At 42.4% G+C, this 144,179-nt stretch overlaps 3 protein-coding genes across 3 annotated transcripts; 1 reads left to right on the top strand and 2 right to left on the bottom strand.

Moving 5' to 3' along the window:
- Positions 1-18,345: 18,345 nt before the first annotated feature.
- LOC309552874 (extracellular calcium-sensing receptor-like) lies at positions 18,346-43,786 on the bottom strand (the record flags this gene model as incomplete). The annotated part of the gene is made up of 6 exons (XM_082253785.1): positions 18,346-19,259; positions 22,540-22,663; positions 31,179-31,406; positions 37,691-38,503; positions 42,356-42,647; positions 43,659-43,786. The coding sequence occupies 6 exons, from the start codon at positions 43,784-43,786 to the stop codon at positions 18,346-18,348; spliced, it is 2,499 nt and encodes an 832-aa protein (XP_082109911.1).
- Positions 43,787-56,974: 13,188 nt separating this feature from the next.
- On the bottom strand, positions 56,975-88,077 carry LOC309552873 (vomeronasal type-2 receptor 26-like; the record flags this gene model as incomplete). Its single annotated transcript, XM_082253784.1, has 7 exons — positions 56,975-57,888; positions 59,747-59,870; positions 61,527-61,754; positions 75,160-75,451; positions 77,996-78,237; positions 87,475-87,572; positions 87,948-88,077. 7 exons carry the CDS (start codon positions 88,075-88,077, stop codon positions 56,975-56,977), a joined length of 2,028 nt encoding a protein of 675 aa, XP_082109910.1.
- Positions 88,078-107,814: 19,737 nt separating this feature from the next.
- Positions 107,815-127,696, top strand: LOC309552872 (extracellular calcium-sensing receptor-like; the record flags this gene model as incomplete). The annotated part of the gene is made up of 6 exons (XM_082253783.1): positions 107,815-108,035; positions 110,559-110,850; positions 114,778-115,608; positions 117,208-117,453; positions 123,288-123,411; positions 126,783-127,696. 6 exons carry the CDS (start codon positions 107,815-107,817, stop codon positions 127,694-127,696), a joined length of 2,628 nt encoding a protein of 875 aa, XP_082109909.1.
- Between the last annotated feature and the right edge of the window lie 16,483 nt (positions 127,697-144,179).

Raw genomic sequence — 144,179 nt, 5'->3', positions numbered from 1 at the left:
TGCAATATGGCTACCTGGAGGTGTTCTGTACACAGAATGTGTACAGAACGCCCCTCAGAAACAAAATTTCTTGTTTTTGTGATTAGCACCTAGATTTTCCCAGAAGTCTACACTAAGGTACAAGTCAGATTCCCAGGATCCCCTGCAACAAAAAAATTTTGGTGAGATACTCCAAATAGGAAATCATGTCCCACTCTCAATAGGAAATTGGGATGCAGATCCGGCATTTTTTCCCAAGTGCAAGTGCAGCAACTGTTTGATAATTATGAAACCTCTCCCATTAGATACACTTTACACATGGACACAGACAAACATACAGGGATTTCTTCAGAATAACAAAAGGTAGGAATCTGCAACAGGGTTTGTTAAAATTCTTGCAATGTACATACTGAAGATCACCCAGAGAGGAATGCGGAGTGGAGTTTTTTAAGCTAAACAAATCCCAATTATTACAATATACATATCACATGTAGTTCTCACTACCAACACTTTAAGCACCTGTAGCTATTGCTCTATCATATTCTTAAAGGACTAGTTTTCAGGTTAAGAAACTGGTGGTAATTAAATAAGACCAACCTGAGCTGGCGCACAGGCATGTGAGGCATCTCTGTGCTGGCAAACTATTGTAACTGTGGCAGTTTCCGCTTCAGGCCCTGCTCCATACAGCAATTGGCTAAACGCAATTAAATGGGCCAGGGATACTGGAGATGCCGTTACCCAAATATGGCAATGCCCGTATTTGGGAATTATTGAGCCACAGGGGAGGCATGCCTAATAGGAAACTAGCCTCCACAGCGCAGTGCCTGTTGAATAGGTGGAGCCTGATAGGGAACTGACATACTAGTTCCCCATCGGGTCCACTTTGCGGCTATGGAATCTCCCCATTGCTGTGCAATGTTCCTCAAAAGCATAGTGGACCTGAAGGGGGGCTAGTTTATCAGTTCCCCATTAGGCTTCCCTCACCCCATCACACCTAATACCTGGGGAGGAAGCGCACTGAATGTCCAGTAGTAATGTCCAGGTTCCCCGTCTGTCAGGGACAGTATTTAGCTACAGGAAGAGGTTCCAGAGGAGTGGGTAAAGTGCAGGGACTATGCTATGTTCTCTCAGGAAGCCCCCCATTTGGTTGAGGACTGTCAAGGCTGCATTCCTACTCTCGCTGCAGAAGATGTTGGTATCATTTCAAGAACCAATCCTCTGCTACTGTTTGTAAGTGGATCCGGACCGCTGTGCCTACCCTCCAAGCTCATTTACCTCGGCCTTGGTGTGTGTGTTCTCTGCCGACAGAGCACCACGCTGCACCCTGCTCACACTAGGTGGTAGTCGGCAGGATATGCCCCTTTTCAGGGCTGGTGAGGAAGGAGGAGCAAGGACAACTATGGCACCACTAGGAGCAGCCTTGACCTTAGCGCCCAAGATTATTGGGTCTAAAATTCCACTGTCAGAGTGGGAGGAGAGACAGGAGAGTGCCGCCAATCTATATCAGGTCCCTACCTAGCTGATTGCAGAGCTGGCCATTAGCCATTAGCGTCCTAGAAGATGAAATCCATCAAGCAGTAATGGTACTACCGGAGAATTCACGGGCTAGCCTACAAGAAATTACGGTGTGGATGGAAGGCCTGTTTGGGGAAAATGTCACCATGCAGGAGACAGATTTTTCATCCGCAGACAGCAGGAGGACAAAAACCTCACTGATTTTGTGGTAGCCCTCCAAAATCTTTGGAATTGAATGGTGGTGCCAACATAGGCTTGCCACAAGAGTTGTTGCGGAACCAGCTTGTGGCTGGAATGAAGGCCGGCCTTGTCAGGAGAGCTCTGCAGGAAAGAGTAAGAGCTCCCTCACTTTCAATGGCACGGTGGTGGAGGCTGGAGCAGGAAGATGCAGATTCTACCTTTGCTGTGATAAAGAAACACAAACCGTTTTACTTTAGCGAGGAGGCCCTTGCACCGTCTCCCCTGTTGGCTCTGCAGACTATCTTCAGGAAAATGACCCAGAACATGGCATCCATGAAGCATCCGTTGTGGTGGGACCTGGATATAAACTGTAAGTGTTAGCAGTGCAGCCGCTATAGTCATCTGGCCAGGAGATGTGGACAGTCCAGGAACAAGAGCACCCAGAGGCCACTGTTTAACTAGAGGTTCCTGGGGCCAAGTGATGACCCCTGGGAACAGCATCACAAGGTCCCAAAAGGCCAGAGACTATGGTTGCAAGAGACTAGTTGTCAAATCCCTTGTTAAGGACCAGATGGTCCCTTGGCTGATTGACACTGGGTCCGAAGTCACAGTCATGAAGTATGAATTCTACGCCCAGCAGTTCAGGATCCGGGATCAGTGTGACCCATCCTGGTCATCACTGAAACTAACCAACAATCTGTCCATCATGGTGGAAGGAGTTACCTGGGTAAAGATACAAACATACAACCAGGTAGTGGAGTAAGGGTCATGTTGACCCATAATCCATTCAATTTGGCACTACCCATTGTCCTGGGCATGAAGGACTTGGATCTACCCCCCTTGCTGGCCAAGACCAAACAGTCAGGTAGGCATGCATGGAGCTGTGGTTTGCGAGCTGTGTGGCTCAATGTGATTTGGGCTTTCAAGGCCTACCAGCGAGCAGCCCGGGTGAGGACTTAAATGTAGATCAGGAAGACATGGAGGTGGCACCAGTTTTGCCTTCGGCTGCTTCTTTGTGTTTCCTCCAGGGGCAACAACCAAACTCCCAGTTGGGGGCCACCGAGATCCACACCCTGAATGAGTGGGCCCTGATCCAAGAGAAAGACCCTGATCTTATTCAAGTACAACACCTCCTCTCACGGTGGCATAAACCACCCTCTTGAGACCGTTAAAAATTGTCAGATATGGTGAGGGTGCTGGGAATGACTCAAGACTTGAGTCAACGTACTATATTAGCAGGCATCCTCCTCACCACACAACCTGAAATTCTACAAATTGTGGTCCCCTTGTTGCACAATTTTCAGGTCTGTCAAGCGATGCATGCCTCTGGAGGAGGTTTCTGGGTGGATCGCACTGAACCCTGGTTTGGAAGTATTTCTGTTTTCCACTACTGGTGGAATGGATGCAATGAGCATGCCAAGAGTGTACCAAAAAGCTACCCAAGAAAGACTACTACAATGACCATCACCACCTCTTAACCCTTTGAGCTGGTGACAATAGACTTCCTCACAGTCTCCAGCTCCCTCTCTGGATTTTGCTATGCACTCATTTTTCTGGATGCCTTTTCAATGTTCGCTGTGGTAGTACCCACCAGGGACTAAATAGTAGTGACCACAACTGAACTATTTTGGGAACACATTGTTAAGCCTTATGGATGCCTCAAATGCAGCCTATTAGACCAAGGTCCCAACTATGAATCCCAGATACTGTCTGAACTTTGCCGAGCAGTATCCAGGATTCACACACTACACATAATTACCCTTAAGGTAACAAAGTCTGTCAGGGCTTCAACCAAACCCTGCTGGGAATTCTACAGACTTTAGAGCAAGGCCACTGGGACCATTGGAACTAGCACAAGGGGGCAGTGTTATGGGCTTTCAACAACACCATGCCCTGGGTTACTGGAAAAACCACATTCTATCTAATGTTTATTCTTTGGTTAACTTGACAAGAACAAAATGGAGCGTATTTAACTAACAGTGAATGTAACATTCACCAATCGTTGACTACAGGTGTATCTTTCTGTTGAATGTGCTTTAAGAGCCCATTCACACTAGCGCAACTTGTGAGGCGACTTGTGTGCCCTCAAGTCGCCCCAGGTCGCTTGACATAACAAAAGCAATGTTAATCAATCAGTGCCGTCTTAATTGGCGCTCCGACTTCAGAAAAGGGTCCTGTACTACATGGAGGCGACTTGTGATCCGACTTGTCCCATATACTTCAATGGGAGTCGCCTCCTTATCTTAATTGAAGCGACTTGTTATCAGACTTTCCAGGAAGAAGAAAGAGATTAGCCAGGCATTCCCCACATTGCAGCCATGCCTATATGGTATATGGTATATGGTATATGGTATATGGTATATGGTATATGGTATATATATATATATATATATATATATATATATATATATATATATATATATATATATATATATATATGTAATGATATATATATTCCATTATCTCTGCTTGGTCTGTGTGAGTGGCACTGGTGGACACAGATAAGTGGCACTGGTGGACACTGATTTGTCGCACTGATACGTGGCACTGATACGTGGCACTGGTGGACACTGATTCGTGGCACTGATACGTGGCACTGGTGGACACTGATTCGTGGCACTGATACGTGGCACTGATACGTGGCACTGGTGGACACTGATTCGTGGCACTGATACGTGGCACTGATACGTGGCACTGGTGGACACAGATACGTGGCACTGATATGTGGCACTGATACGTGGCACTGGTGGGCACTGATTCGTGGCACTGATACGTGGCACTGATACGTGGCACTGGTGGACACTGATCCGTGGTGTCAGAAGTTGGGATGTGACTTCGCCATCAGAGGTAAGTGAGACTCTTCTGTCTTATGACACCCTGATTGCAGGCACATTTCTAAGAACCCTAGTGCTGTGGTACCACAGGAGAATAGGTCTGTTTGAGCTGAGGTAGCTCACATATAGATTATTAGCTGTTTGAGCTGAGGTAGCTCACAGATAGATTATTAGCTGTTTGAGCTGAGGTAGCTCACAGACAGATTATTAGCCTAGGCAAATTTAAATAGTGGTAGGAATGCTCCCTTCAACCTGCTAAGAGTGCTATGCATGTTTTTTGCTTATTGTGCTTTTTATTATATTGCTTATTGTACTGTTGTAAGAATGAAATGTCAGTTGGTAAGTTAAATGAACTGTTTTGTCACTTTTGTGTAGAGATTTAAGTTCATTTACTTTTATGTCTAATAAGAGGAATTATTTGTCACGATTACTGGTTTGACATATATGGAAACTGTGTATATATAACTATATATGACTTGTAAAAATTGCGCCTGCGGACTGATAACATAACACACCGTTCCTGATAGCGACTGTCACATTATTACTGTAAAAACTGACTGACCGATCGTAGGTTATCAGACAAATGAAGATAAATGTTTATTATGTGTATTGTTTGTTTGTCTATAATGGTAGGAAAACCTTCTTGATAGCCGAAATACCTGGGAGTATCAGTCAAGACTCTGAAAGGGTTTTTTTTATTTATTTATTTTTTTTGGGTTGTTCCAAGAAGGGAAATTCAGAGTCAAGAGTTTAGGGTTTAATATACATACACCAAGTGGCTTTTCAGGAGGGTTTTTTAACCATAAAGAGGGTCTAAGGACCCAGATACATTTAAGTGAATGTGTAAATCTTAGAGACATGTTTTGTTTATGGTTTTGTGAATTTATACTAAAGGTTTATTTCTGATGCTGGCCATACACGATACAATTTTCTTACAATTTTCTTGAAATTTACCTTCAGCTATGTAGTACAAACACCTACCTAATTGGATACAAATGAATATGTTTAATTTTGACCTCTTATTATGTGGTTTGTGGTGGATCTAACAGAAGATTGTACGATAAAGAGTTGTCCGGACATGTGTGGCCAGCCTTAGAGATATTAGGATACAAGTAAATTTTTAGTAAATGTTTAGTTGTAATATAAAGTACATGGAAATGCGGGGAGAATTTGTTTATTTATGCCCCGTATTAGTACAATAGAATAGGAAAAAGCGATGTAGAGCTATTAGAAGTGAAAGTCTTTAAACACATAGATATAGTCCACACCGATTGCCTATAGACAGAAGACAGGTGAGACTGTTAGGGAGTTTTGGGCAGTTAAGTGTCATTGCTGAGTAGCACAGTCTTATAATTCAAACATTTGTCGTTAATTTAAAGTCACAGTACATGTTAATTGTAAAAGTTTCTGATTGGGCTACAAAAACTTTGGAAGGTTTTCAAAAAGCCATAACAGAAAACGATATGGCTGGCTCTTTTGATCTGTCTAAAGAAAAACAGCCTGTCAGCACGCATTTCCAAAGGCCTTATCAGAAGAGGCAAATCAAAGAGTAGGACATTTTCAACATAGGCCCCCCCTACAATAATAATATTACCTTACAAACACCCAATACCCCTGACCACACCTGTACCCCACAGTTTAATTCTCCAAGGCAGGTGTAGTTTTCTTCGTAATGTCAGACAAGCACAAATTTTTGCTTCTCTAAAGACCTTATCATATACGCTTTAAGCTACTACATTTCCTTACGCGAGGGGAAAAGAGGGGGGTCACTTCTGGAAATGCAGCTAGCATTTCCTAATTCAGAACAGTTGTAGGACTAACAGTGCCAGCATTCCCACACATATGCAATTATTTTTTTTTAAGTTTTTTGGAGTTTTCCATTTATACATTGTTTATAAAGCATAGAAACCTCTGGAAAGAGTAATAATAGTGAAAAAAAACACAATTTTATTAGGCAAAACATTAATTGCCGTTGTCGGCTGGATATTTTGAGATAATTTATTATGGAATTTATTTTTGGACAGAAAGAGTTACCGCAATTAGTGCGACCATTGGACCCTGTTGGCACAGAGCCAAAAGTTTCAAATCAGATTGACTTTTATCTGATTATAGTTCTTGAATGATATTTTAGGGGTATCCTCTATTGAAAGAGGGGAACCTCTGGCCAGATTTTTGTTAGAGTAGCACGAAGCCAAAACATTTTTTTTTTTTTTTTTTTGAAAATTGGCACTAAGCCAAAAAGTTTTTAGTTCTTTATCTGATCATAGCATGCAAGTAGTATCTGATGTGCCATCTCTACTGACAGCCATACCATCCGATGCTACCCACTTTACAGTGATTGGTTTAAGTAATGTGTTTTTTTTAAGCGTCCTATTGGACGAGGAGACACAGCCATCTTTGTTTCTTGTTTTTCAGTCCAGGTAACTGACCTGGTGTAGAAATGCCTTAGGGGCTAAATAGACAATTCGGTTGTCTGTTCTATAGTTCTCCAGATCACGCAAGAGGGGATGGACACCTGCTCATGGGTCAGTCCCGCTACAATATGTATATGACATATGTAGTCACTCTGTGGAGGCCAGTCAGAGCGAGTGAGTTTATTGAAGAATTGTACATGTATGTGGAAACAAAGTGTCACAGGAATAATGACAATGGTGTCAGGAAAGTGTTTTTTACCTTGGTTTTGTTCTCACAGAGGGTGATAGTAGAGTCAGTCATATAAGAAGTGGGTCTTGCCAGCCCACAGTGGGTCTTGCTCGCCCACAGGATCATTGATTGTTATGGATCCGGACTGCTCCTATCTATAATAACATTTTGAGACAAACCACAGGTCCAGAAATGTCACAAGAAATGTTAAATACGTTTATGTATCTGAAAAATGCTATGGTTGTAGCGCCTGCACTGGGCCTCCCAAATCATGGAAAAATGATTTGTGTTTATGCAAGGGATAATTGTAAGACCGTGATAGGTGTACTTGCCCAGGAGTATGGTGGTAGACTTTGCCCTATAGTTTTTGTCCAAAGATGGTCGCAATCCAGGCCTAAAGGCATGCCTGAAGTGACTCCGAACATAGTACATAGCATCTTGTGAGATGGTAATAGGAATGGCTACATCATTTGCCCTAGATAGGCCCCAGTTTTAAATGGGCTACTGGTATTAAAGGGTGTGTTACACTCAAACCTGATATATAGGCAGCCATAGAAGGAGCAGAAGATGTTTTTGAAGATAATTTCCTGCTCCAGGCCAAAAGATCACACATTATCAAAGTTGCAAACGCATGCTACAGAACAGGTTTTAAGGACTAGGGTGATGTTTTAGAAAAAGTTGTGAATGGCCTTTTTCTAAAAGAGGGGAGCTCTTGTGTGTATCCCCGCAGCTAGCGCCCCACTGTTTATTGCCTAGTATTATGGAATAGGACACAGGGGGTGGGAAAGAACATATGAAGTATTACTGACAGTTTAGTGCAAGCATATGTTGCTAGATGCATCACCTGTATTAGGAACAAACAATCCAAACAAACAGACCAAACATGAGCATCTCCAATACCCATCAAACCCATTCACACATCTAGATTTCACATATAGGCCCAAAGCAGGGAAGAAATAAGAGTTCTTTTTAGTCAATAGTGGACGTGTTCAGCAGATGAGTGGAAGCATTTAGGACCACAAAATGGGAGATGCCCACACGGTCGCGTGCATTCTCAATCGGGAGTTTATTCGTGGATGGGGGTGCCTGCTTTGAATTAGTTCTAAAAATGCTCCAGCTTTCATATCAAAAATATGCCAGGAACTAGTTAAAATCTTGAAGATAGATTATTATCCGCAGAGTTCAGGTATAATGGAAAGAATGAATAGCACAAATAAAGAGTAATTGAAACTTCGAATCAAGTGGTACGGAACAAAAAGTTGCTCGCACCTCTCTTTTCTCTTTACAGGAAAATACCCATCCCTTCAGAGGAGGAGACGTAGTGGTGATGAAGCTGCTGCCCAAAAGAAAGAAACAAAAGGATTTCGCCTACGGCCCAGAGACCACCGTGGTAGCAGTTACCAGGACCGCTGTTTTGACCGAACACAGCCCTACTTGGATCCATGCCGCTAGAGTGAAGTTGGTGCGGAGAGGACCTGAGCCGGAGGATCCAAAAGCAAGAAAGGAGGTACTAACGGGGGCAGACCGCCCTGACCTTGAACAGGAGAGTCAAGAAAAGGGGGTACTAACGGGGGCAGACTGCCCTGACCCTGTAGAAAATGACTTTTCCAGTTTCACCGGACTCAGACAAACTGTGGTTGCTGATACCTGACTTCATTTTCAGTGTTTTCCCTTGTATGGACTGTTACTAACTGTATCTACCACCTTAAAGGCCGAGGTATCATGAGAAGTTTTGGAGATTTTTTTAGATCTGTATTATCATGGATCAGACAAGCTGGAATGTTAATTTTAATGTGTTTATTGCTTCTTCTTCTTTTTATATATTTGCTTGTAAAAATGGGCCAAGTATTTATAAGAAGGCAACACAAGATGATGCATTTTGGAAACAAGACTTATAATTGTCATTTTTATGACAAATGAGAGGATTGATATAAGTGATATTAATTTAGCCATGCTTAAATTCATTTATCCAGAGGCCCCCTTTATGAACTGTAACTATTTTAAAGAGTTTAGGTTTTCTATAGGATGCTGATTCTCAAAGCTATGGGCTTCCTTCAATTCTTTTCCATTGTAAGTTTCCTTCGATTGTGTTTTACTGAGAGAAGCCTGTCCTGATTTCTAATTGTATTATTTCAGATTCGGTCTTTCCTGGGCTGCTTCCTGAATGTAAACATTCTTTGTATGTGAACACCTTTCCTGCTTTCTATGCATGATGAAGTAATTGTATAACGTATTTTTAGTGGTCTGGGAAGACTAATTGTTACATCCCTTCTGTACTGTATATAAGCTATTATCAGGATAAATATATTTGAATACACCATTGAAACACTAACCTGTCTAGATGTTGTATTTCCGAGCGCTCGTATATTCTTTGCAGATTGAAGGGAGACTGGCCAGCGGAATTATACCTACCAAGGGGTATTACCTTTCAGCACTGGTGGGCACTGATATGTGGCACTGGTGGACACTGATTCGTGGAACTGATATGTGGCACTGATACGTGGCACTGGTGGACACAGATACGTGGCACTGATACGTGGCACTGATACGTGGCACTGGTGGACACTGATTCGTGGCACTGATACGTGGCACTGATACGTGGCACTGGTGGACACTGATTTGTGGCACTGATACGTGGCACTGATACGTGGCACTGGTGGACACTGATTCGTGGCACTGATATGTGGCACTGATACGTGGCACTGGTGGACACTGATTAGTGGCACTGATACGTGGCACTGATACGTGGCACTGGTGGACACTGATTTGTGGCACTGATACGTGGCACTGATACGTGGCACTGGTGGACACTGATTAGTGGCACTGATACGTGGCACTGGTGGGCACTGATTTGTGGCACTGATACGTGGCACTGATACGTGGCACTGGTGGACACTGATTCGTGGCACTGATATGTGGCACTGGTGGACACTGATTCATGGCACTGATTCGTGGCACTGATACGTGGCACTGGTGGACACTGACATGTGGCACTGATACGTGGCACTGGTGGGCACTGATTCGTGGCACTGATATGTGGCACTGGTGGACACTGATTTGTGGAACTGATATGTGGCACTGATACGTGGCACTGGTGGACACTGATTCGTGGCACTGATACGTGGCACTGATACGTGGCACTGGTGGACACTGATTTGTGGCACTGATACGTGGCACTGATACGTGGCACTGGTGGACACTGATTTGTGGCACTGATACGTGGCACTGATACGTGGCACTGGTGGACACTGATACGTGGCACTGATATGTGGTACTGATACGTGGCACTGGTGGACACTGATTCGTGGCACTGATATGTGGCACTGGTGGACACTGATTCGTGGCACTGATATGTGGCACTGGTGGACACTGATACGTGGCACTGATACGTGGCACTGGTGGACACTGATTCTTGGCACTGATACGTGGCACTGGTGGACACTGATTTGTGGCACTGATATGTGGCACTGGTAGCCACTGATTCGTGGCACTGATACATGGCACTGATACGTGGCACTGGTGGACACTGATACGTGGCACTTATATGTGTCACTGGTGGACACTGATTTGTGGCACTGATACGTGGCACTGGTGGACACTGATTCGTGGCACTGATATGTGGCACTGGTGGACACTGATTCGTGGCACTGGTGGGCAGTAGCACTGGTGGACACATACGTGGCACTGGTGGGCAGTGGCACTGGTGGACACTGATACATGGCACTGGTGGGCAGTGGCACTGGTGGACACTGATACATGGCACTGGTGGGCAATGAGGAAATGAGTAAAAAAAAAAACAGAAAAGGGGAATTAGGTCACAACACATCATATTCTGATTGGCCAAATACAAAGTCGTCTGTCATATAAGTCGCGCAAAATAATTCACAAGCCGCGCTGAAGTCACGGTAAAGTCACGGTAAAAAGTCGCTCAGACATGGGGCGACTTATGGTCGCGGCAGTGTGAACCGGCTCTAAATTTCAGTGATGGATTCAACTGCAGTAAATGTTTGATGAACGTCACATTCACTATATATAACCAGCCCCATTTGACTAATTTCGCCAGGTTAATGATTTTACTTTTTTTTTTTTTTAAAGGACATTAAAGCTTTTAATTAGTAAAATGTTTTAATAAATCCCCTTTTTAGATTTTTTTTTTATCATTAGAATGTTTATTGAAGCATATAAATGTTCACAGAAGGAAGAAAGCACTTAAAAACTAAGTGAATTATACAGTTTAAACTGACCAGAGTAGAAGTAAAAGGTATGGACCAACAGTGCCCAAAATGTAAAACATTCATAACTTTTGGTCACAATGTCATTATCATAAAACCAGTAATAAACTTTTATAGTATGTTTGCAAACTAAGAACCAGTAGGTAACTTATTGAGTAATGTGTAGTATGTGTCACAAAATAAATCACTATTACAGTTATATTTACTATATGTTGGGAGGGAAGATAAGTGGAAGCAGAAGAATGAAAAGAACTAGGGCAAGCAGAGGCGTAGCGTGGGTTGTCAGCACCCGGGGCAAGGCAAGTAATTTGCGTCCCCTAACCCGCGGGATTTTAGCACTCGAGTCTCTTCCACTAGCTTAGTTAAAGAAACCCCTACCCCCTAAACACATGTATTGTTTGTTATGAAAATACTGATGTAATTAAAGTAAAATTCATCTAAATGCAAGTTTATTTTCAAACACTTTATTGAGTGCGAACGTTCCCCCTTTCAATGCAGAGTGACCAGCGTGCCCCCTTTCAATGCAGAGGGACCAGCATGCCCTCTTTCAATGCAGAGTGACCAGCATGCCCCCTTTCAATGCAGAGTGACCAGCGTGCCCCCTTTCAATGCAGAGTGACCAGCGTGCCCCCTTTCAATGCAGAATGACCAGCATGCCCCCTTTCAATGCAGAATTACCAGCGTGCCCCCTTTCAATGCAGCGAGACCAGCGTGCCCCCCCTTCAATGCAGAGAGATCATTGTGCCCCCTTTCAATGCAGAGTGACCAGCGTGTCCCCTTCAATGCAGAGAGACCAGCATGCCCCCTTTAATGCAGAATGACCAGCGTGCCCCCTTTCAATGCAGAATGACCAGCGTGCCCCCTTCAATGCAGAGAGACCAGCGTGCCCCCTTTCAATGCAAAGAGACCAGTGTGCCCCCTTCAATGCAGAGAGACCAGCGTGCCCCCTTTCAATGCAGAGAGACCAGCATGCCACCTTCAATGCAGAGAGACCAGCGTGCCCCCTTTCAATGCAGAATGACCAGCGTGCCCCCTTTCAATGCAGAATGAACAGTGTGCCCCCTTTTAATGCAGAATGACCAGCGTGCCCCTTTCAATGCAGAATGACCAGTGTGCCCCCTTCAATGCAGAATAACCAGCATGCCCCCTTTCAATGCAGAGTGACCAGCGTGCCCCCTTTCAATGCAGAGTGACCAGCGTGCCCCCTTTCAATGCAGAATGACCAGCGTGCCCCCTTTCAATGCAGAATTACCAGCATGCCCCCTTTCAATGCAGAATTACCAGCGTGCCCCCTTTCAATGCAGCAAGACCAGCGTGCCCCCCCTTCAATGCAGAGAGATCATTGTGCCCCCTTTCAATGCAGAGTGACCAGCGTGTCCCCTTCAATGCAGAGAGACCAGCATGCCCCCTTTAATGCAGAATGACCAGCGTGCCCCCTTTCAATGCAGAATGACCAGCGTGCCCCCTTCAATGCAGAGAGACCAGCGTGCCCCCTTTCAATGCAAAGAGACCAGTGTGCCCCCTTCAATGCAGAGAGACCAGCGTGCCCCCTTTCAATGCAGAGAGACCAGCATGCCACCTTCAATGCAGAGAGACCAGCGTGCCCCCTTTCAATGCAGAATGACCAGCATGCCCCCTTTCAATGCAGAATGACCAGTGTGCCCCCTTTTAATGCAGAATGACCAGCGTGCCCTTTTCAATGCAGAATGACCAGTGTGCCCCCTTCAATGCAGAATAACCAGCATGCCCCCTTTCAATGCAGAATGACCAGAGTGCCCTAGGGGGCCGAGGGCATGGATGGGAGGCAGTGCACCTGTGCCCCCAAGGCACCAGCTGCCACTGACCAATGGGCAGATGAGACACAGTCTAGTCCCGCCCCGACCCACCATTTTCAGCCATAGGGCAGCCACGCTGGACATATATCAGGCTATAGATGGAGGCAGCCGCAGACAGTGTGTGAACTGTGTATGTCTGAGTCAGACAGAGTGACACTGCGGATGCGCCCCCCCAGATGTTGCGCCCGGTGCGGCCGCCCCCCCCCCTGCACCCCCCACGCTACGCCACTGAGGGCAAGTAAGATGGAGAAAAGGGGGGGATAGAGAAGCATGTATATATCATGCCAAAGAAAAATAAGGGTAGTTACACATTTATGGTAAAAAGTGCCGCTAAATTATTACTTTTTATTTTTTAGTTAGCAGTCACACAAGGACTTCTCAGAAGGGGTTCAGCATTCTGCAGTAGTCAGTAAGAATCAATCAGTCGGATCTCAATTTGCAGGGTTAGGGGATGTTCATATTAGAGAATTCCTGTGAATTTTGCAGTATTAAGATCCAGTCTAGTATCGGTAATAAACAAAATCAACTATTTAACTTTGTTCCAAAAGGGTATGACCAAGGGGCACTGCTACCAGATGTGTAGCAATTATCATCAGTATGGCAATGCCAGCATCTGTCGGAGGCTTGCAGGTACCATTTGTGCAAATGCAAGGGAGTAATGTACCAGTGACTCAGCAGTTTGTATGCGGTTTCTTGCATTTTGGGACATTTATGGGACAGTATACAAGCTGTCTTCCATTGTTTCTCTGTCCACTTGCAGGGTGTCTGACCATCGCGTTCTTTACCTCTCCAGGTTTGGTGTGGTAGCATTTCAAATCCATGAATAAGATATGGATGTCACTCTATTCACCTGTTCAGCTTTCAAGCAAACTGACTCCAACTCAGTTAATGGTCTGGTAAAATTATTTTTACGTAGTATGTTAGTCACATAGCTATGAACCTGAAAATACGTCCAAGAACGTAGTCATACAAGACTAAAATCTTGTTTTATAGCAAGAAGATCTTTGACCTTGGCTTATTGGAAACAATTGCCTGCCAGTAGTGGGTTGTCCTCATTTGGAGTGTGGATAAAGCAGTTCTCTAAACCCAGAGGGATGTCCGGGTTGTTTTTAAGAGGAGTGATAGGGCTCCAGGAGGAGGATATTTTCGTCTTTTTTGCCAGGAGGTGAAAAATTGCTAGAGTGTTCCCTATCACGGGGGGTGTATTTTAGGAGAATTAGGATAGCGATCCCAATGGATTCAGGGTGAAAATTGTAGAGCTATCGAGCAGAGGTCAGATTCCAATGAAACCCAGTCGTTGGACTTACCATAGCAGTATCAATCCACTATTCTTGTAATGTGAGAGGCATAATAATAGGCCCTAATGTCTGGAAGGCCCATACCACCCGGTTCTTTAGATGTAGTTAGTAAATGGAATTTAATCCTAGGTGTTTTATATGTTCAGACAAATATAAGTTGGATGGAACGGAGGGATCTGAAGAAGCTCTGTGGTATTTTGATTGGCAGTGACGGTAGTACCGTCATTTTGATGATGGCAGTCGACTAAACCAGGAAAAGTGTTTGAGGTGCCAATTCTTCAGGTCTCTCTCAATGGTTTTGAGTAGTGGTGGGAAATTGTGTCCATAGATTGTTGACAGGTGTGGGGTCAGCCTTATCCGTAAAATACTTGAGTGCAGAAGGGTCCCATTTGAATGGGCAATTTGCTTGGATGTTGTTTAGGACCTTTATATGTGATGTTCATGACCTCCAACTTTGAGTAGTTTATTTTAAGATTTAAAATAGATTCATAATGGGTAAATGCGTGTAGTAGATTGGGTATTGAAGTGTGTGGATTTGTCAGGAAGAATAGTAAGTCGTCTGCATAAGCTGCAATTTTGAACTCCACGTCTGAAACTTTAAATCCGCCAGTGTCTGACATTGCATTTACTCTACTTATGAATGGTTCCAATGTCCAATGGGTCCCAGCAGCCATGTGCCCATCCTAAAGAGAGTCTCCACTGTTACTGACATCCTTAGTATGTAGGGGAGTCTGCTGATACATACTAAGGACATCAGTACCGGTGGAGACTCTCTGCTGGGACCCATTGGTCTTGATTTGAGAACAAGACCTTCGGATTTACATACATTTGGAGGTCTGAGATTCCTACCATCCAGCCCTACCCCCTCTTTTTCTATGATCATACTCCTTGTGGGTTATCTCAGATTTCATAACCCTTTGATCTCATCGGTATTTATCACCTGTGCATATTAACACAGATTTACCCACTTTAGTCCCCCATGTCTGCCGGGGAGAGTCTGTTTGTTGGCTGAACTGCTACGGGACCTGGTGACCAGTGCTGTTTCTAGAGAGTGCGTATATATTTATCCTCCTGAAGAAGCGGACCACCACCGCCAAACAGCTCGAGGATTCTACGCCCAACAATGAATCTCTTTGCACTCTGTTCTGATTAGTTATAAGTATTTACCAGCTTTCTGATGTCAAACAAATTTTTGTCAGACGATTGGTCCATATACTTTTTAAACTAATATGTTGTATTGAATAAAATTTTGTATGTTTTTATAAAAAAAACGTTGTTATCATATTTCTGAACTAAGGTACCGCAAATCCCAACCAACTCTCCCCTCGAGACTGTATGTTGGGGACTTTATTTTGTCCTTTATTTGTTCCATTAAGTGATCTGTCATGTCAAAAAGAGCTTCTTTGCACACTAAAATCTTCACACCTTTGGACTTAGAGGTTTCGTTAGTGGCATGATAAGCCTAGTGAAGAAGGAGACATTTAGCTTGGAAGTCTGACAGGTTTTGAAATGCTTCTCATGTAAAAAGACAAAATGCGGCCTGCCTTTTTTAAGTTCCCTCAGGAGGGTGGAGCACTTTTCTGGATGGTTCAGTCCCTTTACATTGTGTGAGATTACCGTGGGGGTGATGCCCCAATGAGGAGTAAGCCATTGGAGAGGTACAGTCCGCTTGCTGGGGATATCAACCCTGAAAATAAAACTGCAACAATCTGTTATCTCTTGTGTACACTACTAGAGGTTTTATTGTAGGAGAAGGAGAATAAGAAGAGGCAAGAAAAAGATGTGGAAGGTAAATGAAAGAGTAGAACGAGAAGAAATAGAAGTAGGAGGGGCAAGTATAACAACTCAGATAGGAATTAAACTATCGCAGGGCCTTCAATTAGTGAACCTAGGTGAGTATCAAACACTCTCCCGGGTCAATCAGGGTGGGGAGAGGGAGGTGTCAGCTGGAATGATCTCTGCAAAAACCTCCGTAATGATGGATGGAAGGGCAGACTGAAACTTTAGAGAGATGCTGAGGTGGATCTCAAAATGGAGAAAAAAAATATGGCTAGTTAAGCAGGAAACCTCTTGGATAACATGTAAAGAATGTCCAGGTCCGTATCAAAAGTAGTCAGTCCTGAGATGGTATAAACGTTGTAAAATAGTAGGAAAGGCATCGCTGAGAGATTAAGATGTATAACTTGGTGAACCATCTTCAAGGTTCCTAGAGGAATGGTGCCTAGGCCTAGGCATTTCCGCAATTGAACAGTAGCTTTGGAATGTTTCATTTTCTTTGGTTGTTGCTTCTCTGGGGAGGTAAAAGGGGAATGTGGGGGCTTCTCTTCAGGGGTGAAAGGAGGAATTCTTGGTACCAGTCTGGAAGGTCGATTGGAGCCAATTGTAGGGCCTCGCAGAAATAGGGGAGATCAGCTGGAGTGAGTAGGACATGCTGTTTTCCATTGTGGTTGACTGTTAAGGCAAACGGAAAGCGACACCTGTATTTTAAGTCCTTTTCTCGTAGCTTTGGCTTTTCAATGTAATCTGTGATAGATCATGGAAGAACATGATGTTTTCATCATTGAAAATAATTTGATTATTGCGCCTGGCTTTCTGCTTTATTTCCTCTTTTTAGGGAAAGTTCAGCAAGCAGCAAATAATGTCCCGGGGTGGCGCTGTGCAAGGGCCTCTAGCTCTCAGGATTCTGTGGGCATGGACAAAATCTATCTTCATATCCTCAGGCCTTTCCAGAAGGCTGTTGAAGGCAGGAATGATTTGGTCTTTCTCCATAGACTCAGGGAAACCCCTAACTCTAATGTTATTTCTCCTTCATATGTTGTTCAAGTCCTCCAGATGCCTATTCATTTCTATGAAATGAAGGGAGTGTGTGACAGTCACTTTCTCTAATCTGGTTATTGTTTTGTGTCTGTGTTTCCCAGCTGCTTTAGCTGAAGCAAGCTTCTCTGTGAGAACCAATAGATTTGTTTTTAGGTCGGTTATGGCCGCAGAAAATGTTGACTTGATGTCTGCTGCAAACCCTGACATGTCTGCATTGGTGAGGGGGAGGTCGGAGAGCCAAATCTCCGTACCTGTGTCTTTAGAAGCTGATTGGGATTCCTCACTGAAGACCTACTTGTGTCGGGATGGTGCTATTTTGCCTCCTGCCATGTTGCCATGGGTTGAAGACTGTGTTTTGAAAAGGTCTGATATGTTTCTTGCTGTAGAAATGGCCGAATTGCGGCAGGATCTAGCGTGGTGCGCGATGTGAGTCTGTCTGCCCATTGCAGGGATGAAGGTCGCAGGGTATCGGGTTGAGAGCTGTGAGACCACCTTCTCTAATGTGCCATCATTCCAGCCGCGTGCCAGGCTACACCCCCCCCTTTTTAATTTTTTATTATAGGGCGACAAATAGAAAAATGTTTGAAAAATTTGAATTTTGTTTTGAAAACTCCTCCCCCCTCCCCCAGACAGTAAGGCTTTGTTTAGACTTACGGTTAGGGGGTGGCCGGTGCTCCACATTTTTTTGCCATCCTCCAACACCCGCTAAAGTGTTTGTAAAGGCACAAAGTTTTTTACCTTCATGGATACAAGCAAAATCATGCCTAAGAGGATGCAGACATTGCCACTTTCCTTGTTAGAACCCTGAAAGTGTAGCAGCTGACTAACAATTATAAAGTCACTCCCATTCACATTCATTTTCACATGGACAAGGCAAACAAACAGCTATTTCTTCAAAATAACAAAAGGTAGGAATCTGCAGCAAAGTTTATTAAAATCCTTACAATATACACAGATCACCCAGAGGGGAATAGTTTTTTTTCTCAACAAAAGTGGAGTTACTCTTTAACTTTTATTGATAAGTTGGATAGGGTTTCCTCATTAGATATTCCCTGGAGTTCATGTCTGGTCTGAACAAAATAATGAAACATTTGGGGAAAAACATACAAATCAGCAATGCCCAACTAGATGACAGTATGGCAAAAATTTCCATTGCCACCGTGTACTTCCCCTGAGCACTAAGATAAGCTGGAATAAAAGCAATCCAAACACAGAGGAAGGCCAACATGCTGAAAGTAATATACTGGGCCTCATTGAAGCTATCAGGAAGCCTTCTAGCCAAAAAAGCCACAATGAAACTAATGAGGGCTAAGAGACTAAGATACCCTAACATGGCCCAGAAAGCAACGGCTGAGCCTTCATTGCACTCAAAGCTTATGAACCTCAACTGGGATCTAGTGCTAAGTTCTGGAAAAGGAGGGGCAAGTGACTGCCAAGAGATACACAAAATTAGTTGTAAAAAGGAACAGAAGGATATTATCAGGAATGAAACCCAAGGACTTGTCCATCTCCTCAATTTGCTACCAGGTTTGGTGGCCATGAAGGCAAAGACTACCATGATGGTTTTGGCCAAGATGCAAGAAATACAAAGAGTGAAAATCGTGCCAAATGCTGACTGTCGTAGGAGACAAGTCTCTTTTTGAGGAGGTCCAATGAAAGCCAAAGAACAAAAGAAACAAAGAGACAAGGAGAGAAGGAGAAGACGGCTCAGATTGAAATTGTTGGCTTTCACTATGGGGCTGGTTTTTTGTTTCACAAAAAGTCTTAGCATGGCATTAGGAACCAGGGAGGAGATGATGGTGGTCACGGCTAACGTTGCACCTAGTGGATCTTCATAAGATAGGTACTCAATGGTTTTAGGAAGACACGAGGATTTCTGGTTATTTGGCCAATGATCCCATGGGCACTTGAAGCAATCAACAGAATCTGAAAAATAATGATAGGAAATCAATTACTTGCAGCACACAATACTAGAGGGTATACCTGTAATATGAATATAATCTGCAGTCATGAAAATATAGCAAAGCAAAAAAACTCAAAGAATCATGTCAAAATCTATTGTTTACATTTTTTTTTTAAAATAGTTCAAAAATATGTTTTTTTTAATCATACGTTAAAAACAAAACTATATTAGGAGAGCAAAAAAGATAATATCTCTGCATCCTTCTTGGATTTTTAACAAAAGTAGTAATCTCTCAGATTTCATGCTAAATACATCTGTTTAAAGCAGAGTTCCGCGCACAGAAGTCATTTTTCAATGAACATATCCCCGGGACAGTCAGGGCTAGTACATTCCACAATGGTTAGCCTCTGATCTGTCCCGGTTCGCACTTACCTTTTAGAAGAAATACTTACTTATAAAATTTCTTCCACAGCGTTTCCATCTCTCTTGTGGGCAGCTGAAGCCGGCGCGGTCCTCTTCTGTGTCTTCTTCCGCGTCTTCTCGTCACTTCCGGCGCGGCGCCGCATTCCTCCACAGCTTCTGGGCATGCCCAGAAGCTGTTTAGCAGGGGAATGCGGCGTCGCCCGGAAGTGACGAGCGGGGCCAGTGCCGTCGCATTGATTCCTGGGAGCGAAGACGTTCAGCTCCCAGGAATCATTGCGAGACAGGAAGTGACGGGTGAGCCGCGGCGCTGAGGGAGGAAGTACTCTGAGGTGAGTATTTACGATCTTCAATTACAAGGTGAGTAAACAAAAAAAAAACCTAACTATCCAATTCCTTTTCAGGTGATGTCTACCTAGCGGAGGGGCACAAAAAAAAAAATATCGATTTTGTGCCCGGAACTCCGCTTTAAGTACTTTTTTGGTAAACTTTAATAAAAGTAATAACCGTAGACCATAATTTACTATTCTGACAATTGAAAGAGTGTTTATGGTCAAAACCTAATGTCATCTATATATTTCCACATTGTATTTCAATTATTTCTAGCCTACTCCCATTACTCTAAGTGATCTTGCAGCTTGTAAACATACCTTGTAAATTTTCCCACACATTTACTGCCTTGAATTCTGTGACATTTAATCACTATGGGTAGGCACTGCTGTGTCACACATTTCACAGAGTCTGCCTCCTGAAATACAGAGGTGCTGAGAGGAGGCATTTTAGAAGGGGGATCAGTACAGGAATCACTGCTTACAGGCAGAAAGGTACCATGGGATATGTAGTCCTTGGAAATTTAAACTAAACAGCAGCGCAGAAGCTGCAAAGCATGCAGAGAGTCGAGGAAGTTGTTGAAAGAGATAGCCAGTAGACAGGCAGCACTCACAACGTTAAGATTTTTCAAGAAAATTTATATTGGATTGACAAAAATAACTACAGTGTTACAGTGCTGATGTTTCAAAATGAAAATGTATGCTGTGGCTATATAATCCCTCTGACAGTTAAAGTGTTACTAAAACCCAGGATCCTACATTCACTATATCTGGTCTCCCACAGTACACAGAACATGGACATGGAATTATTTTAGTAAATATGAACTGCTAAATACCTTTTCTCATCAGCAGTATACAGTATAGCAGTCTTGTGACTTCTATCAGCCTCTGGTTAAAGCTTGTAGGAGGAGTTTTAATTTTCCTTTGACTATCCTATGAGGCTGTAGGATCCCTGACCCTCTGTATGGATAGTGCTGATTGGCCCTGTGCTGACCACCAAAAAAACTCTCTAGCAATACACACCAAACTGAGCATGTGCAGAGTGCCCCTACGGCTCTGCTCTATGAGATGTATTGAGGGATAGTGGAAGAAGGGGAGGATCAGAGAAGACAGAATCAAATAGCCTTTTTACACAGTGCAGAGGATTAACCCCTTAGGTTCTACTGTGAGTATAACAAGCATGCTTTTCTGCATATAAAGACTGATTTTACTGTTGTGGGTATAGTAACACTTTAAGTAGTGATCTGTGATTACTTAAACTATATCTAAAGCCATTTTTTTGTTTCATTTTAGATAGGAATGGTTAAAGTAGAACTCTAGGAAATTCCCTTTTAAATTTCAAATCCCCCTTTCTCCTATAAAAAAAAAAAGGTACTTACTTGTATTTACCTCCTCCCTGCGTTAGCACTGTCCCTAACTTCTCCCTTAGTACAGTGACTGTAGTCCTCTTCTTCATTTCTTGTGAGCCCAGCCTTCCATTTAGATTCATACCCTCACTTGACTGGGCTCACAGTGCTCCAAGGACTGATCAGAGCTTTCACGAATTTATGTGAGCCCCACCTAATCCTAAAAAATGCCCCCTTCTCCACAGCTGGAGAAAGAAGAGAAAGGTGTGATAAGTCACTGGGGCAGATGGCAGACTGCAGGAAAACACCTGCAAGGAGCTTTTGGGATGCAGGTTTTGGAAATGTTGGAGTTCCATTTTAAAACCACTGTCAGATTTTTAAAAAATCTATTTTGCAACCAGTGTCCCTGTGGGTGGTTTTCCTTTCACTTCCTTTAGACACAAAGGGAAGTGGAGTATATCTCTCCAAAAAAGGATAATGAGGAGAAAAAGGGTTTGAGTAAGCATTACTGAATGTCAAAATGTTTATTATAGCAATAAAATTAAAAAAATTAGAGCTGGCGCATGGGTAGTGTCTTGGTACTGCAGGGAGGGGGGGGGGTCACTGCCACTACCAGGCATTCCAAGGCTGCCAACCATGAACACCATTGTGTCATTTCATGCTAACTTGCAACATTATCCCTGCAGCTGTGTACATGGCTCCAGTTAGAAAATATGTGAATGGGTCGGGGGTGTCGGAGAGCAGCTAATGTGCTCTCTACAGCCAGCTGCATGGACACCAAATTTGTAACCGTGAATAGAAACTGAGAAAGAGGTGAGCAGTGGAAGAGGGATGCAATGGTTCAGGGGTGAGCTGTGGAAGAGAGGTGTAGGGAGTGCAGAGGTGAGCTCTTGGTGAGGTCTTGAAGAGGTAAACTGTGACAAAGGGGTGCAGAGAGAGCCAGGGATAAGGGTTGCAAAGGTGAGCTCTGGCCAAAGGGCTTCAGGAGTAATCCTCTAACATGGTGCTGGATAGAAATGCCTTTATATGAGGGCATTATACAGGTGCACATATGCTTTGGGCATCATTCATTTTAAATATGTTCATGTGCTGGAGTAGGAAACGCTTTAGCGATTTTTGATCGTTGCTCTTATTATTGCTTATACAGTATGTTGGTATATTAATGTTCTTCCAATCTTAAACTAATTTCAGCTCTTAGAATTATTTACCTGATTGGTTGGAGATCTCTCCTTGAGGACAGGATACACAATGATAGCAGCAGACAGGTTGTCCCCTTCTAGGAGCCTTACGAAATCCTGGTGGACAGCTATTACTGCAGACCGACCGGGGAACCTAATGGTATACCAACCACAAAAAGTATAATATTTTAACTACCAATATTATAGCAGAATTTTACTTAAAAAAAATCCCATTAAGTTTATATGAACTTGTTTTTTGGGAAAGTTATAGCGTCTACAAACTATGGTATATATACTGGAATTTATGCAGCTATGATGCTTGTAAACGAGTTGAAAGTAAGCCAGTTGGACACTGCCCCAGACAGAAGGGTAAGGGTTAATGTATTTCCCATTTCTTTGGTTTTGGCGGGTTTTCTTTGAGTCTGACCCACTGATCCAGTGTTATTAAAGAAGGACAGTGGTCTGGAGCCGAGAGAGAGGAAGAGGGGGGCAGAAGGGAGCAGCAGAGCTCAGAGCCTAAGCCCATAGGGAGTCACACCCATGCAAGAATGTCACTTGCTGCTGTCATGTAAAAGGTCATCAGGACCTGGGGTTTGACCTCAAAGACTCCAGCACTGGGAAATGCCACATATGGATCCCCTGATTGAACATGGACTCTTGCTTTGCAGGTATTCCGGGGTAGCACATATCTTCAGTTAGGATTAGGGATGTAGGAAGAAATACTGTTCTTGTATGAGGACTTTGTAATTTTTGCCCTTTTCCAAGTAGAGCTTTTGAAATCCTGTTTCCACCTGATCTGAAGTTACTGAAAGGTGTAATGCAAGTAACCGCCACTGTTCAAGTCACTTATGCACTTTGGGGTGTGAAAAAACACAGTGTGAAGATGCAAGTCATTACCTAGGGTAATGGAAGATCACCAAGCAGCCTGTTATTAAGCGTATGCCTGAGACAAGTGGGATAGTCTCTTGCAGGAGGGAGTTGTTGTCGGCAATCTCTCAGTGAGCTGTCTGTCTCCCATAGCAACAGGAGCAGATTTACGCCAAAGAGGTTCCCAGCCTGTACCCAGGTACAGAAGAGTTAAGTGAAGTGAAGTTCAAGCATGGAGTAAGCTTGGTGCACGGCGGGGCTCCATACCATTACTGGGAGTGAGGAAGTGAGGTGATACACTGGGCGGGTGGATGTGGACAAGGCTCAGCATGTCCCTCCTAAATGTAAGTTACAGAGAAGGTGTACATTGAGAGTAAACCTGGTGAACAGTTATAGTGCAAGTGTACACGGTATATGGTAATCTCTAAAAGCAGAGGCCCCTCTTAAGGTTGAGTGTTCCCCCATGGAGGCATCAGGCTTGTCCTGGGGCATTGATCTGAATGGCATAGAAGTAAAAGTACCCCATGTGTAGTAAAGTGGTCCTGACACTGGTTCATTGTGTAGCCCAGAAGAACCCACCCGGGGTAGTCCTCTCATGTAACCCATACTTGGCACCCAACAAGTTAATGGGGATCATGGAAGAAGGTCCACTATCACCCTAAGCCCTTTCTACATGCTATACTGGTAATGGTGGTGATCAGAGACTTATAGTGCCACTGTGATAGTGTGGCAGGCAATCTGGTGATAAGAGACCCTTGCTGGGAGGTACATTAACTGGCTAACTGACACTGATATCAATAGTGACACTAATACAGTGATGAGTGATAATACTGTACACATCTCAGTGTACTAATGACACTGGCTGGGAAGGGGTTAACATCTGGGGGCAATCAAAGGGTTAACAACAATGTGTAATGTGTGCTGCATTTACTAACAGATCTTAGTATTTTTTCTCCCTGCTTTGCATTTAAATGAAACAGCTAGATCATTGCTCCGTGTTCAGAGTCTTGTGTGTTTGTAAGGCTGTAATTTTCGGTGGAATGCTTGAATAAAAGAAGGCTTTAATGAGCAGATACACGATATACATGAGTTCCCAATCCTGTTTTTTGGACTGTGTTGTAACAGTGCTGTGGCTGCACATCGGGCACCCAATTGCCCTTAAGCTTGGTTCCCACTTGTGCAGGTGATTCCCACTGCAGGTCGGCACCTGCATCCACATAGACAAAAGCATCCACCCCCATAGAAAAAATGCAGAAGTTGTGCGCAGGTGCCATTGGGCACTGAGAACTCACGATTTCCATGCGGGCTGTGATTTAAAATATAAAGCAGGAACCTTTTCCCAGCATTTTGCATTTTCAGGAGACACAGCAGCCCATTCAAAGGAATGGACTGCCGTGCCCGTGCAAAACATGGTTCGCAAGGCCGCACAAGTTTAAACCAGGGTGTGACGGAACTGTCCAGCACCCAGCTTGAGTGCTTTTGTCAAGATATATCGCTTCCTCCAGTCTAGATCTAGGAACCAGGTATTATAGGTGAGCACCCTAGACTAGATGACAATAGCTTAGGTGCACTGGAAAAAGGAACTAACTTTATTTGAAAATCATACAGATTATATAGCACATTATATAGATCAGGTTTGCTTCATCTCCTGGACTCCTGCTGTGGAGCGAGGATGCATTCCTGAGTCCCTACACTGCCATTGGGAGGGAGGACGACCACCTTCTCTACTGAACTGTGAATCTGCTGCTGGGGATGGAGGATAATCACCTTCTCTCTCTGGTCCTTGGCCTGCCGCTGGGGAGGGGGAATGACTTCCTCCCCTCCCTTCATCTCAGACTGCCGCTGGGGAGTTAGGACAGCTTCCTCCCCTCCCTGGTCCTATGTGATAGAACCGTCCAGCACCCAGCTCGGGTGCTTCTGCCAAGGCGTATAGCTTCCTCCGGACTGGACCTTGGAACCAAGTATTATAGCTGAACACCCAAGACTAGACGACAATAGCTTGGGTGCACTGGAACTGAAACTAACTTTATTTGAAAATCGCACAGAATAAACTGTAAAGCACACCAAGTCAGGTGAGCCTAATCACATTATTGTATGCAAAGGAAACTGTATACAGGACTATAATTACCATAGCTAAGTAACAGCCAAAATAAACATTATGCTAATCCACCTCTAGCAACTAAAAGCTGACAATGATCTAATTAACATAAACTTATTACCAACTAGCCACCTAAACAAACCTAGGTGCCCAGACCGTTCGGCACCTAGCCCACAACTCTGGATATACACAAAGTACATTACACATTATTATAAGCATAAGCTTAAACATCCCACGATGGTTCCATAACAAGGTAAAGTAATCACAATATAATTCACATCTCCAAGAGATGATCAGACATACAGAAACAATGGGTGATTTAATAAGGAATGGGAATGCACATCTAGGAGGCACATAATAGGAGAGACACAAACTTGTGTAATCTGTCCACTAGACAAGTCGTCAGAAGACAATGTTCCAGCTGTCTGATGCAGTGGAATTATGTAATTTATCTTTATAGATTTCTTGAGGGATATTGTTGATAAATATTAATGTCCCAAGTAGGGGCTTCTCCAACTCAGTCTGCAGGAGGGCCACCATATTTCCTCTAACCATTAACCTGTACAAGATTAATATTACACCTTTCCATCCACTCCTGAAGGGAAGCTTTATTGTCCCTATTCAGAGAATTAATCCAAGCCTCGCTTTCAGCGTCCATCACGAGGCTGTCCATCATTAGAGAATGATCCTCTCTCTCCATGGGCCATAATCAGTGGGTAGGAGGCTGGCCCCTAGTCTCCTCCAAAAACCTCTGTCCCAGTTTGGTCTATCACACAGGGGTTATTGTTGGAGTAATTTATGTGTGGCCCAAGGCAATTCCTTTTCTTCCAACAGGAAGGTCAAAAGCCTGGACATCCCTGCTTTACAGAAAAACTGAAACTTAGAAAGAGAAAAACAAAATACTATTTGCTGCTAAATTAACTTTTTAGGGGAATCCCCAAATCACACAAATCAACTGGGAGCTGGGCGCTGGGAGCTGGGAACAGTCCCATGTGACATGTATTAATGCAGAAAAATGTTTAATTCCTTTCAGCGGGAGAAGCAATTTTAATAATTTTTAAAGGGCAACTTTAATTATTAATAAGCCCCCCCCATAAAAAAAAATCTGGTTCTCCCTGAAAATACATACATACATGTCTAGTATAAATTTTAAAACCCTACAACCTCCTCACTCAACATTCACACTAGATCTGAGGGGAGGAAGGAAAAATGTGGCAATGAGCATGTGCCCCCTTTCTCTTCAGCCATACCTTGGGTACTTTGCCGTGGGACCCTCCTGGCAAAGCACCCTGTCTCCATGTTGATGAGGAAAAGGGCTTCTTCCCCACCACTTTGGCCCATTGGTTGATAGACACTTATCAGAATCTGTAAACTTCCATAAGAATAATGGTTTTCCCAAAGTAAACGTCTCCTATGTAAATGATAAAGAGGTACATAGTACCCCTAGTTACTTTTTCACAAAAATAAGTAAATTTGTCCCCATGGTGATACAGACCAGTGGTTCTCAACTCCGGTCCTCGGGACCCACTAACAGGCCAGATTTTAAGTATTACCTTGGGGGACGCAGACTAGAATACTGCAATCACTGAGAAGCAAATGAGATCACCTGTGATGTAATTTAGTTATCTTGCAAACCTGGCCTGTTGGTGGGTCCCGAGGACCGGATTTGAGAACCACTGATACAGACAAGGGCCACTTCCCCCCAACCTTGGTCCAGTGGTTGTGGGGTTCTGAAGGAGTCTTATCAGAATCTGAAATGTCATGTAAATATGTAAGGGGTAAATAGTACTCCTGGTTACTCATTCACAAAAGAAAAGTAGATAAACACACTGACACATTTGACAAATCCTTTATTTAGAAAAAATAAATAAAAAAACCTATGATGTAAATCTACTGACAATCGGGATGAAAAACTCCCCAACACCCCCCGCCAACGCGATCTTTTTCCAACAGAGACTCGTCGTAACAAACAGCTCCCCAGCTGGCAGCTTGATTAAAAACAAAGGGACAGGGATGTTGGCGGATGTCATTGACCACATATGGGCATGTTCATAAGGGTTCTGAAGGGAGATATCTGCTTATTTAAAGGTAGGGTCTAGGCAGGAAAGCCTGTAAAGTGAGAATGATTTGAATGAAAGTGGGTGGATGAAATGCAGAACGTAGGTGGGGTAAAGGATTTCCTGTATCGGGGACCATTATATTGGTGAGTATACATCTGCTTCCCATGCCTGCAAAAGGTAATTTACTTCCCAGACACACAGTCTGCAAGTGGTTCAAGTCCTCTAGGCCCCAAGCTCAAGCCCAGGGTCCTCCAACCAGGCACACAACCCACTAAAAGACAAAAGGACCCCAGCTAGGAGATTTCTAAAACAGTGCTCAGCCTTGTTGTTTATTTTGTTGCTTGGTCTAACCCCTCATAACAAGCTTACCAGTAATTTACTAGCTAACAAATATGTAGATCCCCCATGCTACATTTCTGTCACAGCACTTTGGAGTCCTCCTGCCGAATTTTCCAATGACGAAACAGGTTGGATGGAGATGTGATGCCATCATGAACAAATAAGCTAAATAAAGAGTCTGCTAATCAATCCGAAGTGCTGGGATGGGCCCTTGCAAATTGTGAGTTGTACTGGGTTTTACCTTTTAGTTATTTCAATAAATAAAGTAATACTATTGGGACTTCTCTTTTTTGTCCTTATTTGTATGATGGGGAGTATCTGGTTGACGTAAGAAGGTAAAAGCAAACCATACGTTCCATGTTTTGGAAAGCGCTGTTTTCTTTAATTGCTAGTTGAAATGTGGTGTTCACTCTATTTCAATATGAGGGTGCTTTGGGAGTGATGGACAGTTAACCACTTTCCGACCACCCGCCGCCTTTTTACTGCGGCAGGGTGGCTCTCCTGCGCAAACCGATGTAGGTCTACATCGGTTGCGCGCGGAAGCTAGGGGACGATCGCGAGCCGCCGGCAGCGTGCTCCTACCCCCACTCGGCAGCAGGGAAGCCGATGCACGGGTCAGGTGGCTTTGATTGCTGCCTGACACCAGCGATCGCTCCCTGCTTAGAGATTAGGACGGTCGGCTGTTGTAAACACAGCCAACCATCCTTCTCTCTGCAATGACCATAGAGCCCCTGTGATCCTTCTATATAGGATCACATGTCTCTATGGTCATTTCAGAAGCCTCGCCCCCCCCCCCCCCCCACAGTTAGAATCACTCCCCTATTGTCATATTTAACCCTTTGATCACCTATACTGTTAACCCCTTCCCTGACAGTGTCATTATTATAGTAACAGGGCATATTTTTAGCACTGATTACTGTAGTAATGTCACTGGTCCCCCCAAAAGTGTCAAAAATGTAAATTAGGGGTCCGATCTGCCCTCCACAATGTTGCAGTCCCACAAAAAATTGCAGATCGCCGCCATTACTAGTAGACAAAAAAAAAAAACAATAAAAATGACATAAATCTTTCCCGTAGTTAGTAGATGCGATAACTTGTGCGCAAACCAATCAAAATACACTTGTTGCAATTTTTTTTTTACCAAAAACATGTAGCAGAAAACAAATTGGCCTAAAATGTTAAAAAATTTTGATCTTTACATTTTTTTTTTTTGGAGAATGTCATATAGCAGAATGTGAAAAATATTGTTTTTTTTTTTTTTTTTTCAAAATTGTCGCTCTTTTTTTGTTTATAGCGCAAAAAATAAAAATGGCACAGGTGATCAAATACCACCAAAAGAAAGCTCTATTTGTGGGAAAAAAGGACATCAATTTTTTTTAGGTACAGCATTGCATGACCGCGCAATTGTCCGTTAAAGTAACACAGTGCCGAATCGCAAAATTGGGCCTGCTCATTAAGGGGGCAAATCCTTCCGGTCTTAAAGTGGTTAATTAGGGCCTTGTGTGGATATGTTGCATTGGCGTGTGAAGGTGAGTTTGATATCATTTTTGGACTTTTTTTGTTATAATTGTTACTTTACATATTGTTTTAAACTCTTAAATGATATTTATAGCTATTTTGCACATCAGGGTTTTATAATTAATTTATATAGTTTGAGCTGTTTGCATAGAGCTGTACTGAACTGTTCAATTTTGTCTATATGTAGATATGATAATATGTTATATTATTATGTTTTTGTATTTCACAACACATTTGTATTCTTTTTTTTTTTTTTGTCTACAAAAAAACCCAACACCTCCCACCCCAAAATATGACTGTTCCATACGGTAGCAGTAGAAACCCTTGGTCCACAGCAAAATCTCTGCAAATCCCTGCATCACAGTCCCACCAGAACGGATCTGATGGAACCTAATTTTAGATATTTTTAAGCAGGTGTAAATGCTGGTGAGATCACTAATAACAGCTTGTGATCCTGGCAAAACACTGAACTTGTGAACAGTAGAAAGTTTAGAAAACCCCCAAATGATTACATTTATGTACAGTAATCAAACAATTTGCTATGGGTTTCAGCAAATTTAATAAAATTTATAATTGGAAAATGCATAACTGGTAATGTGAAATATGCAATTACATCTTCTTCTATGGTCTTTTGGCCTTCGATAGTGCCCAGTTCATCACCCCCACATGTGTGGCACCGAGCACTGCTCCTTCCATTAACAGCTTCAAGGTGCATATCCCATTGGGAATCTCTACAAAAACTATTCCACAAATGGTACTTTACCCCCTCTAGACTGGCAACTATGTATCCCACCTTGTCTCCGTTATGCTGGAGAGGCTGTCAAGGAATAGGATCACTTCAACATATCTGGTGGGACTGCACGCATATCAAACCTTTCTGGAATTCAATCTCAGCATTTCTCTCCCCCCTGTGCAACATTTCTTCCCCACTTTCCCCTCTGGATCTCCTCTTGGATCTCTCAATTTCAACATGGCCCTCTCACATCAAAGTCCTGGCTACCCATGTCCTCATAGCAGCTCTTCTAGCACTGGCGAATGCCTGGAAATCACCAAAACCCCCCACATTAGCGGACACCATTCTCTTGCTAAACAATCACCTCCGAATGGAATTTGCCTTCGCCAAAGCCAACATGACCACCACCTTCTTCTACAAGCATTGGGCACCCTGGCTCTCTGATACTAGGAGTGCTAACCTATGAATCTCCAAAGGTCTCGATCTAACTGTTTCCTGAACTCCGCCCCCCAGATAACCTACATCATCCCAACTTTGTTCTGTTTGGGAAATACAATGCATCCTCACGGACTGGGGACACTCCCACGCTTTCTGCATCAGGTGTCCACCCCTACTTGGTACAACATCTTCCTCTTAGGATTTTTCCTTTTTGTGAAAACTTGCCGGTACATGATCCCTCCTCCTCGTAGCACCCCCACCGATTGGCCTACCACTAGTTAATCATGGCTGACCCCAACCCATAATACTCCCCCTGTTGTACCCGGTCCTGACTACAGTTGGTTCCCATGTGGGGTAGTCGGAGCCCGGTGTACCTTAATGTTTGGTCCTCATAGGGCGGAAGCTCAACACACTCATATGTCACCGGCAAGGTTCACCTGTAGTGCCTTGACTCGACCTGTTATTATGTTCATGTTTCTTGTTTCAAATCTGTGACCATTGTGATCATTTTTCTCTGCCTTGTTATGCTAATACAATGTTTGTATCGAACCTTCTTGCAAAAAATTCAATAAAAATGTGGTCATAAAAAAGAAATATGCAATTCCTATGGACACACCTTTTGGTTTCCGTTGGGCCACCACATGATGCTGGTGTTGACACTGAAGACTTGACCAGGCGGTGCTGCTGTGTCATAACTGCCAACCTTGACATGATGTATGACACCATCCGGGCTCAGCTGCCAGTTCACAATGTCGTAGACGGCTGGTGGATCTCCATTCTCATCAAAGAAGAGTTCTCTGCCACTGCTTAGTTTCATCCTGACCTTCTTCACGTAGTTCAGAAGCTGAGAGTTTAACGGTGGAAACAATTATTTTAGCGATGAACTTCATGAACTGCTTTAAATGGATTGTATTAAAACACTTTACAGTTAAGAACGAATGTCCATGATCACACTGATTGGGAGTTAATCCAAAATATTGTACTTTTTATCAAGTTTTATTATAAGTGAAAATATAAAAACTAAACAACCTGTGATAAAACTGAGGTTAAAGTACTGAGACCAAAGAGTTTCATTGTTGAAATACATGTGTAAATGTGAACTTTTATTTCTTTGGTTTAATTAGTGATTCAGCCTGTCTGTGTACACTATTTAACCAAAAGGTGAATTTTAATTATCATGCTCCCCCTCTCCTGGTTTTGAAAAAATAATGTGCCAAGTTCTACTTACTACTTATGTTCTATGCTGTCCTCTTCTTTTTGCATCCAGTAGTGCCAGTCCTCTTCTGGGCTAAACAACAGTCTTTCTCATTCAATTTCCTGTGACACTAGTTAGTCATTAGATAAACCCATCCTTGCTTACTTCAACCCAAAGCCATGCCTCTAGCATGTTTCACCCATGGGGATGATCCCCATGATTAAGCCCAGCTGTAAGTGAAATATGTTAGGGGCATGACTTTGAATGGAAGATAGCGGTATGCTTTCATTGCAATAAACCTTGGCTGGAGTTGAACGTCCCCAGTGTGTGATCTGTTATTTGGAAGGTGGAATAGCTAGTCATTGACGCACTTCTGGGGGACTTTATCATGCAAGCGGAGCTCATAGTGTTCTTGGACTAAGTAGTGCCCTTATGTCAATAAATAAGCCCACTCCCGCTGCCACTGAGAAGGAAAAGGAAAAGGAAGGACCTGTGATGTCATCAGACAAGCTAGAAGGCTGCAGGAAAAAAAAACACAGTAGAGCAGTACGGGGGGGGGGGGGGTTGTTATAAAAAAAAATCAGCTTTAGGGGGTGGGTCGTTAAGGGAAGGGGGGGGGGAATGTGCAGACATTTTTATCTGCATTTCCACTTTTACATCTCCTCTCTTGTGATACGTAAACAGAGCTGTCAGGACTTGTTGATGTCTTCTAGGAAACCAGGTTGCTCAGTAGAAGAACCCAAGTTACTAATCCTTTATACTGTGGCTTCATTACAGACTCTGAATACTTAAAACAGTTCTACAGATGTATAGAAGTAAAGGCTTTTCTTTAGAGAAACTCTAAAGAATGAATTATAAGCCCCGTGCCTATCCACCAGCCTCTCTGTAATAAGTGCGCAGGGCATAGAAAGGTAGCAGTCACCTAGCATGCCCTGTCCCATCTCCTTTCTAGGTGGTCAGCAAAAAACTCCCTCCGCTCCTGATATAGCTATTGTGCAGCAGAGGATGTGCACAGTCACATGTGCAAAAGCTTTAAAGAATGGAACATGTTTGTTCTAATGCACAATCCAACGGAGACACAACAACGCCTAGAGTCACTTTATCCTAAAAATCTGATGGAAAAATTACTGAACCACCTATGCTTGGATGACTGACTAGGATGAATTTCTCAAATTCTACAACTATGGCTAAACATAAGATTTATCTACTATATCTTCCCCAGGATTTTCCTATCTGCTCCTTTTATTTTTACTTCCACTCTCCTTGCTTCAATTAGAACCCATGATTTTTTATGGGAATTCAAAAGATCATTGCAGTACCCCATCCCTAATTACATATAAACAACCAAAGAAATACAGTTGGACTAGTACAGTTGAGACCACACAAATGTTAAAATCTTAACAACATTTTATTGTTTGCACATACGTATTACAAACTCTAATGGATCATACATGATCCTAAAACCATCCTCATGTGAGGTAAACTTAAATTAACAAGATTTCCCATTCTGAAAATATAAATGATTTAATAACTATGGCTATATCCTCGGTCGGTTCTCACGTTTGTCGAGAAGAAGATGTTTGTGAAATGCGTTGACATAAGAGGACTCTTCACCACAGGGTCTTTCATTATTTTTGTATACCATACCAGATCATTTGTAGACCAATTTTAGGTGATTGGCTAATAGCCATTTTTTTTTAGAATGAGGAGTCTTTTTATTTGAGATAGGATTTTCCTCACATGGGGATGATTTTAGTATCCTGTATGTAATCCTCTCAAATAACAAGACTCCTCATTCTAAATAAATGTCTATTAGCTAATTACCAAAAATTGGTCAACAAATGATCTGCTATAGTATTCAAAAAGAGCAAAAGGCCTTAAGGTGAAGAGTCCTCCTATGTCAACGTGTTTCACAAACAGCTTCATCAGGACAAACGTGATAGCCGACCGAGGATATAGCAATAGTTATTAAATCATTTGTTTTTTTTTAAAACAAAGAGTCTTGTTAATTGAGATAGGATTTACCTCACATGGGGATGGTTTTAGGATTTTGTATGATCCATTAAAGTTTTAATACATATGTGCAGACAATAAAGATTTGTTAAGATTTTCAAAGTTGCATGTTCCCAATTGTACCGGTAAATCCGACTGTATTGTTTTAGCTGCTCTGATTTTATGTAATATGTATTAACCTATAAAATACTTGCAAATTGACTGTTGCTAAGGATGAGAGGACCTCATGGTGACTTGGAATGTATTCCAGGGAGGTGAACATCTCACTCACCATTGAAATTATGAAGTGTAAATGTAAAATGGTGGAAATAATTTTGGTATTAGGAAATTGCTTGGATCTCCCTGTGAAAACCTGTTCATCAGTGGATAATCTAATAATAGATTTCACAAAATTAGGATAACAATATTTGAAAACATGTTTGAATATATAGTTGAGAATTTTATAATTTGCCTTATAAAGTAGCATACAAGAGTGAAATAAAAAAAATAAATAAACAAGTGGTCCTTTGAGTCTGCCTCTTTTTTGCTTTTTTGGATTTTTTAAAAACCATTGTGTTTAAGTGTAGATTTATGCCATACATGCTTTGTCCAAACCATGTTTAAAAGATAAGTTCATATTCTCCAAAAAGTTACCTAAGCAGTCAAAGGGCCCAAAAAAGTATTAAAAATGTGTGCCACTTTGTAAAATGATTATTGATTTTATATTTTTACCTGGAGGCCATTTGGGTGCCCTCAGACATCTGGCTAATAGACTCTTAGTTAGCAACCCCATGTCCTGCCTCATTGCTAGGACAAAGAAACTATTGTTTTTCAGTTCTGCAACGCTGGAAGTGAGCATCCAATGATTTTCATGTCCCAGCAACAAATCAGGTCGTGGGGGTTTGCCTAAAAGAAGTTTATTTGCCAGGCATCTGTGGGGACGCATATGGCCTTCAGGTAAAACTATAAAATGATTGATCATTTTACAAAGTTGCACAAATTGTTAATATCTATTGGGGCATCTTGACTGCATAGGCTGTTTTTTAGAAAAGCTGAACTTAGCCTTTAAATACACTTACGGTTGACTGACTCACTACCTCTACTGGAAGTCTGTTCCAAGCATTAGTACTCCTTTCGTAAAAGAATACTTTCTAAAGCTAGTTTCAAACTTTTCTCCTGGTCATGTTCCTGTATCCTTCATACTGAAAAAAAAAAACTAGCTTAAAAGTAACCCCAGCTTGTTTTGAAAGCTTACATTTCAACTACATTTTGTTTTATTAATAAAAGACAAGCTCAAAAAGAGAGTATGCAAATGGGATATTAGGAATAATGGTATCCACGTCCCAAATAATATGATAATAAAGAAGGAGGAGGGGGGGCAAGGGGACTTTTAAAGGGGTACCGTCATAAGACTAATAAATCTGAGTAGACATACATAAGAATAGTTTTATTGAAATAAACAACATATGGTAAAAATTACTGTATTCCTAAGAACACAGGCAACAGTAATACAAATATCACATAAAAAAAGAGAGAACAGGGAGTAGCAAAATACATATGAGGCAAAATCGTTTCCTACATAGAGGGGTGATTGCTTAGACCACTACAAGACCTATGCTGACCAGAAGGCGATGCAACTGGTAGGTTTACATGTAGTGAATGTAGATGCCCATGAACTTGCCCAACATGTTTCGTGGACCACCGCTTCTTCAGGGGCAGTTGGAAAGGTATATGAACATCACAAATGCTACTAAGGAATAAAGAAAAAAGGAAAATAAATATATCAAAATACCATAAGATAAATAATATAATTTACATAATAGGTCATTCAAATGTGGAGGTCACGAGAGAGAGCATAGGTCAAAAACCAGAAAACCCAACTGCAAGATAACCACTCCCAGATCAGTAGGATGGACCAGGGATCATAAGGTGAGGATATTCCCCCGGGGCGAGCACGGGAGCACCCCAAAACAAACAGGCCAGGTGAATAATAAGGAGGTTCGGGAAAAATGGTCCTGTGGTATTAGGTCTACATAGATAAAAAATGTGATGAAAAATTTAATTAACAGATGTATGGGATAGGTAAAAAATGTATAGAAAAATTCAATTTTCTATGTATGTAGATAGCACATTGATTTAGATATCAATGTATATGTTAGTATAGAAAAAGTACAATGGTTACATGTCTTACCCACAAAATAATCCAGTCTGTTAAAAAGTCAGGGCAGACGGGTGGCTGGTGGTATATCCTTTGCTGGTGGATAATCAAAGAAGAAAATCCAAGTGTAATCAGTTGATCCTAAAATAAGTATGTGGGTGTGAGGAAATTGTAATTGGATAATTGAATGGGTATGTGAGGGAAAAGAATGCGGGAGGAAGGTGCATGAAAGAGGTATATAGGATGTATATATATATATGTGTATGTGTAGTATCAAACACCGTACCTACCGGTGCACATATATGAAAAAGTGTGAAACATATAATCAAAGGGAATGACAAAAGGTGTATGTGAAAAACAATATATATATAAAAAAAATGTGAAAACAAAAATAAAAAAATAAAATATAAAAGCATGTATAAGATAGATACATATACATGCAAACGTAAAATATTGTGTCTGCAGAGTACAACCTTGCACATATATATAATCACAATGATAGGTGAAAACATAAAATCTAGATGGAAGTGAATGTATGAATGACTAGCAAGTGAAAAAATACACTCATGTAAAAAGTGAGAAAAATGTGAAAAAACGAGAAGGATGAGGGTCATGTGAGGTAAAGAAGTGTAAATGAGGGGCAAATAGTGAACAGCCTAGGACTGCTAATATATATATAAATGATGAAGAACGAGTATAGGTTGTCAGCAAAGTATAGGGAAAATACTTGGAGATCCATACAGCAGCGTGTCCCGCTGCCAAGTGGAATTGGAGAGGAAATTCAGAGCCTGATATTGAGAGAAGTTGTCTTTTGGACGGACTGGATTATTTTGTGGGTAAGACATGTAACCATTGTACTTTTTCTATACTAACATATACATTGATATCTAAATCAATGTGCTATCTACATACATAGAAAATAGATTTTTTTCTATACATTTTTTACCTATCCCATACATCTGTTAATTAAATTTTTCATCACATTTTTTATCTATGTAGACCTAATACCACAGGACCATTTTTCCCAAACATCATTATTATCCACCTGGCCTGTTTGTTTTGGGGTGCTCCCATGCTCGCCCCGGGGGAATATCCTCACCCTATGATCCCTGGTCCATCCTACTGATCTGGGAGTGGTTATCTTGCAGTTGGGTTTCCTGGTTTTTGACCTATGCTCTCTCTCGTGACCTCCACATTTGAATGACCTATTATGTAAATTATATTATTTATCTTATGGTATTTTGATATATTTATTTTCCTTTTTTCTTTATTCCTTAGTAGCATTTGTGATGTTCATATACCTTTCCAACTGCCCCTGAAGAAGCGGTGGTCCGCGAAATATGTTGGGCAAGTTCATGGGCATCTACGTTCACTACATGTAAACCTAGCAGTTGCATCGCCTTCTGGTCAGCATAGGTCTTGTGGGGGTCTGAGCAATCACCCCTCTATGTAGTAAACGATTTGGCCTCATATGTATTTTGCTACTCCCTGTTCTCTCTTTTTTTTATGTGATATTTGTATTACTGCTGCCTGTGTTCTTAGGAATACAGTAATTTTTACCATATGTTGTTTATTTCAATAAAATTATTCTTATGTATGTCTACTCAGATTTATTAGTCTTATGACGGTACCCCTTTAAAAGTCCCCTTGCCCCCCCCCCCTCCTCATTCTTTATTACATTTTTTTTAGTTAATACAAGTTATATATTAGTATATTTAGTTATATATTATATATACATCTTGTCAACTTTAAAAATCACCTATGAATAAAACATGTTTATTACCTGCCATGGATAGAAATTTGAAACACTGGCACATGTGCAATCATTGGAGCAATTTCTCAGGTCTTTTAAAGCTTCAGCGACAATCTGCACAGCCATGTAAGCATTGTAAGTGACTCGCAAGTTGGACACATCAGTGAAACTGTTCTGAACTGTTTCGAGGCTCTCCTCTCCTGTACACAATTTATCTGTGGCGATTGGAACAATCGTAACATTACTTTGGTCTACTAATGCACAATTGAAAGTTTTCTCCCAGAGGATCTTCAACCACTTCCCTCCCCAGGGTGAAGAGGGATGGATTTTGTTAAGAAACTCCTTAAATCCCATGATTGCCCCACTGGGAAGAGCTAATCCAATTGTTCCAGAAAAAAACTGGGCAAGAGTTCCCATAGAGAAGAGGGCAGATGTTGACCAAGCTTCGCTGGCCACAAATACCCTTTGGGTAACATTCTGCCTTATCATCTCAAGCACTATCATAGCAAAATCAATGTCCTTGCAGAAGACAACTACCACCATTGCTGTTGACTCTTTAATGACATTGACAATGTGTGGGGCATTTCGGTCAGGTTGATTGGTGAGCATGTTTTCAGTAAAAGCCACACATGCCCCAGCCTTGGCAATTTCTTGTTTGACAAGCTGAATGCCTTGCTGTCCATAGTCATTGTCATTACCGAGCAGACCTACCCACATCCAACCAAAATGTAACAGTAGCTGCGCAATGCCCCTGGATTGAAACGCATCACTAGGAACATTTCTGAAGAAAGAGGAGAACTTTCTTCTATCACTGAGGAGAGCACTTGTGGAAAAATGGCTGATCTGTTGGAGAAAAAAACATTTATGAAAATTATCAGGACCCATTAAATTTTTCAGAAAATCTCACATTCTACGATAAGACAATGAAATAATAATCTTTACACATAGCATTTATTATCTGTTTATTATCTGTTTTGTTCCCTTACATTTGCATAAACTTCAATATCTTCAAAAACAAATTCTGGGCTGTGCATCCAAGTTCATGGAGCTGACCTTTCATAATCAGAGGTTTATTTTAAGGTAGGAAATGGAACAAGTGGCGCAAGCTGTTAGCACTACATAAAAACGATAGTCCATATAATAGCACATCAAGGCTATGATAAAGTCTTAAGGTGAGATGAGGAAATAGTCTGAATGCTCAGGGCCAGCCTGTTGGGGAGCAGAAACGATCTCCAAACATGCAACAAACAAAAGAGAAAACAGGCGCCTCTGAGTTAAGACTGCGATTTAATATGGCAAACAAGTAATAAAAACTTACATCAAAGTAAGTATAAGCAGACAAGATGGGTCCTTCCGGTGTCCATGTGGAGGCTGGGGCTTGGAGTCATTTTTGATTTTTATTTCTATTTTAATTTCATTTTTATATTTTATTTTTATTTTCATTAATATTTAATTTTATTTCCACATTTATCATTTCTTTCTCATTTCATCCCATGGTTTTTTTTTTTTTTTTCCCCTCTAATTTTCCTCTCATTGTCTATGGCATTATTCTCTTTATGCATCGTATCACATGTATATTATTGTTTATTTTTATTTCTTACTGGTTTGACCTCTAGAGGGACCCTTGTTCCTTATACAGCCATAACGTAGAGTCATGTTTACTTTGATAGTAATTTAATAACTTCACCACCAGAGGGCATTGTTCCTCATACAGCTATAATGTAGAGTCATGTTTACTTTGATAGTAATTTTATAACTTCACCACCAGAGGGCATTGTCCCGGAACACATAAATTGGTCCTTCTCTTTCCCTTTTACATTTGACTTTGAAAAAAGAGCGCGCGCTGGTTTCCCACCACAGTGCGCATGCTCGGAAACGCGTCAGTCATTACGCCGGAAGATCCTGTGGACAAGCATCACAGCCACTGTGCGGCCCAAGCCTCCATCTCACTGCGGTTTCACCCTGCTGTCCAAGCCTCCATCTCACTGCTGTGACACCCTCCACTTCCTGCTGGACAGGAAGAGGAAGAGAGGAGATGATTACAGACCCACAGTGATGACTCCAAGCCCCAGCCTCCACATGGACACCGGAAGGACCCATCTTGTCTGCTTATACTTACTTTGATGTAAGTTTTTATTACTTGTTTGCCATATTAAATCGCAGTCTTAACTCAGAGGCGCCTGTTTTCTCTTTTGTTTGTTATTTTAAGGTAGAACTACTGTATATTTTTCCATTAAGAAAAAAAAAAAAGTATGTTCTGCAGCATTTAGGTTCCATTCTCACTTGAATGTCTTTGGTTAATTTTTGGCCATTTTTCTTTAGCATTTGTACAGGCATTTTTGCATGAATTTCTGGCCTGAACTTTTTGAATTTCATTTTTAGCCAATAGGAAGTTAGTTACTAGGTAAGAAAATGCCAGATTTGTGCATTTTTACAGTTTTTTTTTTCAAGTACTCCAGTTGAAGTCTGTTGGGGCAAAAAAGTGCAAATCTACCCCGATTTTTTTTCAAGTGATGAGCTGTAAGCGACACTATGCTCAAGTGTTAATAAGCACCGTTGAAGATGATGGAAATCCTTGTGTTGTGCATTGAACTGCTTCTGGTGAAGCTTCAAATCACGCTTCAGATCTCTCAGTTGTGAACACAACCTTAAATGTAAGTGCATCTGCACTTACTGTTTTCCATTAGTCCCCTGCAAAGTCTCACAAATCCTTCCACAGATCCTATCAGTGCAGTGCAGTCCACCTATTGCAGTTTCTTGTGATGAGGGAAACCGTGCTGCACTGCTACTGAATGCAAAGCAGCAATGTCCTTCATGTAAACTATGCTTGCACTTTAGTAGAATAAGGAAATGTTGCAGGGCTCATGGTTATCAGCATTGTCGTGGAGCTTGTCAGTCAGTCTAATCCTGTCCACTGCTCCACTAGATTGATAGAAATTACTGTGCTGCTGAAACTCTTCCACTGCGATCTGCAATATCTGACAGAAGGATAGTGTTGGACATAAATGTAGGAGGCCTAATACAGAGAACACACTTCCTAAACTGTGACACTGGAGATCAGCAGGCTCCGCCCCCTCCTTCCCATCACACTGAGTATGCGCTGCCTGTCACTGGGCTGTGAGGAGCAGACTGAGGCTTGAGGCTTCTGGACACAGACAAGCTATCTGGTTTGGAGCCTGCAACAAATAGAGGAGTTCTAGATACAAGTGCCTTCATCCTTGGAGCTTGAGTTACCTGCAAGTGTTTACTACTTATTTGTTTGGTAAGAGATTTCATCTGGTGGAGGATAGCACTGTTCCTTGGGTGTTTATGTGACTGCCAATACTGATCTTTGGTAAGGAGTACCTATAGGTGTCTTTCTATATGGGATCCTAATTTCCTCTGATGTGTTTTTTGTGCACACCCATTTTGTGTTCTGGTAAGCAGCGCAAAAATTGGTGGAGGTTTCACTCATTTCACCATTTGAGCACCATTTCCTTTTTTTCTATTCACTGGATAATCACATTGGTGTCATCAGTTTAAATGTACCAATTTTTGTTGGGTTTTATGCTATTGCGTTTTTCCTTTTTTACATTATTTATGACTCAACGATCACATCATTATCACGAGCCTTATTTGGTTTCTTTCTTCTATCAAATGGACAAGATTTTGGTCCAATAACTCGCTTTATTGTTCACCTTTTTGGTAAGCATATATCCATGAGGAGCCTGGTTTGAGAATCACGAATTGCATTATCTACAATTTATGGACTTTATATGGACTTTATTTGTTCCATTCTAATGTTTAATGTTAATTTGTATATTGTTTCACTGGGGTGTGGTCACACTTGAAGTTGCAGCTTTTCTTTATTTTCCATTAGCGCGGTTATTAATTTTATTTTTATAAATGTAGGAGGATTTGGTTAACTCAAGGGACTCAAGTTTTATTTTGTTAATTTGCAGTTGGATTTGAGACCTGTTTAGACTTCCACACAGAAGCTTTATCCAACATTATGGCAAAACATCTGTAGAAACCTGACCATCACATCTGAGCTTGTTTGGACATTGCATTTCAAAATCATGGAAATTATTATAAATTTGGCCTCCTCCTTTGGTCTTCCACTCTTCATGCAAGCGTTGCATGGCGTTGAAGTGTATCTGTGAATATTTATTCCTATTCATCTCAAAGAGCATTTGTGAGGTCAGAGACTGATGTTGGAAAGTAGACCTGGCCAATTCTTGCAGCCTTATTCTCCTTAAAGGTACATCCACAAACCAGAAGCCCAGACTTGCTCAAGAAAGCTAAAAACACTCTAAATGTGTCTGCACCAAATCCAACAAAGCAACAATGGCTCAGATTATTTAAAACTAGGAGAAGGGGAATGGTGCACATGGACAGGGCAATGTACAGAGCAATACAAAATGTATTATTCCAAAAAATATTAATTATAAAAAAAGCTTACAAAGTTGAAAAGGTTAGGTTGCAATCAACTGAAAATACAAGTATAGCCAAATGGCTGCTTAAAGACAACCTGTAAATTGTCTTCCCAAACTCAAACGTTATTCATGTGCACCTTTTCCCTTTATGATAGTTTTAAATTATTCTGAGTAGTTACCATTATTGCTTTTTTTTTTATTATTAGTCACTTATTATTAGTCACACTTGAACTTATTAACAAGTATTTATATTTTAGAATAAAGTCTTGGTGTAAGTTACCTGAGGATAGTGGAGGAGCCCGAGAATGTGCGCCAGGATTATAGAGTGTGTGGATGCAGAGTGACCAATGACGGCAGTTAGAGGGACATCTAGAAGACATCGATAGTTGGGCACTGCCATCCCATTTCCTGTCACTGCATGCAATACTGCTTCTAAACTTTGCTGTACCACCATACAAGAGTCATAGGCCTGGAAGCCCAGTGTGATGTTGGGAAGAAAAGCTGGGCTCTTTGCGATTTCATTTATTGCAAACACCATTGCTTGAAGCTGCTGGAAGTTCTCAAAGCTGAACCTTCAATGTAAGTAATATAACATATTACATTATAAAATAAAGGATCTGCATAAATTCAGCTTCTTCTTAGAGTCAATGAAAACATGTTTTTTTGCGGGGAGGGAGATTTTGTCCTACCCTGTTTATTATCCTAAATTATGGAGATATCAGATATGATATTTGTTTTTCACTGATGGTGATTTTGTTAAAATATTTGTATATTATATAGAATATGGTCCACCAACACACTGTCAACCAAGAATATTACCAAACCAAGATTTGTAGTTCTTTGCAGATCATATAGTAACCATAACGATGCTTAGGTGGCCAATTCATGAGGCATTTGAGCATTTTAAATAATAGAGATAAAAAAACTTCTGAACAATTGGATCAGTTTTGTTTCAGCTTATTTAAAAAAAAATGTGTTACCCTTCGAAATGTAACATTAACAAAACCCAAACTAGTCCTGCCTGATAAGATGATGGGGCCTAAAAATGGCCTGACCTGCTTGCTTTACAAATGATACAAGTAATTATATGATAGAAGAGTACAATCTGGATCAGTCAACCAAAGGGTGAAATAGCATAAAAGAAATGAGGCAGTAACAGCCTTCTGAACAGTTTTTTATCCCAAAAAGGGTTTGAAGCCTTTTGGAAATCCAAGCTACCAAAACTAAAATTACATTTCAGAATAAAGTCATTCAAATTAAGGATTAATTCTCTTAACCCTAACTTTTCCACTACAACTGCAACCAACCAATCGGTTTTCCTTCCTTGCTTCCTTTGCTCTCCTTCACCCCTTCTTTCATCCTTCCTCCCTTGCTTTATTTCCTCTTCTCCATCTCTTCCTTCTTCCTTCCTTTCTGCTTCTATGTCCCTTCTTTCATCCTCCCATTCCTTACTTACATCCACTGATCTTTTTTTTTTTTTTTTTTGGCATTACAGTGGAATGCCTGCACAAGAAAAAAATATTTTCAAATATCTGCCAAAATGCAGGAGTAACAAATGAAACCTCACCTCAGACGTCACTTACTTGGAGCAGGTAGTCCTAGGTGGTCTTTTGGTGAAGTTGTTATGCTGGAATACATTGTCCACGTGAAGAGGTAGCACAATGCCAATCATCACATCTCCAGGATGTATTATTCCCTCCAGCTCAGCCATATCCAGATGGCATAGGGAGTCTTTAGAATTGAGTACATTAATAAAATGGGACAGGGCCAAAGTCCAGAGACTTAAGTGTAGGCCAATCATGTTGGGTATTAGCCACAAAGGTTCCTGTAAAAGAGAGATTGACACTGGGCCTTGAAAATACGCTTGTCTGAAGAGCATTTCTGTCTTTACTAGCTACTTGTGTTGTAGGTGTGGGCTGTGTGGGTAAAACAAGCTTGCAATTCTGAAAAATTGCTTTTCAAAGCAGCATGTATTTGTAGATGCTCTCCTTAAGCAGCCAATAGAATTCTCAATTTTAGAAACTCACTTGATTCCCCCATCAACACTATCGGTATGGCTGGCTTAAGGCTCTATGCCTCTGCACTGCTTCAATCCTACAAGAGGGAGGCCACCAATAAAAGCTATCCCATTCTTAACTGAGGGGTTTCCTTGAAAACTTAAAATAAACAGTGGCGGCTGGTTTATAGGGGGGAGCAGGGCCGCCGCCCCCCCCCCAATCTGTGCAAGGGAAAAAAAATACCATTTGCAGCCCACTAGGGGCGCCGGTTCTACTGTTGGCTATGGGGGGGTTTGCACGCCACGTGCGCCACGCAGAGGCACCGATTGGCAGCCTTCTGGGTGTCATCGGGGCGCAGAGCAATGTGCCCCGACACTCCCCACTGTGGCGCTGTCCTGGCTGTGATTGGTCCAGACTGGGCCAATCATAGAGGACATCCCGGGCGACGTTGCGTGGGGGCAGAGAGGAGGGCAGCGGCACGCATGCAGGTCGAGGAGGAAGAAGACGTCCAGAGCAGAGTCCCAACTGAGTCTCCAGAGTCCCGGACCGTCAGCAGCAGAGAGCAGCCAGCAGCACGCCAGGCAGTGACAGAGTCGGTCCAGTCGTCGTGAGAGAGAGAGCCAGCCCAAGAGCAGGAGGTAAGTGATTCTGCAGCCGCTGCCTCAGACTCAGTGCCTCTCTCCTCCTGTGTGCGGGACTGCGGCCAGGCCAGCAGCCTGCTTAGCAGTGTACACAATATAAGACAGTGCAGGCCAGGCCAATTACATTGTACACAGGTAAAGTGCTATGCTAAGTTAGCATAGCACTTTACCTCAAAGGGGGGTGATCAATGTGCTGCCACTAAGGTATCAGATCAGGAGGAAAAACAGGGGAGGGAATATTACTAAAATATGTGAAGCACGCTGGTAAATATAATAGACACAAACTGAGGACCACGGTCCTAAACCCTCAGCAGCCAATTCTAGTATTATCACCAAATACTGACAAATAAACTGAGAGAAAAGAGTGAATCGGCGCTAGTGAGAAACAGCTTCTAAAGTGCTCACAGTGCTTTGCAACCTAAAATGCTGGATAAAAACGCATGAATAAATACATTACTGAAGGCCCCTTTCACACTTGTGTGAAGTCAATCAATTTTTTACCGCGTTTTTTGGCACGAATCAATACCTATTACATTTTTCTTTTTGCGCCCCCCCCCAAAAATTTTGAGCACCAGCCGCCACTGCAAATAAATATATCAAACCACATAATGAAAATCTAATTTTTAGCAGACTTCGTTAGGAGCAACAACAGTTTGCATCTGAAAAAGATCACCTGCTTCCTAAAATGTAAAAAGGCAGCACACTATAATATATACACATCTTTCTTTTTACAGGGTAGATAGAATAGATTCAGAAAGGGGATGGAAGTAGATTTAGGCTTAGTTAGGTTTTGACGTGCCTTCCACCTAAAATAATGCAGAAACTAAAGCAAATATTTAGCTTCAGCAAAATAAAAGGGAGAGGAAGAAACTGAGATTTGAGTTAAATGGAGTCTAAGCCATGCTTTCTCTAGTTATCAGATTATGAATATAGATCTTTGTATTTGGTAAAATTGTTACATGATTTCTAAGAAGCAATAGCTAGTAATAGCCGAGAAGAAGATCTTCACTATTATCTCTAAGAAAGAAAGAAAGTAGAAATATCCCCCAAAAGGAAACAGACAGCAATAAATAGCCAACATAGCATCTCACCTTTCCTAACTTAGAAAATGTATTGACTGTCATTTTCCTTGAATTTTTACCAATTTGAATTGTAAAATAAAATATTTTCAGGTAGAGATCGCTGCAGGATGCAGGTGTGTGTTGATTTGGTTCATTACCCTTTTACCTACAGTACCATGTTAGTAAGTTTCTGTTCTGTTATAAAGGCAAATAATGAAGCTCTCATTAACTATAGCAGAGTCTTATAAACCTTTTGAAGGAATGAATTGGATCATTATGATAATGTCTCTCTGCTTCACTAATGTGATAACAAGTGTGGAGGGACAGTTCTCCTCTGGGATGAACTATTACTACAATGATGGAAGTCCCAGTAGTAGACGGTAGAAGATGAACACATATGTAACACCTGTGTGTGTTTAACTAACAGTAGCACCATGCATTCTTGGTGACCAATGCTCTTTGGTCACTTAAATCCCAAAAGAGAGAGCTGAGTAAACGTTGTAGCAAATTCAGTACTCTAGTAGTACCTGTGTTCTGGTGGATGGAGCTTTTTTTTTTTTTTTTTTTTTTTTTTTTCTTTTTTTTTAAAGACACGTTTCCTAAGATTTTTTTCCTTGATCCAGCCAGGCATCAAGAAATGATAATTTGAAAGCTTGTCCTGGTTTTGTTTTTTTTTTTAGTTTAGGCATTAGTGGATTATCCTCCAGCCATAAATTAAAGCAGAACTTCAGTCAAACACTAAATTCAAAGTCCAAAACATATTTATATGCAAAATTTTAATCATGTAAAGTTCAGCTGTCCAGGACGGTGAACTTTTTTTTCTGAACTTTACTTAATACAGCTTGGTCACTTATTCAGTAGCTTCCTATTGATTGAATGTTGGATGAGAACCATTGCATATATTCAGTAATTGCTTTGTGCTCTGCTGTCTAATTTAAAGACTATGGGATCCAAAGCTATCTGCTTGTTCATAGCCCAGAGGGTGCTTCTGAAAGCTTGTATCTCACCAACTTAACCTCATGTCTCCACACAGAGGCGTAACTAGAACCTTCAGGGGCCCGGTGCAAGAAACCATGAAGGGCCGCCCCCCGGACCCCTGGCCAGGGCCCTTCCCTTCAAGCCTGGGGCTCTTCCCACTGCTCTTTGGACCCTTTACTCTCGTTGCGGGGCCCTTTATTAAGGTCCTGCAGTGGGACCCTTTTACGAGTCCTGCAAAGACAGCAGAACACAAGTGAACTGGATGGGTGGAGTGGTGGGGGCAGCATACAGAAGAACCAATCTCCTCTATTTTCCTCCTGCAGCTACAGGAGGAAAAAGGAGGACAGTTATTTCTCTACATGCTGCCCCCACCACTCCTCCTATCAAGATGTACAGGGGAGCCATGCAGGCCCCCTGGAGCATGGGGCCCGGTTGCAATTGCACCCCCTGCAACCCCTGTAGTTACGTCCCTGTCTCCACAGTCAAGAAAGAATTGAATCATTTTGGGCCCACCAGATGTTTCTTCTCTAGATGGAATCGATTTGTGGAGCACTCTTTCTGTACTGCTGAACTTTCTCTCATCATACAACCATTTAGATATACTGAATGGTACCTAAAAGCTGACATTGGTAATACAGTGGGCAGACCAAAGGTCACAGAGTCCATCCCATCCCCCATTCTCCCTTTCCCCTTGGATTCCACTGTGTAACAGTACCTAGTTGGCTATATCCCTTACTTAGGCACTTCTTTAGGGATGTTTTTTCACCCCATTTCTGCCATTAATGTTACTGTGTAACTGTATTGTGGTATTATATGTGAGATTTATTACTGACAGGTTTGGAACATCCACACTCCAGTCTTGTGATAGCATTTTGTCCAACGTTTTTGGATGGGCCAAATACTCCTTGAGCACTGTGACAGGAGTCACTTTGGGTGGGAGGGTCGTGGAACTCAGATTACTTTAGAGAGGTCAGGAAACTCCTTGTCCAGCTTCCCCGGCCCCTCTTATGTTTAAGTCACCCTGTGTCTGTTAGGGTTACAGGGTGACCAAGAACCCCAGTCAGGTCTGCACTAATCAGACTCACTGTAGAACCACAACGCATTTCGTGTTACCCCAGTTATCCTGGGTTCTATATGTGTGGTTTGTGTTGAAAGAGTGAGGGGCTCTTTCACTTGGGACAATAATATTTCTGGACAATGTCCTTCAAGAGATATATAGAGATAGACAATTTGACTTTTCAGATTGCTAGAATATTGCAGGAGTGTCTCATAGACCCTTGATAGATAGTGAGGTGGGGTGGGGTTTGTTATTGTTAAGTGCATGTATTCCATTGTTCTATTGTTTCTGTCTGCCTTAAGATCAACTTATTATGGGATGTACAGCATATGTGTATGTGGATTGGCTGCTAAGGGGGAGGGGGGATTGTCCCACAATGTATGTCTCTTTGTGCCTGTGTTTCAATAAACAGTTTATTTTCTGGTTGACTCCAAAACTTTTACTGTCGAGTTCATGGGGTAACTATAGGCAGATTCATGGATCTCGTGTTCCAGAGCTTAGGAAGCAGCTTCTTGGTGGAGATACCCAGTCGGGGTGTCCGGAGTCCGTCACAAGCACTTTACACGGTTCAATCGAATAAAAGAGGAGGGTCGGGACTTTAGATGAAAAACATGACCAGGATGTCAGGAACAGTAAAATACCTTTATTAATGTAACAAGTATTGAACATCATCATAAAATAGTTCACAATATAGTAAAGCGTAATTCCATTGGAGGGATATAATGACTGGTAAATCATCCTCAAATCCAGTGTTCATAAAAAAAAAAAAACAGGTGTTGAAACCACAGTAATGTAGTCGTTGGATAAAAATCACAACATTGTAGACTCAAAATTGCATTAATGGTAGAGTAGTAGTATGATCATAACATCAGAAGACTCGACGCGTATCGTGGACCAACAGTGCCACTTCATTAGACTACATCTAAAAAACGTATATATATAACTGTATGAGGATCAGCAACAATGTCTGTGAAGGTGCCTTCTGGTTTCTTCATGGGTGCCTTAGCAAAATGCTTAAAAATTGCATCAAATTGCCCAAAAATTGTCAACAAGCCAGCTGGTGGATCAAACCTGACTTTTTTTGTTACATACTGTAAAGCCACAGGTTTTAATTGTGGAGCATTGCAACCTTAGGCACCATATGTGGCATTCTAACAACCGATGATGTCCTAGGTTAATAAGGAGGACATCAGGTGCCTGGGAACGTTGTTTGCTCCTCTCCATCAGCACTGGGGTCTGAATGATGGATAGAAACTGAGGGAGAAATCTGGGCATACTAGTCAGTACTAGTGTGATGGGGGGAATTTGCTTTGTGAAAAATAAATCACCTTTAATATTGGGTGTCCCATGGGTGATGATGCCACCATCTCATGTCAAGCTATCAGATTAGGTTTTTACATTTTAGAATGGGGGGCCTCTAAATTGTGCATAGATTTAAAGGTTGAGAAACACTGATGTATTACAGAAAAAGTGACATACTGTATACAAAGTAAAACATGCTACTTAAATTGCTGGAAAATGGCAATTCCATGGCAGCTTGGTTTTCTTTGTGAATTGTCATGTTTTATGTAATACATCCGACAGCAAGAATGGAAAAAAAGGGGTCCTCCCAAATCCATAATATGAGAAATTAGAATGGCGTGTGTGTGTTATTAGATTAAGCATATTGTGTTTGTCTATTGTTGTGACTATATATATATATATATATATAATATATATATATATATATATATATATATATATATATATATACAGTATCTAACAAAAGTGAGTACACCCTTCACATTTTTGTAAATATTTTATTATATCTTTTCATGTGACAACACTGAAGAAATGACACTTTGCTACAAAGTAAAGTAGTGAGTGTACAGCTTGTATAACAGTGTAAATTTGCTGTCCCCTCAAAATAACTCAACACACAGCCATTAATGTCTAAACCGCTGGCAACAAAAGTGAGTACACCCCTAAGTTAAAATGTCCAAATTGGGCCCAATTAGCCATTTTACCTCCCCGGTGTCATGTGACTCGTTAGTGTTACAAGGTCTCAGGTGTGAATGGGGAGCAGGTGTGTTAAATTTGGTGTTATCGCTCTCATTCTCTCATACTAGCCACTGGAAGTTCAACATGGCACCTCATGACAAAGTATTTTCTGAGGGTCTAAAAAAAAAAATTTTTGCTCTTCATAAAGATGGCCAATGCTATAAGAAGATTGCCAAGACCCAGAAACTGAGCTGCAGCACAGTGGCCAAGACCATACAGAGGGTTAACAGGACAGGTTCCACTCAGAACAGGCCTCGCCATGGTCGACCAAAGAAGTTGAGTGCACATGTGCAGAGTCATGTCCAGAGTTTGTCTTTTGGAAATAGACTTATGAGTGCTGCCAGCATTGCTGCAGAGGTTGAAGAGGTGGGGGGTCAGCCTGTCAGTGCTCAGACCATACGCCGCACACTGCATCAAATTGGTCTGGATGGCTGTCATCCCAGAAGGAAGCCTCTTCTAAAGATGATGCACAAGAAAGTCCGCAAACAGTTTGCTGAAGACAAGCAGACTAAGGACATGGATTACTGGAACCATGTCCTGTGGTCTGATGAGAGCAAGATAAACTTATTTGGTTCATATGGTGTCAAGTGTGTGTGGCGGCAACCAGGGGAGGAGTACAAAGACAAATATATTGGCTAGATATACATTTTAATTCATTTATATGACTCTAATATATTCTTCAAAACTTTGTAGAGAATAACAACCATCAGTTCCTTCACCAGAGGAGCTTACAATTTAATGTCCCCACTAGCAACACACTATTTTTTATTATCAAATAAAGAGATAAAATGCAGTTGTTTAGGGTCCCCATTACTTCTGTGTGGTGCATTATTGCACATGTGTTAGCAATATTTATGGCATGCATTAACATGCATTGCATTAACCACTTGAGGACTGCCCCACGCAGATATACTGCGGTAGGACGGCCCTCCTGCGCGAACCGACATACCTGTACGTCGGCTCGCGTTCTAGGTCTTGGGCGCGCACGCTGCCGGCGACCCACTCCCACTGTGATTGGACACAGCGGGAGACAATCAGCCAATCATTTGGAGGAGATGCAGAACAGTGGTCTGACTATGTAAACAAGGCAGACCGCCGTTCTGACACAGAGGAAGATGGAGATCTTGTGTTTCTGCTAATCAGAAACACGGATCTCTGTCTCCCTCCAGTTAGATCACCCAACACACACTTAGTAATTACTCCCTAGGACAGTGATGGCAAACCTTGGCACCCCAGATGTTTTGGAACTACATTTTCCATAATGCTCATGCACTCTGTAGTGTAGATGAGCATAATGGGAAATGTAGTTCCAAAACATCTGGAGTGCCAAGGTTCGCCATCACTGCCTAGGAGCACACTTTACCCTTTGATTGCCTCTGATGTTAACCTCTTCCCAGCCAGTGTCATTTATACGGTGACAGTGCATTTTTTTTTTTTTTTAGCGCTGATCACTGTATTGGTTTTACTGGTCCCCAAAAAGTGTCACTTAGGGGGAGATTTACTAAAACTGGAGCATGCAAAACCTTGTGAAGCTCTACATAGTAACCAATCAGCTGCCAGGTTTTATTGTCAAAGCTTAATTGAACAGGTTGAGGTTAGAAGCTGATTGGCTGCCATGCGCAGCTGCACCAGATTTGGAGTGCTCCAGTTTTAGTAAATCTTCCCCTTAGTGTCAGATTTGTCCGCTGCAATGTCACAGTCCACTTAAAAATCGCTTATCGCCGTCAATACTAGTAAAAAAAATAAAATAAAGAAAAAGTCTGTAAATCAATTCCATAGTTAGAGCTATAACTTTTGCTCAAACCAATCAATATACACTTATTGAGATTTTTTCTTGGGCTGCATGAGTACTGCTGGCACTGGGGAGCTACAGTTCATTAAGGAAATCATGAATGCCAACATGTACTGTGACATACTGAAGCAGAGCATGATCCCCTCCCTTCAGAGACTGGGCCGCAGGGAAGTATTCCAACATGATAACGACCCCAAACACACCTCCAAGACAACCACTGCCTTGCTAAAGAAGCTGAGGGTAAAGGTGATGGACTGGCCAAGCATGTCTCCAGACCTAAACCTTATTGAGCATCTGTGGGGCAAACTCAAACGGAAGGTGGTCTCTAACATCCACCAGCTCCCTGATGTCAGCATGCAGGAGTGGAAGGAGTGGAGTAAGTAAACAATGCTTGTGTAGGTCAGAAGTCAGGTAATTAAGAGGCAGCTCAGAGGGTCTCACATCTCAACCTCACGGCGGGATCACTACTACACTAGAGTGCTGAGCTGAACTCTTCCAACCACACCAGACTCTCCTGCCCCTGGGCATTTCAACATTTTTTGTCAATTGTACTGCGAGCAGCTACATTTTTTTTTTTGTATTGATTTAGCGTGGTATTTTCTACTATAGAATTGTATTATTGTGACTTAGATGAGCATCAAATCACATTTTATGGTAAATTACTGCAGAAAAGTAGTTCATTCAAAAGGGTTCAAATACTTTTTCCTGTCACTGTAGGCACGTAGGATTTTTTGGGGCCCCAGTAAGTCTCTGTGCCTCCCTGTTGGGAAGATGGCTAGAGGAGGTCTACAGGATGGTATCATGAAAAAACTGCAGGTACACCTAACAGCTATTGCAATCCTCTCTGCCATTCACAATGCCCTTGTCAGGGTTCTAGTCGTACCCGCCAGACGGCTAGGCGTGGCCACCCCACTGGTGCCTTTCAGAGGTATTGAACCTGTGTCCTTCTGGCTTCCCAGTCTGCAAACTAGCCTCTGAGCCACTTCAGGACTTTGGAGAACTCCTGTTTATTCCTGTATTGCCTGCAGCACCAGGGGGCTGGATTTCACCAGAGGCTCAGACCTGTCAGTAACTCTCCAGCTGTATTTGATACCTAATTAACAAGGTATAAGACACTGCCCCTCCCTAAGGGCAGTGTCAGTTCATTGATTCTGGTTTTCTGGTTTGGTTCCTGTTGTTTGAGTTCCTGCATTCCTGTTTGTTTCCGGCATCTGACCCCTGGCTTCACCTGACGGTTCTCCTGCTCTAGTCCTTGCCTGTATTTGGACCTGGTTATCCTGAACAGCCCCCGTGCACAAACTCACAGGCCAGGTGGCTTCTTACCTGGTCACCCTGGTCTGTGTTTGTTTGCAAGGGTGAGCATAAATCTCTGCCTGAATGACTCCCAACAAAGGTAAGCCTTGACAGAATGAACTGACCATGAACTGACCAAACATGGAGTCAGCAGAGATGTGCAAGATGCTAACCCTGCAAGTGTCCAGCCTGGCCCAGACTGTTTCAGAGCTGCAGCGTGAAATTCTGTTACTTAAAGGCACAGTACGCCCAGTCTCGGAACCTGCATATTCAGAGCCGTTTGTTGTCATGCCTGAGAGATTCAATGGTAGTCGTGCTTCTTTCCAGTGCTTTAAGGTGGACTGCAAAATTTTATTTGCCTTAAAGCCTCGGACATATGCCAGTGACTTTATCAAGGTCCGTGCAGCTATTAATCTGCTGTCTGGATGGATCAAGACATGGGCACACCAGATGTTGCTTGCTCAGAATCCTGTCCTTGACAGCTGGGTGTCCTTCTTGACTGCATTGGACTCGCAGTGTAAGACCTCTAGAAAACCGTCTACTCCAAGGTCAGGTTTCAGAGAATCCAAGATACCCAGAGACAAGGAATACCAACACCACACGTCAATGTTGCCATCTTGTGAACCTGTTCATAGAGAAACTCCAGAGGTTTCCCGTGTTCCTGCCGACTCTGAAGAACCCATGGAGATAGGTCTCATAAAGATAAAGACCAAATTGACACCTGATGAAAGAGACCGGAGAAGAGGCCGTGGTCTCTGCTTTTACTGTGGAGAAAGAGGGCACTTTATCTCTCTGTGCCCTACGCGCCCTCCTAGACCTCGGGCTCTCCATTTGGGTGCTGTTCAATTATACCCAGTCAGCAATACACCTCTGTCTGTGAATTGCCAACATTGTTGTCACACAAGTTCATGTTCGTCTATGGCCAAAGGTACTCAGACCACTGTGATTGAAACCACCAATGTCCTTCAGGTACCTGATAACGTGACCTCTGTGACACTTCTGTCTAAAGCCCCAGAAGAGGCAACGTTGCCTCCTAAAGATGCAGTTCTTATTAGTACCAACACTACTTCAAGCCTGCTCGAAGAAGATCTACCACCAGACTGTACCTATGCTTCTGATGGTACTGTAGTCTGCAAAAAAGATTTGCGTTTATTTGAGGAGGCATTGCGTGCCAGATGCTCCACTCCTGCTGAGGAAAATGTTCACGCCCGGCGGGCGTCCCTAAAGGGGGGGGTACTGTCAGGGTTCTAGTCGTACCCGCCAGACGGCTAGGCGTGGCCACCCCACTGGTGCCTTTCAGAGGTATTGAACCTGTGTCCTTCTGGCTTCCCAGTCTGCAAACTAGCCTCTGAGCCACTTCAGGACTTTGGAGAACTCCTGTTTATTCCTGTATTGCCTGCAGCACTAGGGGGCTGGATTTCACCAGAGGCTCAGACCTGTCAGTAACTCTCCAGCTGTATTTGATACCTAATTAACAAGGTATAAGACACTGCCCCTCCCTAAGGGCAGTGTCAGTTCATTGATTCTGGTTTTCTGGTTTGGTTCCTGTTGTTTGAGTTCCTGCATTCCTGTTTGTTTCCGGCATCTGACCCCTGGCTTCACCTGACGGTTCTCCTGCTCTAGTCCTTGCCTGTATTTGGACCTGGTTATCCTGAACAGCCCCCGTGCACAAACTCATAGGCCAGGTGGCTTCTTACCTGGTCACCCTGGTCTGTGTTTGTTTGCAAGGGTGAGCATAAATCTCTGCCTGAATGACTCCCAACAAAGGTAAGCCTTGACAGCCCTATTGGTGATATTGCAATTGTGATGCTAATACCACGTTACTTTCATATTTACCTCCACAGCATGTATGTGTTCACTAAGGCTTTGGAGGAAATTGTGCTAGACATGATTTTGCATTACTTATGCTGGGTATACACATAGAGTTTTTTTTTTCTCTGTTCAACCTGCAGGGTAAATGAGAAAAACCTCACAGATCCCTGCATCCACTCAAGCAATGTCGATGCAGAGATCTCCCCTCTGCACTATTTTATTCTGACAATGGGGACCCCCCTCATTCAGAATACACATTGGCTACAGAGGCTGAATAATGGTTTTCCAGCAAGTCTGTTAGACAGAAGCCTGTCTATTGACTGCCTTCTGTTTAACAGACAAGGCTACACAAGGATCCAAATTGATGAACCAGCCGAATTTCGACACCTGTGTACCCAGCTCTACTCTTGACCTCAGCACTCTGTGCTTTACACAGTGCTGATCACCCACTTTCCGTGCATTATGTTGTCACCCCTGCACTCTGTGCATTTCTTAACTCATTACCAGTGCACTCTGTGTCTTACATACTTCTGACACCTGCACTCTGTGCATTACACAGGCCTGAGCCCTGTATTCACTGTATGTGTTAATTATTTCTGAACTCTGTGCTCTGTGTGTTATGTACTCCTGACCTTAAAACTTTATGTGTTATGTCCTCCTGACCCCTGTACTTTGTGCATTATGCACTCTTGACCCCTGCACTTACCTGCCTTCTTTGCATTACTTGCTCCTGATTCCTGAGCTCTTTGTGCTACATAGTCCTGAGCCTTTCACCGACCCTTTGACTCCTGCATCCTGTGCGATTGGTATTCTTCAGCCCCTCACTTGGTGTGTTACTTACTCCTGAACCCTACTCTCTGTGTGTTATGCCCACCAGACCCTGGTACTCATTAAGTTATTTACTTGTGTATTACTCACTCATCACCCCTATACTTTGTGCTTTATTTAATCCTGACCCCTGAAGTCTGTGCATAATCTAATCCTCACCCCTGAAGCCGCTTCACTGTTTGGCCACTGTTTGGCACAATTTGGCCACACCCACCAATGGCCAGTGCACACTGTTCTCTCCCCTGAGCACCCAAATCTGAGCATGATTTTGTGGGTGTGGTTAAAAATACGAGTAGACATTGTTTGGAAAAAAAAAAATGAGCTGACAATAGGGATTTAATTTTGAATATCTGGTAATTGTAGGATAGAGTAGGGAAAGGTTTATTTTTTTGCTGTCTATGTCCAGCTGGGGAGATTTTCTTTAACTTCCTATCCTGGACATGCAGCAGGAAGTCACAGGAAATCTCTACAAAGCATAGATTTTGTATGGGAATATTGGAAAATTTGCGCTCTCTGATTCTTCTGGTGACAGCTGTAACATTCCATCAATATCTGATAATAGTGATCACCAGGACATATAGAAATGGTGAATCTTTGCTGGGATGCAGACAACAATAAAAACTTGACAGAGGTTCTAATCCTTCCCCAGTCTATCCTAAACTTAAAAAGAAAATATGCTCAACCTAGACAAACCTCAAACTGAATTCATTATAGAAAACAACAAGAGAAGAACAAGCATATAGGAAATGGGCACCGCTCGCTTCCAGGACACTTCTCTACTGCTGGATAGCGTGATGGCGTCCTCAAAACCTGATGTGGCTTACGCGTTTCGAGGGAGGACCATCTTCGAGTGGCGATTTTGGCTCTGAGGAAGAGGGTCCTCCCTCGAAACGCGTAAGCCACATCGGGTTTTGAGGACGCCATCACGCTATCCAGCAGTAGAGAAGTGTCCTGGAAGCGAGCGGTGCCCATTTCCTATATGCTTGTTCATATGCTACGTTTGTGAGTATATTGTACGCTACCCTTCTTTGATTTTTATAAACTTTTAAGTGGTAATGCACAAGTTCGGTGCGCCATTCTCTTGTTATTTTCTTGTAGTGCCTTTTGGATACCCTTGGTCCTGAGGGGGGCAGCAAGATCACTTCATTTGTGTCATAAAACCGCCTAGAAGATTCACCTTCCCGCATACCACTCGAGCGCAGGAGAGATATTGTTGTTTTTTTAATTCATTATAGGCCTGGACTTAGTATAACCTACAGAGTGGAAAAGTTGTCCTTGAGGAGGGAGAAAAGGGATCTAGTTACACTTGTTGTCAGCTAGCTACATGTTGAAAAATGAAGAAATTAATGAAAAAATAAATGAATTATAAAGAACACAATAAGTTTCTAAACTTGTATTTATCACTTGGATTGTGTGTTGCTTTTCCTCATAAGATATTCTCTGGAGTTCATATCTGGCCTAAACAATATGATAAAACATTTAGGAAAAAACATACAAATCAGCAATGCCCAACTGGAAGACAGAATGGCAAAAATTTCCATAGCCACCATGTACTTCCCCTGAGCACTGAGATAAGCTGGGATGAAAGAGATCCAGACACTGAGGAAGGCCAACATGCTGAAGGTAATATACTGGGCCTCATTGAAGCTATCAGGAAGTCTCCTAGCCAGAAAGGCCACAATGAAACTAATGAATGCCAAGAAACTAAGATACCCCAACATGGCCCAGAAGGCAATGGTCGAGCCTACATTGCACTCAAAGGTTACGAATCTTGACTGTGATGTGGTTCTGAGTTCTGGAAACGGAGGTGCAAGTGCCAACCAAAAGATGCACAAAGTTAGTTGTAAAAGGGAACAGATGGAGATTATCGAGAATGAAACCCAGGGACTAGTCCATATCCTCAGTTTGCTGCCTGGTTTGGTGGCCATGAAGGCAAAGACTACCATGATTGTTTTTGCTAAGATGCTAGAAACACAAAGAGTAAAAATCATGCCAAATGCAGACTGCTGTAGGAAACATGTCTCTCTTTGGGGAGTTCCAATGAAAACCAAAGAAGAAAAAAAGCAAAGAGACAAGGAGAGGAGGAGAAGACAGCTCAGATTGTAATTGTTGGCTTTCACTATGGGGCTGTTTCTGCGTAGTACAAAAAGCCTCAGAATGGCATTGGGAAACAGAGAGGAGACAATGGTGGTCACTGCTAGCGTTACTCCAAGTGGATCTTCGTAAGATAGGTACTCAATATTTTTTTGAAGACACATGGATTTCTGAGGATTTGGCCAATGATCCCATGGACACTTGAGACAATCAACAGAATCTGAAAAAATAAAAATAGAACAAATTGCAAATGATAGATAGATACTACTTTAGTTGCAATCTAAATGGAATCTGTATAAAAATAGACAATAAGAGCTCAAAAATGACAAAAATGAACACAACATTTCCTAAATACTTATGTTAATGATTATGAGAAAAAAGGTGTGAGTTTTCAATTGGCTTTAACACTTTCATGACTAAAAGTCATTGATGCTTAGAGGCCCAAGTTAACCTATCGGCGTCTTCAGTTAGACTGACAATAACTCTGTGATTAATTTGATAATTTGATATTTTTTTTATTAACCACTTGCCGACCGCCGCACGACTATTTACTGCGGCAGTCAGCCCCGTACAGGCAAAGTGACGTAGTACTACGTCGCTCGCCTGAGAGCCTCTAGGGGGCAAGTGCATGCCGCCAGAGGCGCGCTCCCGCCCCCGCTTGTTCCCTGACATGTCCGCGCATGTGACCGGCGGACCCGATGTCCGCCGGTCTCTCGCAATCTCCCGGTGCAGAGGGAGAAAGGCAGGCGGCTGAAGTAAACAAGGCCGCCTGTCATTCTCCCTGATCTAACTGCAGAGATCATATGATCCTGCTATGTAGGATCGTATGTCTCTGTGGTTACATCACTAGCCACACCCCTTTACAGTTAGAAGCACGCCCCTAGGGACACACTTAACCCCTTAATCACTAATAAAGTTAACCCCTTCCCTGCCAGTGTCATTTTTACAGTAACAGTGCATATTTATAGCACTGATTACTGTAGTAATGTCACTGGTACCCCCAAAAGTGTCAAAAATGTCAGTCAAGGGTCTGATCTGTCAGCCGCAATGTCGCAGTCCCGCAAAAAAATTCGCAGATCGCCGCCATTACTAGTTAAAAAAAAAAAACAATAAAAATGACAAAAATCTTTCCCTTAGTTAGTAAATGCAATAACTTTTGCGCAAACCAATCAAAATACGCTTATTGCGATTTTTTTTTTACCAAACATATGTAGCAGAAAACAAATTGGCCTAAAATGTTAAAAAATTTAGATTTTTACATTTTTTTGGGGGGGGGAATTTCATATAAACAAATGTGAAAAATATTGTTATTTTTTCAAAATTGTTGCTCTTTTTTTGTTTATAGCGCAAAAAGTAAAAATCGCACAGGTGATCAAATACCAACAAAAGAAAGCTCTGTTTGTGGGAAAAAAAAGACGTCAATTTAATTTGGGTACAGCGTGGCACGACCGCGCAATTGTCCGTTAAAGTCACGCAGTGCCGAATCGCAAAATAGGACCTGGTCAGGAAGGGGGTAAATGCACAAATACTGTATGTTAAAAAACAGTTACATTTATTATATTTTAAAAAAACTACATTTTAATAAAATAAATTAAACATTCGCTACCTGTATTCTAAATTATAATTGTCAAAGGACATATTTCTAAATAAATTGACCCTAAAACATTTGCATTTGTTTGTCTCAAGGCATCGGTGAGCCAGTACCTAGGGCTGCAAGCTAGGAGCAGCCAACAGATTTACTATTTGTGTTTGTATTTTTACTTTTTTTTACCATGTTTGAATACTTGTGGGTAAATTGCCATTATAGCTAAAGAGGTACAAGGTGTGGAGTCCTTCTGATAGGAGTCAGGAAAATGTAAGCTGTTCTTTCTCTCTAGATTCTTGATTGTTACATGATTGACAGGTCTGCAACAAAACTAACACATTCATTTTCTCAGGTGTAATCCTATAACAAGGTGGTGGATGAAAAATGCCTTTACAAAGGAGCCTCATTGTGACGATACAATAACATTTTACCAATCTTGCTCTAATTCCTAGACATCTTGGATGCACAGTATTTGGATGTGGTCATCTTTTACCTGACTGGTTGGAGATCTCTCCTTGAGGACAAGATACACACTCAAAGCAGCAAGCAGGCTGTCCACTTCTAGGTGCCTTCCGAAATCCTGGTGTGCAGCTTTTACTGCAGACCGAATGGGGAACCTGATGGTATTCCAATCATAAAACATCCATTATTCAAAGATGCCATCACAAAAGGTCAATTAGTAGTTGTTTTGTAGATACACTATATTGTCAAAAGTATTGGGACGCCTGCCTTTACACACACATGAACTTTAATGGCATCCCAGTCCGTAGGGTTTAATATTGAGTTGGCCCACTCTTTGCAGGATTAGGAGTGTGTCTATGGGAATGTTTGTCCATTCTTCCAGAAGCACATTTGTGAGGTCAGGCATTGATGTTGGACAAGAAGGCCTGGCTTGCTGTCTGCGCTCGAATTCATCCCAAAGGTGTTCTATCGGGTTGAGGTGCTGGACAGTCAAGTTCCTCCACCTCAAACTCACTCATCCATGCCTTTATAAACCTTGCTTTGTGCACTGGTTCAAATCATTTGGTGGAGGGGGGATTATGGTGTGGGGTAGTTTTTCATGGATTTGGCTTGGCCCCTTAGTTCCAGTGAAGGGAACTCTTAAGGTATCAGCATACCAAGACATTTTGGACAATTCCATGCTCCCAACTTTGTAGGAACAGTTTGGGGATGGCCTCTTCCTGTTCCAACAGGACTGCGCACCAGTGCACAAATAAACTCCATAAAGACATGGATGAGTGAGTATGGGGTGGATGAACTTGACTGGCCTGCACAGAGTCCTGACTTCAGCCCTCAGCCCTCAACCTTTGGGATGAATTAGAACTGAGACTGTGAGCCAGGCCTTTTCGTCCACACCAATGCCTGACCTCACAATGCGCTTCTGGAAGAATGGTCAAACATTCCCATAGACACATTCCTGAACCTTGTGGACAGCCTTCCCAGAAGAGTCGAAGCTGTTATAGCTTCAAAGGGTGGGCCAACTCAATATTGAACCCTACGGACTAAAGCCCCGTACACATGCACAGATTGTTGGCCGTAAATTGTAGGCCAGCGTCCGATTGGCCGATTGTAGGCTTGTTAGTATGATGCTTCCGACAACCAACTGCGACTTTTCGGCCGAAAAAAATCTGGTGTGCATGCTATAAAATTTTTGTTGGCCAACAACAGAACGGCCAATTGTTCCTCAGTCAGTACAGATTTCGGCAGACAAAAATCAGATGAGCAAGACTGGGCATGCTCAGAGAAGAAAAAACACAGGGAAAGTCAACCATCACATGACATCACTTCTGAAGTTGGTTTTTGTTCGCCAACAAAAGTCCAGTGCAAGTCTAGAGCACATTTCAACCAACAAACAACACTGGACAAAAGACGGCCGATCGGTCGGCCAACAATCTGTGCGTGTGTACGAGGCTTAAGACTGGGATGCCATTAAAGTTCATGTGCGTGTAAAGGCAGGCGTCCCAATACTTTTGATAATATAGTGTACCTCAAGTTAGAGGAAAGCTCTTCACACTACTCTTACAAGCAAGCTAAAGCCTGTGATTACAAGGCCTTTATAATGTCCTGTCCAAACTGAACTAAACAGTAGGTGTAAATGCTGGTGAAATTTGTCATTACAGCTTGTGATTCTGGCAAAGGCCTTGAGCTTTAAGAAGTAGAATATCCATCTTTTTAAGTACATAGTTGTAGCCAAATAATATACTCTGGGGGTTGTTCATATTACTATTCATACATAATTTAAAATGTAAAATATGCAGTTTCAATGGACACACCTGTTGGTTTCCAGTGGGCCACGAGATGATGCTGGAGTTGATTCTAAATATCTGACCAGGAGCTGCTGCTGTGTCATAACTGCCAATCTTGATGTGATGTACGGCACCCTCTAAGCTCAGATGCCAGTTCACAATGTCGTAGACTGCTGGTGGATCTCCATTCTCATCAAAGTAAAGCTCCATCCCACTACTCAGTTTCAGCTTGACCTTCTTCACGTACGGCAGGAGCTACAAGGTCCGAAATGGGAAGAAATGTACAGTATTTACATTCAGTTTTATACACTGTTTTGCTCAGTATATGTTTAAAATTGTACCATCCTAATATCTATATTTTATTGTTATCCAGCATGATTCCCTGCCCTAGGAATGGGTTAATAAATGTCCTCCCTTTTAAGAGCCACCATCTGACAGTTTGTGTGGCTGGTGTCTCTAACTTCCTGCTGATACTGACCGCTCTGGTCCCCACTGAAAATCAGGATCCAATTAGAGGAATTCCTAAGCATGTGATCTTTAAAATAATCATTTGCAGGCTGGAGGCTTCTTTGATAATATAAGCCTTCAGCCTACAGATGCCACTGCAACACGAAGTTGGCGGTGTTTATCTGTTTAAAACTGCAATGTCAGGTACAACTACAGTATTAAAAAATAATAATAAAAAAAATAAAACTTGGTGAAACATTCTTTTTGAATTTTGAATCTCTGGTAACTGTAGGATAGAGTAGGGAAAGGTTTATTTTTTTCTGTTTATGTCCAGCAGGAGAGATTTTCTTTAACTTCCTATCCTGGAGATGCAGCAGGAAGTCACAAGAAATCTCTACAAAGCATTCATTTTGTATGGGAATATTGGAAAACGTGCCCTCTCTGATTGTTCTGGTGAGAGTTGTAACATTTCATCTATATCTGATAATAGTGATCACCAGGACATATAGAAATTGTGAGTCTTTGCAGAGACACAGACAGCAATAAAAACTTGACAGGGGTTCTAATCCTTCCCCAGTCTATCCTAAACTTAAAAAAAAAACCCTAGAAAAACCTCAAACTGAATTCATTACAGGCCTCGACTTAGTATAACCTACAGAGTGGAAAAGTTGTCATTGAGGATGGAGAAAAAGGATCTAGTCATCACTTGTTATCAGCTAGCTACACGTTGAAAAATGAAGAAATTAATGAAAAAAAGTGAATGAATGACAAAGAACACAATGAATTTCTAAACTTGTATTTATCACTTGGATTGTGTTTTGCTTTTTCTCATAAGATATTCCCTGGAGTTCATATGTGGTCTGAACAATATAATAAAATATTTAGGAAAAAAAACATATAAATCAGCAATGCCCAACTGGAAGACAGAATGGCAAAAATTTCCATAGCCACTATGTACTTCCCCTGAGCACTGAGATAAGCTGGGATGAAAGAGATCCAGACACTGAGAAAGGCCAACGCTAAAGGTAATATACTGGGCCTCATTGAAGCTATCAGGAAGTCTTCTAGCCAGAAAGGCCGCAATGAAACAAATGAATGCCAAGAGACTAAGATACTCTAACATGGCCCAGAAGGCAATGGCCGAGCCTACATTGCACTCAAAGGTTATGAGTCTTGACTGTGATGTGGTGCTGAGTTCTGGAAACTGAGGTGCTGAAGTTAGTAGTAAAAAGGAAAAAAAGGATATTATGAAGAACGAAATCCAGGGACTAGTCCATATCCTCAGTTTGCTGCCTGGTTTGGTGGCCATGAAGGCAAAGACTACAGTAGTAGGTAGAAGACAGTAGTAGGCCTGAACTGAAGACTGCGCCAAGGGAGATTGAATCTGGCCTGTGCAGTTCAACCCAAGAGGGAGCTTGTGGAGTGCAGACGTAGGCTCTGCTCTTTCCCTTCTCCTCTGGAACCTTTCCATATTGCAAGTGCTGTCCCTAACAGAGGGGTATACTCTCCCTACACTAGCCACTTTCCAATTGCGTGTCAAAACCTGGGGGCAGGGACTTAAAAAGACTCTGTGTGACCCAAGATAACCAAAAGGGTCACCTGGATACAACATAGTAAACAGAAACATTGCTCAAGGGAACCTAGGAAACCATAGAGAAACCACATTTCAGACGAGCGCCAACTACAGTAGAGAAAATAGACTACATCTGCCTACAATCCTAGTACAACTGAAAGCACTTGTAGTGACATTCAAGGTGCTCTGCTGCTGCTATGCTGGTAGCCCTCTATGACTAAACTTCGGTGGGCAGGGCAAAATGCATCAGGGCCGAGGTCTAGGAGGAGCTCAAATATAAATTATTTCTTTACTGACTACATCCCATATAACAGCCTCAACTCATCTATGAAGAATTTCCACATCATTTTAGAATGTGTCTGTAGATAATTTGGGACCATTCAAAATTTGTGAGGTTAGATACCGATATTGAACAAGAACAGCTGGCTCTTAAAGGTTAGGTTAACTTTCCTTAAATGTTACATGAGTATTTAGTATATAGCATGTAAGATGGTCCATGATTTCTAATTCATCCAAGAGGTGTTCAGTAGGGTTGAGGTCAGGGTTATTTGCAAGTAAACCATGTCTTTGGATTTGGCGTTGTACACAAGGGTAGAAGCACACAATTGTCAAATATGTCTTGGTATGCTGTAACATTAACAATTGTCTGAAGGGGAATTTGCATACTTTTGGCTGAAGGGGTAATTAAGTGGTAATTAAGTATGAGGCTTAAATGTATAATGTATTTGGAACTATATGCTACAAAATTTTTTGTGAGGACCTACATGCGCACAAAAAGCATTGAGCGGAGCGTTACGCGCTGACGCCACGCAGCCGTTTCTGGGTTCCGGATCTCTATATTAGGCTCCGTGTGGTCAGCATTTTCAGCATAGGACTCTGTTTTGGCAATCTGAAGTGGGAGTTTAAACGATAAGTTTAACTTTTGACAAAAAAAAAACGAGAAATGCACTTTTTTTGTAGGTAAAAAAAAAATGTGCATCTATTATTTTTTGCTTTGGGAGCCTGTAAAGCATTGCACCAGCGATCAGCACATCGCTGATGCCATGCAGGTCTCCTGCAGATCTGTCAGTGTATCTGCATGCTCATACGGGTACGAGCAAGCAGATACATTCTGACAGGAAGCATCAATTAACTACCTCAATGCTCACAGTGCCGTAGTAGTTCATTGAGAATTACAAGCCGACATCCACTAAGGCTGTCACATAGAACTCTGTGAATGAGTGACACAGGCAGAGCCCCGCACTGCCACAATTTTTTTTTTTAATTGTGACATCTAGCAGGGGGAGAAGATCCCCGCTAGCTGTCAAAGTGGGGGAGTGTGGGCCAGTGATTTCATAACATGCTACATCCTGAGTATGGGTATAACATGTGATGAAAGGTGAACCCTATCCTTTTATCAGTGGATTCCATGTGCTTGCAAGAACGGCTGTGATATACTGTACATGCTAATGTTTATTGGCTGTCAGGTGAGTGCATAAAGGTGGAGTATTACTGCACTTCTGGTGGCAGAGCAGAGGCATTTTTACACTGGGAATCACTACCATTGGGGATCTCAAGTGGAATCCCTTGTATAGATTTTGGGGACTTTATGAACTTTTGGTTAAGTGTAGACAGGGCTTTTTTTCTCAGAAAATAGGTGCAGAAACTCAACCACAACCCTCCTAAACTCCCCTCCCCGCCCCAAACACCCGTCAAACCACATTAAATTGTGTAGTCAAAGAGTTCTGAGTTGGGGGGGGATGTGTAGTGCAGAGTTCAGGGGTGCGCAATGTGCAGAGTTCAGGGGTGTTCTACGTACATTATGCAGGGTTCGGGGGTGCTCTGCATACAGAGTGCAGAGTTCAGGGGTGCACTTCGCCTTCTTCCACGGATGTTTACCTCTGTATCCCCTATCCACATGTCACTTTCATCCCTCTTCAACTTTGACCTCTAAATCCAACCCCTCTCCCACTGCCTCCATTTCCTCCCTCCCTCCTTAGAAGCTCCACCATCTTCCACATGTCTTACTTGTGTTGCTGTATTAAGCTGAAGCACCCAGCCGGTTCTATTACCTCCCTGCACACTGTAGGTGGCTCTGTCTCTCTCACTTGCAGGGATATCATCCATTTGGGGTTTTGGAATCTGCACTGCAACCCAGGCCCCTTCATATCCCTTTTCCCCATTCTGCACTCAGTAGGAACCGCTCAGGAGATCAGATCTGTGGGAGCCGTTGGGAGACAAGCTGTCACCGATAAACACAGAAGCCGGATGTCTTTGTTTACAAGTGATAGTGGTGAGCAGGGAGCAGAGGGCCTGAGCCAGAGATGGTGGAACTGAGTTCCACCAAGTTCCAGCTGAAAAAAAGCCCTGAGTGTAGAGCACCAGCACTTTAAAATTGCTTTGTTTGCACGTTAGATGGTATTTGCATATTGTGGTGCACCATATTGATTAATGCACTTTAATGTTTTGTTTTTTTATGTGTCTTATTTTATTCTTTTATTTTCATTTTATTTATATGCTATTCTGTTGAACTTTATATTAAAGTTCTGCACATTGTATTGATTGGTTTGGAAATATATGTCACAAAATCTTTTGTTTTTAATTCAAATGTTGGAAGCACTTTTAGATTAGCATAACTGAATGCTTATGGATTTTTGTAATGTCTTTTAAATCTCTTTGTAACAACTGTTGGGTATTGTTTAAAATTAAACATACTGTGATGCCATTACCTAAATAAAGAAAATTGCATAATTTTTGTGTAGGTATCACAAAAATTAGAACATATTTAAATCTGTTTTCAACAACTGTCTGTCAATGTGGTCTTATTTTCCATGTTCCTACACCAATATCTTTATAAAGGTGGATTTTGAATTTTGCAGGGACACCTGAAAAACTCAACTTCTAAACCACAAGCAGGTATATTGCCAAGGCCTATTGAGTAACATACAATGACTGGCACCATAACATTGGTTACTGTACAGAATGTAGCTTTAAAGCGGTTGTAAACCTGAAAAAAAAAAAAACCCCGCAAGACAAAGGCATAATGAGCTAGTATGCATCACATACTAGCTCATTATGTATTACTTACGTTAGAATGAAGCCCCGACATGGACCCCCCCGGACACCGCTGTGGGAGCTGACATGATCCCTCGGCGTCTCTTCCGGGTTCGGTGGCTCCGACGCTGTGATTGGCCAGAGCCGCGGTGACGTCACTCCCACGCATGCATGCGGGAGTCATTTTCCGGCATGGAAAGCTGAAGGTCCGCCGGACTTCAGAGTGCATGCGCCGCTCGCGTGAGTGGCTGCATGCAGTGCAAATATCTCCTAAACCGGCACGGATATTAATTGTACCTACAGGTAAGCCTTATTATAGGCTTACCTGTAGTTAAAAGTGTCAAAAAGCGGTATACTACCTCTTTAAGATTTGTACAGAGAACAAAGAAACTATTTAGTTCTACCATTTGCTTCTGTTTTTTTTATTCCCATTTTTTGCCTGTTCACAAACCAAAATTCTTAGTAAACCCACTATGTGTAAGCTTCTAAGGTGTCCACTATGCCTATCTCTGCACAGTTAAGGATTTTCTCTCCATTCTGCAGCTAGAGCTTGTAATTTTCTATGAGACGTGTCAAATCACTTATGCTGATTGGCTAGAGCTAAGCTGGGGTAACTTGCTGGAGAATTGGAGCACACCTGAAACCATGAAAAGGTCCCACTAGCCCAGGGATCTCCAAACTACGGCCCTCAAGCTGATGTGGAACTACACATCCCATGAGGCATTGCAAAACTCTGACATTCACAGATATGACTAGGCATGATGGGAATTGTAGTTCCTGAACAACTGGAGGGCCATAGTTTGGGGACCCCTGCACTAGCCTATGAAATGTGCATGTCTGGTGGCAGAATGAATTAAACAATTCTGATGTAAAAAATCTTTCAGCTCAAATCTTTTTTCTTTAATTAATGATGACAAATACAATACAAATCTATGTTACCAATGACTTTTAGTACCTGCCATGGGTAGAAATGGGAAGCATTGGCGCACTTGTGACTGTTGGAGCAGCTTCTCAGATCTTCCAAAGCTTTGGCGACAATCTGTATGGCCATGTAAGCATTGTAGGTAACTCGCAAGTTGGAGACATCAGTGAAGCTGTTCTGAACTCCTTCAAGACTTTCTTCTCCTGTACACAATTTAATTGAAGTGCTTGCAACACTTGTAACATTGTTTTGGTCCATTAATGCACAATTGAAGGTTTTTTCCCAGAGGATCTTTACCCACTTTCTTCCCCAGGGTGACAAAGGATTGATTTTATTTATGAACTCCTTAAATCCCATGATTGCTCCACTGTGAAGGGCTAATCCAATAGTGCCAGAAACAAATTGGGCAAGGGTTCCCATAGAGAAAAGAGTAGATGTTGACCAAGACTCGCTAGCCACAAATATTCTTTGGGTAACATTTTGTCTCATCATCTCAGCCAGTACCACAGCAAACTCAATGTCTTTGGAGAAGACAACCACCACCATTGCTGTTGACTCTTTAATGATGTTAACAATGTGTGGGGCATTTCGGTCAGGTTGATTGGAGAGCATGCTTTCAGTAAAAGCCACACATGCCCCAGCCTTGGTGATCTCCTGTTTGACAAGCTGAATGCCTTGCTGTCCATAATCATTGTCCATACCCAGCAAACCTACCCATGTCCAGCCAAAATGTAACAGTAGCTGGGCAATACCTCTGGATTGAAAAGCATCACTAGGAACGTTTCTAAAGAAAGAGGGGAACTTCCTTCGATCACTAAGCAGAGGGCTTGTAGAAAAATGGCTGATCTGTTGTAGGAAAAAAAAATGTTAGATTAATAAAAAAAAAACATTTAAATTTTTCAACAAAAGACCCGTTAACATTTTTTACTAAAATCTGATACTTTAAGACAACAGAGAGTAATTGTCATCTTTATAAACAGAATTTTTGGCCTTCTTTTGTTTTGATAAGCTTGAATAAAATTATATTAACGGTACGTTTTTTAGTTTTTTTTAAACAACAAACATGTTATACTTACCTGCTCTGTACAATGGTTTTGCACAGAGCAGCCCTGAACCTCCTGCTCTCGGGTCCCCCGCCAGTGCTCCTGGCTCCTCCCTTCTGTTGAGTGCCTCCATAGCAAGCTGCTTGCTGTGGGGGCATGTATGCGTGCTCACTTCCAGTTGTCAATATTGTGTGTGCATTGAGACACAGAGCAGGGATCAGCTCCAACCCCCCTCCCTTTGCAATTAATAACAGCGGGAGCCAGTGGCTCCTGATGCTGTCTCTGAGCCAATGAGGAGGAAGAGCCAGCAGAGTGACTGCTCTTGTGCAGATTGCTGGATCGAGACTGGGCTCAGGTAATTATAAGGGGATGTTGGAGGGGGAGATAGAATGCATGAAGGTAAAAAGCCTTCAGCCTTCACAACTGATTTAATTCTAAATGGCCTCTATTTTGGCGCAAGTCAACAAGCCAGCATCTAAAGTTGGCCGACCATCATCCTCTTCTCCACCACAGATGTCTTCTCATTAGAAACAATACACTCCAAGACCCTCCCGACCACAACCAGATGTGCGGTACGATAATAGCGGACATTTGCCACTTCACTATGACAAGCCAGGGTTGTGTAACCTCTGTCCAAAGGGTGTTTCGAGGTGGAAGTGTCAAAAGTGCCAGGTTTTCCTATGTTTGAATGCCGACAAGCAATGCTTCATTGCATACCATCAGCGATAAAGTGGATTCAATGCCCCAAAAATATTTGTGCTGTTGCACCACAACACAAAAGAGCTAATTGTATTCAATGCTTTAAAATGTTAACTTATTAGTTCATTTGTTTGATGTATCTATACAGATTTTTGGTATTTAAATATTTTTTCTACTTTTACCACAAAGTGCTCTCTCAACCGTTTGGTAGAGCTCTTTTTTGTTAAAAAATATTTGTCCTGTTAAAAAAAAAATGATTGTTTGTTAAGTATGCCCAAAGGGAATAAAAAAATGCAAAGAAATTATTTTTCCATAGCTTTTTTCTAAGTGAGGACTTTAAAGGGCTAGAGACAGAGAACAGTCTGTGACTTTGCTTTTGTTATTTATTGAGGGGTAATAACATCGATGGAGATAGAATGCATGAAGGTAAAAAGCCTTCAGCCTTCACAACTGATTTAATTCTAAATGGCCTCTATTTATAGCAAAGAACAAATATTGCTATCCACTCTACACTGGACACTACCGTGTTAAGTCGACACCGCTCCTGCATTTTACCGGTCATTTATAACATTTAGGTTGCATCACATATATACTAAAAGACATGTTCATCATCTTCTTGGTCCTTTGCATTGAACTCTGGTTACAGTTGTTTCAAAACTGTTGGATTATCATGACAACAATATGGGTTGTAGCCCAAAATCCAAAGATATGAGGGGCCTAGTTATTTTGTATGGAAAAGTTCAAATTGTAACTAAACATTTACATTTTTTTAAATTCATTTTTTGCTTTCGTACATTATCCCCAGGACATAACCATTATCTTTCAGCCTAGAAAATGTTAAATAATGTAATTAATGTTATTTTAACCTTCAGCTCACATTGACTTTGGTGGGATCCAGAACCAAGCTTTAGTAGTGTTTGTGGAACCTGCCTCGAAACAAACCCATTTAGCTCAGCTCATCCCTGCTTGTAAACCTTCCCTACTCTATTACTCTATTCAATTGATCTTAAATAAAACAAATTGACTTTAGATTTACTTTAAGCAGCTCATCTTCCTCGTTCAGTAGTTCAGCTTTCAGTGTTACCTCTCCAGCCTACTCATTGGGAAAAGAATGATAATCATCCTGATCTTTGTTCAGTAAGCAGGAAACTGACTTACAAAGAGGAAATTCAAATCAGAAAGTGGCAGATTGATCTCCTTACTGACTAGCAGACAAGTAAAAACAATTAAAAAATTATTTGACAGGTAAAATGGTATACATATACAATATATAGTCAAAGGTGTGTGGACACCCCTCTCAAAGATTGAGTTCTGGTGTTTTCAATGAAGGATTCAATTAATACTACAGCAACCCAAGACATTTTACACAAATGTGCCCCTTGTAGAAACAGTTTAGTGAGGACCCTTCTTTGATTCAACATGACTGTGCCCCTGTATAGAAAACTAGCTCCATAAAGACATAGTTTGATGAGTATGGTGTGGAGGAACTGGAGTAGGCCTGACCTCAGCTCTTTTAAACACATTGGATGAATTGGAAATCTGATTGCACACCAGGTCTTCTCTGCCAATATTAGTACCTGACCTCGCAAATTATTATTTTTTGGCTTAATGAGTAAAACAATCCACATGCATAAGATACAGCAATACTATTGTAGCGCACCCCCTTAGGAGCCACAGATGAACTGGGATCCCCCACCCTGCACAGCTAGGCACACTGAATTTTCGCAAGCACTCTGGAAACAGAGAATAGTCTGTGACTTTGTTTTTGTTTATTATCGAGGGGTAATAACTTGAGGGTGGGAGGTTATGGGATGCCGAAAAGACAAGAGAAGGGTGCACCGAACTAGTGCCATGCCATAAGAAGTTTATCAAAAAATAGTTAAAACAACATATATTCTACTCACAAGAGTACGCTATAAGCAAGCGAAAAAGAGAGAGTCCCTTCAGCTGTCCAGAGACCACAGGACCGTAATGCTTAGTTGTGACAGGCAAGCTTGAAGCTATATAGTGGCTCTGAGGAAGAGGGTTCTCCCTCAAAACGCGTTAGCTATATGGACACCTTCAAGCTTGTCTGTCACAACTAAGCATTACGGTCCTGTGGTCTCTGGACAGCTGAAGGGACTCTCTCTTTTTTCGCTTGCTTATAGAGTATTCTTGTGAGTAGAATATTTGTTGTTTTAACCATTTTTTAATAAACTTCTTATGGTATTGCACTAGGTCGGTGCACCCTTCTCTTGTCTTTTTGCTTTCAGTTTGTGTGGATACCCATCATCCCAAGAGGGCAGCAAGACCTTTGATGCTTATGATACAGCCAATGCCTCTGTGACCTACATGCACCTTTTGATCGCAGGGGATATTTACTTGTCTTTTCAAGTTATGGGATGCCCTTTTGACTTTAGCAAGAAAACTTTGGCAACAACTTCAGGGACATCTTCCTATACACAGTCTATATACAGTCTATATACACTCCTCCAGCACTTTACTTGCTTGCAGTCTCCAGCTGGATCACTGTTAGTGGTTTCGACAGATACAGTCATATTTTAGCATAGGCCCTTTGCAGGCAGGAACTCGAAGACCCCTTGTTGTGTAGCAGAATACAGTAATCAGCTTCTACTTCTCCTCCTGTGGCTTCTGGTCCCAGCACCACCTCTTCAGGCACTACTAACCCCCCTGGCTGCAGCTGCCCCTTTCACTAACCCTCCAGGCTAAATTTTTTCTACAGTCCTCCAGACTGACTCTCACCAGCCCACCCAGCTGATCCTGCAGAAGATCTCCCAGGGAAGGATTGAAGATCTAAGCACACCGCTGTCTTCAGGGAGTACTGGCTACATGTGGCAGTCTCCCCCCTTGTAAGTCCCCAGTAGTGCTGCTCTACTCACACTATCCTCTCTCTTGCTCCCAAGCCTCCAGGAAGGGCTTTCTCCGTGTGTTATGACAGGATCCTTCCAGCAACCGAGCACCAGCCCAAGGTCACCTCCCCCAGACTAGGGGGCACCCTCGAGGGCCACTGACAGCCTCCTCACCATCCCATCTCCATCTTCCACTGACTGCCCTGCTGGCATGGCTCATGCCTATTTATGAGGGGTTTTTTTTTAGCTGACCTGTAAGTAACCAGGCCACATGCCTAATTTAATTACTCTTGTTCTATCATTCTTTACATGACATTAGTATTATGGCATTTTATACACTTTTTCAGATATTCTCTTGCATCTACTGGATGAGTGGACCAGTTCCACGAAAAACGTAGAGTTTTAAGATGACAAGAATCTATTTGGTTACTTACTACATGCCATCTTGCACCTTGTTCCATCTGTTACATTATGGATGTCAAGATTGTAATGATTATGAAATTACAGTTTTATAGTTATTTATTGACTTTGTATCAGCTCATTATTTATGAATGATGTATTTATTCTTTATATGTTTGTCCTTTGACTGTATTCTCAAACTTGTCTTTGCTATTAATTAATAAAAGTATGATTATGTTTACCTTGTGATTTGTCTCATGACCATTGTATCCTTCTTTGTATTATGTTTAGGGATGGAGGCATCTTGCTTTTGATGCATTGGATCATTTTATTATTTTTTTTTTTTTATTTATGACGTAAGCCTTGCCCCCTGCCAGCCCTTTACTGGGATTGGCCAAGGCCCTCGTAAATATATTAGGCAGCTCCTACTTAAACCTCAACCCATTAGCTCTAGAAGTTTCTAAGATGATCTAGACCAGGGGGAGGAATCAGAGGAGCTGTCAGAATTAGTGTTGAGCGAACACGGACTGTATTATTTGTGTTCGTACCGAATAATTGGATTTTTGTTACCTGAACACGGACCCAAAAACTTTACTGTATGTTCGGGTTTAAAATCCGCATTCGGTCATTTTATTTCCTGTTTTGTATGTAATGGCGCGCTTTTAATGGCGGGCTTTCAACAGCCAATCAACAAGCGTTTAACTGGTGTGCCTTAAGCCATCCCAGCCATGCCTACTAATGTATTAGTAGCTGTGATTGGCCATCTGAAGCATGTGACCATGTTTTTATAAGTTCGAGAGCCCCAGTGCGCTGTGTCATTCTGCTGTAGTTCAGGGACAGAGCACACATCATACGTGCTGGCTGCTGATTAGGGACAGACAGTGATTCTGTGAAAAATTGTGTCCGAAAAGAATGCAGGGTCAGGTCGGAGTGCAGGCGGGGAGAGTTATTAGAGCATTTTAGGGTGAGGCTGGAGATTAGGCAGGGTCAGTGTTCTACATCGATTTTGCTGTGTGGGGGGTTGTGCAGTGAACGATCTTATTGAGCATATTAGGGCGAGGCTGGAGATTAGGCAGGGTCAGTGTTCTACATCGATTTTGCTGTGTGGGGAGTTGTGCAGTGAACGATCTTATCGAGCATATTAGGGCGAGGCTGGAGATTAGGCAGGGTCAGGGTTCTACATCGATTTTGCTGTGTGGGGGGTAGTGCAGTGAACGATATTATCGAGGATATTAGGGCCAGGCTGCAGAGATTAGGCAGGGACAGTATACATCGATTTTGCTGTGTGGGGGGGTGGTGCAGTGAACACAATCTTTTTGCCCTCACTTGAGCCCACTGAGGAGGAGGGAGAAAAAAATCTATTTTTATCAGTCTGTTGTGTGCAGCATTCAGCTATATTTCACTACAGAGTGCTGTTCTAATCTGCTATTAAAAAAATAATTTAAAGGGGAATTTTTTTAAAAGCACTTGCCATGCTCTTAACTACATTTTGCTGCCATTTTCAGCACTCTAGCCCTTTCCATTGGTGTTTTAGAGCCATTTTAGTGCCTGAAAGTTCGGGTCCCCATTGACTTCAATGGGGTTCGGTGTCCGGGTAAAGTTCGGAAAAAGTCCGGGACACGGACCCGGACTTTTTTTTCAAGTTCGGCCGAACCCGCCGAACACGGACATCCAACTCTAGTCAGAATGAGTCATTGAGCCCTGACTCACTGAACCCTGACCCAGATTCACAGCTCAGGCTTAGCCCCTAGCTAACTAATTTTACCTATACTAAAAAACCTACACAAAAAAAACTATCCTACATCTAGCCCACACTAGAGAGTGCTACACTATACTTTTTCAGAAAATCTCCACCTTTCTTTTAAAAATTTCCCTTGAGCAGTAGTCAGTGATTTTGCCTAGACTGAGACAGTGCCATCAGTCTTCTACAAGGAGGTGAAAGCATTTACTCTATCTCCACTTACACCCCCCCCCCCATGATCAGACTTCAACATTGTAACTTTGTAACAAGTCACAAAAAGCCAAGAAATGCACAGGTACCAGGATCTCATGATTGTGTTATCTCAATCCAGAAAGTAGATATTGATTATGGATTTTGCCTAAACAAAAATGGCGCCATCTATCAGGAAAGAAAAGCAGATGAATGCATTGTCATGGGAAGTGCTATGATACTGTAAAAGGGAATAAATATCTGGAAGTGGTACACTTACAATTACTTGGCATGCATGCCCTTATTTTACAAAATATAGCTGATGATAGGTCAACTTTAAGGTTACTCGGTATCTAACTCCAACACAAGACTTTTGGTTGGCACAGTGTCATACAGCACTGTGGTCTTTGGATTGATCCCAAAAAGGGACAACATTTGCATAGGCTTTCTATGTTTTTGTGCATGTTGGTTGGATAATTTCCAAATTGGTCATTTGTATGTGTATTGTAGGAATGTTAGAGTGTAAGCTCCTTCAAAGGCTGGGACTGGTGTTAATGATTCAGTGTTTTCTGTAAAGTGCAGCAGAAGAATGTTTGGAGTAACATTGATATATTTACAGAACCCATACAGGAAGTAATACCCTAATTTCTTAAGTTAAACTGCATGATTCAGTCTTTGCTTCCATACTACACAAAAATAAGAATATGTCTCAAATGTCACAATACTGTATAGCATATATGAATTTATTAAGTCAGTGTAAGTTACCTGAGGATAGCGGAGGAGCCCAAGAACCTGAGCCAGAAGAATGGAGTATGTAGATGATGGGTGACTAATGACAGCACTTAGGGGGACATCTAGAAGACATCGGTAGTTGGGAACGACCATCCCATTTCCTGTCACTTCATGCAATACTGCTTCTAAACTTTGCTGTATCACCATACAGGAATCATAGACCTGGAAACCCAGTGTGATGTTGGGTAGGATAGCGGGACTCTTTGTGACCTCATCTATTGCAAACATCATTGCTTGGAGCTGCTGAAAGTACTCAAAACTGAACCTTAATTGGAAGTAAATTAGACATACATAATAAAATAGTGATTACAATGAAATTAGCTTTTTCTTAGACCTTTATTTAGCAATAAAGGAATTACACTTTTTTCATGACCAAGTTTTTTTTACAATTTTTACAAAAAATGTGGTCCACCAACACATTGTCAAATACTGTAAGAGTAATAATAAATAAACTAAAAAGATCAGTTTTGAACCTACGCCATCTTGTTTGTTAACACCCAGCGCCACAGTTCAGGTCTCTGCTCTGCACACCTGACTTCATTAGTGGACTTTAAGGCAAAGCCAGAATTTCAAGCCCATGCCTAATGAACAGTTTTGTATGTTTACTTGTGCCCTGGCTTATTCCTGAGTATTGTTGGTACTATATTAATGCCTCGTACACACGCAAAGATTATCGGCCGTGAATTTTCGGCCAACGTCCGATCGGCCGTTTTTCGGCTTGTTAGTATGATGCTGCCGACAACCGACTCCGACTTTTCGGGCGAAAAAAAATCTGGTGTGCAGGCTATAAATTTTTTGTTGGCCGTCACCACAACGGCCGATTTTCCGTCTGTCAGTACAGATTTCGGCAGACAAAAATTTGATGAGCAAGACTGGGCATGCTAAGAGAAGAAAAAACACACGGAAAGTAAACCATCACATGACATCACTTCTGAATTAGATTTTTGTTGGCCGAGAAAATTCGTGTGCAGTCTAGAGCACATTTCAACCAACACAACAACACTGGACAAAAGTCAGCCGATGGGTCGGCCGATAATCGTTGCGTGTGTACGAGGCATAAGCTTGCCATAGAAGGTTTGAATTGTATTATCTATGACCTGCCTTAAGTGGGGTATACACTAGTAGAAAATCTGCCGAAAATTCCCATCCGAGGTAAAATCGTACGATTTTCGGCTAGTGTGTACACAACTTTCAGCAGCCGATGCTGACATTTTCAATGAAAAAAAAACAGAGGGACAAACACCAAAATTTTTATCGTCCGTCCCCAACACAACCAATTTTCGTTTAATGTGTATGCAGTACGCCCGCGAAAAATCAGATACGAAAGACCGCGCATGATCTGAAGTTGCTCACGACCCGGAAGTCTAGGTACAAACGTCCCAAAAAAAAAAAAATCGGACGAGAAATTTCATGAACATTTTGCACTGTCGACAAAAAACGGTTATGACCGCTGAGCATGAGAGAGAAAAATCGGAGGATATTTCGTCCGATTTTCGTCAAGTATGTACGAGCCTTTAGTCTGCTTCTCTGGGCTTATTTGAGTTATCAGTCTGTTGCCTTAATTATTGTCTATCAATGCTCCGTTTGCCTGTCTGAAACCTGCACTCTGTACATCTTTGCCTGATCTGACCCCTGGTCCACTACCATCTGCTGTTTGTGCTGACCATCCTGTTTAGGAGCTTATAAAGCACTAACATTTGTCTTACATGTGATTGATTATTATCCTTGGCAACTCAGAGTTCTGCAGAACTCAATTGCACTAAATAGGTTGGTTTTTGCAGATTTTATAGTCACAGTAATAATAATCTTTGAACATCTACGGCTAAGTATTTAAGCACTCACCCTGTCCTTTTTCTTTCAGAATCATAGAACTACTTCATTATTTTCCACTTTAGTGCGTATTTATAAGACCTTATGAATAAGCGCTATAAGGTAAAATACATGAAGGTTTTCTGTAGAGCTGCTTTTTTGCTATTTTTTAAATACAAAATTGCTAGATTTTGAAGCGGTTTGTAGCAGATTGTTTCTCTACACAGTTAAATAGTTCTATGATTTGGCAAAAGCTGAGGTTGTACGGCAGGCATGTCCAACCTGCGGCCCGGGGGCCACATGCGGCCCAGAACCGCAGGCAATGAGGCCCACTGCCCCCTGACAATTTTTTTTTTTTTTTGCTGGGGAGGAAAGAAGTCGGGTCGGGGCACGGCCACAGCGGCTTCCAACTAACGGTAGGCAGAGGCTGCCTCGGAGGGGGGGGGGGGGGGTGGACGAGCATGTGCAGTGTTTGACTCCTACCACCATGACCACTTCAAATCACTGAAGTGGTCATGGTGGTTAGAGTGTTCCTTTAATATGTTTTGGAAGTAAACCTCTGTATACTGATTCCATTTCATTTGATCATCCTCTAGTTGTGTTAAATTAGAGTGGGGGGCGCAGCGGCACGTGAAGGGAGCGGCAGCATTTTATTACTTATATACCTTAACTATAGAATATATTTTATATGTGGCCCGGGAAAATTTCTCTACACTCAATGTGGCCCAGAGAAGCCAAAAGGTTGGACACCCATCCTGACACTCAGGAAGGTGTCAAGTAGGATTTCTCCATGCAGTGCCATTTTTTTATTTATTACATTACATAACTTACACAAGATCATTTCTCTTGCATGGAAATTGTTTTGGGCATTGTCATAGACTATTCTATAGCTACAAATCTAATCCATCGTTCACTGGTTTATAACCTACCTACTACCAATTTCGACATGATCATAGAATTCAGGCATAATAGATGAGAACCTGTCACAGGTATTGCTTACTTGGAGCAGGTGGACCTGGGTGGTTTCTTGGTGAAGGTGTTGAGTTGGTATTCATTGCCCAGATGTAGAGGCAGCACAATTCCAATCATCACATCCCCAGGCTGAATTATACCCTCTAGCTCGCCCACATCCAGATGGCACTGGGCATCTTCAGAGCTGAAGACACTAATACAATGGGGCAGGACCAGGACCCAGAGCAATACATACAGGCTGATCATATTGAGTGAAAGCCAGAAAGGTACCTGCAAAAGAGAAATGGGCATAGGGGCATGATGTCTGACTGATGAACTTACCCTTAATGGTCACAGAGGCTTAATGAACGAGAGACATCAGTTGAAAGGACTTAACCCTGAAGTCAGGGTGGGTAGGTTCTAGTATCAAAGTAAAACTATTTTTAGAGAGTTATACACATAGAAAGGTGTTCTGACCAACAAACAAACTTCCATTTCACTGGTGTTATCTTTTAATTAACATTGTAGATGATCAAAACAGCAAATAGTAAGGACCAACTATATTATTTTAGCGATTTAATGTGTATCCATAGCAAAATGTTTAGAGACATAACTAAAAGTGCGATGTCATAGTAAAGGGAAAGCCCCTCTTAGGCAGTTGTCATCTAAAACAGGTGTCCTACTATCATCTGGAAGATTTTTAATTGGAGAAACACCAAGGTGATACCACACAGTATATCGGATAATATTTCAATTGGCACACAAAAATGGTGGTTGGATGAGGTATTTTACCATCACCAACACCTAATTGCCAATATAAACTTAAAAAAAAAAAAAAAAAAACAAACGTGGTGTAAAAAATCAACACCAGTATACAGTTATTTTATTTTTTTTTATTAAATGTTTAAAATTATATAAATGCTGTAGGATAAGCCCCAGAGCACACAGCAACAAATGGTTACAGTAGTTTACAAAATGACTATACTGCAATGACTTCGCAGCACGGGTGCTCAATGCCTGGTGTATTATAATCAGGGCGTTTTTTCAGCGGGAACGCAAGGAAACGCGGGGGAACGCAGTTCCGGCACCTCCAGTTAGAATGCATGCAATGGCAAAGGGGTGCTGGGGTCAGTGGGGTGAGCGGAATGGCCTATTGATGCTGGCTGTCGGGGAACCTATTGGTGCTGGGGTGAATCTATTGTTGCCGGAGGGCATTTTGTTGTGGGGGGCTACTGTTGCAGTAGAGGATTTATTGTTGCTTGGGGGAACTATTGTTGCTAGGGGGGCTATTATTGTTGGGGGGGGTCTATTGTTGCAGGGGAGGATTTATGGGGGGGGGGGCAATTGTTGCAGGAGAGGATTTATTGTTGCTGTGGGGATCTATTGTTGGGGGGAGGGGGTCTATTGCTGCTGATTCCAGGGGATCTATTTTACTGCTTTTCTAGTTATCATTAACAAATTCTATACAAATTACCTAGAACAGCTATGTCCAAACTATGGCCCTCCAGCTGTTCAGGAACTACAATTCCCATCATGCCTAGTTGTGTCTGTGAATGTCAGAGATTTACAATGCTTCATGGGAATTGTAGTTCCTGAACAGATGGGGGGCCGTAGTTTCGACACCCCTGACCTAGAACCACTACATGATACTTGGTTCTGTATTCTCAAAAAGGGGGGGGGGGTACTGAGAGGTGGGTAGTGGGTGGAACCAAAGGACAGAGCTCGGAGGTGGGTAGGGGGTGGAGACAAGGGGTCACTCAGAAGAGGGGAGTACCTGCACCTATTTGCAGAGCAAAAAAAGCCCTGATTATAATATGTTGTAAATGTAGTATAGTGTTCACCATAGCACAGACCAATGATGAACAGTTTATATACATGGCTATACTGTGCTTATCAGCAGCAGTGCTGCTCAATGCCTGATCTAATATGCAACAATTGCAAATGTAGTAGAGAAAAACCCTACAACACAAAGCAATGATGATGATGATAAATATAGTTTACAGGCAAGCAGCATGTCTAATACACTGCACTTGCAAATGTAGTAAAATAAGCCCGAAGCACAGAGCAATGAGCAGTAAAAGTAGTTTAATAAAGAAGTTATAAAATATTAGTCCCTGCCTGCAATTGTGGATGGGTAGGAAACCTCTTGCACTCCTTTTGGGAATATCCCAGTCTCATTAGCTTTTGGAATCGAACATTCCATCTAATCTCCGCATGTACGGCAATCTTGACCAAACCTAGCCCTGCCCTTGTCCTCCTAAACACAGGAATAGATCTATTCCCTCCTTGGCAGATAACAGTCATATCCCACATTCTACTTGCAGCTCTCTGGTACTCCGAAATCCCCCCTTAGCTCAAAACCTTTCAGATGTGGAAAAAATGGTTGATCATAACTATGCCTTTGAACGCATGTTGGCGATGAATGCTATGAAGTATGAGGCATTTTGTAAGCCATGGAGTATTTGGATGAGCAGGAGAATCCCCCTTTAAGGCAAGTCCAGCCATTACCTCCTCTGACTTTATCACTGGTATCGTTTACTTTCCTATCTATTTAATTTGTACTGCTTTGTACTGTATTTGTTGTCCATTGTTTCACACTTTGTATGTGTATATTTGCCTTCATATTCTAATACAAATGTATTGACTCAAAAAATATTAGTCCCTCCCTGTCAGGCTCTGCTTCTTCAAAGTGCTACTATCCTGTAAATGTTGTAGAATATGTCCCATGCAGCAGTAAAAATCAGTTATTCACCCCCAAAAATGTCCTATCTAACTATCTTCTCAGTACAGTGTTACTCTAACTAGCTAGACCACCATACTGCAAATGCCTGGTGAATGTAAAATGGTTGACATTTAAAGGCCCTGGTTGGGGGCATAACATAGGCAGTAGTACATCTGTCACCATAAACGTGGTGTCTGGAGTCCACGTGGGGAGACATGTTTCTCTCCACATAGAATTCCATATCTCTGTTCATCCCTGGCCATGGATTGACTGCTGCTCATCCCATAATATTTTATAAATCATATTTGTCAGTTTCTAGGGGTCCCCAATCAGACCAGACCACCTGTAGCCAAGAGGAAGTTTCTACAAGTGGTTCTCAACAAAGGAAATTAAGGGAGAAATTAAAATAGCAATTAAAAAAAAAAATAACAAAGAATCTGACCCTTCCCTACTTAAAGATGACCTTTTAGTAGCTTTACCAATCAGCATGAGTACATTGCTGACATGACACAATATACAGAAATAGTATCATTTTTTTTAGAAAAGTTCTATTTTTTATCATGAAAAAGCCATCCTTTAGCCCCAGTCCAGTGACTTTTCAGAGGCTGAAATTATGTCATCAATCTGCTGCAGATAGCTGGAAGCAACTCCTTAGTCTCCTCTCCCCAGACACAAGGTGAGTCAAGAATTGCACAGGCACCAAGATTGAGCTGGCATCTCAGTCCCAGAAGTAGATGATGGCCTTACAGGATGACTGAACAAAGATGGCACTGGCATTGTGTGTAGAAAGGCATAGGAAGGCATTGTCAGGGGGAGTACTGGTATCTCTCAAAGAGGCAGGGCTTTTTTTCTCAGAGAGTAGGTGCAGGAACTCCCCCTTTGTCTCCGCCCCCTACCCACCCCCAAGCACATACCTTGGTCCCACTTCCTACCCACCTCCCAGTACCGCCCCTTTTAGAGCACAGAGAACCAAGAATCATCCTGTGGTGCTAAGAAATTTGTATGGAACGTGTTAAATAAAACAAGAAAAGAAGCAAAATAGATCCCCTGCAGCCAGCAACAATAGAACCTCCCCCCCCCCAGAAACAAGAGATCACCCACACAATAATGCCCCCCCCCTCCGCAGCAAAATACCACCCCAGCAACAATAGACCTCCAGCAGTAACATTAAATTCACCAGCAGCCAGCAATAATAGACCTCTCTCTCAAAAGTAGATCCCTCCTAGCAACAACTGACTCCCCAGAAAAATAAGATCCCTCCCAGCAGTAATAGATCCTCCTCCAGAAACAATAGACCTCTATGCAAAAATAGATCCTCACTAGCGACAATAGATACCCCAGCGGCCATCATCAATAGACAGTTAAGCACACCCCAGCACCCCTTACACATAAATATATTCGGTGTTGGAGGTAACGGGACTGCGTTCCCCCGCGATCCCCCTGAAAAAAAGCCGTGCAAAGAGGTAATGAAAACCTGTAAGTGAGACACCTATGCTATCACTTATCAGGAAAAAAACATGTCTGATGTTAGGTCTACTTTACGAATAAAGTATAATGCTGGAGTAATCATATAATTTGGAATTTTCCCTACACAAATATTTTCAAATAGAGATTTAAAAAAATGTCAAATCAGAGCATGCCTGTTGATTCGGGACTCCAATAGAAGCAGTGTTAGCCTTTTACTTACAGTACCATGTTATTGAGTTCCTCGCTCTTTACAAAGAGAATCACTGAAATTCCCATTAGCTATAGCAGTCTTATAAACCCTCTGCATCCTGCAGGATTGCACAGTGGACCAATAATAATAATGTCCCTCTGCTCCACTAATGTTATAATAGGTGTCCTGGATGAAGCAGACCTAGAGGCAAATGTCCTGCGGGATGATCTATTACCAGAATGATGGAAGTCCCAGTAATAGATAAACACACACGTAACACCTGCGTACATTTCACTAACAGTAACTCCATGTATCTCTTCTTAATGACCAATACATCCCCCTGTTTTCAGTGCCCACGGCTCTTCAAGCCACACCATTCTCTCTTACACACCTTGAGCTGAAGGGGGAATATTCATTGCAAATATTTACAGTACCCCAAAAGCTTAAAGAATTTGAAACAGCAGTAAAAATAAAACACATATGTAAAACATGGCAAATAAAATAAATGATTGGTAACATACAAGTGTAACAGAAAGTAACCCCTAAACCCTATACTAGCGGTAATCTTGCCTAAAGAGGAGTAATGTCACAATATTAGTCCAGCAGCTTATACCCCTTTCTTTGCTGGTCAGCATGTTGGGGACAAAATCTGACACTGGAGTGCTCTGGATAAAAATTCCTCTGAACCCGTGTGAAGGCATCTGCACTATGACCCACACGGGGAACACTATTCCTCTTTAACAGGGTGTAATATGGTTGGCCAGTGTCCTCTCACAAACTCCTGGGGTGATCTCTCTCTCTGTTCCTCATCAACAGTTTAAAAAAGTCTGCAACCACAGCATTTTCTTCAACAATAGGGCTCAGTCAGTGACAGTAATGATCACAGGTACTAGGGTATGTCCCATGCTGTGCTTCCCCCCATTCCAGATTTGGTGCTGAGCATTTTGCCAGCCACCAGATGTCTCTTTCAATGTCCTCCTCACATCTCTTTGTGCCAGGGAACAAGCCTTTCCCTTTTCCTCCCTGTAGAGCTCCAATGAGCGGGCTGAACTGTGCTGTGCAGAGGAGTGATGCACACCCCTAAAGAGCCACAAATATACTGGATTCCCCACTCCTACACAGCCAGGCAAACCAAATTTTCACAGGAACTCCAGAGTCAGAGAACAGTCTGTGACTTTGTTTTTGTTATTTATTGAAGGTTAATAACTTGGATAGGGATGGGAGATTATGGGATGCCCACTTAACTTCAGCAATAAAACATCAGGGACATTCATCCTATATACAGTATATATATTATTCCAACTTCTTCCTCCAGCACTCACTTTCTTGTTCCAGCTATGTCACTCTGTGATGATCTGATAGGCTCCAGTCAGATGTAGCAGTGCCAGATTACAGGCAAAAGTTTGCAGCCCCTATAAGTGTAGAATGGTATCGTAACAGAACTTGTACTTTCACATCACTTTCTTCCTGTGGTCACTGGTCCCAGCACCACCTCTTCAGGTACTCCCAGCCCTCCTGGCTGCAGCAGCCCCTTTCACTAGCCCTCCAGGCTAACTTCTCCACACCAGTCCTCCAGACTGACTCTTCACTAGCCCACCCGGCTTGACTCTCACCAGCCAATCCGGCTGACTCACAGGAGATCTCCAAGGGAAGGTAGAAGACTTAAGCACACCGCTGTCTTAAGGAAGATTGGCTACATGTGGCAGTCTCTCTCCTTGTTAGTCCACAGCAGTGCTGATCTACTCACGCTGTCCTCTCTCTTGCTCCTGTTCCTCCAGGAAGGACTTCTTTCCATGTGTTGTGGCATAATCCTTCCAGCACCCGATCCCAGCCCAAGGTCACCCCACCCCCCCACCCCCGACAAGGAGGCACCCCTGAGGGCCAACGACAGCCTTCTCAGCACTTTATCTCCATCTTCCACCCAAATGCCCCTGCTGAGCCATGTATATTTACGAGGTAAACTCTATCCCCTGCCAGTCCACTACTGGAAATTGGCCGAGGCCTCATAAATATTCCAGGCAGCTCTTTCTAACCTCCTGTCCACAAGCTCTAGAACATTCTCCAATGTTCCAGAAACAGGTGGATGCATCAGGGGTGCTGTCAGGATGAGTCATCCAGCCCTGACTCGCTGAACCCTGACCCAGATTCAGAGCTCAGACATAGCCCTGAGTTAACTAAATTTAACTATTCTAACAACACCTACACTAACAAACCTAAACTACTTCTAGAACACACTAGAGAGTGCTACAGAAGAATGCTGTGGTGAGCTGCAGATAGAGGGAGCTGCTTTACTCCTGTGTTGTGCTGTGGAGAGATAGAGGGCTGACCCGCCTACAAAAGGGTGACTGAGTTGCATTGCAGTGCCATGCCACTGAAGGTTAGAGACCAGAGAGAGACCTTTATTCTCAGTGATGGGGAGAGGGCCAAAAACTCCAGAGAGGGAGAAAGCCCCACACAGATCTAGTTACCGCCATCTTGAAGAGAGAGCTCATATGTGTGTGTATGTGTGTGTGTGTGGCAACCAGACCCACCAGGACAGACCAGAACCTGCATTTGTTGTGAGAGGCCTATTGGCAAAAAAAAGTTTAGAATAATTTTCTGTTGGTTGCTCAGGGACTTAGTTGCCTTTGTTTACACTTTGCTGCCACTCAAAAAGAGCACTACAACAGGAGTTCATGAGCCCCATTGACATAATGACAACAGACTGTGCTCAGACCTCCAACTGGCCAGTGGCATAGCTTAGCCTTGAGATCTCAGATAGGCCACATAGTTATAGTTATATCTGCTTATCAAAGTATTTATTCATGTGTTTGTCATTAAGCTGTTTGATATTGTCTTATTACTTTAACCCACAAAGGCTTTCATTTTGTCTTTAATAAAGCCCACCTTACACTACATATTTGGCTTCAGATGATGGGGTCAACACTGGAAACAGCGAAGGGACTTAAATATTCCAGCAGTTTCCATTACACATTCCATAATGGAAACAATGGTCCCCAGGACCAATAATGAAGGTGTAACTACCTAATGAAGCCTGCAAAAAAAAAAAAAAAGATGGTGTTCTATTCTCGCCTTACTTCATCCTAAACTGAATCAAAGACTTTAATTTAGTAGTTTTTTTAAAACCATAAAACACATGTGTTAATTTACATCAAAGGTCCATTCATATGTCCCTAAACATTGCCTATAAGGTTTACCACCTATTGGGATGTCCATAGAAATACCTTCATGACTCTTCCAAGATAGATCAGGAACCATTTACTGGCCCTGTGAACATATTCTTTGCAGTTAATGTAGTTAATTTCAGTGATTAAAAGTTGCTGGGGGACAGGAATGTTTTCCACAAGCTCTCACCTTTTAGTTTCCACTCATAAGGCTACCTGGCTTAGTGAGTAACACATGCATTTTGATAAACCTGGGTTCCAGCATCCTAGGTTAATAGATTTAAGAAGAGTTGTTCATAAATTATTCCATGCTCTGAGTGGACTAAGACTTTTGTAATGATGTGCGAAAAGGTGGAGTGGTGGTTGGATTCTCCTGAGGTCACATGAGTTTCATTTTAAGGCTCAACTCAAGGCTTACTCATTCGTCCCCTCTCTCAGTTGACGTTCCCCCCAATCATTTAGAAATTAAGTATACATATCTCTTCTTTATGTACATTCAGTTTGTTTCTATGATATCACAGGTCTTCGTCATCCTTTTTTTCTCTGGCAGTTGACAGATTATAAATGCAGCAGAGAAAAAATGACGTGGCTCCTCTCTCTAGAGTAGCCATTCTCAACCTTTTCAACACAGAGGAACCCATGAAATAACTTTCTGGCCTCTTTTGCTAAAATTCTACTGTATATCTACAACTCATGATACTTTATTTTGACGGTCAGTCTGAAAAATGGTCCTTACATTTGTGGCCATTGAGAAGAATTACCCCTGTACAGATAACTTAAAAGATCAATGGTGTCATTGGGAACTTATCTGAGAGGCAGAAATTGCCTTTTGCTCAAGTAACCCCATGCATCTTCTGGAGGAACCCTAGGGCTCCATGGAACCCGGGGTTGAAAAATCCTGCTCTAAAGCATTCTCCAGAGAGTGCAGGGTGAGCGCAGGGCCATGAGACCCTGGGCTCAGGGGAATTGTTTGATTGATGATTGGCCTCATGCAACCTGAATTTGGACAAGAGCAGGACTTGGTGATTGGTTGATTGTGCGGATTACAGTGTCGGTCATAAGGGGATTTAGCAGCTGGAGCTCCTGGTAGCGATTTTGGGCTTTACTGTTACTATGATTTGTACTGTTCAGTCCTGGTAGACCTTAGCTAAACTCATTATAACCCGGAACTTAGGATAACCAAAGGAGCCAAGCTTTTACTGAATCTAGATTAAAACACTGGGATCTACTCTCGGATGACTTACAACAGTTTTTTTTTGTCTAAAAAAAAAAAATCAAATAAAAACAAAATTCGCCATAACAATAACATAAGGGAAAGAGCATAGAAAAAAATATGATTAAAAAAGTTGTGAAGGCGCCCAGCCCTAATTAAAAGATGTTAAAACCTGCTGCCCTTTTAATTGTTAAATAACAATAAATAGGTAATGAATATATGGTAAAAAGGCGCTGGTAATCTTTAAAGTGCTGTGTATAAATACTTATAAGAATAACTTAAAATATTTTTCGCAAAGTATAAAAACTTCAATAGTGCAATATATCTTAAATGCTCCTGGCACTGGGCAATTTGTATTGATTGCTTGCGGGTATCAGGAAAAATAATCCTCCAAGGATCTGCAGTATCCCTTTTGTGTCTCCTATTTCCCTGCTAGCATGTTGCGGTCGGCTTGCGTTCCAGCCTGTATATCAAAAAGCCCAAGGGCTTGATATCTTGAACCTGTACCACAGGAGCACTGGCCAGTGCCTCCTTCAAGGACTGAAAGTTATTTTTACACTCTGATGTCCAAGACACCAGCCCAGGCAGCTTCTATTTCATTAGGTCAGTAAAGTGCTTAACTAAGGTACTGAAGATGAAAACACACACACTTCTGATAGTAGCTGGCTTTTCCCATAAATTGCATAACCTTCAGAAATATAATTTGATGAGTAGACCAGGCTGTGATGGCCTCGACCTCCAATGTCTCAGATACCAGGGGACTTACTCCTACCTGAAAGTTACAAAAACTAGACTTCTGTCTATCTTCCTGAGGCTTGCTGGGTTTTCTGATTAGATTAGCCACTGTCAGTTTATCAAGGCTAGGCAGGACTAAGGACAGAGTGTTGTTATCGTTAGATGCTAACAAAGCGTTCAACAGCGTTGAATGGGACTATTTATGGGCAGTGTTGGAAAAGTTTGAGTTTGGCCCTCTATTTATCTCCTGGGTGAGACTGCTTTATTACCGTCCGCAGGCTTCTATCAGGGAGGGTGGCAGAATATCTGAGCACTTTTACTTGGGGAGGGGCACCAGACAGGGATGTCCACTTTCCCCGCTCCTGTTCGCGTTGGCTATTGAGCCGCTTGCGGCTACCATTCGATCGCAGGACACCATAGATGGGTTTCACTTCGGCCCCCTTCAGGAGAAGATTCTGCTATATGCGGACGACATGCTCCTGATGCTTGGGGACTCAGGGGCTTCCTTACAAGCTACCATGACCACCATAATGGAGTTTGGCCGATTTTCTGGCCTCACTATCAATTGGTCCAAGTCGGCCTTACTGCTGCTGGATAAACCGGTGGATCCTCTCCTGGGTATGCTCTGTCCAGTCCCCATGGTAGCTAACTTTAAATATTTGGGGGTAGTGATTTCTGCGGATCCGCTCCACTATTGTAGCTTGAATGTGCACCCGCTCCTTGCTCGGTTTCGTGATACAATTAAGGTCTGGGACAAGCTGTGGTTATCGGTTGCGGGACGGGTGAACTTGATTAAGATGGTTCTGATGCCGCAGCTCTTGTATTTCTTGCACAACTCCCCAGTGGTTATCACGCTGAAAATATTCAGGGTGGTCAACACGTTATTCAGGACTCTTATATGGCGGGGGCAGGCGGCCCGGATCAGGATTGAGCAACTACAGAAGCCTAGGGATTTGGGGGGCCTTTCTCTCCCTAATCCCTGGATTTATTATTTAGCCTCTCAGCCGCAGCACCTGGATGGGGCGATGGCTGGGACGGGGGACGGTCCGGCTCTGAAACTGATGGGATATTTTACGGGTGCCACTGGCATTCCTGAGGGGCTGGAGGCTCAACTTTTTGCTAAATCCAATAAACTCTACCCTACCTATAGACTTCTTCAGAAGATCTGGGATTAGGCCAAACAGCTACAACTGGTTACCGGATACACTTCTTATAGTCCCATTTGGCATAATCATTCTTACCCTGAGCTGGACAAGCTGGATCAGGCTGGTAGGTGGCTGACATATGGGATGTCCCATGTTAAACACATCCTGCTAAATGGGGAGCTACTGCCCTTCGAGCAATTGCAACTTCGGTTTTCCTTGCCACATAATATGAAGTACTATTACCTGCAGCTTCGGCATGCATACCGAGCTCAATCTTCCTTGTCCCACTCCAGCTTGTCCTCCACTCCGGTATTTTTCCTTATGGAGCAATATACCTCTACTAAGGGCTTTATATCAGCTTGTTATGCAGCCTTATTGGGTTCATACTTAGACAGATATCCGTGGAAGGCGTGTGACAATGGTGCGGGGATGTGGGGGAGGTACCCGCTGAGCAATGGGAGGGGGCCTTGGAGTCAGTCAGAATATGTTCACTCAATGTTTCCCATCAGGTATCCCAATTATATATCCTGTTACGAGTACATCATACCCCGGCGAAACTGCATACTATTGGTCTCCGCCCGGACAATATGTGCAATAGATGTGAGAGGGATGTGGGGGACCTTATACACTTACTATGGAGATGCCCGAAATTACACCGGTATTGAACCTCAGTGACCTCCACTATAAACAGAGTTCTGGGCTTGGCGATTCCTTTGGGTCCTAAGCACTGCCTCTTGGGTATACTGGATCACATTAAAGATGACCGCTACTTACTGGAGGTAGTGGCGCTAGCTCTGTTTCAAGCCCGACTACTTATTCTTAGACGCTGGATTGATAAGGAACCTCCTATATATAGACTCTGGCTGGAGCAACTGGGCACCACTCTTCGCCTGGAGAAATACATTTACCTGCATAGGGGTGCCCCGGCCAAATTTCGGAAAGTCTGGGGAGTCTGGTTGAGCTCTTTGGGGATGGCTCCCACGGATCTGATCCTAGACCATCTGTTACTTTAATTGCTGGGGTGGGTAGACCGTTGGAGGTTAGATTGGGGGGAATGACTTTGATCTGGGTTATGGGACTGTTGCCTTGCGTTATGTTTTTTTTTTCTTTTTTGGTTCAGGCTGTTCTTTGATTCATGTTGTATACTGGCTCTGTTGCTGAGATCTGTCTACGATTCTGTGCCTTTAGTGGTAGATGTGCTTTTGATCCAATCTGTTTGTTGCAATATTTGTTTCTATGTGCGATTTCTCAATAAACTTTTTTTTCTTGATTTAAAAAAAAAAAAAAAAAAGATTAGTAGAGAAATTTAGTTCCAGATACCTGGATTTTTTTGGGATCCCCATAAGATATGAAGTAAATTACCCTCTTGGTTACAGTTGCTCCAACATAGGGGGTCATATACCACCTATGTATAGTTTTTTGGGAGTTGTCCCAGTGGTCTGTGCATGCTGATGATTTGGTGTTTGCTTTTATCGCCCCTAGCCATTGAGTATAGGGAATGTCAGTTGGGGATCTTTTTCCCAAAGTACCATACAGTTGGATTTTTTATCCAATGAGCTCAGATTAGGGAGTAACAATGATGAGTGCTTTCCAGTATCACTTGAGTGATAGCTGGTATGTTGGGGCTACTGTAATACCATTTAAGATGGTGCCAGCCAATAGCAGGCTCAGGGCTCTGTAGACAGAACTGAATTCCTTTGTAGAAGCTGTTCCAGTCAGAATATCCACTGGCTCTTCCAGACAAAGGAAACAGCACACAGTCACTAGGACCCTGAGCTCTGGTCAGTAATCACATTGTCATAGGATTACCGGATGCCTCCTTCCAGTATCCACCAGACCCTCTTGAGTGAGGGAGAGGCTAATGCCACTGGACAGTCAGACCCCTTCAAACTGAGTTATTCAGACCATGTAGCAGAACTCCAGCAGTCTTTAGGCTTGGAACTCCTCCAGTAGGACAATACATGGCTGCTCTACACTATTTATGTGCTCTTCAGCCACCTACTGAGCACACCTCCAATAAATATTCAGATTGTGTTGTCTACTGGAGGAGTTCCCAGCTGAGAGGGCAGACTGCTGGAGTGTGCTGCGTGTTCATCAAGGTCCCAGCTGTGACATAGCAAGGAGGGAGGGGGTGGATACTTTTTAAATCCTTATTTGACTTTCCATCACACTATGGTCTGGAAATATCTAGAATAGAGGGAAGAACAATCAAACCTGCAGCCTGTAAAACATAGAACAGCCCAAAGCAAACAACTACTGCTGCACTGGTTACCTAGGGGACCAGAAAAGAGCTAAATTAGCCTAACATCCTAGCAACCTATCTATGAGGGTGCTACAAATATACTAAAGTATGCTATATAATCATGTGAAGATTGTTGTTGAAATAAATTTTCTGGCAACAGGTTTTTTTGTAATATTGCTTTCACAATTGACTCTAATGCATTTCAGTGATAAGGGAAACTTTGCTAAAGTTTTGGTAAACCCCAAACTTTTGCTCTCATCCCAACCCAAACTCAAGATAGCATTTCTTTACAATCCAAATTCAGTTCAAACTTTTTTTTTGTTCCCCTCCCTGAAAACCCTCACATTCAATAGGCCAGAAATGTGGAGAAGAGACCTTGCCTCCATCAACATGGAAGCACTCCTGGCACAGTACCTTTCCCATGTTAAGGGCATGTGACCTGGTGTGGTTCAGAAAGGGGTGCCTACTTGTCCCCTATGCTTCCTGGCCTGCCAGGCTGCATGCTAGGATGAGGGTCTGGTATGGATTTTTTGGCGGGAACCCTATGTTGTTTTTTCTTTGTTTTTGTGTGAGGTTCCCCTTAAAATCCAAACTCCGGACTCTAATCAAGGAGAAGTAGGATTTTTGGAGGGGACGACCCCATGCGAAAAAAAAACGATATGGTATGGAACTGTCTCATTTTGGATAGAGAAGGGGAGGGCTATAACCTCCGTCAGTTTATTTTTTGCCTATGTGTTCCATTGGGGAGTATTCCCTTCACTTCCTGTTCCATAGCCAAAACAGGAAGTGAGAGGGAATCCCTGCAAATTAAGGGAATGCCTTGGGGACCTCAGGTCACCAGAACTAGTGTCCCCATAGGAGAATTTCCCCTCCATTACTGTTCTTGGGACAACCCAAAATCTGGGATTATCTTTTACTTTCATTTTCAATGATAACAGCAAACAAGACAAATAGTGAGGGTGAATCTACCTAACAGGGGCACAGACAGCAATAAAAACTGAAAGGTATTCTAATCCATCTTCACTTACTTCACTTCATACTTTAAGGCATTCCCATAGCACATTAGTTAAATAAATTTTGTATTTTTATTGGTTCACTTTTAGCATTATTAAAAGAGCTGCTCCCTACTGAATTATAAATATATATACACTGTATAATATATATATATATATATATATATATATATATATATATATATATATATATATATATATATATATATATATATATATATATATATATATACACATATATATATATATATACAGTGGGTACGGAAAGTATTCAGACCCCCTTAAATTTTTCACTCTTTGTTATATTGCAGCCATTTGCTAAAATCATTTAGGTTCATTCTTCTTCCTCATGAATGTACACATAGCACCCCATACTGACAGAAAAACACAGAATTGTTGACATTGTTGCAGATTTATTAAAAAAGAAAAACTGAAATATCACATGGTCCTAAGTATTCAGACCCTTTGCTGTGACACTCATATATTTAACTCGGGTGCTTTCCATTTCTTCTGATCATCCTTGAGATGGTTCTACACCTTCATTTGAGTCCAGCTGTGTTTGATTATACTGATTGGACTTGATTAGGAAAGCCACACACCTGTCTATATAAGACCTTCCAGATCACAATGCATGTCAGAGCAAATGAGAATCATGAGGTCAAAGGAACTGCCTGAAGAGCTCAGAGACAAATTTGTGGCAAGGCACAGATCTGGCCAAGGTTACAAAAAGATTTCTGCTGCACTTAAGGTTCCTAAGAGCACAGTGGCCTCCATAATCCTCAAATGGAAGACGTTTGGGACGACCAGAACCCTTCCTAGAGCTGGCCGTCCGGCCAAACTGAGCTATCGGGGCAGAAGAGCCTTGGTGAGAGAGGTAAAGAAGAACCCAAAGATCACTGTGGCTGAGCTCCAGAGATGCAGTCAGGAGATGGGAGAAAGTTGTAGAAAGTCAACCATCACTGCAGCCCTGCACCAGTCGGGGCTTTATGGCAGAGTGGCCCGACGGAAGCCTCTCCTCAGTGTAAGACACATGAAAGCCTGCATGGAGTTTGCTAAAAAACACCTGAAGGACTCCAAGATGGTGAGAAATAAGATTCTCTGGTCTGATGAGACCAAAATAGAACTTTTTGGCCTTAATTCTAAGCAGTATGTGTGGAGAAAACCAGGCACTGCTCATCACCTGTCCAATACAGTCCCAACAGTCAAGCATGGTGGTGGCAGCATCATGCTGTGGGGGTGTTTTTCAGCTGCAGGGACAGGACGACTGGTTGCAATCGAGGGAAAGATGAATGCGGCCAAGTACAGGGATATCCTGGACAAAAACCTTCTCCAGAGTGCTCTGGACCTCAGACTGGGCCGAAGGTTTACCTTCCAACAAGACAATGACCCTAAGCACACAGCTAAAATAACGAAGGAGTGGCTTCACAACAACTCCGTGACTGTTCTTGAATGGCCCAGCCAGAGCCCTGACTTAAACCCAATTGAGCATCTCTGGAGAGACCTAAAAATGGCTGTCCACCAACGTTTACCATCCAACCTGACAGAACTGGAGAGGATCTGCAAGGAGGAATGGCAGAGGATCCCCAAATCCAGGTGTGAAAGACTTGTTGCATCTTTCCCAAAAAGACTCCTGGCTGTATTAGATCAAAAGGGGGCTTCTACTAAATACTGAGCAAAGGGTCTGAATACTTAGGACCATGTGATATTTCAGTTTTTCTTTTTTAATAAATCTGCAACAATGTCAACAATTTTGTGTTTTCTGTCAGTATGGGGTGCTATGTGTACATTCATGAGGAAGAAGAATGAACCTAAATGATTTTAGCAAATGGCTGCAATATAACAAAGAGTGAAAAACTTAAGGGGGTCTGAATACTTTCCGTACCCACTGTATATATTTCATTTATTTATTGGTACATGTGTTCTAGGACAGTGACCAGGCCCACAATACTTTTGCTTGACGATCCCTAGCCTATTAGCCTGAAAATTGAGAGAATTGAGGATTTGCATTAAAGTTCACATATTGTGGATACTTGGATGTGTTCACCAAAACCCAATCAAACTAAATTAAATAATAAAATGCGACTGATGTATGACATGTCACAACAGCACAATGATAATTTAATTCTGACAAGTGTCTTTCTATGACAGAGGGCCTCCAGAGAAATTCACATTCGTAACTGTTAAGTGGTGATGAGCCGGCTAAACTTGGCACATACAGGGTGCTAATTTTGCCGACAGGGAGCTGTGGGGTTTAATTAGCTACTAGCCTTCAGAGATAAATACAGGTGTCTCCAGAAACAGGAACACACATAGAATAGCTGATAATAAAATACAGAGAACGAAATAGCGTAAGTAGACAACATCTATACAATGTTTTTGGTATATTAATCTATGTTTCATTTATTATAATACTTATGGTGAGTTATATTTTTTAACCAAGGTGAACATATAGAACACAAAAAAAACATTCAGCATGTGATTTATAACATAATGTTGTTTTATTTTTTGTTTCGACTGAATATACAACACAAAAAATACATCTGTTTTTGAAACATATTGCTCTTTTTTATTTTATTTCTAAGATTCTTTGACAAAATAGTATGGCTAAAACTGGCTAGGGTTGAGAATTTTGTTTCTCATAGGAAAAAAATATTAGCTTGCATTGTTTAGAATGTATTTTGATTGTGTACACATATATGAACACCTCATCGCAGTGCTGTATCTTGGCCTAGGCCAACAAGGCCCAGGCCTAGGGCGGCACTTTGCAGGGGGGCAGCAAAAAAGCTGCACCCTGCACAAAAAGAAACAGCCTCCTCCCGGGTTCCGCACGAAAAGGGTCTCCGTCGGCGTTCGCTACACTTTTAATATAGTGCCAGTCTTATGGGGTGAATTGGGCCAGAGGGCAGAGTCCAGGAGGCAAATCAGTCTGGCAACCCCATAAAGCGGTCAGTGACGAGGCTGCACTGATAAGGCTGCACAGATGGGCACTGATGAGGCTGAACGTATGGGAACTGATGAGGCTACGCTGATGGGCACTGATAGACTTGTGGTCTGTGGTTCACAAATGACAGGGCGGGTTGTAAACAGTAAAGGGCGTGGTGTTTACAGGAAGGGGTGGGCCATATATAAATTAGGGGGGTGCACAAGTTTAGTCAGGCCTAGGGCAGCACAAAACCTAAATACACCACTGCTTCATCGTCACATCGACACTATAAAAAAAAAAAAAAGTGGACTTCCCTTCAAATGATTAAGTTATGTTTTTTCTAGTGACGGGTGCTGTTAATGCTACAGTATATTTTAGACAATTTTACCCTTACAACCATGTGGTAACAGTTTGGGGGAAGGTCCTTTTTTGTTCCAGCAGACAGCTCCATAAAGACATGGTGTGATGAGTTTGGTGTGGTGGAACTCGAACAGAGCCCTGACCTCAACCCTATTGAACACATTTGATATGAACTAGAATGCCAGGTCTTATCATTCAGTATTAGTACTTGATTTCACAAATGCTAATTTTTGCCAGAACCAGAAAAAATTCCACCCTCCAAGTTTTTGTAGAATTCATTTCAGGAGGAAGAGTGGAGGCTCCTATGCTATAGCTACAAAGGAAAGCCAACTCTATAATAATGGCCATGGTTATGGAATAGAACGTCCAACAAGCTCACATAAGGGTGATGATCAGGTGTCAATGTCAACACACTTTTTGCCACGGAGGGTTAATTTACTAAAATTGGCCATTGCAAAATCTGGTGTAGCTCTGAGTGTAAATTTGCTGTCCCCTCAAAATAACACACAGCCATTAATGTCTAAACCACTGGCAACAAAAGTGAGTGCACCCCTAAGTGAAAATGTCCAAATTGGGCCCAAAGTGTAAATATTATGATAATTGAATTCTGACAAGTGTCTTTCTATGACAGAGGGCCTCCAGAGAAATTCACATTCGTAACTGTTAAGTGGTGATGAGCCGGCTAAACTTGGCACATACAGGGTGCTAATTTTGCCGACAGGGAGCTGTGGGGTTTAATTAGCTACTAGCCTTCAGAGATAAATACAGGTGTCTCCAGAAACAGGAACACACATAGAAAAGGTGATAATAAAATACAGAGAACGAAATAGCGTAAGTAGACGACATCTATACAATGTTTTTGGTATATTAATCTGTGTTTCATTTATTATACCGTATATACTCGAGTATAAGCCAACCCGAGTATAAGCCGAGGCCCCTACTTTTAAGACAAAAAGATGGGAAAAATCATTGACTCGAGTATAAGCCTAGGGTGAGAATGCAGGGTGGCGGGCATGGTACAGGAGAATGCAGGGTGACTGGCATGGTGCAGGAGAATGCAGGGTACTTTCATGGTACAGGAGAATGCAGGGTACTGGCATGGTACAGGAGAATGCAGGGTACTGGCATGGTGCAGGAGAATGCAGGGTACTGGCATGGTGCAGTAGAAAGCAGGGTACTGGCATGGTACAGGAGAATGCAGGGTACTGGCATGGTACAGGAGAATGCAGGGTACTGGCATGGTGCAGTAGAAAGCAGGGTACTGGCATGGTACAGGAGAATGCAGGGTACTGGCATGGTGCAGGAGAATGCAGGGTACTGGCATGGTGCAGGAGAATGCAGGGTACTGGCATGGTGCAGTAGAAAGCAGGGTACTGGCATGGTACAGGAGAATGCAGGGTACTGGCATGGTACAGGAGAATGCAGGGTACTGGCATGGTGCAGTAGAAAGCAGGGTACTGGCATGGTACAGGAGAATGCAGGGTACTGGCATGGTGCAGGAGAATGCAGGGTACTGGCATGGTGCAGGAGAATGCAGGGTACTGGCATTGTGCAAGAGAATGCAGGGTGACTGACATGGTACAGGAGAATGCAGGGTACTGGCATGGTACAGGAGAATGCAGGGTACTGGCATGGTACAGGAGAATGCAGGGTACTGGCATGGTACAAGAGGATCCGGGGTTGTGGGCATACTACAGGAGATGCAGTGCTGTGGGCATGGTACAGGTGGACCATGCCCGCAGCACTGCATCCCTTGTAGTGTGCCCGCAGCCCTGCATAATGGCAGGTAGTGAAGCTGTTTCACTTACCTGTTCCAGAGGCACCTTCATTTTAAAAATGGCGCCGCCCGGCGCCGACACGTCATTGCACACGCGCCGCCGCCGCTCGTATACTTTCAGCTATTCCCGGCCTCTCCCGAGCGGCGGCCGGGCGTGCGCGGTGACATGTATGCGACGGGCGGCGCCATTTTTAAAGCTTAAGCCCGTCGGAGCGGCCAGGGACTTTTTTCTTTTTCCTTGACTGTATAAGCCGAGGAGGAGGACAAAAAAATGTGCTGAAAAACTCGGCTTATACTCGAGTATATACGGTAATACTTATGGTCAGTTATATTTTTAAACCAAGGTGCACCCCTAAGTGAAAATGTCCAAATTGGGCCCAAAGTGTAAATATTATGTGTGACCACCATTATTTTCCAGCACTGCTTTAACCCTCTTGGGCATGGAGTTGGAGATGTTGGAATACTGCCCTGCGGCCAAGTCTCTGTAGGGAGGGGATCATGCTCTGCTTAAGTATGTCACAGTACATGTTGGCATTCATGGTTCCCTCAATGAACTGTAGCTCCCCAGTGCCAGCAGCACTCATGCAGCCCCAGACCATGACACTATCACCACCATGCTTGACTGTAGGCAAGACACACTTGTTTTTGTACTCCTCACCTGGTTGCCACCACACACTTGACACCATCTGAACCAAATCATTTTATCTTGGTCTCATCCTACCACAGGACATAGTTCCAGTAATCCATGTCCTTTGTCTGCTTGTCTTCAGCAAACTGTTTGCGGGCTTTCTTGTGCATCATCTTTAGAAGAGGCTTCCTTCTGGGAGGACAGGCATGCAGACCAATTTGATGCAGTGTGCGGCGTATGGTCTGAGCACTGACAGGCTGACCCCCCCACCCCTTCAACCTCTGCAGCAATGCTGGCAGCACTCTCATGTCTATTTCCCAAAGATAACCTCTTGATATGATGCTGAGCACGTGCGCTCACCTTCTTTAGTCGACCATGGCGAGACTACTTTACATTGTAGCAAAGTGTAATTTCTTCAGTGTTGTCGTATGAACATTGAACAGATATAATAACATTTTGCAAAAATGTTAGATACTGTGTATACTGTATATATATATATATACACTATATTACCAAATATATGCTTGCCTTTACACACACATGAACTTTGGTGGCATCCCAGTCTTAGTCCTTAGGTTTCAATATTGAGTTGGCCCACCCTTTGAAGCTATAACAACTCTTCTGGGAAGGCTGGTCACAAGGTTTGGGAAAGTGTTTATGGGAATGTTTGACCATTCTTCCAGGTGTTCAGTTGCATTGGGGTCAGGACTAGACATGTGCAATTAGGTTCGGAACAAATTGAAATTTGGCCAAATTTTGCATCTTTCAAACACTTGGATGCATCCGAACATCCGAATAAAAAAGTAATGAATTTTAACTAATATGAAAGAAATTATAATGAAAATAACACATTTATTTAGCATGATTTATTAATTTGTTAAAGGTCTAACAAAACAGCATGTTGACTCGGAGTAAATTTTACAGCCCAGTCAGCTAATTAATTTTGTGCTGGAGGTTGAATTACTAATACTAGCAAAGTGGATTCCTGAGAACTGAGTGAGAAGGGTGTTGTATTTGAGCAGAGGAGAAAAGTTTTAGGAAGCAGCAGAAGAGATATTGTCATTGTGTGGGTGTGTGTGTGTTAATGGATTCAATAAACAAACGACTTTCAGAATTAGGATTCGTTATCACAAATATATATAATTAAATAAATAAATAACAAAGTATCCAAAAACGAAACAATAAAACAAATCGATTTGTTATAATGAATATCTATACTATACAGAAAGAACAAATTATCCGAAAACAAATAGTGTAACATAACGAAAATAACAAAACGAAATTATGTATTTTACAAATTAAAACGAATCGAAATAAAACAAAATTTTCTGCCATGCACAAAATTAGTCATGACTCTGTGCAGGCCAGTCAAGTTCCTCCACCCCAAACTCGCTCATCAATGTCTTTATGGACCTTGCTGTGTGCACTGGTCCAAATCATTTGGTGGAGGGGGGGGGGGGGGGGGATGGTGTGGGGTTGTTTTTCAGGGGTTGGGCTCAGCCCTTTAGTTCCAGTGAAGGGAACTCCTAAGGAGTCAACATACCAAGACATTTTAGACAATTTCATGCTCCAACTTTGTTGGAACAGTTTGGGGATGGCCCCTTCCCATTCCAACATGATTGCACACCAGTGCACAAACGAGATCAATAAGGACACGGATGAATGAATTTGGGGTGGAGGAACTTGACTGGCCTGCACAGAGTCCTGAAAAAATACCTTTGGGATGAATTGGAGCGGATACTACGAACCAGGCCTTCTTGTCCACATCAGTGCCTGACCTCACAAATGCGCTTCTGGAAGAATGGTCAAACATTCCCATAGACACACTCCTAAACCTTGTGGACAGCCTTCCCAGAAGAGTTGAAGCTGTTATAGCTGCAAAGGGTGGGACAACGCAATATTGAACCCTACGGACTAAGCTTAAGAGGCCTTTAAAGTTCATGTGCATGTAAAGGCAGGCGTCCCAATACTTTTGATAATATATTATATATATATATATATATATATATATATATATATATATATATATATATATGTTTTGATCGTTGTGTTTATGTTAAACACGCTTTAAAAAATGTTGTCTACAATTTTTATTTTTGACTCACATTAAAAATATGTTTGACTCATTAAGGTAGCCATCTGAATACATGCCTATTTTGAACATATTGTTAGTTAATTCTTATTGTTGTGTCTCATGGCCCTTTAAGAGGTTTCTGTTGCCAGGAGGTAGGCCAGGGGTTTCTGATCTTGTGACGACCATGATTGGCTGTCACAGTGGTCACATGAGCTTTCCGTTAGCCGCTAGTAACTGTGCCAGGGGTGCACAGGATGCGCGCTCTTAGCACAGTTCTAGTTACAATTCGGGTATACATATATGAGGCCACTTGGCATTAAGGCCCACATGCCCAGAGGCCGTATATATGCGTTCAGCTGGTGTGAAGAGGTTAAGTTCTTCCCAGCACAAATTCAGAGGTTACCACAAATGTGTTCCACCTTTGGGTTGCTTTTCGTTCACCTTTTTTGTCAGGCTGACCCTAAACCAGCTCAATGTAATTTTTTTGCCTAGAGCCTCAGCTGGCCATTCCATGATTTTAGGCCCATAATCTTTTTCCTTTCTTCTGAAATAATCTTGACATAGTCTGGAGGTATATTTTGGGTCATTTTCTTTCTTTCTATAGGAGGAAAGTCTCGCCAACTAGGCATTGATGAAAGTGTATTGGGTGGCACTGCAAAATTCTGCAGTAGGTTTCTTTATTCAGAGTGCCAGACCTTCTGTGCAAGCTGATTACTTTGGATCCAATAAAAGAGCTCAAGACCATTATGCATCTTTCTCCATGTTTGGAGTGAAGAACCAACATTTTGTCAGCAACAAAAAACCTTGTGTAATGAACTAAAGTTTTACTAGGGAGATTTAAATGATCAGCAGAATATTTATTATATCTTGGCCAATCCCTGGAAGGGGGGATCCAGAAGGTGGCCGGGGAGGTGATAAATTGTCAGGAGGCCTGAGCAGATTGTTCTTTCTTCATCAAGGAGGATTTCAGTACTTCTTGGGCTGTTGCCCCTAAGAGAAGTATTGCTAAGACAAGAGACTACTATCTGGGCCTTAAGCAGTTGCTGTGCTAGGGCCTGAGGAGGTCAACTGAAAAAGGGGAGACCTGCTGAAATACTCTGTTTCAGAGTCCAGGTCTGAAGGAGGACTTTGCCATTTCCGTCATTAAAGATCTCCCCATCAAGATAGATAGGCAGACAGCTCCTGGGACACTGAAAGTAAAGACCTGGTAGTTGTGTAGAAAGTGAGAGGGAACCAATTGCTAATGGCTGCTGCATGGTCTACAGCTGTGAGGTCTCAGATATGTCGACCATCCACAGATAGCTCCAGAGAAGCTGCTACTAAGAGACTAGAGAGAAGCTTGCGCTTTTGCTTTTGTTGCTGATTGTTTTGGAGTATCAAATGACCCCCAAACCCCTCTCCTGTTAAAGCGCTTCAGCAATAAATACTAAAAAGACATCCCCTAGACTCAGTTTTCATTGTCGATGTGCTAGTGTGATTGGTGGCCTCTGTACTATGTTAGGAGAACCTGTCTGTTTTTCATGGCCCCTTTGGGGGTGAGCGCTACACTTACTTCCACCACTGGTTCAGCTGTGCTTGAAGCTATTTACCTGTGAGACACCTTTCATGCAAACTGTTGACTTAGCTTTTGATCTTCAGATTCTGCCACATGTTACTATTATGGCTCGTCTCCACTGAGTTTTCTGGTACGGTTCGGTTCGGTACGGTACGCAATTTTTGCCGATTCCATTGTGAATGGTACCCTAATTCCGAACCGTACCGTACCAATTTTTTGGGACCCTTTCATTGGGGTACCAAGCACATTATAACCGTATCAACAGGGTGGAGCTACACTCTGCAGAACTTTGGTTGACAGAGAATCGTCACTTCCGTGGGCGGCATTCATAATGTGTTTACGGAAGCAACAGAAATGTCGGTGCGCAGGGAAACTTGGTCGACACAGGAGGTGCAGATTTTCCTGGGTATCATCAGCGAGGAAAGGGTGCAAAAAAAAACTTGATGGAATGGTGAGAAACGAGAAGGTGTTCCAGCATGTTTCTGAGAGAATGGCTGAAGAGGGGTTCCAGCAGATGCCAGAGCAGTGCCGCATTAAATGCAAGAAGCTACGGAGCGAATACCGTAATGTGAAAGACCACAACAGCCGGAGTGGCGTAAACAGAAAGACCTGGAAATGGTTTGATATGTTGGACACTATCTATGGACACAGACCCGCCAATTTGGGAAGAGGGGGTGGCATGGATACGGCCACCTCTCTGCTGGAGTCAATAATGGAGTCTGCCGGTATGTTCATAGCTGTATGTATAGTATGGTATGTCTTGAACCTATTGTTACAGTGTACTTACCTGACTTGTAACATTTCAGTTGAGGATCCTATCAGTCAGGATGAAACCACAGAGGGACTGTTCACCTTTGAGAACTCACCTGCAACTTCGAGTTCAACTGCAAGTTCGAGTTCAACTGCATATACAGCGAACCTGTGTAATTAATATGTGTCCTGGATTAAAGGGATGAGGTTGAAACCCTAGTCCCACCCCACCTACCCGATCCAGCCAGGAAGCCGACACTGCACTCCGATAATCACAGGCATTGAGACATTTCCTAGTCCATAGCTGTTTAGACCAGGAAATGACTCAATGCCTGTGATTTGCGGTGTGAAGTGCCAGCTTCCTGGCAGGATCGGGCAGGTGGGTTGGGACGAGGATCTCATCTCTACCAAACATCCTCTGAAGAGCAGTCTGATGCAGATTGCTTTTCAGAGCTTAACTTAAGTGTACAAATGCCCTTAGAGTTTCCACTGGTTTCAAAATGCTTTTTGATGGTGTAAGAATCTGTACTCACTGACACCTTGGCTTTCTTTGCAATTTCTCTAAAGCAGACCTAAATGTAATTTTTTTTTTCTCTTTTGGGCAACCTAATGTTTTTTCTTTATTATCTTTTAAACTTTTGTACCCCTTTTAGGTTATTCATTGGATTTGAATAGATTAAATATCAATAAAAGCTGGAAAATGGTGGTGTTTTAAAGCAGTTGACCAGCAGTGAAGCAAAGTTTTGAGGCACCACACATAGTTCTCTTCAATGAAGATCTATGTAGAGCAACAAGGTGAGTTCCAGTGTCCAGTGTAAATACACAATGAAGAAGCAATGGGGTTGTAGCACAGTGAGGTTTCTTTACTGCATAGAATGTGCTTATTTATGGATAATATTTCACAGAGGTGTTTAGGTTACTAATGGCGGCTATGCAGGCTTCGATAAACAATCCAATTTCTTTTCTGATCGATCTCTTCCAATACGTATAATGTAAGGTAATGCATTTGGGCGTCAGAAACAAGAAATCAAGCTACTCGCTAGGGGGGGAAACCTCTGGGTGAACCTAAGATGGAAAAGGACCTGGAGGTACTAGTGGACAATAAGGATGATCGAACTTTTGAAAAGTTTGGTTCGGCCAGAACATCCGAACTTCCCGAAAGTTCGGCCCGGATTTCAGAACCCCATTGAAATCAATGGGACCCGAACTTCGGTAATCAAAAAACACCATTTTTTAAGCCCCAAAACCCAATAAATGCCCCTAAAAAGTGCCTAGGGTTCTGGGTCATGCCCCATTAACTATTAATCACACAAAAAAAGTTCTTAAAAATTGTCATTTTTGATAAAAAAGCCAATTATTGAAAAAATTAAAAAAAAAAGAGAGATTTTTTGATTTTGACTTTGGATTTAGTATCTGGGGGGTCTAAAAGGTGTGCATGTGAAGTTTCAGCTCTGTAGCATGTCCAGAACCATGAAAAAAAAAAGATAATTTTTTCAGTAGAACAGGGATGTGGGTCGGGACCCTCCTTTAACTTTAACACCTATATGATCTTTTTTTCTGGTTCTGGACATGCTACAGAGCGGAAACTTCACAGGTACACGTTTTAGACCCCCAGACACAAAATCACACAAAAAAAAGTTCTTAAAAATTGTCATTTTTTATAAAAAAGCCAATTATTGAAAAATTAAAAAAAAAAAAAAAAAAAAAAAAAGATGATCTTTGGATTTGGTATCTGGGGGGTCTAAAAGGTGTGCATGTGAAGTTTCAGCTCTGTAGCATGTCCAGAACCATAAAAAAAAAAGATTGTTTGTATTCGAAAACTTTCAGATCTGATTTTTCACCAATATGGCTTCTCTGCTGTAACACCTTGCCGGTTTCAAAGCAGGCATTTTTTTGGGTTCTTTGCAGTCAGGAAAAACATCTGAACTTGTGTATAGTGGTACTGTGCACAAGTTCAGATGTTTTGCCTGCCTCCAAAACCCCCAAAAAATGCCAGCAAAAACACACCTGGGCATTTTTTTTTGACGCTAGCGTTTTTTTGGCATTTTTTGGGGTTCTTTTGAGGCAGGCAAAACATCTGAACTTGTGTATAGTGGTATATATACACACATACATATATTTATATACACACCTAGACATATATAGGTGTGATAGTAGCAGAAATATATTACTGTAAATGATCTCATTAGCGCAAGCATTTATTTCTGCTACTATCACACCTATATATGTCTAGGGGTATATATTCAGACATATATGTCTATATATACCCCCCAATACACATGTTCAGATGTCATGTCTGACATCAAATATGTCCTCAAAAAAGCACTGGCAGTGGCAGCCCCTGCAGCATAAAAAATGCTTGCTGGTGAGAAGCCATATTCCAGTTCCGAAGCTATTCAGAGAAATGATCATTTCTCTATAGCGGTCACCCTGCTATGGAAGGGTTTTGTCACCCTGCCATAGCAGTCACTGCCAGTTAACCCTACACTACACTATGGTCCCCTTACACTTAACACTTTCCCTACAGAAACTAAATTTTTGAAGCTAACTTAAGTGTAAAGGAGCACTCTAACTACACTAGATATCCCTTTCCTCACACTAATAAATGCTAAATGACACTTTTAAAGTAAAATTAACAGAACTGCTTCCACTCTCTTCCATGTCCATTATAACAATGCTAGGAATATGGCGGGGGCGATCTTATATACTGGGGGGCGTATTCACTAATGATTGGTCTAGGGACCCCCTAGTCACTCCAATCACATTCCTAGCATTCTCCTGCCCCCTCAATGGGCTTTTGCTAATGGTTCTGGTCCTATCACGGGCTTTTAAAGCCCATTTCCTGAAGCATTGCATTTTGGGCGGTTCTGGTTGCCGAATTCCGAACTTTTTGGGCAAAAAGTTCTAAATTCGGCCGAACCTCGAACACCCAATGTTCGGGCCGAACCGATGGTGGACCCGAACCGTTCGATCATCCCTAGTGGACAACAGGCTTGGCAGTGGCATGCAATGCCAAGCCGCTGCAAGCAAAGCCAACAGAATACTGGGATGCATAAAAAAGGGGATTCACTCCAGAAATAAAGAGATTATTCTCCCACTCTACAAGACTCTGGTCCGGCCACATCTGGAGTATGCTGTCCAGTTCTGGGCACCGGTCCTCAGAAAGGATGTGCTGGAACTGGAGAGAGTCCAGAGAGGGTCAACAATAATAATTAGGGGAATGAAGGACATCAGCTATTAGGAAAGACTACAAGCACTGAACTTATTCTCTCTGGAGAAGAGACGATTGAGGGGGGATATGATATAAATGTACATATACTGTACTGGTGACCCTAGCATAAGGAACAAACTTTTCAGAGAAAGGATGTTGAATTCTCTTCCACAAGCAGTGGTATCAGTGGGGAGCATCGATAGTTTCAAAAAACTATTAGATGGGCACCTTAAAGACCACAACATACAGGGGTATAAAATGTACGGTTAACAGCAAACACACACACACATCATAGGTTGAACTGCATGGACTGATGTCTTTTTTCGACCTCACAAACTATGTAACTATGTATATTTGATCAATAGTTGACAACACGTTCGATCAATGTGCCACACACAGGGGACGTGGATATCAATCAATAGTTATGATATGATCATAACTTATGATCATAAATGATCAATCACATCACATGATTGATCAAAATACGATTGAAGAAAACTCTTCTACTGCTTATAAAGATAAAGTCTTCACTAATGTCCTCATTATACTTACTTGCACAAAAGTGTCCTGGTATGACCAAATCTCTGGGCTTCTCATTGGGCAGAGCTTCAACACTTCAGTCGGTGGTTGGGGGGGTGGTTATAAAAACAGGCAACTGGGCTCCAGTTTTGCTGTGCCCGGCCATTCAGCTGAATTGTAAGGGCTTGTTCACATGTGCTGCTCCTCTGAAATGTGCTCGGTTTGCTTTTCAGAGGTGTTTGACAGGTGGTGAGGAGGTGTTACATATCACCTCCTGACTACCTGATTTAACCTATGGACCCCGTGTTGCACGCTGTTGTAGGGCGCTTGCAGAGCAGCCCCATTCAAAGTTCACATGCCACAACTGCGATGCTTGGCTTTGGCCATTGTATTTAACTCGGGGTGCAGAGTTTGATGAGTGGCACCACTTGTCAAACTGCCCATGCATGTAATTGTGGAGCAGTAGTGTGGCATCAAATCAGGCAGTGAGGAGGTGATTTAACACCTTCCCACCGCCTGTAAAATTTCCTTTGAAAAGTTATCAGAACATGGATTACTCTTCAGAGGGCACAGGGCTTTGACCTCCTGGCCCCAGAAATAAGTTGAGGTCAGGGAGACACAATACCAGACGAATGTTGAAGTGTGTGCTGAGCTGTTTGCCTGAGTACACCCTATCAAACCCATCAGTTTGGAGGATGCCTGATTGCCGGGTCCTGTTTTATCATCCATGTTTCCTAGGCCCTAATGAAGACTTTACAGCAAAGATTTACGAGCACTCAAATGAACACAAGACTGCAAGATCTAATATACTTTAATAGCAACACTGTGCCATGTTTGCAATTTATGTAACCCATAGATTAGTGTTTCTCAACTACGGTCCTCAAGGCACACTAACAGGCCAGATTTTAAGTATTACTTTGGGGAGATGCAGACTAGAATACTGCAATCACTGAGCAGCAAATGCTATCCCCTGTGATGTATTTTAAGTATTAAATAGGAATACATAGTGCTCAAAAATGTTGGGACTTTGTATGAGGTGCGCCCAGTATATAATGGTAAGGAAACCTGTGCTGGTAAGCACAAAGAAAGTAGATAAATTAAGATAATGCGTTTATTAACAGATCCGTAGCGGGTAACAACAGTATATCTGATTGGAAAACACATATGAAGAAAATTAATGAATTATATAATGAAACAATACATGATACAATACATGATAATCGAAGTATTGAGATGATAATCCAGTACATAAAAATTAATAATAATAATAATAAAATAGCATTTTTGATGTATATGTATAATGTAGATAATTTTCGGAAACAGATGATGGAGTGTATAATAGAGCTTGCAATTGTGGGTTGCCTTCTAATGCTCAACGCGTTTCGTGAAATAAATTCACTTCATCAGGAGCAGGCTTGGTCCCAATATCTGGAAGGGATATATACAGAGGTAATACTGTGTCCAAAAACAAGGGGGGGGAAAGTAACTGAGAGAAAATTTACAATTGAGTGTTAGCTGTCAGTGAGGCTGCAAGCCGTCCAGTAATAGGTCCAGATGGGAACTGAGGGAGCAAAACCCATGCCCAGGCTGGAGCACAAGGCCCATGTAGGGGTATGAGGGTCTTCATAGAGGTCTGAGAGAATTTGGTTGGTAGGCAGTTAGAGCTCTATAAAGATATATATAGGTAATATATATCAAAGGTTATGACTGTAAAATAACCATAAGTGATAAAAAGAAATAAGATAGGACCCAAAATGTGATGTATTTTAGTTTTCTTGCAAACCTGGCCTGTTAGTGTGCCCTGAGGACCAGAGTTGAGAACCACTGCCATAGATAACCTAGAGTTGCCTCTGCAATTCAGTTCAACTGTGGTGCCCCTGCACAATATACTGTAGTTGTTGGTAGATGTAAGGAGGTTGTACAATTGAATTGTAACATGTAAAGTGTGACTTTGATGGGCTCATAGAGTGGGCCGTACTCGTGCAGGGAACATAAGGCTCTTTCCCTAGCTCAGACCCAGAACTACTCAAAAAATAAGAATATGATGAATGTCAGGATAAATATTAAAGTCAGCCAACAGGTGCATGGTTTAATTGCAGCATTTTCAGGTTCTGCGCGAATAGGAATCCCAGATCCCATTTCCATTTCTCTTTCACAGTCATTTTTTTCTGAAACCCAACATGATGATCAGCCTACACTTCTATCTCTGGACTTTGGTCCTGGCTCAGCTTTTAAATGTCCTAAACTCTGAAGCTCCCCAGTGCCATCTGGATGTGTCTGATCTGGAGGGAGTGATACGGCCTGGAGATGTGATGATTGGAATTGTGTTATCTCTTAATCTGGACACTGTAAGCCAGTTTTACACCTTCACCAAGAGACCTCCCAGGATCACCTGTTCCAAGTAAGTGATGTACATGGTGAGGTCTTGTTGCTTGCTCCTTAAAGCCCAACTCTGGGCTCAGTTTCCTAGTGTCCCTTTCACTGTATGTTTTACTTTTTTTTTTATTATGGAGCTTTTTAAGAAGTATTCAGGGTGGACACATGATGTGCTGGGTCATTTTAGTCTTCTCCTCTTGGTGTGGGATGAATCTCACTGATGCAGAACACATGGTGACACAACATCAATGTCACTCTCTGCCTCAACATACTCTGAAAGGAGGGTGCGAGGGTGATGCTCATTTATTCTTAGTATGTCCTCAGTCTCAGTGATACTGGAAGCCATTCATCCCTGAAGACTATAGATATTGTTGTGATAAAAAGGAAGTACTGTAAGGAACCGCTTCACATTTAGGGGGGTATGGCAGTCTAAGCTGATTTTTTATTTTTTTGTACTCTACACAGAGCCTAGTTTAATGGAAACAAATCACCCAGAGTCTGCCCCTTCATTTGACAAAAATGTAATTGCCTTTTCTAATAGGCAGAATATAGGTAAGAAATCAGCCAATAATGGCAAGCCAAACTTACAAAAGTCTGTAACCATGACCTTTGACAAAGGGAATGATCTTAATCTGCACACATATTCTACAATACTGAGAGAGAGAGAAGGAGAGATAAAGGGGTAGGAGATTGTTCTTAACCTTTTTTATAATTATGGACCCAATGGATTGACCAATATGTCCCCCATACCCTCTTGACCGTCAAAAGTATCATCATCAACATCAGTCCTTAAGGTACCAGTAAGGCTTCAAAAGCTGTCAATAGCTTGGTTTTATTTTTCAAATGGATAGCTAAAATGGCAAATTATAAATACGTGAACCAGCTACATTTAGAGATACATTTGCTTTTTAGTTGTTGATAGTAACTAACAATGTTATTTCTAATTAATTTAACACATCAAATGTATTATTCAACGTTGATTTCAGGTTTAGTATATCCAGGGCTTTTTTTCAGTAGGAACGCGGGGGAACGCAGTTCCGGCACCTCCAGCACTGACTGTATGTAATGGCAAGAGGAGCTGGGGTGTGCTGGAGAATCTATTGATGCTGGCTGCTGGGGGATCTATTGCTCCTGGAGGGGACATATTTTTGCATGGCAGAGGTCTATTATTGTTGCTGGAGGAGGGACTTATGTTGCTGAAAGGAATCTACTGTTGAGTGAGGGGTCTATTGTTGCTGGATGTTGGGGGATATATTTTAAGGTGGCAGTCTATTGTTGCTGGGAGGTCTATTGTTGCTTGTGGGGGGAACTATTGCTGTTGTTAGGGCTTATGTTGCTGGGCGGGTCAATTGTTGCTGGGGTGGATCTACTGTTGAGGGAGTGGTGTATTGTTGCTGGCTACTGGAGAGTCTATTGATGCTGGGCTGATGCTGGGAAATCTGTTGTTGCCACTGGGGTTCATTGTTGTTGGGGGTCATTGTTGCTGGGGGTCTATTGCTGCTGGCAAAATCTGTTGTTGCTGGGAAGGGTCTATTACTGCTGGGGAGCTACTGTACTGCTTTTCTTGTTATTATTAACACATTTCTTATCACCAAAAATTATACTTGATTCTGTTATCTGTAGTCTCTAAAAGGGGGGGTACTGGGAGGTGGGTTGGGTTTTCAACCAAGGGAGGTTGCTCAGAGGTGGGTAGGGGGGGGTGGAGACAAGAAGTGACTCAGAAGAGGGGAGTTCCTGCACCTATTCTCTGAGAAAAAAAGTACATATCATTAGATATGTAGTTGAGAAGGGAATCAAAACATTCATTATTCTCATCGCAAAGCAAGAGTAAACTGTGACTGCTCACATCAAAACTCCTTGACAAACCACCTGTAGGTAGGTACAGTTTATCCTCCGGTCTGTAGGTGGCACTGTTTGGCTGGCTGTTCAACAGAGAGAATGGAAGTTAAGAGGAGCTTTTGTTCCTCTGAAGCCTCTGCAGGTGTCATCAGGGGATCAGCTGTCCAATTGGACACTGAAACACCGGTTGACCTCCATGGCCATCTTTTGTGAGGGCAATGCTAATAAATGGCACTGTCTCACTGCAGTTGGTGCAAATTTCTTTTTCTAATTAACCAAATAATGGTGCTATTTTCCTTGGTCTCTAGGTGCCAATCAACTGCCCCACCCAAACACCCATCTTTTTAATAATTAGCTCTGTTTATTAGTTCTTCTTGAAAATCAGTAAAAGTTCATTGGGAAGTGGGATATTGTTGTGTTAAGTGATCTGAACGCTATTGGTTAGTTGTTTCACTCATAACATTTTTAAAATTATGCAGAGATCCAGTCCCATGCCCACATAATTTAGTTTTAATACCTCCAAGGGGTATGGATACTTTGTTCTGCCATCACTCTTCTATGTTACTTCCTTTGGCACTATTTTATTTTATTGGAATGTGTTATCTTAATAATGTACCATATCAGAAGATATTTATATTTAAAAACAATAGTTCATCCCACTTTACTATTGTATTTTTTGGAATATCTTTTATGTTTGCCTACATCGAAGGTTCAGTTTGGAGTACTTCCAGCAGTTCCAAGCGATGATCTATGCAATAGATGAAATCACAAAGAGTTCAGCTATTCTCCCTAACATCACACTGGGCTTCCAGGCTTATGACTCTTGTATGGTGATACAGCAAAGTTTAGAAGGAGCATTTCATGCAGTGACAGGAAGCGGGATGGTTGTCCCCAACTACCGATGTTTTCTTGGTGTACCCCTAAGTGCCGTCATCGGGCACTCAACATCTACTCACTCTATACTACTGGCTCAAGTTCTTGGACTTCTCTGGTACCCTCAGGTAACTTATACAAATACTGTTTTTTAAGTCTTTATCTGAGTTTGATACACGTTTAAACACCTTTAAAATTAAATTCCATATTTGTGAGAAAAAAAAAACCAATGAAACATAATTTTGACACAAGGCATTTTGTAATGTATTGTTATTAAAAATGTCCTCTCATTTCAACCTTAAGCCACTGTAATTTTCAAAAATTTGCATAAAAAATTATATAATATTTAACTTGAGTATATAATTCACTACTTTGTAACCTGGTGATGCAATAAAAGGTAAGTTTCCTAAAGGAAACACAGACAATAGTAACCTTGAAACACCAGAGAAAGTGAAGTTCCAAAGAAAGATGAAATAAAGTTTTTGTCATATCTTAAAGGTCATGGTTCATTCAAAATCTTTAGCCAAGACATTTTGGGGGTTAAAAGTTCCACATCTTCAAGGCTAAAAAGTGCAAAACAAAGCTGCTTCAGTATTGGTCTCAGTGTGGGTCTGTATTTTCATTGCAGTTATTTAACTTGAAAGGGGATCTGTGGCAGCAATTTGCATCGGTGTTATCTAATGATCATTACAGAAACTGGATCACTACCATTTATTAACTTCTTAGGTAAATAATTGCAACCAAAAAAAAAGACACTTGCTGATAGATACAGCATCAAACTGTACTTTATATTTCTATGCCCTGAAGAAAGAAGAGCTTGTAACCCCTAAAACATGATGACTAGGGATGATCGAACTTTTGAAAAGTTCGGTTCGACTAGAACATCCGAACTTCCCGAAAGTTCGGCCCGGATTTCAGAACCCCATTAAAATCAATGGGACCCGAACTTCGGTAATCAAAAAACACCATTTTGAAGCCATAAAACCCAATAAATGCCCCTAAAAAGTGCCTAGGGTTATGGGCCATACCCCAGGGACTATTAATCACACAAAAAAAGTTCTTAAAAATTGACATTTTTGATAGAGAGCCAATTATTGAAAAAGTTATTGAAAACAAAAATGAGATTTCTTTGGATTTAGTGTCTAAAAGGTGTACCTGTGAAGTTTCAGCTCTGTAGCATGTCCAGAACCAGAAAAAAAAAGTTTGTTTGTATTAGAATTGCAGTAGAGCAGGATAGTGGCTCCGCTATTTTCACACCCGGCTTTTTGTTGCAGGCGTTTATAGGGCTTTTTTGTGGACGTGTTTGGAGGCAGGCATTACATCTGAACTTCTGTGTAGGGGTATATATACACACACACATGTATGTATATATACACATACACATATATAGGTGTTAAAGTAGCAGAACCCTATGGCTGCGCTAATGAACTTATTAGCAGGCATAGGGCTTCGCTCCTTTCACACCTATATGTGTATAAATACATATATGTGTGTGTGTATATATACCCCTATACAGAAGTTCAGATGTTATGCCTGCCTCCAAAGATGCCCGAAAAATGCCCCAAAAAAACACCTGCAACAACACACCTGGGCGTTTTTGTAGCAGGCGTTTTTTTGGGCATTTTTTGGGCGTCTTTGGAGGCAGGCATAACATCAGAACTTCTGTGTAGGGGTATATATACACACACACATATATGTATTTATACACATACACATATATAGGTGTTATAGGAGCATAGCCCTATGCCTGCAAATTATTTAATTAGCGCAGACATAGGGTTCTGCTACTTTCACACCTATATATGTGTATGTGTATAAATACATATCCCTTTCCTCACACTAATAATTGCTAAATGACACTTTGAAGCAGGAGTAACAGAACTGCTTCCACTCTCTTCCACAGCCCTGTATTAAAGTGCTAGAGATTTGGCGGGGCTATCTTACAGTATGTACTGGGGGGGCGTATTCACTACTGATTGGCCTCTGGACCCCCTAGTCACTTCAATCACATTCCTAGCATCCTCCTGCCCCCTCAATTGGCTTTTACTGATGGTTCTGGTCCAATAACAGGCTTTAAAAGCCCAGTTTCATGTCCCATTGCATTTCGGTCGGTTCTGGTTGCTGAATTCCAAACTTTTTCAGCAAAAAGTTTGAAATTCGGCCGAATTTCGAACAGTCAATGTTCGGGGTCGAACCGATGGTCGACCCAAACCGTTCAATCAACCCTAATGATGACTACCAATTTTAAATGAAATACCATCTTTAACATGTAACTTCCTTATTGATTCTCTTTCAATGGCATTCTAGCTTTCATCTACTGTCTCTCAATAGGCAAAGAGTAACTATGAGCAACCTAATTGATATATTAACACTTCAAAAGTCTTCAGTCCTCCATTCTATTGGGATTACAAACATCCCACAAATCCAGCGCCACGCCTGGCCAAATCCTTCCCATCCAAAACCCTTCCCTGTATCGAAAAACTGCTTGAATTCTACTATTCCCCCATTAAAGAGATTCTAGTCAAATTTTGCAAACAAGACAGAAAATTAAACCTATGACAGTTGTCAAAAACTAGTTAGGATAATTCCCTTCAATTCCTATACTATGTATTGACAGCTGTCAATGGTGGGATTTTCCTTCACTCTGTGCCCTGGTGACACCTAATCAGGAGAGGGAATAAAGATAAATATTTCAAAAGAGGATGAAGACTTTAATAAATTATTGCAGAATTGAATTTATTATTACTATATGTAAAATGTAAAAAAGGTTTGGAGTCAAACTATAAATAAATAAACTGAATAAGAGGTGGTTTACAGTCTTGTGAATTCAGAATAGTCTTAATACTTTTTGATATGGATTATGTAAGCCATAGGAAGGTCTCTCTTAAGATGATCTAAGCAAGTTCCTACAATCTGGTCACCATCCATAGTTAAATTACCCCACCTAGTTATCTCCTACTCATATTCTCCTTTCCCTACCAACAGTTAAGCTGTCACAGTCTGGAGTCAGGCTCAGAGGCCAGTAGCTGTAGCAGTTGAGAGATTCACGAGTAGTCAGCTGGATGAATACAAACATTTCTGCTAGCAGATAATGCAGGCACACCCAAGCACCAGCCAGTCTTCACCAGAGCTCCTGATAGGGGAAATGAGTTTCACTGCATGCCAACGCCAGATTGCTGTCCTAAGGATTGCCCCAGCAGGGAGAGAGCAAGTGGGAGGCAAGTAGCAGATGAAGCAGATAAGGAACAAGCAGAAGCGTAGTCGATGAACAAGCCAAAGGTCGGTAACAAGTGGTAGTGAAGATATTGACGGCAGCAGGAGTGACAAGAATTAAATGTTTGCTGGAGAGAGCACAGTAATCTGCCAATCAGGAAGTGCAAAGGCACGGCTTAAATAGATAGTTCATAGGAGAAGCAAGAGTTCAAGGTTCACGAGAAACAAGGTACAAGGCAAGAGTATCCGAGGAATTGTGAGTTGGCAGAAGTTGTAGGTTCAGACCTGGGTCCCGACACAAGCTATGGTTAAAGCATAGACCCCAAAGATCAATGCTGCTAGTGAACAACAAGTGACAGCATGGTGAGCTCACTCTGTCATAGCCAGTGTTCATCTACTTGAACATCAACTGGATGCATAAAATCCCAATCCAGCATCAAAAAAAGTAAAATGTTATAAATAAATATATGCAATTATATCTATCTACTTTGTATCTATCAGTCTATTCACTCCCACAGAGCTTGACCCAGGGCTAATGTCTAAAAAAATCATTGAAATGCTATTATTGGTGAGGTCTTTCCATGCCAAGGAAGTTTGTACAAGCTTAGAGAACAAGACAAGAATCTTAAAAGCCTTTCACTGTCTTCCTTATGCTGACCATATAGTAGGGTTTACTTGCCTAAACAATCTATTTATTCTATATCTAGTCATGCATCCCCTCATACATTACACATACATTTTACTCATCTATTAAATAAAATATTTTTAAAGCCATGGTCATCTTTAGAATTTCGAACTTTGCAGCAAAAAAATAATCATTTACCAAATTTTTGTTTAAACAGATCAGCAATTTTGCTACAAGCCCTCTTCTCAGTGACAAACAAAAGTTCCCCTCTTTCTTCAGAACTGTTCCTAGTGATGCTTTTCAGTCTAGAGGTATTGCCCAGCTTCTGTTACATTTTGGTTGGATGTGGGTTGGACTGGTGGGTGTGGACAATGATTATGGACTGCAAGGCATTCAACTTGTCAGGCAAGAAATCGTCAAAGCTGGGGCATGTGTGGCTTTTACAGAGAGCCTTATTTCAAGCCAATCTGACCGAAATGTTCCTCATATCGTCAAAGTAATTAAAGAGTCAACAGCAATGGTGGTCGTTGTCTTTTCTCGGGACCTGGATTTTGCCATGATAGTTGTTGAGATGATGAGACAGAATGTTACCCAAAGAATATTTGTGGCCAGTGAGGCTTGGTCAACATCTACCATCTTTTCTACAAGAACCCTTGCCCAGTTTGTTACTGGCACAATTGGACTGGCTCTCCATAGAGGAACAATCATGGGATTTAAGGAGTTTCTTAATGCAATCCACCCCTCTTTACCCTGGGGAGGGAAGTGGGTAAAGATCTTCTGGGAGAAAACATTTAACTGTGCATTGCTAGATCAGAACAACATCACAATTGTCCCAAGTACGTCAGTTAAGTATTGCACAGGCAATGAAAGTCTTGAAAACATTCAGAACAGCTTCACTGATATCTCCAATTTACGAGTCACTTACAGTGCTTATATGGCCATACATGTGGTTGCTAAAGCTTTAGATGATCTAAGAACTTGTTACAATATCAAGAATCTATATGTTAACAAATTATGTTCCAATATTTTCAATTTTCGACCTTTTGAGGTACTTTTTTATTTTCAATTTGTAAATAAAAAAAAAAAAAATTTGAGTTGTGTTAAGTTATAAAACAATATAGGTGTAGCGCTTAGAATTTGAATATATAAGAGAACTACACAGTCCTTATATTAAAACAGTCCACATATATATATCATTTAATATGAAAAATCTTCCTGGAAAGATGAGATATGTGCTCCCAAAGACACTCCAAAAAACCGATGTCCCCGTGTAAGGAGTACCACCACCAAGAGTAAAGATTGGCCTCTTACCACAGATATTTGATCCCCATAACAGGGATCAAAATCAGCATATATCAAACTCCACTGACAGGTCCTGCACCGGCTCCCTCACCGATCGTATCCGCTCCTCTCAAGATGTTATAACATATAAGGAAGGGAAACAACTGCCATAGTGTAGTACCATTTAAAATGCTTTATTTGACATAATCTACAAAGTGGCAACTCACATTTGGGTGAAGTTTTTGAGCGTGTGTGTTTCAGAGTGTCCTGGAGGCTCGATTTCTGCCCAAAAGATGGCCGCCGCGTCCTCTCTGCAGTCACAGCGTGACGCACCACAGGCTCCTCCTACGCATTTCGTCAGAGATTGACATCGTCAGGGGGTGTGGCCTGCGGTGAACGTCCTAATTTTATACGCTGGCAGAAGCGGATAGGCGGGGCACAATAGACATGTCCCGGAACGCGGAAGAAAGACACTTGCGTGTCAACGACCGGAACTGGCATATCATAATGGAAGACATCCGGATTAAAAATGTGGTCCACGAGCGTACCAACACCCGGAACCAAACATTTTCCGAATGTCACATTACGGGTAAATCAAGCCCAATAATAGCACTGCTATAATAATAACGATGCAAATTATGTATTTGTTAAATTAAACAAACGGATGCAACCCGTGTAAGCCCAATTGAGCAAAACACGGATGTCTCCATTAACTCTTTATTTATTTTAGGCAGTCACAATAGACCGCAGTGGAACACGGCATCATCTCCCAGCGGAAACCAATAGATCGGGAGACTCCGATCACACAGCCAAAAACAACACTAATGCATAAAACGTTTTTAAAATCATACAATCTTAAATGTACAAATACATAATCATGAATTAAAACATATCAAAAATATGTCCCAAAATAAAACGCAAGCACATAAACCCATTCTTCATATGCTTAATGGTAACTACTACACAGGCATCCGTTTGTTTAATTTAATTTATACATAATTTGCATCGTTATTATTATAGCTATTATTGGGACATGTCTATTGTGCCCCGCCTATCCGCTTCTGCCAGCATATAAAATGAGAGCGTAAGCAGAATTGCAGTTGTTAAGTGGGGTGGAAAGAGATTTCTCAGCTATATGTAAGTTTGAGTTGGAACCTGGACAGGGCTTCTTCTCTCCATCCCCGTGGGTAAACAAAGTGGTCAGGAAGTGTATGAAAGATAAATATATTCAGCTGAGGAATGACATTGAAGAGAATATGCTGCTTTGCAATGGACAAGTTCAATTTAAAATACAAAAATATTCATACACAATTTATGTAACAATTTTTTTAACAATGTCCTTGGTAAATTTCTTTGGCTCTTGCAGCTTCTGAACTACATGAAGAAGGTCCAGTTAAAGCTACCTAATGGGAGAGAACTTTACTTTGATGAGAATGGAGACCCACCAGCAGTTTACGACATTATGAACTGGCAACTGAGCCCAGAGGGCTTGATACAACATGTCAAGATTGGCAGTTATGATAACGATGCGGCTCCTGGTCAAGTTTTCAGTGTAAACACGAGTTTGATCTGGTGGCCTGCTGGAAATCAACAGGTGTGGCTTTGCCTATGGGTAATGTAATATTTCACATTATGTATTAATTACGAATTCCAGAAACCTAAAGTAAAAAATGTGGGTACCTACTGTATATCTAGTTACATGGAGGTGTTTCCAGTTTAACTTGTTCCATAACGTTGAAGTTTTCTTTGATTCTAATGAGCATCAGGAACATCATCTAACATTTATAGCCATGCAGGTCCCTGCTATTTGGATAACAGAAAAACATGTTTAACACTGGAAGACAAGTTTAGTTGAATGTGATAAATGCACAGAAATATGGCTTGGTGGCAAGCTCCAGCACTACCCAAATGAGTTGGAGCTTTGCTTGTCTGAATGGCCTAAGGTTTGAAAGTCCCTCAACCCTTCCCACTAGTGATAAACCACTTGCCGACTGCTTAACTGGGAATATATGTCATGTTTTAGATGGTAAATACCGGGGTATGGCTGCAGCTAGATGCCATAACCCCCGCTATCATTCTTTCTCTTAGGTGGCAGACTTTCCATTAAAAGTGATCCCAGAGGCAGATTCCCAATGAGATCTCTTTTAGAAGCAGTGGGAGAGGTGCCCCCCCACCGCCACTTTCCAGTGGTTCCGGGGCTAAAGTTACTGATCGTTGAGCCTGGAAACCATCCGGCCATGACAGGGAGGGTATTTGCATAGAGATGAGTGATGGTAAGATGGCCACCACTCATCTTTATGCCCTTGGAGAGAGTGATGTTGTCGTCACTTCCGTTTCTCGAACCATGTGAACGTGTTTTGTTTTGTTTTTTTTAAAGCAAAAGATCTTTATCTTTTGCTTTCAAGGGTAGAGGAGAGATTTGGGGTCTTTTAGACCCCAGACCTCTTCATAAAGAGGACCTGTCATACTGTATTGTTATTTGCAAGGGATGTGTACATTCCTTGTGATAACAATAAAAGTGTTCACATTTTTTTTTTAAAGGACAATCTGAAAATAAAAAAATATATAATAAAATAAATAGTAACATTTTTTTTAAAGCACATCATTACCACGCGCTCGCGCGCAGTAGTGAACGCATAGGTCACGCCCACATATGTAAACAGTGTTTGCACCGCACTTGTGAGGTATTGCTGTGAATGTCTGAGCAAGAGCAATAATTCCAACACTTAACCGCCTCTATACCTCTAAACTGGTAACCTGTAGTCATTTTTAAGGAGATTCTATGGAGATTTTTAAGTGCCGTAGCTTGGCACCATTCCACGAGCGCACACAATTTTACAGCATGACATGTTAGGCATGTAACATCATCTTTCATATTATACAAAAATATTGAGGTATATATTATGTTTTTTTTTTTTATTATTCATTAAACTGTAAATTGCATTTGAAAAACCACTGCGCAAAAACCGTGTGACATAAAACATATAAATGACCACCATTTTATTCTTTAGGGTCTCTGTTTAAAAAAATAATAAAAAAAAAAAATATATAATGTTTGGGGGTTCTAAGTAATTGTCTAGCAAAAAATACTGATTAAAACTTGTAAACAATACATGTTAGAAAAAATCTCGGTCCTTAATAGGGATGATCGAACTTTTGAAAAGTTTGGTTCGGCCAGAACACCCGAACTTCCCGAAAGTTCGGGTCCGTTTCTAGAACCCTATTGAAATCAATGGGATCCGAACTTCGGAAATCAAAAAACACCATTTTGAAGCCCTAAAACCCAATAAATGCTCCTAAAAGGTGCCTAGGGTTCTGGGTCATGCACCAGGGACTATTAATCACACAAAAAAAAGTTCTTAAAATTGTCGTTTTTGATAGAGAGCCAATTATTGAAAAAATTGTTAAAAAAAAAAAGAGATTTCTTTGGATTTGGTGTCTGGGGGGGTCTAAAAAGTGTACCTGTGAAGTTTCAGCTCTGTAGCATGTCCAGAACCAGAAAAAAAAGATAATTTTTCTTAGGATTTCAATAGCGCAGGGATGTGGCTCCGCTCCTTTCACACCTGGGCATTTTGTTGCAGGCGTTTATTGGGCATTTTTTGGGCATCTTTGGAGGCAGGCATGACATCTGAACTTCTGTGTAGGGGTATATATATACACACACACATATATGTATATATACACATACACACATATAGGTGTGAAAGGAGCGGAACCCTATCCCTGCAAATTATTTAATTAGCGCATGGATGGTGTTCCGCTCCTTTCACACCTATATGTGTGTATGTGTATTGTGACAGGAAGTCAGGTAAATCTGGGGATGTAGTCACAGACAGGAGATACATTCCCACCTGGTTTGGAAAGTTCACCAATTACTATAGGGTGTCCGCTGCAGAGAGAGCCAGCAGGAAGTTGAAAACCATTCAGCTGTTCAGACTGAGGAAATGAAGGCCTCTATAATTTGTCCAAAGGAAGTCTAAGGATTGCTGCCTCCTGTCGCTGTGTGAGCTGGGAAGAGGAGGACAGTCAGACGTGTGCCTCCCGACGCCGTGTGGGCATGGGAGAAGAACTGCTGCCTCCTGACGCCGTGTGGGTAGAGGACAGTCAGATGTGTGCCTCCCGACAAGCTGTGTGAGCATGGGAGAAGACCCCCTGAAGTGATGTGCGCTAAGGAGGGTAAACAGTTGTGAAGACTTCTCAAGGTGAGAAAACAAACTATTTCTATGTGGAAGAAATAAAGGAATGTTTGCATGTGAAGAGACAAGCAAAGGGACATTCTCAATGTGAAGAGTAAAGGGACATGTTCAATGGACATTTGTTGTGGGAAGATAAAACATGGACTATTGAGTGTCCGCTGTAGGATCAGCAAGTCTGCCAAACAGTAGGTTGGGGACAGACTCTTAGGTAGGTTCCGGTGTGTGAGAAGGTAGCCGCCCACAGTGGCAAGGATTTATTTTGTGCTTTATTTTATTTTGGATGTTTTTGCTGCATGCAGTCTGGTGAAGAAAATTGCATGAATAAACCAAACTGTTTGCAACCACTTCTCGGCTATCTCCTTGTGTAAACGCACCCCCAAAGGGGTCATCCACGCCTACCACCGAGCGAATCCCCACAGTATATATACATATATGTGTGTGTCTATATACCCCTACACAGAAGTTCAGATGTCATGCCTGCCTCCAAAGATGTCCACAAAAAAGCCCAATAAATACCTGAAACAAAAACGCCCAGGTGTGAAAGGAGCGGAGCCACAACCCTGCTCTATTAATAATTCTAAGAAAAATTATCTTTTTCTTCTGGCAGTCACCCTGACATGGATGAGTTCGGTCACCCTGGCATAGCAGTCAGAGTCAGTTCACCCTAAACTACATTACGGTCACCCTGACACCTAACACTTTCCCTACAGAAACTATATTTTTGAATCTAACTATAGTGGTATATAGTACCCTAACTACACTGCATATCCCTTTCCTCACACTAATAATTGCTAAATGACACTTTTGCAGCAGGAGTAACAGAACTGCTTCCACTCTCTTCCACAGCCCCTGTATTACAGTGCTAGAGATTTGGCAGGGCTATGTTATATACTGGAGGGCATATTCACTACTGATTGGCCTCTGGACCCCCTAGTCACTCCAATCCCCTTCCTAGCATACTCCTGCCCCCGCAATTGGCTTTTCCTGACGTTTCTGGTCCAATCACGGGCTTTTAAAGCCTAGTTCCTGTCCCATTGCATTTTGTGCGGTTCTTGTTGCCGAATTCCGAACTTTTACTGCAAAAAGTTCGGAATTCGGCCGAATTTCGAACAGCCGATGGTTGACCCGAACTGTTCGATCATCCCTAGTCCTTAAGTGATTGAACTACAGGCAAAATTATACTATTCGGTTTGGATAAAGTAGGGAGGAGTTAAATCCTGTGCCAGGTTTTTTTATTAATGCAGTCTCTGTTGCTATTAGGCTGTTTTTCCTCACTTCCTGTCCTAGTTACACGATGACTAAAGTAAAGTGGAAAACACCAGTCAGGAAAAGTCAGAATTTTGACAGTTGTACTGTTGCAGCTGTCTCCTCACTTCCTATGTACTCACCAGGTTTGGAAGTTATAAAAACTCTCCAAAACCCCATTTTATAAGCTGTACATTTTATTTTAAACTGAACTCCAGGAATTCAGCAACTTTGTAATATGTGCTTGATCAGTAGAGGTTAAGTCCAATCCAACAAGGTGCATGCCACCCCGTGGACTTATCTCTTTAATTTACAGTTTACATGTTTTCTGAGTACCATTAGCATAACTATTTCTGTGTGCTTCCAACATTGGGCCTTCTAGTCTCAGCTCCCGAGGCTGCAGAACCGCATGTCACTGCTGTGTCCACTGCTCTGTTTCTTCTGCCCAATGCTTTGTACTAGGTGAAGTTATTCACAGAATACAAAGGTTCCTGTGAATGAACAACAGAGGGGAGGTGTGGGCAGAGATGCTGTGTGTGAAAACACAGCATCTTCCCTGTCAGAGCTTGGAGAGGGTAGTAACAGCTGTACTCCCAGAGTTCAGCTCAGCAAAACTGTCAGATGTAAACTAAAGAGATAAGTCCGCAAGATGGCATGCACCTTATTGGTCTTAACTCATAGTATGTCAGCACATTTTGCAAAGTGGTTGAATTCCTCAAGTTCAGATTTACGTGATATTGGAGGTCCTAAATGCTTCTTATTGCCATAAATGGCGGTCCTAATAGGCCTCGTCCTTCCTAAAAGTCATATTTATAGCCTCCTGTGGTTAGTCTGTAAAGAGGGCTGGAGCTGTGCCAGATTTATTTCTTTTTGTGTCTCTTTTTAGGAGATTTCCGACTCTCTTCTGTTTCTGAGACCATAAAGGAAAAAAGCAGAAATTGCCCAACCATATTGCAACAATAAAAGCTGAAACAGAATTTGAGCCTGTAGCGAAGTGCCTATTTACTAACCATGCTTATATGCAGGAGCAGTACCTTTTAACTTATTTTGCCACAACTCCATGGGTTCCTGGACACATCCAGAGAAGAAACATTTCTCTCCTTTCCTCCCTCAGCAGCTCAGAGAGGACACACCTGATGTGACAGTGGTAGCTAGGCAAGTGATCTGCGGGCAGGTGAGAGGCCCTCCAGTGTCAGAACCAGCATGCAGTAAGCATGGGCAGGAGCCTAACAGCACACAGCTTCTCTAGATGACCCAGCTACTGTGAATCTTGTTAATTGTTAATTGCTCCCGGAGTACTTTAGTTGCAGTGGGTTGGCCTTCTATGTCCTTAGGCCTTTGATCCCCTCAGTCGTTAACCTGTGTTACCAAAGCTATCCTTGATCACTGTGAGGGATGCACTCTATGAGGATTCTTACAATTAGCTGTGTTTTTTTTTTTGGCTTCTGTCAACTACTTCAAGCAGGAATGACTAAGCATGGATCAAAATTCAGCCAGTCCCTGCTGAAACTGGCTAAATTTTGATCAATCTTTGGCCAGTTTAAGTCACAAAGACATTTTTTGTAAAGAGTACATGTCTGTGTGGCTTTCCATGCTTCTGCAGACTATATTATTCTACAACGTATGTATGTTTTTTTGCCATCCTAAATCTGTTTTGCCTTATTGCTTCTAACCTTTCACCTGTATGTTACAGTTACTCTCTATCTGATCATTTGGCTGATCATCTATTCTGCCAAAACCCTTCCTAAATTTCCAAAAAATAGCTTGTATTGCTATTTGTGTCTCTATTGGAAAAACGTTATGCACTTAGAGTCCTGAAAAGCACCCTAAAAGGAGAAACACAATAATGAAAACCTAGCAGAGGTTTGAGACCAATCAATCACCCAACAATCTAAGAACATTTTAGGCAGAGTTCTACATTAACTAATTTTTAGATAAGTAATAATAGGACTATTAATGTTGGCTTCACTGAATAAAGGATGCTTTTTGACTGGAATACCACCAGGTCCCACAATCAGTCTGCAGTGAAAGCTGTCTACGAGGATTTCGGAAGGCTCCAAGAAGTGGACAACCTGTCTGCTGCTATGAGTGTGTACCATGTCCTCAAGGAGAGATTACCAACCAATCAGGTGACTAATGACCACATCCTTGTATATATTATCAAGTAGGTATAACATACAGGTCATGATTGGAAGCGCAACCTTATTATTGGAGATGAGCAAGCAAACTTGGTTTTGCAGTGGAATTGCCAATTTTACATTTGCTGAAAGTTCAGCAAAATAAGCCTGGAATCTCATATGGAAATTAGATTAATGGAAAACTCCACTTTTTTGAAAAATGATATAGCATATAAAATTGCTACATAAGCCATTTTGTAATTTAACCACTTGCCGACCGGTCACGTTGACCGTACTGCGGTAAAGTGGCTCGTTCCCGTCCAGCGACGTAGACCTACGTCTCTGGACTCCTCCCCTTGTTGGCGGCGCGCACGCGCCGCCGGAGGCTTGCTCCCGCTGTATTCAGTCACAGCAGGAGTCGGGCCAGGGGGGAGCGGCGGCGTTCGCCACCGCTCTTCCCCGATCGTCGGGGAATCGAGTCTGGAGATCCGCCCGCTTGTGTAAACACTCCACATCTCCTAAGTGACAGACAGGGTCAGATTGCAGGGTTCAGCATAGCTGAACCTGCGATCTGTGTCACTCAGTCACCTCCCCCCACACACATCAGTAAGCACCAGGCATACATTAACTCCTCCCTCTCCAATAAAATTAACCCCTTCCCTGCCAGTGTCATTTTTACAGTAACAGTTCATATTTATAGCACTGATTACTGTAGTAATGTCACTGGTACCCCCAAAAGTGTCAAAAATGTCAGTCAAGGGTCCAATCTGTCCGCCGCAATGTCGTAGTCCCGCAAAAAAAATCGCAAATCGCCGCCATTACTCGTTAAAAAAAAAACACCAAAAATTACAGAAATCTTTCCCTTAGTTGGTAAACGCAATAACTTTTGCGTAAACCAATCAAAATACGCTTATTGTGATTTTCTTTACCAAACATAGGTAGCAGAAAACAAATTGGCCAAAAATGTAAAAAAATTTAGATTTTTACATTTTTTTGGGGGGAATTTCATATAAAAAATGTGAAAAATATTGTTATTTTTTTCAAAATTTACGCTCTTTTTTTGTTTATAGCACAAAAAGTAAAAATCGCACAGGTGATCAAATACCACCAAAAGAAAGCTCTGTTTGTGGGAAAAAAAGGACATCAATTTCGTTTGGGTACGGCGTTGCACGACCCCGCAATTGTCAGTTAAAGTCTCACAGTGCCGAATCGCAAAAAGTGGCCTGGACGTGAGGCGTCCCATGCACTCTTGGGGTATGGAATGCCACCAGAAAAGTAATGTCATGCTTGTGTGATTGGCTAATTGATTTTTTCCAGAAGTTTGTACTAAAAGTACAATTTTGGGTATCCCTTGCATGATGCTCAAAGGATAAATATGTATATAGAATGCTGGAGGGTATGGGCGAGAATGGCAGACTGTGAAATAATAGATTCATAGAATTTTATGTTTTGTCATTTTGTACTGGCCACTGGTGGCCTGAATGCCAAGCACCTTTTGGATTTAATGATCATTTTTTTTAGGCTAATATAAATAAAATCATAGGAAGTTTTAATGACAGTTGATGGCTTATTTACGGGAGGACACCTTGAAAGTCCTATTTATTTTTGTTATTTGATTCTCTTATGAGTTGAGTGAGTTTGAAAACTTAAGCAAACCTCCAGCACTACTCAAACACAGAATCCCAGGTCCCAGAATTAATGTCCCACAAATAGAGCTTTCTTTTGGGGGTATTTGATCACCTCTGCCATTTTTATTTTTTGCGCTATAAACAAAAATAGAGAAACAATTCTGAAAAAACAACAATAATTTTCACATTCTGCTATATAACATTACCCAAAAAAAAATGTAAAAATCATTTTTTTTTCAACATTTTAGGCCAATTTGTTGTCTGCTACATATTTTTGGTAAGGTATTTTTACTAGTAATTGTGGCGTTCTCCGATTTTTAGCGGGACTCCGAGATTGTGGCGGACAGATTGGACCCCTAACTGACATTTTTGACACTTTTGGGGGGATCAGTGACATTACTCAGTGCTAAAAATATGCACTGTTACTGTAATAATGACACTGGCAGGGAAGGGGTTAACCCAGGGGTGAACAAAGGGTTAAATGTGTACCTAGGGGCATGTTTCTAACTGTATGGGGGCGGGGCTTGTGAAAGGATCACAGAGACCTGTGATCCTATATAGAAGAGCTCTGTGATCATTTCAGGGAGAAGAACGGTCAGCTGAGTTTACAACAGCTGACCGTTCTTCTCTCTCAGCGGGGAGCGATCGCGGGTGTCAGGCGGCAATCTGAGCTGCCTGCCCCGTGCATCGGAGCCCCTGTTGCCTAGCTGCAGGCGCGCGACTGATGTAGACCTACGGCCGTTTGTGCAGGAGGGCCAGCCTGCCACAGTATAACTGCGGAGGGCGGTCCTTAAGTGGTTAAAGCTCAAAATATCCCCCCAAGGTCTTTTTCCTCTTCAGTACTGGAATAGTCATCAATGATGCAGAGAATGGTGCTGAAATTATGTCAGTGCCATGTTCTGTGGCATTATATTGTAAGCCTGAAATAATAAAAGGGGGGGGGGTGTCCATGATGTTTTGAGCCCACTGTAATTTGGTTGAATGACTCAGAAGAGCCTCATATACCCTAAAAGTGGGCTGGACCTGAACCATGAAGAGGTGAGTCTTTAAAGGACACAGCTGGGTAGAGGATAAATATTGCAATATTGAGAGCTGCTTTTGAATTTTTTCTGAGCTATTAATTTATTTATTTTTTACATTATATATATTTGCATATATCTGTCAGTTTCATGTTCCTCTTTCACATTCAGAGTGTAGACATACTACAGTTGTAATCTGCATTAAACATTCAAAGCAGTGTCATTGATGAGACGATACTACTGGAGATCAAAGTGGAACTTCACTCTCCCAATCGACATTAATTATTTTTAATCATCATGCTGCTAGCATTAGTAAATAGATAGGAAAGTATATCATATATACATGTTTTAAACTTTTTTTTTTTTTTTTACATTTCTTCAGTTACTTTCTGGTTTCTTGCTTAGGCAAATAATGTCATACATCCCAGGAGTCTTCAGGAGGGGAGGGAAGGAGGAGGGATTTTCTCAGCTAAGCACGCCCTCTTGCAGGCATGCTTGAGCTAAGGGCAGATGTATTCCAGGAAGTGAATGCTACATGAATCATTTTCCCTTACACAAGATGGCCACAGCTAGAAAATCTAGGGTGTTTTTTCTCAATAAAATAAAGCATAGAGACATGGATGGATGGGGGAGTTTTCTCTGAATATTAAGAATGAATTAAATAGCGTTTTTGGTTTCTGGTGCTCAGATGCAGTGAAAATCTGCTTTAAGTTTTTGACTTTTTGATTCTTTTCAGATTCTGTTGACTGCTTAAAGTGTTCATGGGACCATTGGCCCAATCCTCAGAAATCCATGTGTCTTCCTAAAACCATTGAATACCTGTCCTATGAAGATCCTCTGGGAGCAACATTGGCAGCGATCACCATTTTCTCCTCTTTGGTTCCAAATGTCATTTTGAGACTTTTTGTCCTATATAGAAACAGTCCCATAGTGAAAGCAAGCAATTACAGGCTCAGCTGTCTTCTCCTCCTTTCCTTGTCGCTTTGTTTCTTTTGTTCTTTGATTTTCATTGGACCGCCCCAGAGAGAGACATGTCTCCTACGGCAATCAGCATTTGGCATGGTTTTTACTCTCTGTGTTTCCTGCATCTTGGCAAAAACTGTTATGGTAGTATGTGCCTTCATGGCCACCAAACCTGGTAGCAAACTGAGGCTATGGACTAGTCCATGGGTTTCGTTTTTTATAATATTCATCTGTTCCCTTTTACAACTAACTTTGTGCATCTTTTGGTTGTCACTTGCCCCTCCGTTTCAAAAACTCAGCACTAGAACTGAGTCACGGATCATAAGTTATGAATGTAACGAAGGGTCAGCTATTGCCTTCTGGGCCATGTTGGGGTATCTTAGTCTCTTGGCATTTGTTAGTTTCATTGTGGCTTTTCTGTCTAGGAGACTTCCTGATAGCTTCAATGAGGCCCAGTATATTACTTTTAGCATGTTGGCCTTCCTCAGTGTCTGGATTTCTTTTATCCCAGCATACCTTAGTGCTCAGGGGAAGTACACAGTGGCTATGGAAATTTTTGCCATACTGTCATCTAGTTGGGCATTGCTGATTTGTATGTTTTTTCCCAAATGTTTCATCATATTATTAAGACCAAACATGAACTCTAGAGAATATCTCATGAGAAAAGACAAACCACTGTTTACCTGATAAATAAAAGCTAATAACATGAAATAGGGCATTCTTTCCAATTCAATATTTTGTTCATTCATTCTTTCTAAGTTCATTGGTCATAAATGTAATCTTGTGTTGGCAAAGGAGGGAAGTGGGTAATGGCCAAATATATAACCGGCTGAGGGTAGACTCACCTCCCATTTCCATACGCTCGCCTGAAGTGAGCGGTGTTGACCTTCAGCATCATTAAGTGGGTCTGAACCGTGTTTAGGGAACATAAGAATGAAAATGCACAGTGGTTTTGAAATGAATCCAACATAACCACGTATTTATTAATTTTTGTATCCGCTCTTGAGAGATATGAATCAATTCTTCCATTTCCTCTATCATTTACACCTGAGCTATCGTTTTCAGGCATTTTTTTGGGCATTTTTCAGGCATTTTTTGGGGGGTTTTTTTTCCAGGCATTTCTTTCTGGCTTTTTTCAGGCGTTTTTTGCAGACGTTTTTTGAGGCAGGCATTCACATCAAACAAAAACGCTTGTAATCTGCCGAAAAAGAAGCTCATGTACTTTTTTGGGCTTCAGAGGTTTTGCTTCAGGAGATATAACGCTCATATGTGAACAGGGACCATTGAAATTAATTGGATTTTGCTTCTTGAGCGTTTTGAGACTTAAGAGATGAGCATTTTACGAGCTGAAATACGCTCAGGTGTAAACAGGGCCTTAGAGAGCCTGGCAATCAATTCTCTAATAGATCCTGCCAAGTATTTATCTTCCCAGCCACACCTTCAATATCATCTTCCCAGGGATTAGCTAGGGTCATATAACTGTTCATAACCCAGGGATTGATCTTCCCACACTATTTCTGGAATATTCTTCCAGAGGCAGGCAGTAACAAACAATCCCAAGGCTTGCGGATAAACCTGATCAGACCTAAAAAGTAAACTGCAGATTAGCTGGTTGCAGCAAAGCCAAACTCTAAATTTAGCCAGCTCAGGGTAGGAGCACTTCATACAAAAAAATTATCTTGCTAACTTTAGGCGCTGCAGGCTGGCATTGAAAGCTGTTAGGAATGTTGTATGAAAAATACACCAACTTGATGTCTACCACCGCTTTTTTGTACTACTATCAGTTTTATCGAAGCATGGGAGGCATAGATGGGTTGTACTTAGTTTATTGCTTATTGGTTTCTTGCATAACACATGGAAGTTCAATAAACGTATCTAAAAAACAAAAAAAAAAACCTGAAAAATGCTGAAAACTCCAACTTTAATGGTAGTGGCAGCAGGCACAGTCCAGCATTATATAATAGGAAACTTCATTGTTCTGTTACAGACCAGCACCAAGGCAGAAAACCCAAGAAAAAGAAAAGTCACTGTCCTTTTTTTTTTTTGTTTTCTTAGGACTGATTGGGAAAAAAAATGTGTTCTAAAATTTTAGGCATGTATTACTGCTACTGTGTGATGGTGTGATGAAATAGCAATTGTACACAACTGCCCAATTAAGTTTGCCAAGTAACATCAGACGTGGTGTGTGGGTCTATGTCTTTTTATTTGAGTTAAAAAGAACTGACAATTCTAGATGGCCTGGGGATAGATCTCCCCAGCTCACCAGAGCTTTTCCTCCTCCACGTCCCTCACACGCCTACCTCTAACTATAAACGGAGTGCTCTCCCCCATCTTCTTAGTGCTGCCAAGTGTCTCATACCTATTCACTGGAAGAGCTTGCATAATCCAAGTGAGGCGGATTGGCTTTGGAAGGTGAATGAGATCATGGAGGCAGAAGAATGGCTTGCTATATGTAGGGGCACACGTAAAAGATTTGACTCTATTTGGATGCAATGGAAACTTCACACCTCAACCTCGCGCCAGGTGTCATCAAGCTTGGACTTGGACCTCCTGGCCGTAGGCCTGACCTCAGTTCCACTATCGACAAATCCTTAAAGCAGTAGTATACTCCGCAATATGACTTTTACCTACAGGTAAGCCTATAATAAGGCTTACCTGTAGGTACAATTAATATCTCCTAAACCTGCACAGTTTAGGAGATATTCAACCTGCATGCAGCCGCTGATGTCTGCGGCGCATGTGCTCTGAAGGTCCTTGCCGGAAAGTGAAACTCCCACGCATGTGCTCATGTGCGCATGTGCCCACTCACAGCGCCGGAGCCGCCGAACCAGGAAGAGATGCCGAGGGAGCATGTCAGCTCCCTCAGCGTTGTCCAGACGACCGTGTCGGGGCTTCGTTCTAAGGTAAGTATTTCATAATGAGCTAGTATGCGATGCATACTAGCTCATTGTGCCTTTGTCCTGCAGGGTTTTTTTTTTCTGAGTATACAACCACTTTAATCATTAATACGTAAAAGCCAGGAGCCAGGTGTGAACACCATAAGCCTGACCTTGATTTTAGACTATACTGTTGCTCTGAAAAAAAGAAGGTAAAAAGAGGGGAACTGAGAATCAGTTGCTCCACTCAATTCACCAAAGGAGGGGGGAAAAGGGGATTTTTTAGGGTACTATAAACCAAGTGTATACCAGCGTATTAGACAAGTTACACAAAGAAATCAATTTTGTAAAAATATATATACCTTTATTTCCATCAAAAAAATAGGGAAGAAAGAACCACAAAAAAAAGGGGAAGGAAGAGAATTACATAAAAAAATCTGCACATACTTTACATGCTAAAATGTACCCATACAAATAAAGGGACAAACCAATCACAAATTTCTGCACGTATACTGTTCCATCATCTGAGTACTGATATTTCTCGACATGTTTCGCAGAAAGGACTGCTTCTTCAGGAGGATAATATCTAACAGTTACTCACTTACACATACAGTGCTAGAATATATGGATATAGAGGTTAATCCCAAGGCATTATCAATCCCCACCCAGGCAGACAAGGGGGGAGGTAGACACTTGTTGTGTGTAAAGCCTTAACAAATCGCAGGCACTACATAACCGGAGGACTGCGGCATAAACCAAGACATATAATAGGACATAGAAGTGTGGAAAGCCCATACAGGGAAAGGAAAGAGGAGAAAGAAGATCACAAGATCCACAATCCCCCTCCTACAATCCACTTCTTACATTGCCAATCAATTGAGTAACAAGTTGTTATTTTCCACAAAACCCCCTGTCATATCGCATCCTCCAGAAGTGTGTCTATACTGTTGCTCTGATGGTGACGGGTCTCGATCGTTCCCTGAACCGTACTTTGGGGAAACTGTGTAACAGGGGCTCTCCACTCCTTCCCTTTCAGGGGGGAAAACTGAGTCAATCGGGGCCGAATGCCTACGATCAAGGGGAGCCCCTGTGCGCCACTAGATCGAGGCCCTCACCTGTAATGTACATGTGAATGAGAATGATAACTTACTGTTTAGTTCCCCCTTTTATTTTTTCTTTCCCTCCTTTTCCTCTCCCGCCCCCACCCCCTTGGTATCATTGGGGTCATCCTCCCTTTCCTAACCTCTTATCCCGAATTAAGTGCCTTCCTGATAGTGCGACCCCTAGGGGTTCATTGTATTATTGTTCCAGTTGCGACAAATGGGGACTATGACCACCAGATACCAGGTTTTTTTATGTCTATTATGTTTATTATGTCTTTTTTTTTGCTACTTGTTTAAAGCTGAAAATAAAGATTATACAAAAAAAAAAAAGGAAATGACAAGGCCTGAATTTCAAACGCCACTATAGTGCAGCTGAGGTCTTTTGAGAGGCGATTTGACCCTAGCTTTACACACAATGCTGTTTTATGGAACATTGAATCTCTTATCCATATTTCTCGTCTATGAAAGAAAATCTGTGATGAGCAAAACTAGGCAACCATTGCTAATTTACTTCAGGAAAATTCTCCTTTTTTTAGCTGTTACTAGCTGGTATAGATTTTAGGTGGGACACTACACAAAATAAAATAAAAAGTAGAGTCCACTCCTAAAATTTATACCAGACCTTTATTCAATCATGCAGCCTGGCTTGCCAGGCAGAAAGCATGGGTCTCCCCCTCCTAAACCATACCAGACCTCATGCCCACAACAAGGGGAGGGCACCCTGCCAGGTATAGTTATGCAGCAGAACGACATGATTGATGGATGATGGATTTACACCATGAGGCTTTTGTGTGTGTGTTTTCAAATGTGTGCTGTGTTTATTAACTTTTCAACTTAAATCTACAAATGAGTATCCAGGGGGTGCACCCTATGCATTCGTTTAGGGAAGGTGTATATCTGTGGATCCACTTCTTACATTTTAAATAGTGCTTTCAGATTGCAATACCTACCCCTCCCCACAGATCCTAAAATTCAACAGTCCAGGGATTTTTGGCAAGGCATCCTCCCCACGTTGAGGACTTGTGTGTAAGCAGGTGCTTTCAATGGGTTTACTGTATTGTGTGTGATATATCTTTTTGACTATTGTGGTTATGATTGCTTTGTTTGCATTTCTTGGTAAAACTGTATACCTCAATGTGAGTTAAAGTGGAGTTCCACTCGTTTTTGTGTTTATTAACAGTCAGCAGCTACAAAAAGTGTAGCTGCTGACTTTTAATAAACACACACTCACCTGTCCCATGGTCCAGGGATGCGGCCGCCCAAAGCCTCGCTCCTCTCTCCATCCTCTCGGTGGCATCTCTAGTGTGTGCACTGCGCATGCGTGAGTCGCGCTGTGCATCGTGAATGGCCGGGCAATCTTATGGGACCTGTGACGTGTCCCAGAATATTGCAGGGAGGGAGGGGGAGAGGAGAACTTCTGCTCGAGCCGCCTAGGAAGTGGGAATGGGTACCTGTCAAATCTAGGTACCTGCTCCCCCCCAAAACAAATGGCATGCCAAATGTGGCATGTCAGGGGGTCAGGAGTATTTAAAGCGGAAGTTTCACTTTTGAGTGGACCTTCGCTTTAACTGCACTGTTTACTGTGTTTACCCTGCTGAGGTGGTACTCCCTGGAAGATAAGGGTTAACTCTGTTGGCTAAGTTTTCCTGGGCTTTTTGGGAAGGTACCACCTTCTGCTGGGGAAAAAACATAAAAAGGAGGGAACTACCTAGGGGCACTGTAGTTAGCTAGATGGCTGGAGGTACAGTTCCAGGTCTCCCCAATTCAGGAACACGATGCTGCTAAGAATGTGAACTGCTACTGACACTTAACCACCCCCTTGTAGGAGCCCAGTTGGGGTCCCAAGGGTATGGATTCAAGCTTGACCAAAGGACTCTAAAGACTTTCTCACCTAGTTTGTATCTCTTGGGCAATCAGGGGCACCAGGAGAACAACTGATGGGCACTTTATACAACATACGAAGATTATGTACAGGAATGTGTATTGAAGACATCTTTGTTGAACTTTTCATTTGTTATATTTAAACAACTTCAGTAAAGAACAGTTATTGTTACATATTTCTTGGCCTGGCCTGAAGGTACTTGAGGACAATCTTAAAAGGGTTCATGCATGGTGACATATCACAAGAACAGGGCTTAGTAGGGGAAATGACAAGTTAGAGAAGATGCAGTACAAATGTCTAACATGCAGTGAAACTATTTGGAGGAGGCTATATTGCTGTTGCTAATGACCACCGTACTAGTGTCTATGTTTATTTGAAGCAAGTCTGTCAGGAAGTAATGTGACTTGGCACATGTAATAGAAGACCCTGGTAGTGTAGGAGCTTGTGCGCTTTGGCTCCTTCCCTAGAGATCAGAACCCCAATACTGGGTCTGACATGTGGCACGAGGCCTCCTAGGGACCCAGGCTGGAAGTCATGGAAGATGGAGTGAGGCCTCGGGAGATAATAAGCATGGGTTATGTACAAAAGTCAAGCTTCCTGTTATTCAAGTGAAATAAATGAATCAATGTCACTGGGAGTTAGGTGATGGGTTATTGGGCTAGTGGAGTCCGATACAAGCTCAGTGGCAGAGGCTCAAAAATGCTGCACAACTAAAGTGAGAGAAGAGTTATGAAGTGAAATGAGGAACTGATGTCTTTGGTGACCAACATAAAGAGTACAGATTTTGGGCCATGGATTACAAGTTAAATGTGTTCTTTTGGAGAGACATCACTTTTAAATTGGAGTGCTGCCTTAATGCCAACCTTGCGTAAAACAGCAGCCTCAGCATGCTAGTGCTTCATCCAGGTACCCCACATGGGCACAATAAGCCCTGCTCACCTTTTTGTTTAAAGAAATTAACAAGAAAGGCCTAACTAAATTGTAAGGAAAACTTTGAAAAATGAACAAAACAAATGTCACTGTAAAAATATAAACATAGTCTACCTTAAAGCGGTTGTAAACCTAAAAAAAAAAACCCCTGCAAGACAAAGGCATAATGAGCTAGTATGCATCGCATACTAGCTCATTATGAATTACTTACCTTAGAACGAAGCCCCGACACGGACCCCCGGACACTGCTGCGGGAGCTGACATGATCCCTCCGCGTCTTTTCCGGGTTCGTGAGCGGCTGCATGCAGTGCAAATATCTCCTAAACCATGCCGGTTTAGGAGATATTAATTGTACCTACAGGTAAGCTTTATTATAGGCTTACCTGTAGTTAAAAGTGGGAAAAAGTGGTATACTACCGCTTTAACAGTGGACAGTGTCAGCAGTAGACAGTCTCAGCAGGGCAGTGAAAGGTGTGTGGACAGTGTGAGTAGGGCAGTGGGTGGATGTGGACAGTGTCAGTAGAGCAGTGGATGGTGTGTGGACAGTGTCAGTGGGGCATTTGGCATGTCAGTAGGGCAGAGGTTGGTGTCAGTAGAGCAGTGGATGGCAACAGTCAGTAGAGCAGTGGACAATGTCAGTAGGGCAGTGGACAGGGTCAGTAAAGAAGTGGATATGTCAGTAGAACTGTGGATGGTGTCAGTACAGCACAGTGGACTTTGTCAGAATGGCAGAAGGCAGTGTCAGTAGGGCAGTGGACAGTGTGTAGACAGTGTCAGTAGGACAGTGGACATGTCAATAGGGCAGAGGTCGGTGTCAGTAGAGCAGTGGATAATGTCAGTCAGTAGAGCAGAGGACAATGTCAGAAGGGCAGTGGATAATGTCAGGCAGTAGAGCAGAGGACAATGTCAGTAGGGCAGTGGAAGGGAACAGTAGAGCAGTGGACGATGTCAGTAGGGCAGTGTATGTGTCAGTATGGCAGAGGTTGGTGTCAGTATGGCAGAGGTTGGTGTCAGTAGGGCAGTGGATGGGGGTCAGTAAAGCAGTGGACAATGTCAGTAGGGCAGTGGATTTTTCAGTAGGGCAGAGGTTGGTGTCAGAAGGACAGTGGATGGAGTCAGTAAAGCAGTGGATGTGTCTGTAGGGCAGTGGATGGTGTGTGGTTGGTGTCAGTAGGGCAGTGGATGATGTCAGTCAGAAGAGCAGTGGACGGTGTCAGTAGTGCAATGAACTTTGTCAGAAGGACAATAGAAGGTGTCAGTAGTTTCTATTTTTATTATTTTTTTTATTACTCTTTACAATTTTTTTAAATATATATTTTTTTTTTTACAATTTTATATTTTATTATTTTTTACATTTTTTTCAGCTCTGTTGTGGGGTTTAAACAGACCCATGATGACTCACTTTTGAGACAGAGAACTTCAATTTCTATCTCCGCAGCCTTAGCTGCACAGAATAAATGAACAGGAAGAGTTCTCTACAGAGTTTCTTGTTCATTCACAAACTGTATTTGTTTTTAAAGTCTGCATAAGGGAATTAGTCAGCCCTGATGTAGATAAGTATGCCCTCCGGTTTACGTCATCAGGTTTGTTTCTCTCATTTTGTATATTGTTTAATGTCGTGCAAGTATACGGAGAGTAAAACTCAAGGTAATTTATTTTTTACTTAGCAATTATATGGCAACCGAAAAAAAGATACATTATGTGACAAAAAACAAAATGAAGCATGATTAATTACGTTCTTTAGAATAGCATATGCTGGGAGGGCGTGGTCGCCGCGTAGCCGCATGGACGTGTGAGCCTGTAGCTCCGCCGGACCAGAGACAGCATCCATCCACATCAGCGCCCTGACATCGCCTATAGCCACAACACCACCCTTACCGGACTCCCTTGTGATCCCTGATCCTACCACCATGGCCAAGAAGAAGAAGGAGAGCGGCCATCCACGGCAATTGCAGCACTTCTTCATGGCACAGGGACAGCAGCATGGGCAAGATGGCGCCGGCGGCGGATCCCCGGCCTCATTTAGCGGTGCATCTTGGTCTCCTCAGAGCCCTTCGCCTCAACACTCTCAAAAGGCAGGACAACCTCGCTCTCCCTCCGCATCGACCCCACTCTCCAGGAGCCCGGCGAAGAGCAGGCCCAGGATGTCGGAGGACTCGCCTACAGGGGAGGTAAGCCTTGGGGACTCATTTTCCTTAAACTCCACAAGGGAGCTTGCCACAAATATAGATTCCTTCCCTGCTAGTGACCGACCAGTCTCCGAACTAAAATTGAAAGACATGATGATGTCCCTAAGGGCCTCCATGCACGCTGACTTAATGGCCTGTGTCAACTCATTCAAAGGGGAGGTCACGGCCTTGGTGGGTCGCATGGATAAAGTGGAGACCAAAATGGGAGAGTTTGCCTCCTCCCATAATTAACTTATTGATGCTCATTACAGTCATGAGGAAGAAATTGACAGGTTAAAGAATAAAATGGCGGACATGGAGGACCGCTCGCGACGTAATAACGTTAAAATTCGGGGCATACCCGAATCGGTCCAACCCAGTGACTTAGAACATTATGCCCGGGAACTCATCCAAGCAGTCCTCCCATCCACTCCTTCCTCTGAACTAGTAATAGATCGTATCCATCGTCTCCACAAACCATCCCACCTATCTGAGGATATACCTAGAGACTAGAGTTGAGCGGACACCTGGATGTACGTGTTCGGCAGGTTCAGCCGACCTTAAAAAAAAAGTCCGGGTCCGTGTCCCGGACTTTTGCCGAACTTTTCCCGGACACCGAACCCCATTGAAGTCAATGGGGACCCGAACTTTCAGGCACTAAAATGGCTCTAAAACACCAATGGAAAGGGCTAGAGTGCTGCAAATGGCAGAAAAATGTAGTTAAGTGCATGGCAAGTGCAGAAACAGAAAAATAAAACAATGTTCTTCATCTCTGAAGGACGAGGCCCATATGGAGTAGGAGGGAGGTTGAGGTGGTGGTGGATGTGGCGGTGTCATAGGTGTGCACACAGGGTGTGCAGGGTGTACCTGGGCACACCCTAATCACCTAGGGCACATTAGCATTATCGCTCTGTTTGCCAGTGAGGAGATGGGAAAGATCTCCCTCGGACCTGCTCTGCTCTATTTCACTTTGCCAGCAGGGAGAGTAATGTATCGGGGCCATGTACATGTAGGCAAACACATGCATGTGTATTTCAACTTTGGGGTGCACACCCTAATGCAATAGGCTGCGCACACCTATGGGCGGTGTAGGTGGAAGCGGCGGTGGAGGAGGACCAGGGCCGGATTAAGAGCATCATGGGCTTGGTGCTGAGGATTTTGAAGGGCCTTAAGGGCCGTGCCTTGGCATGCACCTAGAGGAGGAAGGGTGCAGCCATGCATGCCTAATTCAACATGGGATGCTGTCTCTGAAGCCCATAAACACATCCATGCATCGGCAACTGTCCCTCCTTGTCCGGCCTTTGTGCTGTGTGGGGAGGTTCTGAGGGAGCTGCCTGGGGAAGCGAGCATAGAAGCCAGACTTCTGTGTTTACAAGTGACAGAAGAGCGGTAACAGTGAATATGGCCAACCCGGGGCCTATATTAAGGTAGGGGCCTGGAGCTGCAGCTCCAATAGCCCCTATGTTAATCTGGCCCTGAGGAGGACGAGGTAGCCAACACTGCTTTTTTTCAGAAATTTTAAATGAGGGTACATCCCAAAAAAGTGAGAAAGAGCAAAAATAGAACAATGGCTGGGTAAGGTCGGTATCCATCGCTATTCTGCACGAGGTACGGAAAAGTCCCGTGGGATCCATGCCTGGTTCATTTTAATGAACGTGAGCTTGTCCACATTGTCTCTGGACAGCGGCTGTGCTTGTCTGTGATAACGCCCCCAGCCGTGCTAAATACCCATTCAGATAATACACTGGCTGCAGGGCACGCCAGCACCTCCAAGGCGTAAAGGGCAAGCTCAGGCCATGTGCCCAACTTGGAGACCCAGAAGTTGAAGGGGGCAGACCCGTCATTTAGTACGTCTAGGCGTGTGCACACATACTGCTCCACCATGTTGGTGAAATGCTGCCTCCTGCTAAGACGTTCCATATGAGCTGCTGGTGCTGCTGTTTGTTGTGGCGTGCTGACAAAGCTTTTCCACATTTCGGCCATGCTAACCCTGCCTTCTGAGGTGCTGGCGGTGCCCTGGTTGCATTGGCGACCTCTTCCTCCTCCTCCTCCTCTGCCTTGGTCTTGTGCTTCCACTGTGGCCCCGCTGTCAGGTGGGAATGCCAGCAGCATCGCGTCTACCAGCGTGCGCTTGTACTCGCGAATCTTGCGATCGCGCTCCAGTGAGTGAATTAAGGACGGTACGTTGTCCTTGTAACGGGGATCCAGCAGCGTGGCCACCCAGTAATCAGCACAAGTTAGAATGTGGGCAACTCGGCGGTCATTGTGGAGACACTGCAGCATGTAATCGCTCATGTGTGCCTGGCTGCCCAGAGGCAACGAAAGGCTGTCCTCTGTGGGAGGTGGGAGGTGTATCATCTGTGTCCTCTGTAACCCCCCAGCCATGCACCAGTGATGGCCATGAGCTGGCCTGGGTGCCACCCTGCTGTGAACATGGTTCCATCTCCTCCTCCAGCTCCTCCTCCTCATCCTCCTCATCCTCCAGAACTGTGCCCCTGCTGGACAATTGTGTCCCTGGCGTTTGTGTGTGCAGGAACCCATCTTCGGAGCCCCTTGTGAATGACTGCCCTGAAAGCCTTGGAAATGTTACCTCTTCATCCTCCTCCTCCTCCTCCTCCTTATCATCCTGTGCCACATCCTCTTCCATCATTGCCCGAATTGTTTTTTCAAGGAGGCATAGAAGTGGGATAGTTAAGCTGACAACGGTGTCATCGGCACTGGCCATGTTGGTGGAGTACTCAAAACAAGGCACACAGGTCTCGCATGGAGGCCCAGTTATTGGTGGTGAAGTGGTGCTGTTCCGCAGAGCGACTCACGCGTGCGTGCTGCAGCTGAAACTCCACTATGGCCTGCTGCTGCTCGCACAGTCTTTCCAGCATGTGCAAGGTGGAGTTCCACCTTGTGGGCACGTCACATATGAGGCGGTGAGCGGGAAGGCCGAAGTTACGCTGCAGCGCTGAGAGGCAAGCAGCAGCAGGGTGAGAACGCCGAAAGTGCGCACAGACGGCCCGCACTTTCTGCAGCAGCTCTGACATATCGGGGTAGTTTTTAAGGAACCTCTGCACCACCAAATTCAGCACATGCGCAAGGCAAGGGATGTGCGTCAAACCGGCTAGGCCCAGAGCTGCTATGAGATTTAGCCCGTTATCGCACACCACCAGGCCGGGCTTGAGGTTCGCTGGCAGCAACCACTCATTTGTCTGCTGTTCCATGCTCCTCCACAACTCCTGCGCGGTGTGTGGTTTTTCCCCCAAACAGGCAAGTTTTAAAACTGCCTGCTGACGTTTACCCCTGGCCGTGCTGAAGTTGGTGGTGAAGGTGTTACGCTGTCCGGATGAGGAGGCGGTAGAGGATGAGGAAGCGGAGTAGGAGGAGTTAGGAACAGGAGGCAAACTGAAGCGCCCTGCAATCCTCGGTGGTGGAAGGACATGCGCCAAATTGCTATCCGCCTCAGGCCCATCCACCACTGCATTTACCCAGTGTGCGGTTAGGGAGATATAACGCCCCTGACCGTGCTTACTGGTCCACGTATCGGTAGTTAGGTGGACCTTGCCACAGATAGCGTTGCGCAGTGCACACCTGATTTTTTCCCCCACTTGGTTGTGCAGGGAAGGGATGGCTTGCCTGGAAAAGTAGTGGCGGCTGGGCACGACGTACTGTGGGACAGCCACCGACATAAGGTTTTTAAAACTGTGCGTCTCCACCAGACAGAATGACAGCATTTCAAAGGCCAAGAATTTTGAAATGCTGGCATTCAGGGCCAGGGATCGCAGGTGGGTAGGGGGTACTTCCTCTTCCTCTCAAGTGTTTGGGAGATGGAAAGCTGAACACTTCCATGAGACATTGTGGAGATGATTGGTGACCCAGGTGGTGGTGTTGCTGACAGATCCTCTGTTTGCGGGGTGGCAGGTGCCGGTACCACGACAGATGTGGCTGGAGCGGCCGGGACTGCAGCAGAAGAGGAAGCAGGATGAGCCAGAGACGTTTCTTGGTTTTGAAGGTGTCTACACCACTGCAGCTCGTGCTTTGCACTTAGATGCCTGATCATGCATTTTGTGCTCAGGTTGAGAAGGTTTATGCCTCGCTTCAGGCTCTGATTGCATTCTTCTAGTGCCATCCGGTGCCTGCCGACCCTTCACAAATCCCACCTGATCCGCTTTAACTAAGCTGGGGGTTACTTCTTCTAATCGTACTGCTAGTATTTTCGCATATAGCTTGAGATCGGAATTTAGGAGGGATATGGGGCAAAAGTTTTGGGGCGCATCGGGTGGTTTACCAGGCTTGGGAAGTGCAACTGTGACTGCCTGCAGCATTTCCTCCGGGAATGAGGAGCGCTGCGCAGCCGCATTAAACATTTTGCATAGATGCGGGGTTAGGGTATGCTGAAATGCTTTATAGTACTCGGCCGAGAAGGGGATTTATGTGGGGGCAGTGATAATATAGCCGTCCGCACCTCCTCCTCTGTTATCGGGGAGTTTAAGGTTTGCAACATCTGTTCTGACACAGTAGGGAGTTGTAACGAGTTCAGGAATGAAGCTATAAGGGAGTCCGAGGGCTGCGGGGTATTCCCGTCATCTTTAAGATTATATAATGAGTTATAATAATTAGAGAAGGCATTAGCGATTGCAGTGGGGTGGTGCACTAAAGTATTAGTTTGGGGATCCTTGATAGAGGATAGTTTAGCTTTTTGTTGCCTCTTCCTCAAGTAGTTGGCCAGCATCTTACCCGATTTATTGCCCTGGGTGTAGTAGCGCGCATGGGCATTTTTTGTTTGGGGTCTTTGGAGGCAGGCAAAACATCTGAACTTGTGTATAGGGGTATATATACACACATACTTATATGTATTTTTACACTTACACATATATAGGTGTGATAGGAGCAGAGCCATATTAGTGTTAATTATTTAATTAGCACAAGCATAGATTTCTGCTACTATCACACCTATATATGTCTAGGTGTATATATATACATATAAGTATGTGTGTATATATACCCCTATACAGAAGTTCAGATGTTTTGCCTGCCTCCAAAGACCCCAAAAAAATGCCCAAGAAAACGCCTGCGCCCAAAAAAAACGCCCAGGTGTGTTATGGCAGGCTTTTTTTGGGGGCATTTTTTTGGGGTCTTTGGAGGCAGGCATGACATCTGAACTTCTGTATAGGGGTATATATACACACCTACACATATATAGGTGTGAAAGTAGCAGAACACTATGCTTGCGCTAATTAAATAATTAACACCAATATGGCTCCGCTCCTATCACACCTATATATGTGTAAGTGTATAAAAACATATAAGTATGTGTGTATATATACCCCTATACACAAGTTCAGATGTTTTGCCTGCTTCCAAAGACGCCCAAAAAAATGGCCAAAAAAACGCTAGCGCCAAAAAAAAAACGCCCAGGTGTGTTGTTGCAGGCATTTTTTTGGGGTCTTTGGAGGCAGGCAAAACATCTGAACTTGTGTATAGGGGTATATATACACACATACTTATATGTATTTTTACACATACACATATATAGGTGTGATAGGAGCGGAGCCATATTAGTGTTAATTATTTAATTAGCGCAAGCAAATATTTCTGCTACTATCACACCTATATATGTCTAGGTGTATATATACATATAAGTATGTGTGTATATATACCCCTATACACAAGTTCAGATGTTTTGCCTGCTTCCAAAGACGCCCAAAAAAATGCCCAAAAAAAACGCAAGCGCCAAAAAAAAAAAAAACGCCCAGGTGTGTTGTTGCAGGCATTTTTTTGGGGTCTTGTGAGGCAGGCAAAACATCTGAACTTGTGTATAGGGGTATATATACACACATACTTATATGTATTTTTACACTTACACATATATAGGTGTGATAGGAGCGGAGCCATATTAGTGTTAATTATTTAATTAGCGCAAGCATATATTTCTGCTACTATCACACCTATATATGTCTAGGTGTATATATACATATAAGTATGTGTGTATATATACCCCTATACACAAGTTCAGATGTTTTGCCTGCCTCCAAAGACCCCAAAAAATGCCCCAAAAAAAATGCTTGCTACTAAACCGGCAAGGTGTGAAAATAGCAGAGCCATATCCCTGTTCTATAAGTGACCTAATACAAACGATCTTTTTTTTCTGGTTCTGGACATGCTACAGAGCTGAAACTTCACAGGTACACTTTTTAGACCCCCCAGACACTAAACCCAAAGACATTTTTTTTTTGTTTTTAATTTTTTCAATAATTGTCTCTCTATCAAAAATGACAATTTTTAAGAACTTTTTTTGTGTGATTAATAGTCCCTGGGGCATGACCCAGAACCCTAGGCACTTTTTAGGGGCATTTATTGGGTTTTTAGGGCTTCAAAATGGTGTTTTTTGATTACCGAAGTTTGGGTCCCATTGTTTTCAATGGGGTTCTGAAATCCTAGCCGAACTTTCGGGAAGTTCAGGTGTTCTGGCCGAACCAAAATTTTCAAAAGTTCGATCATCCCTAGTCTCTACAGCTGTATATTTAACTGGAATAATATATAAATCTTGACTATTCATGGAAAAGTTAAGCTTGGTCCACATCCACTCCTGCCTTTGAAGTCCCCCTCTTAATGACAATGCCATCACCTTATAAGCAGGAAGGGCAAAATGTAATACTTAGCTCTGAACGTCATGCAGAATGATTTAAGAGGCTCCTGGATGCCCTGCTAGATTATGTGGCCACAAATCTAAAAATGGAAACATCTGGGGATTTTTTCCTAACCTAGTTTCTGTCAGGGTGTCAGTAGAAGGAATTATGTTCAAATGGTGCTTTCAGTGGGACTTATTATGCTCCATCAGCTGTGTCAGTAGGGGGAAGTATGCTCCATCAGTGCTGTTAGTGTAAGGAATTATGATCCATCTGTGGTGTCAGTGGGAGGAATTTTGCCCCATCCCCTCACCTCTAATCTAAGAATCCCTACATAAATTTGAGATGTGCATATATATCTTTAGCAAAGTGTATTTTTGGATTGACTTGAAAGTTACTTGGACTTATGCATTTGTCTTCTTATGCTCAGTTTAAACTGCTCAAGTCTGCATCTACTGAAAACTCCTTTCTTGCATTTAGAAACCCATAGTTTATTAATTAATAAGCTTTTCTCATGAGATATCCCCTTGTGTTTGTGTCAGGTTTAAACCAAATAATGAAACATTTAGGAAGAAACATACAGATTACAAGAGCCCAACTTGAGGCTAAGATAGCAAAGATCTCCATGGCCACAGTGTGGGCACCCCTGGGCACTGAGAGATGCTGGGATATAGGATATCCAAACACTAAGGAAGGCCACCATGCTGAATGTAATAAACCGAGCCTCATTGAAGCTGTCAGGAAGTTTTCCTGCCAGGGAGGCAACAACAAAACTAATGGTGGCTAGGAGAAAAAGGTAACCCAACATGGCCCAGAAGGCAATGTGTGACCTTTCACTGCACTCAACAATGATAACATCAGGTTTGATGTGAATATTGTACTGGGAGTATGGAGGAGACAGTGATAACCAAGCGAGGCACAAAAGTAACTGTAAAAAAGGACAAGAAAAAAAACATGACATAGGATATTGTGGGCTTGGTCCATTTCCTTAGATTGCTACCAGGTCTAGTGGCCATGAAATCCAGAACCACCACAACAGTTTTGGCCCAAATGCAAGAGATGCACTGGGCAAATATCAATCCAAAAGCAACTTGGCGCAAAAGACATTCCTTAAAGTCTGGATAGCCAATGGAAAACAGTGAACAAAGGAAACACAGAGACAGTGACACCAACAGAAGGCAACTTGGATCATAATTATTTGCTTTCACGAGGGTGGTTGTTTTAAACCTAATGTAAAAGTGTAAAATAACCACAGGATATGAAAAAGAAAAGAGAGAAGTAGAGGTCAATGGACCACCCCAGAGAGAGACATGTCTCCTACGGCAATTAGCATTTGGCATGTTTTTTTTAATATTTATGAGATGGTGTTAATGTCTAATTCTTCATTTAGGCCGTTAGGCGTAAGAGAATCAATGGTATGTCAGGGCTTACCTTGGTTGGAGTCTGTAGCGCAGAGATGTACGCTCACCCTTGCAGATATCCAGGGTATATATCCGAAATGTCTCCTGTTGACATAATGTTGTGAAGCGTTCAGCTTCACCAGAGAGTTTGGGGATGGACTCTATTACCCAGACCTCTAGGCCCACAGTGGACT

This window comes from Pelophylax lessonae, assembly GCF_965119305.1.
Source record: "Pelophylax lessonae genome assembly, chromosome: 4".
NCBI classification, from domain to species: Eukaryota; Metazoa; Chordata; class Amphibia; order Anura; family Ranidae; genus Pelophylax; species Pelophylax lessonae.
This window is presented reverse-complemented; position numbering and strand designations above follow the sequence as displayed.